This window comes from Durio zibethinus, chromosome 2 (genome assembly GCF_047325235.1).
Source record: "Durio zibethinus cultivar Kanyao isolate XHJ-2024 chromosome 2, ASM4732523v1, whole genome shotgun sequence".
Lineage (NCBI taxonomy): Eukaryota > Viridiplantae > Streptophyta > Magnoliopsida > Malvales > Malvaceae > Durio > Durio zibethinus.
Genome location: NC_143163.1, coordinates 2,063,466 through 2,192,694, shown reverse-complemented (window position 1 = coordinate 2,192,694; position 129,229 = coordinate 2,063,466). Strand labels below are relative to the sequence as shown.

At 32.4% G+C, this 129,229-nt stretch overlaps 12 protein-coding genes and 8 pseudogenes across 16 annotated transcripts; 7 read left to right on the top strand and 13 right to left on the bottom strand.

Annotated features, from left to right (window-relative positions):
• Positions 1 to 17,788: 17,788 nt before the first annotated feature.
• LOC111308211 (lysine histidine transporter-like 8) lies at positions 17,789 to 21,071 on the bottom strand. The gene is made up of 5 exons (XM_022906525.2): positions 20,452 to 21,071; positions 20,209 to 20,345; positions 19,632 to 20,059; positions 18,491 to 18,622; positions 17,789 to 18,394 (listed from the first exon to the last, which is right to left on the bottom strand). The coding sequence occupies exons 1-5, from the start codon at positions 20,838 to 20,840 to the stop codon at positions 17,906 to 17,908; spliced, it is 1,575 nt and encodes a 524-aa protein (XP_022762260.2). The 5' UTR covers positions 20,841 to 21,071; the 3' UTR covers positions 17,789 to 17,905.
• A 2,101-nt stretch (positions 21,072 to 23,172) lies between these two features.
• On the bottom strand, positions 23,173 to 24,138 carry LOC111308210 (auxin-responsive protein SAUR67 pseudogene; annotated as a pseudogene). The gene has a single exon (XR_016326818.1). The product of XR_016326818.1 is annotated as an auxin-responsive protein SAUR67 pseudogene (transcript).
• Positions 24,139 to 24,423: 285 nt separating this feature from the next.
• Positions 24,424 to 25,675, bottom strand: LOC149519871 (auxin-responsive protein SAUR67 pseudogene; annotated as a pseudogene).
• A 4,900-nt stretch (positions 25,676 to 30,575) lies between these two features.
• LOC111308002 (auxin-responsive protein SAUR68 pseudogene) lies at positions 30,576 to 31,191 on the bottom strand (annotated as a pseudogene).
• A 3,579-nt stretch (positions 31,192 to 34,770) lies between these two features.
• On the bottom strand, positions 34,771 to 35,315 carry LOC111308209 (auxin-responsive protein SAUR68 pseudogene; annotated as a pseudogene).
• A 737-nt stretch (positions 35,316 to 36,052) lies between these two features.
• Positions 36,053 to 36,676, bottom strand: LOC111308208 (auxin-responsive protein SAUR68 pseudogene; annotated as a pseudogene).
• A 407-nt stretch (positions 36,677 to 37,083) lies between these two features.
• Positions 37,084 to 44,227, top strand: EMB1030 (Alanyl-tRNA synthetase, class IIc). Its single transcript, XM_022907245.2, has 13 exons — positions 37,084 to 37,253; positions 38,064 to 38,165; positions 38,251 to 38,459; positions 38,925 to 39,103; positions 39,242 to 39,320; positions 39,561 to 39,695; positions 39,801 to 39,950; positions 40,090 to 40,200; positions 40,324 to 41,241; positions 41,431 to 41,703; positions 42,407 to 42,616; positions 43,130 to 43,287; positions 43,637 to 44,227. The coding sequence occupies exons 1-13, from the start codon at positions 37,115 to 37,117 to the stop codon at positions 43,971 to 43,973; spliced, it is 3,000 nt and encodes a 999-aa protein (XP_022762980.2). The 5' UTR covers positions 37,084 to 37,114; the 3' UTR covers positions 43,974 to 44,227.
• Positions 44,228 to 46,482: 2,255 nt separating this feature from the next.
• On the top strand, positions 46,483 to 48,322 carry LOC111308711 (expansin-like A1). Its single transcript, XM_022907244.2, has 5 exons — positions 46,483 to 46,815; positions 46,982 to 47,091; positions 47,196 to 47,374; positions 47,711 to 47,843; positions 47,950 to 48,322. Exons 1-5 carry the CDS (start codon positions 46,704 to 46,706, stop codon positions 48,193 to 48,195), a joined length of 780 nt encoding a protein of 259 aa, XP_022762979.2. The 5' UTR covers positions 46,483 to 46,703; the 3' UTR covers positions 48,196 to 48,322.
• Positions 48,323 to 48,472: 150 nt separating this feature from the next.
• LOC111308710 (uncharacterized) lies at positions 48,473 to 52,376 on the bottom strand. Its single transcript, XM_022907243.2, has 2 exons — positions 51,976 to 52,376; positions 48,473 to 50,608 (listed from the first exon to the last, which is right to left on the bottom strand). Exons 1-2 carry the CDS (start codon positions 51,986 to 51,988, stop codon positions 48,525 to 48,527), a joined length of 2,097 nt encoding a protein of 698 aa, XP_022762978.2. The 5' UTR covers positions 51,989 to 52,376; the 3' UTR covers positions 48,473 to 48,524.
• A 1,102-nt stretch (positions 52,377 to 53,478) lies between these two features.
• LOC111308001 (uncharacterized) lies at positions 53,479 to 56,284 on the bottom strand. Its single transcript, XM_022906371.2, has 2 exons — positions 56,251 to 56,284; positions 53,479 to 55,604 (listed from the first exon to the last, which is right to left on the bottom strand). The coding sequence occupies exons 1-2, from the start codon at positions 56,282 to 56,284 to the stop codon at positions 53,521 to 53,523; spliced, it is 2,118 nt and encodes a 705-aa protein (XP_022762106.2). The 3' UTR covers positions 53,479 to 53,520.
• Positions 56,285 to 59,904: 3,620 nt separating this feature from the next.
• LOC149519870 (uncharacterized) lies at positions 59,905 to 62,255 on the bottom strand (annotated as a pseudogene).
• Positions 62,256 to 68,974: 6,719 nt separating this feature from the next.
• Positions 68,975 to 70,509, top strand: LOC111308206 (cytokinin riboside 5'-monophosphate phosphoribohydrolase LOG5-like). Its single transcript, XM_022906522.1, has 7 exons — positions 68,975 to 69,199; positions 69,311 to 69,408; positions 69,527 to 69,557; positions 69,678 to 69,777; positions 69,882 to 69,952; positions 70,045 to 70,188; positions 70,387 to 70,509. Exons 1-7 carry the CDS (start codon positions 69,080 to 69,082, stop codon positions 70,507 to 70,509), a joined length of 687 nt encoding a protein of 228 aa, XP_022762257.1. The 5' UTR covers positions 68,975 to 69,079.
• Positions 70,510 to 79,756: 9,247 nt separating this feature from the next.
• On the top strand, positions 79,757 to 81,701 carry LOC111308709 (NAC domain-containing protein 6-like). Its single transcript, XM_022907242.2, has 3 exons — positions 79,757 to 80,070; positions 80,172 to 80,440; positions 81,049 to 81,701. Exons 1-3 carry the CDS (start codon positions 79,887 to 79,889, stop codon positions 81,472 to 81,474), a joined length of 879 nt encoding a protein of 292 aa, XP_022762977.2. The 5' UTR covers positions 79,757 to 79,886; the 3' UTR covers positions 81,475 to 81,701.
• A 604-nt stretch (positions 81,702 to 82,305) lies between these two features.
• HCHIB (basic chitinase) lies at positions 82,306 to 83,664 on the bottom strand. The gene is made up of 3 exons (XM_022907240.2): positions 83,212 to 83,664; positions 82,947 to 83,103; positions 82,306 to 82,848 (listed from the first exon to the last, which is right to left on the bottom strand). Exons 1-3 carry the CDS (start codon positions 83,624 to 83,626, stop codon positions 82,455 to 82,457), a joined length of 966 nt encoding a protein of 321 aa, XP_022762975.2. The 5' UTR covers positions 83,627 to 83,664; the 3' UTR covers positions 82,306 to 82,454.
• Positions 83,665 to 84,867: 1,203 nt separating this feature from the next.
• Positions 84,868 to 90,058, top strand: LOC111308706 (cyanidin 3-O-galactoside 2''-O-xylosyltransferase FGGT1-like). 3 transcript variants are annotated; one of them, XM_022907238.2, is made up of 2 exons: positions 84,868 to 87,300; positions 89,135 to 90,058. In XM_022907238.2, the coding sequence occupies exon 1, from the start codon at positions 85,111 to 85,113 to the stop codon at positions 86,479 to 86,481; it is 1,371 nt and encodes a 456-aa protein (XP_022762973.1). In that variant the 5' UTR covers positions 84,868 to 85,110; the 3' UTR covers positions 86,482 to 87,300; positions 89,135 to 90,058. The 3 variants fall into 3 exon arrangements, with proteins under 3 accessions (XP_022762973.1, XP_089601146.1, XP_089601149.1); XM_089745020.1 differs by having other exon boundaries at positions 89,131 to 90,058; XM_089745023.1 differs by having other exon boundaries at positions 84,868 to 87,305.
• On the bottom strand, positions 89,460 to 90,923 carry LOC111308707 (endochitinase 1-like). Its single transcript, XM_022907239.2, has 3 exons — positions 90,438 to 90,923; positions 90,159 to 90,318; positions 89,460 to 90,057 (listed from the first exon to the last, which is right to left on the bottom strand). The coding sequence occupies exons 1-3, from the start codon at positions 90,871 to 90,873 to the stop codon at positions 89,664 to 89,666; spliced, it is 990 nt and encodes a 329-aa protein (XP_022762974.1). The 5' UTR covers positions 90,874 to 90,923; the 3' UTR covers positions 89,460 to 89,663.
• A 2,174-nt stretch (positions 90,924 to 93,097) lies between these two features.
• LOC149519869 (auxin-responsive protein SAUR64-like) lies at positions 93,098 to 97,288 on the top strand (annotated as a pseudogene).
• Positions 97,289 to 98,504: 1,216 nt separating this feature from the next.
• LOC111308701 (endochitinase 1-like) lies at positions 98,505 to 99,897 on the bottom strand. Its single transcript, XM_022907234.2, has 3 exons — positions 99,394 to 99,897; positions 99,115 to 99,274; positions 98,505 to 99,013 (listed from the first exon to the last, which is right to left on the bottom strand). Exons 1-3 carry the CDS (start codon positions 99,848 to 99,850, stop codon positions 98,596 to 98,598), a joined length of 1,035 nt encoding a protein of 344 aa, XP_022762969.2. The 5' UTR covers positions 99,851 to 99,897; the 3' UTR covers positions 98,505 to 98,595.
• Positions 99,898 to 104,106: 4,209 nt separating this feature from the next.
• On the top strand, positions 104,107 to 111,244 carry LOC111308705 (auxin-responsive protein SAUR68 pseudogene; annotated as a pseudogene). The gene is made up of 6 exons (XR_016328492.1): positions 104,107 to 104,377; positions 105,775 to 105,914; positions 107,178 to 107,359; positions 107,456 to 107,827; positions 108,355 to 108,918; positions 110,761 to 111,244. The product of XR_016328492.1 is annotated as an auxin-responsive protein SAUR68 pseudogene (transcript).
• A 16,089-nt stretch (positions 111,245 to 127,333) lies between these two features.
• Positions 127,334 to 128,817, bottom strand: LOC111308703 (endochitinase 1-like). Its single transcript, XM_022907237.2, has 3 exons — positions 128,310 to 128,817; positions 128,031 to 128,190; positions 127,334 to 127,929 (listed from the first exon to the last, which is right to left on the bottom strand). The coding sequence occupies exons 1-3, from the start codon at positions 128,764 to 128,766 to the stop codon at positions 127,512 to 127,514; spliced, it is 1,035 nt and encodes a 344-aa protein (XP_022762972.2). The 5' UTR covers positions 128,767 to 128,817; the 3' UTR covers positions 127,334 to 127,511.
• Positions 128,818 to 129,229: the final 412 nt, after the last annotated feature.

The following is a 129,229-nucleotide window of genomic DNA, read 5'->3' as shown; positions in this document are numbered from 1 at the left end:
AAAATAAAAAAAAAATTAAGCTGGGAGTATGGGATAAATCAATGATTTTGGTAAAGCCAAGATTAAAAGCAAAGTTGGTGACCGACACGTTAATTCTTTTTCTTCCCAAAACCTCAAAAAAAAAAAAAAAACTGTAAAACATGAAGAATTTTTGACACGTTATTCAGATGGCTAATTAAAGTAGGACGAATTTGAATAGAAGTGTTAAAATACAAATCAATTTTGTCTTCCTCAATTTAATAAAGTTTTTGACTAAAGCCCGTCAAGATTGAAAAAAGAAAGGACCCTAAGAATTTTTTTTTCTCATAATTTTTCGACATTATTATTTTAGTTTTCATTAACAGATAAAATATTAATGAGATTTTAGCTTAATGATAAGAAATTTTTTTTTAATTTTTGAGATTTTAAGTTTAAGTCTATCATGTGTGATTGTCGTGTGAATTTGATTTAATTTTATGTAAAATTTATTCCATTACGTATTGATTCGTTAATTTGTTTAATTTAATTTAGTAATTTTTATATAAATGTAATATTTATTATGATTATGATTGTAATTTCCTTTTTTTTTTTTTTATAAATACTATTGTAACTTCATCAAAGAATATAAATGGGTAAAATATTTTTATAATATTGCACACAAAGATCCACACTATAATCCTATATGTATTCATCAACATTTAACTAAATCCATACATGTTAACTTTGATATCAATTTTGTACACTTGAAAAGATAGGATTGATATTACTTGGACGCAAATAAACCAAAATATCATACTCCATTAAATTTCATTTTCGATCTATATTTTTGATAAAAAAAATTGAGAAGTAGGAAGAAAGAAAACGAAGCATATAAGCTAGACTTAATTGCAGTTGACTATTGGGAGCTAAATATGACGTTCTTGAACAAAAAGAAAAATTATAAGACAAACAAGTTTCATTAACACGTTAATTAACCCAAAGAACAAGTGAAATAAAAACTTTTACTAATGAGCTGTTAAAAGAAAATCTTGAATTCAAAGTTCAATCGAAATTAAAAACCCAAAGTAAAAACTTTTGATAACGTGGTTTCTACTAATGAAAAAAGAAAGGTCGCATCTGGTTAGGTTTGAAAAGAAATGTAAGCTTCATTTGACCATTGAATTAAACAGATAAGGCATATATTAATCAATTGATTAAACAAATTGCTTAAGCAACGGGCTAGAATAAGAAAGAAGAGTATTTGAACTAATTATTTAACTAATTAGGAAAGGTACTAATTAACTTAATTAATTAGCTGTCATGTGATTAAAAAAATGATTTCGTCCTACCCATTTTTCGTTCGTCATTTCTTTATAAAGATGTTTAATATTTTTATTTTTATTTTTTGAAAAATTATTACTACTTTTTTTTTAAAAAATTTCATAATTAAATTTGAACCATCAATATATATATTTATATTATTGTTGTAACGATTTTGGAGTCATCCGACGAATTAAGAAATAAAATTGAAAAATGAAAAAAAAGAATCGCCACCAATTTTTTTTTTGTTATTTACGATTGATCACCTATTAAAACATATTTTTTTATTAAAATTTTAAAATTAATTAAAATTTATTAAAAAAATAATTTTAGAGTCTGTGAAATAGTTTAGATTCGATAATCAATTATGTATGAGGAAAAATTAGCATCCTCACAACGTCTATTTAAAATGATATTAATTAATTACATATTATCTAATAATCTTAATAAAAATATTTTTAATTTCAATGTTTAGCAAGTAATTTCCTTGACTTCTTTTATTTATTATAGTTTTAGTTTTTTCTTTTATCTTTATTCCATAGTTATTGTTCTATTGGAAAAAATAAATTAGAATCTTTTTATTGAAATAATTTTAAAAATGTTTCAGTACATTGATAATATTAAAAGAACTTTTTTTCACCTAAAGATTTTTTAAAATCTCATCTTCGAAAGCTCGAATTTATTTTTTGTAAAAACTATGTCGTGCATACAATTTAAAATATTAATATATTGATACACACAATTTATTTTCTTCTTTTAAAATTTTATTGATTTTATTGATTTTTTATTTAAATTTTTGAAGAAAATAGGGATTTTTATTATGTTGAAGATTTTTTATAAATATTTTAATACATTGGTAATATTAAAAAAAAAAATCTTCTCACTTGTGGATTTTATAAAGCATCACTACTCGAAATATTTTTAGAATCAAGTCATCGAATAAAATTTTTTTTTCTTATTTTTATCATTTTATTTTTAATAAATTAGTTAATTTTTGTTTACTACTTTATAGCAAATTTTTTTTAATGTACTGAAAACTTTAATTTTTATTGTATAAAAAATTACTTCAATACGTTGGTAGTATTTAAAAAAAATCTTCTCACATAGAGATTTCGTAGGTATCACTACTCAAAATACATTTGAATTTCATAATCGGATAAAAATTTTATTTTTTTTATATTTTTACTAATTTTTTATATTTTTTATTATTAATTTTGTTCATTCATTATTTTAAATTCCATATTTATTATTAGTAATTTGCTTATTATTATTATTATTATAATACTTATTTTTAGATATCTTAAATTATAAATTAAAATACAAAAAATAACATAAAAATAGAATAAATGGAATAAACTATAACAATTAGAAAAAAAAACTAATTTTTTTGTTGGTCAACGATGAGTCAACATTGGAGTTAACGTCGGTGGTCCAATCTTGGTATGGAGTGATTCAACAGTTTAGATGATCGATTCAGCTGGATTGGTCAACAAAGGAGAAGGTTAGGTCACGGGTCGGGTATGCGGACCCCAAGTTGGATCCGGGGTGACGTGCACTCGTTTTGCTTTTGGCAGCATTATAAAAAGGCCAATTTTTTTTACTTCATTTTCTTTTATTCCCCTTTCTTTTTACTTTCTCATTCTCAAACTTTCTCTTTTTAAACCTCAATGATTGTCGCTACTCCCAAAAGCCAGTATCATTGCACCGTACCATCCATCAATCACTGTTGACATCCATCGATCGTTGGTTGTCGAGAAAAACCAAAGTCACCAAAAATCTTCTTCCGACCCCCTAAACACTGATCTGAGCCTAGTTTTGCAAGAAATGACCTTGAATTGCGTAAATCGAGCCCTAAAGTTTTAGGCAAAATGAATTTTTTTGGTTTGATGCTGTGGTTCCCAGTTACCAAGGACTTTGATTTTTTTGTTAGTGTTTGTCTAGTTCTTTTGGAGTTTTTAGGTTTTTTTTTTTTTGAGTTTGGTAGTTTTTTTTATTAATGACTGGATTCTAGATTTTTTTTAGTTATAGGGTTCCCCTTGGATGGATCCTGTGAGTTTTTTTTTTTTTCATCCTCTATCTCTCTTGTTTTATATGGCTCTATAAATAGAGCCAAAAGAAGATTAAAATTCCATATTTTTTGAGATTTTTTTCATTGTCTAGAATTAGGTTGGTTATCAGGGTTGTTGTCCATGGTTGTTAGGGTGGCTGCTGGTATTTATCAGGGTGGCTGCCAGTAGTTGCAAATCAGAAAAGAAGAAAAAAAAAGAAAAATAAATAAATAATAATATTTAGATTAATAGATACTGGATAAAACAGGTATTTACTGCTACTTCTCTTTGTCTATTTCTGAGAATCAAGAATAAGAAAAAGATCAAAATATAACCATTTTATTCAGCTAAACACATATAAAAGATAAAACATTGAACACAAAGTTTTTCTCTTTTTTCTTTTTAAAAATTTGAAAGGTTCTTTTAAGCAGAAGCTTAATGAAAATAAATTGAACCATCGAAAAATAACTTTGAATATCACCATCGAAGGACAAATGATCTCGAATATCACCATTGAAAAGATGTGAATGACTTCAGATATCGCCATCGAAAAAAACTTGAATATCACTATCTAAAAAATGCAATTCAAGATTTAACACTCAGATATTATCACCGAGAAGATACAATTTCAATTTTAACTCTCGGATATCACCACTAAGAAGATGCAAATGACTTTTAATACTCGATATCATTATCGAGAAAATGCAAATGATTTTTAACACTCGAATATCACTACAAAAAAATATAAATGATTTTTAACACTTGAATGTCACCATCGAAGGATAAATGATTTTTATCACTCGGATATCATCACCGAGAAAATGTAAATGATTTTTAACACTTAGATATCACCACCAATAAGATGTAAATCCAGTTTTAACACTCGAACAACACCATCGAAAGGATGCAAATGACTTCGGATATTGTTACCAAATGAAACTGCAAATGATTTTTAACACTTGGATATCACCATAAAAAAAATGCAAATAATTTTTTAACACTTGGATATTACCACCGAAAAAATGGAAATAATTTTTAACATTCGGATATCATCATTGAAAAGATGTAATTCTAGCATTAACACTCGAACAGCACCATTGAGAGGATGCAAATGATTTCGAATATTACCATCGAAGGAAATTCAAATATCACCATTGAAAAAAATGCAAATATAGAGAAAGAATGCAAATTCAAATTTTAAACTCAAATATCACCATCAAGTGATTTTGAAAATATCTTAGATATCACCACTAATAAAATGAAATTCAAGCTTTAACAGTTGGATATCACTATTGAGAAAATGTAATTGCAACTTTAACACTTGGATATCACTACCAAAAAGATGCAAATGACTTTTAATACTCGATATCATTACCGAAAAAATGCAAGTGATTTTTAACACTCGAATATCACTATTGAAAAAATGTATTTCCATACTTTAATACTTAGATATCATCATTGAATACTTTGAAAATAATTTATCACAATATTTTTCCTGACTGATGTCGATTTGGCTGAGTTAACAACTTTTCTGCTAGCTAGATTGGGCTTAAAACTCTCATTTTGTGCCATCTCATTGAAATTCTTAAAAATTCTTGATCTTTTGATTATGTTTTTTTCCTTTTTTTTTTTCTTTTCTTCTTTAATGTTTCCAAAATTGGTGAACACCACTATGATGCAAATAACTTCTCTTAAAATGATGATGCAAATGAAATGCAAATGTCTTTTACAAAAATACCAATGCATACATTTTTATTAATGATTGACAAGCTAATGATGCAAATGCAAAGTCAAAATATTTAAATGCTGAAATTTTTTTTTCTTAAAAAAAACCAAGTCAAGATATGTAATTGCCCAAAAATTTTTTTTTTTAAACTTTTCACATTTTTTTTCTTTCGATCCTAAATCTTTCATCTCATTTCAATTCCAAATTCTTTCTTTGCTACTCATTTTTCATCAATTTCTGCTTTCTTTCTTCACAATTTGGATTTCTCGACTTTTCTTTTCATTTTTCATCTTCAGATCAAATATGCATATAATTAACTTGAACTTGATGAAAGGGAATTAAGAAAACAAGCCATCAAATTGTGGTAAAACTTAACTGATTAAACATATTTTTGAATTAAAAGGTGCTTCACATGGTGCCACTTATTTTCTTCAAAGTCTTTTTTTTATTCAAAATTTTATTTTCCTTCCCTAAAAACATTTTATTTTAATGACAAAATTCTCACAAAAAATTACCATAGTCAACTTTTATGAAACAATGTGACTCTTAAGTCTTTTAAAAAATTGTGATCATTATTATGTATATGTTTAAACAAAATGACAATTCCATCTTTTCAAATGGCTTGGATGGTTAATTGTTAAATTGAGATCTACATTATCAAAATGGACCTTACGACTTGATGAAAAAATTGAATTTTTATCTAGGCTTAACAACAAATTTCTTTGGAAGGTTCTTTTATGGTTAAATTAGATTTGACACCCTTTTTAGTATCACAATATGGTATTTTAATAGATGTTAAGATCAATTGTGATAAATTCAAGATAATATTAAAAAAGGGTAAGATTTTTGATGATAATCCTCGCACACATCTCAATCATTAGTTGCAATGAGTTTTCCTGTTGCAATCTCATTCTCACTCTAAATTGCCCATTTTTGGGTTTTCACCCTAGAGCTTTATTCTTTCATTTTTTTTTTATGATTTCATCTAACACTTAAGTACTATTGAAAAATAATAGATAAAAATGAAGTTGATTATAAGGATTTTACAAGGAATAAATTCTTCAGTTCAAGTATTCATGTTTGATTGAAATGGACTTTTCGAGGTATGTAACATAGGTCAGGGTTCGAGGTTCTGAAAAAATGAATAAATATGCCCAAAACATGTGTTTGAAGGTGATCAAACCAAGGATCATGTGAAGGACTTTCTTTTGGGTATTCAACCCTTTTATTTCTTAAATTATAACATCCAATCATCTCTTTTCTTCTTCCCTCTTTTTTGTCTTTTTTTTGTTGTTTTTTTTTTCTTTTTTAATATTGCTTCCACTTTTGCTTTTTCTTGCATATTTCAACATTTGCTAGAATATGTTTAAAACTTCTAAAACTCAATTTATTTGACATTTTCTCTTACAACTTAAGACATTCTTCCTTTGTTGTTGAAGCATGGTTTCATCAAATAAATCTTTCTTTATATTTTTTTTCTAATGTATAGGGTGCTCCTCAATCAAGGTTTATTTAGAAAAAATTCATCAAGCTTAAAAGGGTAGCAAATGGATAATTCTTTATTTGTGAAAGGATGAAAAAAGATGACCATTTGTCATCTCAAGTTTGGTCATTTGTGCTAAAGAGTATTCTTTGAAAAATAAAAAATTTATTCTTATCACCTTTCTTTTTTTTATCACTATTTGTTTTGTTTTGTTTGGTTTTTTTTTTTTTTGTCATTTGAATGTTTAGAATGCATGATGTAATCATCAATATTTTTTATTTTTTTTCTTGTTTTCACAACGCATATTGGAACCGATCTTTATCTTATCTTGATAAGTCAACAAAGTTCGTATGATAATAAAAATCATGTTGAATGGGTTTATTTAGGTTTCGATCGGGCACATCATCACAAAATTAGATAGTGGCATAAATTAGGTAATCTTGGGGCAATTGAAAAATGCTTTTCTGTCAATGTCCCTAGATGAAAAAAATGGTGCATTTGTGTAGTCATGGCTATCTAAATAACTTTTTGTTTGAAGCATAGCCTTGACACCTATCAAATCACTAACATTTAGATAAAAAAGCATTATATTTGTTTGATTTTCATGAAACTCAAATTTTTTTTATCATTTCAGTATTTGTTACCTTGACGAAAAGTATCACAAATTTCAAATTTGTATCCTTTAGAGTATTATTTTTTTTAAAAAAAATTAAAACAAAAAGGGAAAAAAATTCTCTCAATTAGCATTCAAATTCTAACTTTCGTACAAGTCATGAAAAAAGTGAAAAATGAACAAAAGGGTCACACTTTTTATTTTGAATTAATTCACCTCTTTGCAACTCTGAACAAAATGTCCATCATTTTCCCATAAAAGCCACAAAACCATTGTCAAATTTCTCATCTATCTATTGTATCAAAATTATTTATTAATGCTCTAACACCCTGGGTTCACTTATTTTCCAATATATCAAGATAGAGAGCTTTCAGTGACATGATGATCCTTTTTATTTTTAAATGCTATTTTTTTTAATTTTAATAAAATCTCCAACCTTGTATTTTAGTGCGAGACAATTCTCCGTTGAGTGGCTCTTATTTATATTATGATAATCATATTTTGCATTAGGATCATCTCATTTTAGGTAAGTGAGTTAAAGGAGTTCTAGACACACAAGCTCTAAAAGTTGATTTTGGATAAGTTAGGACAACAATTTTGCATAAGATATGGAAAAAAAGGTTGACATAATTCTTCTTTTTTTGTTATTTTGATGTCTCTTTTTGTTATTCTCGAAGAGATTTGATTTATTGACTGGTTAGGGTATAGGTGCAAGTGTTTGAAGGTGAAAGCTTGGTTGAACCCCTAATTGGTTTGGATAAAGATTTCGTGAGACATTATTTATGACAGGGTAGTTAGGGTGGTAAACTAGATAAGGATAATACAAGGCAAAACCATTGTCTCTCCTCATGAGTTATAGTTTGTACATCTTCTTCTTTCTTAGATGCTATATTTTTTTTGTATCTTTGTCATCGAGTTTTCTACTTTTGATCATATTTTATATGATTTCTTTAGAAATTACCATGTCCGTAAAATTATTTGTGACATTCCCAATCATCTGGTCATAATAAGGTGCTCGAAGAGTGTTAATAAACAAAATAATGATTTTTTTTTGTAAGCGGTAGTTTAACTTGGGTGGTCATATTTATCCATCTTTGAACATATTCTTTAAAGTTTTCAGTAGCTTTTTTCTCTATATTTTACAATGACAAATAATCTAGGGTCAAAGTTACCATATGCTTATATTAGGTTACAAATGCCCTAAATAATTTATTCTATGAAGTGATGTGAGTTCTGTTTAACTAAGCATATCATCTAGCAGTAGATCTTGTAAGACTATCTTAGAATACATAGATCAAGAGCTTATCATCACGAACATGGGCAGTCATTTTCTGCAATACATAGTGATATGAGACATTGGGCATTTAGTCCCATTATACTTCTCGAATGTTGAGAGCTTAAATTGGGAGAAACAATCACATTTGGTATTAAACAAAGCTCTAGTGGATCCATAGATCCATAAAAATATATTCCCTCAATAACTCAAAGCCTTTATTTTATAATATCTCTTTTTGTAGGCATTTAAATTTTTTATTATTTCAAATGAACTTTCTTTCAATTTTTCTAGCTTTTCAAGATTGTTAGAGATTTGGATTGGATCAAATTTATCTTTAGGAATAGTATATCCTTAAGACTGTCCTTGTATGGCTATTAAAGGTATTTCGAGTTGAGAATGTGCCCTAAAAAGTAAGTATTGTTATGATTGTATTTCTTGAGATAATTGGATTTGATATGAACCAAACCCAATAGGATTTGAAGAATCTTCGATTCTTTAAACATGGGCTTCTTCCATTTTTCCATTTAAATTTTTTAGCATTCCTATTATCTGGTTCATATATCCTCTCATTTCATCTTGAGCTTTATCAAATATCTCAATTCGACTATTTTGTTCTTACTCTATGGGTGTCAGATAAGTGGTAACCAGATTTATTTAAAACTTTTAAAGATCAAACCCTTACCATAAGTAAAAGTTAGGGTGATGGGTAGCTACAAATTTATGCAAACAAACAAGATTTATATGAATTAATTGATAGATGTATGCGTTAAATGCTATCAGATAAAAAGCTTTTTTTTTTTTTAAATATAAAATCATTCTGACAACAAGAATCTTCAAATAACATTCCTAAACAATCTTAAAATCTATTACCACGTCCTATATTGTAACTTCAAGATCATGGTACTGTCATTGATAGGTTTTTCAACTGATACAACTAGGTAATGAACTTTCAGCAATCTTAAGCTCCATTTCATTTTTTAAACTTAATTAGTTAGTTTTGATTAAACCATGCACTTGGTGTTTGAAAGTGAGGTAGTTTTCTATTGAATGCCCATATTCTCATAATGATAATCGTATCGAGCATCATCATTATACCATTTAGGATAAAAAAGTTTTAGTGACTCTAGAGGAAATGATGTGATCATATGATTTTTAAAGAGCTATGAAAATAGCTTACTGTAAATCATGAGGATTGGATCAATGGTGGCTTTCTCTCTTTTTTTACTTAATGATTTTTTAGGTTGAATAGTTATTTATCTTATCATTATGGTCATGAAATAAAATTAGGTGTATTTGTTAGATGGTTTATTAAGAAACTTGGCTACTGAATGAACTAATAAGCACTAAGGTTTTGGGATGCACTGCTCGTAATTGGGAAATAGTATGGGTTTAGGCTGATTTGTGAGGGTCGAATGGGAGCAAGTTTTGTTTGGGCTGCCAAAAAGGATTATTGAGGGAAAATTGGATATGGATGTAGATTTTGGTATGAACTAATTTGTGGAGTCTAAATGAAGTTAGAAGACCTTTTCTCTTTTGCCTTTTTTTTTTACTTGGTCTTTTCTTAAGCCATCAGATGTATTGGTAACACAAGTATTATGAGAAGCTTTTTGGTTTTGATCTGTATTTGCTTGATGCATAAACAAATTAGGTGTGATGAGGCTTTTTGAGAATAGGTTACTTCATGTTTTTCCACCAACTTGCTAAGTCACATTTTTGTTTCTCGTATGTCATGACCAAAATTTTCTTGGTTGAGTTCCAAGGCTTGTATTTGTGCTTCCAATTGATTCCCATGTCTTCTAAATTACTAATCTAGAAAAAGTAAAAGATTTTTATATTATACAATGACATGGTGAATGAATGAAATGCATGAAATGAATGAAAATAGATGAACAAACAAACAAACAAATAAATGCAAACCTATTGATGTTGACATGACTTATGTAAAAAGGGAGTAACAAACAAGAATAGAGTTAGCATATAATATGAATAATGAAATAGACAAAACAAGTTAGTGCATAACTTATTTAAAACAACAAGCATGTGACCTAAATTTGGGTTATTTCTACAAAAGGGAAAGATTTGGCTCTATCCTAAAGCTAGACCCCTAAAGTTCACTATATGCAAGGTTTAAGGTTTGATATAGGCTAAAAAATTATCAAATTATTCCTTACTATCATCCATACTGAACTAGTAAGGCACTTTGATCTTCACTCATAATAAGCTTTAAACGAAAAGTATTTAATTTTAATAGAAGTATTTCGTTTGCTATTGTGAAGGTTACACCTTGCGAGAGTATAAGTACTTTACTTCCTCATATAAAGGACAGAGCCTGAGTATAGAGCTCATGCATAAAGTGCAATGTATCACCATGTGAGCAAAAGTTTCTTAATTTATTGAGAATAATATATACAGATAAATAAAATGCATGTGAAATTTTTTTTTTAATTTGTTTTTGACTTTTGATTTTGGATTGGTTTTTTTGTTTTTTAGTGAAATGGAATCAAAATCTAGGAACTTAAAATTAAATACCAATTAAGACTATTTAAAGCAAAATTGAGGATAACACGTAGTTAATTTTTGCCTAACTCTTGAAAAAGATACATCTCCAGTGGAGTCACCAAACTGTCATAATAATTTTAGAGTCGCTTGATGAATTACGAAACGAAATTAAAAAATGAAAAAAAGGAAGTCACCACCAATTTTTTTTGGTTAGGTGTGATTAGCCGCCTATTAATACGTATCATTTTAATAAAATTTTAAAATTAATTAAAATTTATTAAAAAATAATTTTAAGATCTGCGAAATAGTTTAAGTTTGAGAGTCAGTTATACGTGAAAAAAGATTAGTACCCTCATAGCATTTATTTAGAATGGTACCAATTAATTACATATTATCCATTAATCTTAACCAAAATAATCTTAATTTCGGTGTTTAGAAAGTAATTTCCTTAATTTCTTTTGTTTATTGTAGTTTTGGTTTTTCCTTTTATTTTTTTTTCATATTTAAAGGAAAAAAATTAGAACCTTTTTATTGAAATAATTCTTAAAATGTTTCAATACGTTGATAACATTAAAAAAATTCTTTCTCAATTAGAGCTTTTTTAGGCATTGCTTCTCAAAAATACCTTAGAATCTCATCATCGGAGACTTAAATTTACTTTCGTAAAAACTATGTCGTGCATACAATGCAAAATTCTAATATGTTGATGCACACATTTTATTTTCTACTTTAGAAATTTTATTCATTTTTTAATTTTTATTTAAATTTTTGAAAAAAAAAAGAATTTTTATCATGTTGAAGATTTTCTATAAATATTCTAATACACTGATAATATTAAAAAAATATTTTCATTTAGGGATTTTGTAAAGCATCACTACTTGTAATATTTTTAGAATTCTATCATCAGATAAATTTTTTTTTCTTATTTTTATATTTTTATTTTTAACAAATTAGTTAAAATTTATTTACTATTTTATAGCAAAAAAAAAAAAATTTTTTTAATTGTATTGAAAACTTTTTATAAATACTCCAATATGTTAGTAATAATAAGAAAAAAGAGATTTTTATCATGTTAAAGATTTTTTTATAAATATTTCAGTACACTGATAATATTAAAAAAAATCTTTTTATTTAGAGATTTCGTAAAGCGTCACTACTTGTAATACTTTTAGAATCCTATCATCAGATAAATTTTATTTTTCCTTATTTTTATATTTTTATTTTTAACAAATTAGTTAAAATTTATTTACTACTTTATAGCAAAAAATTTTTTTTTATTGTATTGAAAACTTTTTATAAATACTCCAATATAAGAAAAAAAGGATTTTTATCATGTTAAAGATTTTTTATAAATATTTCAATACACTGATAATATTAAAAAAAATCTTTTTATTTAGGGATATCGTAAAGCATCACTACTTGTAATACTTTTAGAATTTTGTCATCAGATAAATTTTTTTTCCTTATTTTTATCTTTTTATTTTTAACAAATTAGTTAAATTTTATTTACTACTTTATAGCAAAAAAAAAAAAGGAAAAATTTTTATTGTATTGAAAACTTTCTATAAATACTCCAATATGTTAGTAATAATAAGAAAAAAGGGATTTTTATCATGTTGAAGATTTTCTATAAATATTTCAATACACTGGTAATATTAAAAAAAAATTCATTTAAAAATTTCGTAAAGCATCACTACTTGTAATATTTTTAGATTCTGTCATCAGATAATTTTTTTCCTTATTTTTATCTTTTTATTTTAACAAATTAGTTAAAATTTATTTACTACTTTATAGCAAAAAAAAAAGAAAAAATTTTATTGTATTGAAAAGTTTTTATAAAATACTCCAATATATTAATAATATTTTTAAAAAATTTTTACCTAGAGATTTTGTAGGTTTCACTACATGAAGTACCTTTGAATCTTATCATCAAATAAAAATTTCTTTTTCTTATATTTTTACTAATTTTTTTATTATTTTTATTATTAATTTTGTTCATTCATTATTTTAAAATCCATATTTATTATTAGTATTTTGCTTTTTATCATTATTATACTTATTTTTACATATCTTAAATTATAAATTAAAATATAAAAAAATTAATGTAAAAATAAAATAAATGGAATAAATAATAAAAATTAAAAAAATAAAAAATATCAAATTTCGTTGGTCAACGGTGAGTCAACGCTGGTTAATGGCAAGTCAATACTGGAGTCAACGCCAGTGATCCAATCTCGATTTGGAGTGATTCAACGGTTTAGGAAACAGGTTCAGTGGTTCAGGTGACTGGTTTAGCTAGACTAGTCAACAGGGGAGAAGGTTGGGTAGTGAGGCAGGTGAACGGACCTCGTGTCGGATTCGATCGATGCGTGAAACTTTCGGGTCCTAAATGATGTTATTTTGCTTTTTGCAGTACTATAAAAGGGCAAAAAAAATTTTAACTTCATTTTCTTTTTTTCCCTTTTCTCTTTATTTTCTCCCTCTCTCAGACTTTCTCTCTTTAAACCCTAGGCGGCTGCCACTACTCCTAGAAGTCAGCTTTGGCAGGCCAAGCTGTCCGTCGACTGTCGATTATTGAAAAAAATCAAAGTCACCAAAAATCTCTCGTCAACCCTATAAACACTGATCTGAGCTTAGTTTTGCAAGAAACGATATCGAATTACATAGATCAAACCCAAAGTTTTCGAGTAAAATGATTTTTTTTTTGTTTAGCGCTATGGTTCCTCATTGCTAGGGACTATGATTTTTTTGTTTGTATTTGTCTAGTTCTTTTGGGGTTTTTGAGGTTTTTTTTTTTTTTTAATCTGGCAATTTGTTTTTGGTTAATGGCTGGACTTTCGATTTTTTTTTTTTGTTGTTGTTGTAGGTTCTCTTTGGATGGATCCTATGAGTTTTTTTTTTTTTTGGTCCTCCCTTTCCCTTGTTTTTTTGGCTCTATAAATAAAGCCAAAAAAAGATTAAAATCTCAATTTTTTTGAGATTTTCTTTTGTTGCATAGAATTAGGCTGGCTGTCAGGGTGGCTGGTAGCATGACTATAAGCAATTGGTAGATCAAAAACAAAAGAAAAAAAAAATAATATTTAGATTAATAGGTACCGATAAAATGTCTACCTACAATTATATAAAATTGGAATCTTTTGTCGAGTCTCATGAGTGGCTAAGAATGGGGAAATCTTATATTATCTCTCGTAGCCATTCAGCTGTTATAATATGAAAATCAAATTTGGTCCCCCTTTTTTGGATTTTGTAATTTTGGTCCCCAAATTTTGTATACCGTATGTAGTTTTTTAAAATGATTTTTTTAGTCTTTACCTTTTTTTTTTGTTGGCCAAAATTTTTTTCAGAGTTGATAATTGTTTTTATTATTAATTTGTTTTCAACAATTTCGAATTACTTACGAAATAAAGTCCTTTTTTTTAATTATCCAATTTAGTTGCTCCTATTTACTAATATCAGCTAACAACCCTGTTTCTGCTTGCAAAGAGATTTCCAAGAAATTAAATATTAAAGACAACTAATTTTATCAGTAATTACATGATTTATTGATAAAATATTAAAATTTTAATTATAGTAATCAGAGTTTAATCTTTACATATTCAAATATCAAAAAAAAAAAAAAAAGAAAGATAATTAATCTTCTAACAAAAAATACACATTGAAATTCGACATCATGGTTTTCAATCTTGGAGCAGTTTAATAGTGTTAAAAGTTTATATTTAATGTATTCACAATATATATCTAGTGTTAAATCGTTGCGGCATCTAATACATCTTCTAAGAAAGAGTTCAATTAAAACTTTGAAATCATGGTACCAAGAACATTTTATAATGGAATTAGAGGAAAAATTGTAAATGTAGTGATAATTAGGATCAACATTATTGGTTATGAAATAGGTTCGCACAAAAAATGTAAAGTAGGATCAACATAATTTACCCCAAGAATTTTATAATTTAGGTTTGAAGATAGGTGTGTGAAAAGAAGTGATTCGATCCATCAATCGGGTACAATTTGGTAGAATTGCATTGTAATTGGTGCATTCTTTGTCAAAAAAACGAGTTGATGCTCCTTTGAGTTGGAACAAGCTAGTGGCCACTACCCACTATTTGAGACTTAAATTGGAGTAATTTTCCGCAAGGTTGTCTCAATTTAAATTTCTTTTCAAAGGTATATTTAAATTTTACTAAGATCTGTGATATATTTTGATTCTGAAAATGGGTAATTTCTTCTCAGTTAAGTTAATATATATGGGGTAAATTTTATGGTCATTTGTATATGTTTCATATAATATCTTATCATATCAGAATAATAATAGAATAAAGTTATGATATTTAAAAGAAAATTATTGGTTAATCCAGAAGCTTTTTCACTTCCACTAAACTTGATCTTTCATCAAAAAAGAAAAAAAAATGAGTCACACTCACATCCAATTAATGAAATTATACTAAGAAAAGGAGCACTTTTCTTTCTTGTTCCATCATAGTTGGTTAATCCAGAAGCTTTTTCATAAGTGTGAAATGAAGTAGTGGAGGAAGCAATATGATGACTAAAATGGAAGCTTTAAATCATTTTTTATTCCCCAATTTGTTTTTTTTTTAATCTCTGTAAAATAAGTTTGTTGCTTTTGCATCTACAACCCATGTGATTTGTGCTGCATACTTATTTACTAATTGATAGTTGTTGAATTTAATGCACATCCTTTCCAAGAAATTATACTTCCAAGTGTCTCACACTGATCTTTTACCGTAGCTCCACATCACTTTACAGAAAATAAGAAAGGACATCACTGATATTCCTAGGTAATAATATATTAGCCTCCTTTCGAGCCTACTATTGTTAGTAGGGTTTTGCCGTTTACTCAACAGGTGAAATTAAGGTCAAATTTCGGGTAAAAATCTTAAGTTGAATAGTAATATTTTTTTATATATAAAAAACTATTTAAAATTCAATCAATCACTTTGCATTAATTTTCATTATATTTATTTATTTATATATCATAAAGCTTACAAATTTGCTTTCCTCATTTTTCTTTGAACCATGAATTTCTTTGTTAAAAAAAAAGAGAATAAATCTCTAACACCAGTTTTCCTTGTAGAATTTGGAATGGTGTTTAATGAAAGAAGTGGACATGACCTGTGAGTAGTGTTGTACAGTTTCTTGAGTTGTAATTGTCATGGGTTTTCATGAATCATGGGATCAGACACGTATGCTTTCTGGGCTACAATTGTTGAAGAATGTTAACCACACTAAAAAAAGGGGGAGGGCTCAATGGATCTCTCTTTTGTCTCAGTGTCCTTCCAAAGTTCTTATCAATTTCCATTTTTATTTCCTTTTATTGTTTAGTGGGAAATATCTATTGTCAATAAATTCATTTCCAGTTTTGTTCAATTTCCCCCCTTCAAGCTAGACATTGACCTACAATAAATGCAAGACATATATTTACTTGTTTCTCTATCATCAACTACATTTAATTGTTGATCTCTACTCTGAAAGCAGACAAATATTTTATGAATTTATCAAAGTCATTCCCTGGTTTTAATTTCATTTCCTTTATGAAGTGACTCTTACTAATTCTCTGTTTTTGGAATTTTTTTGGCACAACAAAGGCTGTAAAGAAAATAGTTGCTAGGCTTTGCTTATAATTCAGCTCACTAGAACTTTTATTTATCAAAGGCCATAATTATAAATTACAGAATCAATTGTTAGATCCCATATTTTTCATGGATTAAGATGCTTTTTGTATATTCCTTAATTAGTTAGGCTAACTGACCTAATTTTAATTAGAGAGTTAACTAAGCCTAGCATTTGTTTACTTTCCATAAAAGGACAAATTATTACTTTGAAAATTAAAATAATGAAATAATAAAAAGTAAAAAGAAAAGGACTAGAACCTTTGTCTCGTTGTCTTGGGAATCCTAAAGGTTCTGATCACACTGTGTTCTTATTATTTAATGGTAATTAGAAACTTAACCAACCCACAACTCTCCTTTTATTGGGAAAAAAGTTTTATATTCAACACCAAATATTGTCTCAAACATAGGATTGTCAGCAACTGTTTCATTTTTGTTTACCATTATATACTCTTTTATGACCGTCCAAAGAAATTCTGAAATTAATTATTCAATTCTTCACCTAGAATTTCACATTCTTCATGCATGCGTAAGGCACCTAGATTATAAAATGTCTATCTGTTTTTTTTTCCAATTTGATCGGCTGTGTTGGCTTTGATATTTCAAGCTGTCAATTAGCATGAACTTGATGATGCCAAGTGCCAAATTTCATGCTAGCGAGTGAGACATATCAAACTCGAGCACTAAAGAAAATGAAAATGGATTGATGTGTGTTTGTTTCAGTTCCACACCATTACTTTTCAATACTAGAATTTGTTTTTTATAGCTAAGAGCATGACATTCATTGATTCTAATTCAACAACTGGCGATGACCGGCGTATATGAACACTTCTTTTGAATATTTTTCTTTGTCAATTCCAAAGGGTTGATTTTAATTGAAGCACGTATAAGACCATGAGTACCCATTTAGGACCAGGAGGGGTATAGGAAGTGTTCGGTCAAACTTGAAGCATATGGTCGTGTAAGATTGGGCTGCTCGTTAGCTCAGCCTGTTCTGCAGCAAGATTAATTGGCTAAGGCCCTACTTTGAGAAGAGAAGAAACGATTGTAGATGTGGAGATTTGATATTTAAACATATTAGATATTATTTTTTAAAAATAATTATATGAATTAATTAAATTAAATTTGAAGTTCAAACGGTCAAAACTTTTGAATATGTTTGATACTTTACGAACCAGGGAAACAGGGGTTTACCAGGAGGGCATGATATGATAAAATGAAAAAGGAAATCAAGATCTAGAGAATAAATTGATGCCAAATGCACTTCCTGGAATTTTTGTGGAAAACCAATTTCACCATTACAACAAAACGAATATATAATAGTAATCACACCTTCATACTAATTACTGAATTAATTACTGAGGATTGAAGAAGCTAAAATCAATCCCGGTATCAATAATAACATATAGTCCAGCCGCTGTCAAAACCCCACTTAGAGCCATCCCAAAGACACCTAACACCCAATTCAGCCACCATGTTGGGCTAAAAACTTTGGGTTTTTTAATCTTAAGCCACATGAAGCATGGATAAGATAAGGTGACGGGCAATGCTATCCCTCCAACTAGACCAGCCAAGCTTCCTAAGAAAGGGATTGCCACTGCCACAAAGAAGCATCCATAGCCGAACATAGACCGAAGAATAGCTCTGAACCACCATGGCAATGGCTTCTTCTTCTTCCTAACGTATAGGGATTCCATGTCGTCGAACGTTGGCATGCCATAGATTTGGAATGAGCTTAATGCGTTAATTATGACGAATAAACTTGTCAATCCTAGGATGAATTGTGGGGTGTCTTGGCCATGGAATGCGAATAAGGCTGTCAGCATGCTCCCATCTTTTGGAATCTGTCAATAGGCAAAACAATTTTTTTGTTAGTTTAATTCAGAAAGCATTTAATTTCTGTCAGAGAAATCAAATTAGAAGTGAAAAATATTTATTACCATTTGACCATAAGCCCAATAGCCTCCAATTGCAAGAGGGAACAAGCACGTTGCTACTAGTGTATATGCAACCTTGACTCCCTTCCACATAGGCAACCGCGAGGGATGCTTCTCGTCGGAGGGCATGGTTGCCTGCAACAAAACAAAATTTGCTTCAGAAATTTGGCCATTTTTAATTGTCGAGGGTCTAATAACGCAACCATCTTTTCTATCTCTTTCATAGGATTGAGACAAATCCCTTCTTGAGTGTCAAGTTTCAACATATTCATCGTATGTCAGATGTTCTACTGATCAACACTCAACATATGTATTTTCAGGTCCAGAGTCAATGGCCAACTTTTTATTTTTCTAATTTTCTGTTTAGCATTTGTCAACATTTTTTTAGCAACTGAGTATTTTATTTCCTTGGTGTAGAAATTCATGGCAATTGAAACTCTTAAGCATGCAAAGACTTGTTACATGTTGGGCTACTTTTCGGGTTAGAAGTAAAGGAAAAAAAAAGCCTAATCGGTTATGATTCAAATGGCCAGCATCTAGAAGAATTTACAACACTTTTCAAACAATTGAAAAAAGACCGAAAATCAACAGGTTTTTTTTTTCTTTGCTAGTTCAAACAATTAAAGATAGTTGCCTAATTAAGCAAAATAGCGGACTCGTCGTAATTGTACAGTAGACTTGTGAAGACAAATTATTTTTGCCCGCGAACCAAATTTAGATAAACTATTTATTCTTAAGATTCTTTGAAAAAAAAAAAAAGTCCAGTCTTAAAATCAGACATAACAATTTTAAGCATAATAGGTATTATTATATAAACAGATTTGAAATAACACAATCTTAAAATTTTAATAAAAATTATATATGAATTTAATAAAAATTAAAACATATGTTTCATGTTTAATTATGGTAAAATGATAATTTTTATGTTTTATACGTATTTGATATGAAATAGACATATATGAATATAAATATTGTTAAGAGTATTAAAATTATTGACTTTATATGAATTCTATATTAATTTTATTTGTCAAGTTAATAATTATAAATACTTAATTTAACAATGAAAGAACTTAATTCTAATTTTTGTCCAAATTTTAATTTCTAATCAAGATGAAGAAACATACATTAGCATAAGCAAAGTTACCTGAATCTCAAGTATGAGATTGTGGCCTCTGAAAGCAAAAGCAATGATCCCAAGTGCATTGAGAACATCAAAAATCCTAGTAACGTCAGTACTTCCTTTTACCGGATCGTATGATACTCCTGGCATTCTTCCTTCAACAACTGAAACAACCCAAATAAGGGTGCAGTATCCAATAGCTGTGATGGCACCAATGAGTGAGACACCGGCTATTGAGTTCAAATTAGGAAGCTGAGATAGGAGGACGGCAGCAGAAGTGAATATTAAGTACCACTCCACGGTGGTTGGTGGCTCGGCGGTGCACGTTCCACCACATACAATATCGAAGAACATCTTACAAGTTGAGCCCCCAATGATGATCAAGGCCACGCATGTTCCTCCTGATAGGTACATGATGGGGAAAAGAGCCAGCCATTTTGCTAACTTCTCACCTGAAATTCATGGATAACAATTCATATTAATTTGAATCAAAATCATTGGCTAATCAAAGGGCAGTTTGGAAGAAAACTGAGAATGTTATGGCCTTATTGATTTCAATTTCATTTAGTTTAGTAAGGGAAGTTTTATGATTGAGTTTTACCAAAAGTTACACTGCAAAGCTGCATGTATCTGCTGTAACGCATTCCAGTTTCGGAAGATTCATGGAGCTGCACGAGTAAGTATAGGGTGTAAAGCTGCCATATGAAGGCTATAGTCAAGTTTATGATTCCCCAAGTCCTGGAAAACAGCAAAAAAGGATAACCTGTTAGTTTGGCTGCTAATAAAACAAAGTCAACCTGATGCACCATGAAAGTTTAAAAGTGTCATTGATTAAATTACTTACCACCCAAGAATTGTGAAGGCAACAGGGAGCACAAGGGCTTGAATACCAATTCCTGAACAGAGAGTATGAAACGCAGCGTAATAGGCGTTTCCATTTCTCGACTCTGTGATTGGAAGCCAAGCATCATGAGGGTCAAGCCTAGTAAGCTGAAGAGCCCTTCTAATTGGACTTCCCAAAGGAGTAATAAAGCGTGGAGTTCTTATCCTTGGAGTTGAATTTTTAGGGGTTTTGTTTGCAGGTTGTATATGATCAACTGAGGAAAGAAGTGGTGATCGAGAAAGAGAGGGAGAGTGAAACTGCGAAGGAGGAGCTGATATCGGCGGTGTTGCTGCCGCAGAAGCCACTTTTGGCGTTACAGGGTTGGAGCCTATTTCATTAGCATCACCCATTTTTCTTTCCAATTAAGCTCTGTCCTTGAACTCTGTAAAATATTTTCTCTGTAGAAATTTCCCCCCCTGTTCTCCCACAACGCATGCACTTAAAATTTGCCTATATATAGACCTTGGATACAAGGCATGGATTGTGCTTTGTGGTTTGGTCTTAGATACGTAATATAAACAGACTTTAATATTTGTAACGTGAACAAGTTGATTTTAGAAAAAGGGTGCTAAAATTTCTGCTACTAGTAGTCATAAAGCCAGGTTAAAAGACTGTAGCTGGCCTGCCAGGCGGGCACACTTGTTTTTTCAACCATTGGCCTTTTGTAACTGATATTCTTTAGCACCAACGGTCAGTGAAAGTAAAGTACCAAAATATTTTTGGTCAAGCATTACATATTCATTTACCAATCACTTAGAAATTTCTCTTATCCTTTTTGACTTGGAGTTAGTTCTCAGCTAAGCATTAAAGAAAATAACTAGCATGTGCTGTTGCCTGGCCACTCTCACCAACCAAAAGCAGAATAGTAAAAGAAAATGAACATGCAAAGGTTAAGATGGAAAAGGATTGAGAAAGGAATCCGGATCTTAGATTAATTGATTCACATAATCATCTTTTAAGTATATGTTTGTAGTATGTTTGAGATTCAAATAATAATATCTGCAGTCTCCTTCTTTATCTTTCAAAAAAAATCTATTGAGAAAGACAGTGCCATAGTATTCCAGGTGTTAACTGCCTATAAACAGCAAGGATGCTCTGTAGTTACCTATGTATGACCAAAGAAATCTTCATTTCCTTTTTCACAAGGCTGCATATGATCTTGTTTTAAATATCTATAAACCTATCAGATATTTAGAGTTAATTCAATTAGCAGAGATTTTTTTATGCAAATAGGCTTCTTTAAATTAATTGCAAATGTAAAAAATTATGGTACTTGATCTTGATTTCTTGTCAATGATTTTCACAATTTCTCTAGTTGTCATTTTTGAAACAAAATACTATAATGGTACTATATTCTTTTTTTTTCTAAGAAAGCAAAATTTATATAACAGTGTCAAAATCCCCTGTTTTGTAATCCAATAAAGTGGCTATATAAGACAGATGGAAGGTATGCCAATGAAATTGCTCAATTTTCTCGTTTGATAAATTGTTAATATTGAGTTAATCATCATAAGGGTTTATGTTTTGAGTTTGCTTGTTCAAAGGTTTGTTTGTTTCGTAATCCCATGCCTCCAACCTGCATAAAATTGTATATAAGATGCAGGTAAATTGCTTGGTGTAAGCTTGCTTCAATGACCACTTTTTTTTGTGTGTTTCTTTTCTCCCTTGAAATGGAAAATGCTATTCTTTGTTGATTTTATAATACATTGTCTCGTAAAAAAAAAGACACGAGCTAGGTATGAAACATTGTCTCATAAGAAAAAAAATTATAAAGTCAACACAATTGATTTTTTTTTTATAATTAAGATTATCAAAATTAAATCTTGATTATTAAAGCTACCATTAAATCATGCGAATGAGACTATTACCAACACCATTGAATTTTTATGCATGCATGTAGAAAACAGAAAAAAAAACTTTGAATTCAAATTAGGTCTGCTGATGTAATAAGAGAACGAAAAACCTGTCTTGTTCCCACGCAACCAAACTGGACTGCTTAATTAGATTTTTGGGACATGAATAAAGTTAGATAAAACCAATAATTTTTTTTATTTATTTTGAACCCTATGCGAACAAGCTAATTTTCTTAACGTGGGTAATTGATGACGATAGATAAAATTGTTGATAAAAATGAAAAAATGGGTTTTTTTTCCTTGTAAATTTGCAAAAATGAAAAACAAAGATTGAAAATCACAGGTCAATCTCGTCCAAACAATTAAAGAAGTCAGGAAACGAAAGTAAAAGTCTTAATACTTCTAGTAGCCTATTCCTATGGTCAAAGATTTTGCTTTTAGCATGATCATGAAGTAGACAAAAGTACAATGAGTAATTATCTGTTGCTGCCGCCACAGTTTGAAACTATTATTACATATTTATACACTGTGGAGCAAGTAAAGGATATTTTTGAATGCAAGAACTGGAATCTAGATGAAATCAGGCTCTTATCCATTGGACACCCAGCTTTAAAAAATCGATTTGTTGAATCCATATTCCATGCTTCCCAAGTTGTTTTGCGTCTTGGGTTTTCTGAGAAATGGCCCAACGGAATCAAATATTATCAATTGCGCCGAGGATATAAAATTTGACAGGGAGAGGGTTTTATGTTTTGTTTTTCTTTTCCAAGTGAATAGTGTTGGTGAATTTGTTGTGAAGATACAAAGGATAATTGCCATGGCAGACAACTAAACACCAAACAGAATCCGGGAAACTCTTTCTGATATCTTAACGTACAATGGTGTTGGATGGTTTACAAAATTGAGGACAAATGTTTTTGCTTTAGAAACCCCATATGGGTAGCTGTTGGCTTGTTTCTTGCTGATAGAGATACGATGACGATGAGCAACGACCACTGGCTACAGACATAATCAATGCTTTCTCCACATCTTTACTTGCTTTCCTTTTGATTAACCCAACTACATATTCCATAAAGGCTGCATCACAGGGCAAAGTCAGGTGTCCATTGCTTGGATGTCCAAGCTCTTCTTCTGCCAATTTAAACAATTCCATGACAATTTCGTTCTTCAGAGATGCCGATGGAAGCACAAAACGCTTCTCATCAGTGCTGTAGATCACAAAGTGACCCTTCTCGACCATTGATGGTGTGCTGCAACTGTTTCTGTCATCATCCCCATTGGTTCTCGAGAATGTGATTCTTTTTCTCTTAATTGCTGCCAAATTTTGCCATTTCCTGGCCAATTTGATAAGCTTCTTAGCGCTGATCATCTTGTTGCTTTTGTTAAACAAGGGAGACTACTTTAGGGCAAGAGAAGAAGAGAATTTAAAGATCTTTGGAAACTGAAAAGCTTGTGTTGTGCTGCACTGATGGAAACTGGAATTGGATGAATATATATACACACAAACGTCCCCAAAAGCAGTCCTTTGAAAGAAGCAATTCAATGTATGGACTCCAGGGAAGCAAAACCATGTGGTTCGAAAATGTGAGGGATCACTTGGGAGGTGGCCAGTTGGCCATGTCTGGAAGGTAATGGAAGTGGTCCAATCTTTTTTTCATCTTCAAATTTATTTGGTTTTGGCAGAATTGGGCATGTGCAACACAAAGCATCCTAGTACCCACATGTCCTGGATATGTTACCTAACAAGAAAAAAATTGTGGTTCTAGTTTTGTAAACCCTGGATTGATGGGTTTTTTTTTTAATATATAAATTCTGAAACAGGATTTGCCCCCAAACTGAAACGTCTTTTATCTCCAGGCTGTTATGCTTGTAGATATCTCATATCATAATCTATTTCACATTCATCTGTCTGTTAATGCTTCCAAGAGATTGCTAACAGCAGAGGTCTTGATCGTCGTACTTTCTGTACGGTACGTCCTGCTCAATTAGTATACTATAAGTTACTCTTCCCTGTGCAAATTCAGCTGCTTTTACTAGATAAATATTAACATTGGTTAGACAAAAAAAAAAAAAAAATCTAATTGCTGACTGAGATGGTATCGTTATGCAACTGAAATCTTACCCATCTCTGATTTTCACTGCTAGTTGGACAAGTCGAGTCATAAACAAAGTGACGATTCAAAATTTATGCCTTTTAACCTTTTGTCTTCTAAGCTCATCAAAATGGGTAAGGAGTAAAAAGGAGTTTAATTATCTCCTATTGAGAAAGAAAAGATATTATGTATATGGCAGATAAATATTTGTATTCAATTCCCGTATATTAATTAGTGTGCTCTCCTTCTCTAACACTACTTATAATTCTCACTTCAAAAAAAAAAAAAAAAAAACTACTTATAATTCTATTCAGTCTTAGGAAATCCCAAATTATCTTAGTGGTTTAGTTCCAAATTAACTATCTGATCTCAGAAAGAAAAAGAATTCCAGACTATCTATCGAAAGATGACTAGATGAGGTGAGTCCAAGCCAATTTGGGAGCCGAACCACTTTGGTTTGATTTGATTTTTTCAAGGGTTTGTGTCTTGCCTGTTTGAAAACAAGACTAACCATTACATGAGGAAAAAGAAAGGGCTTACGAGGGACTCGATAGAGTTTTATTTTTTTTTATTATATGACTAAGGATTCCAGTTTTGAATCTTATAAATTGTTTTTTCTTTTGTAAAGCTGTTTACTACCAGTATTAATTGAAATGATTGATGTAATATCGTAGATAAGAAGTAATTGCCCTGTCAAGACTCACGGCAACTAAATAGTAGAAACAAAAATTCTGAAGTTTTCCAATATACTTTAATCTACAAAGGTGTGGATCAATTACACGGTGAGAAACAAAAGAAAAAAAAAATTGCTTCATAAGCTCCATATTGGTAACTGTTGACTTGTTTCTTGCTGATAAAGATATGATGATGAGCAACGACCACCGGCTACAGACAGGATCAATGCTTTCTCCACGTCTTGGTTTCCTTTTGATCAAAGCAATTACATATGCCATAAAGTTTGCATCACACGGCAAGATGAGAAGCCCACTCCCTGGTAGTCCAAACGCTTCTTCTGCCAAGTTGAATAACTCCCTGACAATTTCGTTCTTGAGATATTCCAAAGGAAGTACAGAGCGCTTCTGATCCACACTATATACAGCGAAGTGACCCTTCTCGACCACTGATGATGTGCTGCAACAGTTTGTGTCAGCATCCTCTGTGCTTCTTGGTAATGCGATTCTTTTTCTCCTAATTGCAGCCATTTCTTGCTATCTTGATAAGCTTCTTAGCGCTGATCATCTTTGTTTAGTCTAAGTTTAGTTTTAGGTGTTAGAACTCTGATTTCTGAATGCAGTTGTTGTGCTGGATATGAGGCAGTGGAAATGGAATGAATATACAATCACGAGGCCAGAGACATATCCTTTAATGAATTAGTAGAATGCAGCTATTCATGGGAACAAAGCCATGTGATGGGCAGATATGAGGTGTAATAAGCAAGGTGGGCATGTTTGCTTTTATTAGATGATTAGCTCAACAAGGTGGAGCAGAGAAGTGCATTCAGACACATCTTTATCTATCTGCCAAGTGGTTTAACAACCATATGGACCTGTATTGCAATTATATTGATTCATGATCAGTTGATCACAGATTCCAACAGACATTTAGGATCCTCTTTAGATGTGATTTATTGCTCTAAATATTAATAAGAAACCTTCTCTCAAGCCAATGGCTCTCTCAAATCCAATCAATTTCATGACCTTCCTGTTACTTACCCATGGGGACAATCTCTTCCATGTAGTTATCAATGAATATTTGAGGGATGCCAAACGATGTGACGGTAGCAGAGACAATCTCTTTCACTTCGCTATAGCACATGGAGTTTAAATGTAAAGAGGGCACGGTCCTTTTTGTTTTGCCAAGTTGTCTAGTTATCTTATATGAATAAACCTGATCCACGTGACCAAGGAGATTATTTCTGGAATATGGAATATATAGGATCACTGTAAGAGTGAAGATTTGCTGCCATTTACCTGTGATTATTACCATTTTTTTCTCTGAGGTGTAAAATAAAATTTTATCAGTCAGTCCATAACTAGCAAACAATCTAGGCTTATATAATAATTTTTAACATCCTACCTGAAATTAAAGTTCAAATTTCAACTTCTTTATTCTCCTTAGACTATTTCAAAATGTTCACAAAAAAGACTAGCTCCTATACTAAGGAGATGGTGGATATCTATTGGCCTCTGCATCTGTGTTATAGAAAAAATGTAAAGACCAACTAAGTTTTTGATCAATGATCTATAATCTTCCTATTTGCCCAATTTTTCATATCACCCCCGTGGAATTTGATGCATATTATATAGGATAGCTCTGAGTGTAGTTAACTTGAAGTCAAATGGCATTGGTCTTATTTAACTTTAATTAGAAGAAATGTATTCTTGAATTTGTTGGATGCCATGCTATACCTCATTTTGTGTAAAAGCAACAATATATTAGGAAAGATTTTTAAGCTTAACCAATATTTAATTATGTTTCCTGGTAGAATCAGTGAAAAATAGCGTACCATTACAATTTACAAAATTTGACTACAATTTGCTTTAGCAGCTACAAATCAATGATGGTTGATTTCTTGATTCTTGGTGTAGATATGAAGATGATGAGCAATGGCCACTCGCTATGGACGTGAGCAGTGCTTTCTCGATATCTTCAGTCAGGTGCCGTTTGGTCAAAGAAATTACATACTGCAAAAAGACTGCATCACAGGGCTGTACTCTCTATCTTATCAATGTATGTATGCATGTCTTTCTGGCTATTCTGTTAAAGTTTCTTGCTGCTGATTATTCTGGCTTTATTCTCTATCTCATTAACGTATGTATATATGTCTTTGCTAAAGAACCCTGAAATGGTGTTCTAATTTCTTTTGATGGATGGAAGCAATCAATTTGTTACTTCACATCTATATAGGTACATACAGGATTGAGGAACGAAAAAGTTCCTTTACTCGAAATTTTCCTAGTGTCTAGAATTTTGATGCAAAGGTATGGCTAGTAATTACTATTTTTTAGGAGTCAAGAAAATTTCATGCATTGCATTGATATAAACTAAAGAGTCACAAGAATGATCAACAGCTGACATTTTTTTGTAGGTTGGCTCCAACGTCTATAACTAACTATGATTCTTCAGATACAAAATAAGACCAATATCAGTAATATCTAAAATGGAAATTTGGAGGGTTATGCACTTTTTCATTCTCGATATGACACAGTCTGAGTTCCATTGTACATGTACAAAGATGTTTAGTATAGTTAAATATATTACTAGAAAGATTTCTTTTGGGAATAAGACAATTGACAAGACAGAGGTAGAGTGGTCCTCCAATTGTAAATTTAGACTGTCCTTGGCGAGGCCAAAAGCTTTGGTCAAAACTATGTAACTAAGTGTGCAGGACAACAACAAGATATTCTAAATTTTACTTCCAACGGCCATAATGAAAACAAGAATCCACCAACTAATTGTTAATGACAAGGTTAGGACCTTGTGCTTTTCTTGTACTTGAATTTTTAATGCAAAAATACTGTAGTTAGTTATATCAGAATAGTTTTGATTTCAACGGATACTGGAAAAGGAAGATTCACAAAGAATGAAAAAGAAAAATGGGACGAAAAACAAAAGGTATGACCAAGTGGTTATGACATTTTGCCAGATTACAATATTGATTTGAATTATGACAAAGTTTTTCTTTTTTAAACCTTAACTTCCATAGTTGTGATCAGAGTTTGTTACACTGTGTATACCATCTCTTCTAAAGGAACAAGAAGAGTAGGAAATTTTCTTTTCTTTCTTTTTTTTTGTCCTGAACTGTATCATATCACTGAAGTCCATTTGCTATGTAAAAAACAATTGTATCTGCAGCACCCTCCTACAGGCAGTATCACCATGCTGCCAAACCTATCAAGAAGAAACTACAGAGTTTAATCATGGTGCAAAATTAAAGCGATAGAAAAACATCAACCGTAAAAGGGCTTCCTTGCTCTGACATATCTTGCAAGTTGCAAATATAACTTTTTGCAAACATACTTTTTGTTGCTTCGTGATACCTGAATTTATGAGAAGTTAAAGAGGAAACTATCATATACCATATTGTAAAAATTGCTGTTGCATTTCACTATTGTTTTAAATATTTTAGAATACACCTATATTACTCTTTGGTAGTTTCAACATGATTCAACTATGATCTGTTCAGTATCCACAAACAAATGACTGTTCGCGTGTCTGTCCTTGATGGAAAGACGCGCAATGACAGTGGTGACTTGGAGAAATGGCATTAAGCAGAACTTTCTCCAAGTGTTTATCCAAGCCTTGTTGGACAATGAAGACTATGTATTCCAACAAAGCTGAATCGCGGGGCAACATTATACGAGCGTAACTTGACAGACCAAATTCCTCCTCAGACAGCTTTAACAGTTCAACAAATATGTTATTGCTGAGATACGATAAGTGCACGACATGGCGCTTCTGATCTGTGGTGTATATAACAAAAGATATAAATTTCGGAATGAACCATGAAATTACTTTGATACCATTAAAATGAAGAAAATGATGAAAACTTTATTGTAATCACTTGTGTTTTACAATGAGGCTTAAAGCTTATTTATATAGAGATAAAATATTACAAAATAAAAAATACAATAAATAGAAATAATGATTAAATCAATTTCTATAATCGGTTAAATCAATATCAAATCAATTTATAATATTACTGGAATAATATTATCAATTTAGAATATTATTAAAATATTATTAGAATATCATTGACAATTTCTATTGGAATAAATTTGCAGGGACACATTTTCTCTTGTTTGCTAGCCAACAGGCCTAAAGGGAGGGCCTTCTAAATTCTGTCTTGTAGTTTAAGGACACAGCAGGTGTTACAAGTATTAAAAGGTCATATTCGAATCTCACAACCACAAGAATAGATATAAACGAAAGATGATTCTAAACAAGGTGAGAATCTGCATTTAGTTCCAGATTTCCTTTTTTTTTGTTTTTGTTACCAGTGTTAGTTAAAACCAATTTACATTCAGCTATTCTGCTTTCTAGAAATGATCAATTTACTTGGAATGAAGTGAAGAAAACAGCTAAAGAAAACAAATTGAAGTCCTAGACAAAGTTAAGAACTTGTGCTTTTTTCTGTGGCGTGGTAATCAGTGCAAACCGTTAGCCAGATAGTTTGTCTTCCTATATGAATGCTCATAGACAAAGGTATACGAGGAACCTAGGAAATATAAAACAAGAAAGAAATTATTTGAAAATTCTCTTCCTAGTTCCTTGATTTGCTGTGTCCCCATCACTTAGTTGGGAATATTATTATATGCTAGAAATTCTGTTTCTTTAAAAAAAAAAGGCTGGTTTTCCTGCATCTCACTTGCCATAAAATATAATCACAACGAACTGCATCTGGGTTACATAGAAAACAAATTATTAATTTATATAAAAATAAAACTAAGATTATATATGGAAAATAAATATACGCCACAGCAACAGGAGGTTTGGAACTCTGCCTCCGCGCATGAAATATAATGGAACATTTCATTTATGTTGGTTATAGATCTTCTCCCACTTTACCAGACCAAACATAGCCATCATGAAATCTTGACTTATTGATGGTGCCAAATCGGTTGAATATATTTTTTGTCTAGCATCTTGGGCACCCTCTTCATATATCATAACAACCAGTCTTTGGTAGGCCATCTAGTTAGGATACAAGTTCACTGGCAGAGAGTTATTGCTGGTGCAAAATTATTAAACTGTCTCAAACTAATAGACATGGACCAAAATAGACATTCTCAGTCAAGAATTCTGCTATCTACCTCCATCTGGCTATCCAAGTGTATAACATTTATCATTAGCTGAGATAGATCACGTTAACTTATTATAGTGACTGATGATAGAAAAATATCATGTAAGGCCGCTGGAGCTCCGGATATCATTTTAGAACAAAACTTGCTATTTTCAATGCATCATAAAGCAAAAAGGAAGTTCTTCCTGACATGTTGCAAGAGCTTTATGTTTATCAAGGAGATGGGCAATAACTGATTTTTGTTCTCGATGATGTCTATTGTATTCTGCAAAGTTACTAGGATTTTTCAGTGAAACATCTTTTGTAATGCACTATGACACTTTGAATCATTTATACCTAGAGAGAGATTTTGTTTTCTCTATTATCTTTTATCATACAATAATTTTTACAAGAAGCCTATTCACTCAGAATCCACAAACAAGTGACAGTTAATCTGCATGTCCTTGACTGAAAAAAGTATCTGATGAGCTTCGATAGGTAGTAATGGAATTGAGCACTGCTCTCTCCAATTCCTTAGCTAATCCTTTTTTCATAAGGAAGAGAATATAATTCATAACAACTGAATCACATGGCAATGTTATAGGCCCATCACTTGGCGCAGTCCAAACTCCTCTTCCGACGTCTTGAAGAGTTCATGGAAAATGCTGTTGCTCAGAAACACCAAGGGAATCACAAAACGTCTCTTATCTGTTGTGTAGATAACAAAGCAGCCTTTGTCAACTGCTGGTGATTTATTAGAAATGTTTTCCAGCAGCCATCTTTGTATTAGTCCTTGCTGAAGTAATTCTTTTCCTTCCAATGGCTTCTATCTTCTGCCACTTTCTTGCCATTCTGATAAGCTTCTTTGCAGTAATCATGCTTGCTTACTTAGTGTTGTGGACGGAAATTTTAGAGCAAGAAAATGAGGTTCATTGATATGTGATTGCTAGTAATGCTGAGTGAAGGAAGTCAGTCTGCTATTTATATAGGAAGAATCAAAACTCCTTGCTATGTTGGTCTCGCTTGTGTTGTGAATTTCAATGCTGAAGCATGTAATTTCTTCTATTGGAATCTATGTTTGCAACTTTGCATGAGGTTCCTTTGATGCTGTAATTTGACAAGAGGCAAAAGTGTATCATATCTTCTAAAAATTTAACGAAATCACATGGTTTATTAAACTGTGTCATTTAGTCGATCCCAAGTCTGCGGATATAACTATGTGAACGAGAAACTTGAAGGTGACTAAATCAAGGCGTGCTAGATTTGGAACTTTAGCTAAATGACATCCTTGAAGAAATTAGGAACATTATTACTAATCGACTGTCAGAATCTATACAAGGTCATAGATCATGTGCTTTGTTGCGGTGGAATGTCCAATGTAAGGTTGTAATTAGTTAAAAGAAGATACAGAACAACAAAAGGACGTGGAACCAACAGAACTAGGAAAAAAAATGCGTTGAAATTTTCTCTTTTTCTACCTTGATTTGGTCAGTCCCTAATAGAGTTGGTTACATTGCGAATATTATGCTACTAAGCATGGTTGATAGACTGCAATACTTCATGTTAGACTTCTTTTTTTCAAATTTCTGTCTTTGGCTAGAACACTACATTTCAGTTGCTTCTTTATCGGCTAAAATAGTAAAAAAGCCCTTGACCTATTTTATTTTTTTAAAATAAACCCCTTATACTTTTATCATATCTAAATAAGTTCTTATCCTTTGATTTGAATTTAAATTAGCTTTTATTTCAAACGAAAGATTAATTTATGTTAAGGGCTTAGTTAGGTACCAGGTTAAGGGCTTATTTAGGGGCAAATTAAAAATTAAAGATTTATTTAGATACTATAAAAGTGATAAAATTCTTGGTTTTTTTTATTATTATTTTAGCCTTCTTTATGCTGTGAACGAAAGAAATACAAATGCTAGTACTATGACTAGACGTCTGGTTTAGCCCTGAATTAATTATATTGATTTCCAAAGTAAAATAAAGATAATGACTCTGCAGCAAGAAGACTTGGACATTTGGTAGTTGGAACTCTTTGTTTCCTCAAAGTTATTTTGTCCTATTTATATGGTCAAGAATCAAGATCATGTGCTTTCTTCTTGGTGGCATAATCAGTGCAAATCATTGATTAGTTAGTTAAAATCATGTCGAGCCAACAAATTTTAGAACAATTGCATCTGGGGAGTCTGATAATTAGTGATGCAGAGCTAAACTGTGAAAACTAGTGGAGATTAACCATATTTGAACTCCACTAGGTATAATTCTTTTATCTAGTTCTGTTGCCTATCCATGAATGAACATAATAACATTCATGTGAACCTTTAAATAATTGCATTCACTAATGCTGGAAATATATTATCAAGAGACATTCAGTAAAAGTTTTATACAGATTTAAGTTTACTGGATTGCTATGAAAAATCTGAGATGTTGAAAGAGCTGTAGCTTTTTTTTTTTCATCTGTATTTTTCAGCTATTAACGAGAAATTAACTCGTTTTAGATATCAAAAAGGTCTACTGCATGTCGTGATGTTACTATTCTACAATGAAAATTATTTTGGCATACGCTAGGTAGTTTTATAATCATTGCCGTTGCATTTCACTATAGTTTAAGAATTTTAGATTGGATACACATTCTATATATTGCACTATGATAGTTTCAATCATGTACATGATTCAACTATGACCTGTTCAGTATCCGCAAACAAGTGGCTGTTGGCCTGTTTGTCCTTGATGGAAAGAAGTACAGAAGGAGTAGCAACTTGAAGAAATGGAACTAAGCAGAGCTTGCTCCAAGTGTTTGTCCAAGCCTTGTTGGACAATGAAGACTATGTATCCCAACAAGGCTGAATCACAGGGCAACATTATACGATCATGACTTGATAGACCAAATTCCTCCTCAGACGGCTTTATCAGTTCAACAAATATGTTATTGCTGAGATACTATAAGGGCACGATGTGGCGCTTCTGATCTGTCGTGTATATAACAAAATGACATTTTTCATCTACCGATGATTTGTAAATGCTGCCCGCAGTTTCTTTTGCATTAGACGTCACTGGAAAAGAAAATATTTTCCTATCCATGGTAGTCATTTCTTGCCACTTCCTGGCCATTCTGTTAACTTTCTTGCTGCTGATCATTCTGGCTTTACTTGCTACCTTATCAATGTCTGTCTTCTATTTGACGATGGATTGAAGCAATCAGTTTGTTAGTTCACCTCTATATGTACATACAGGATTGAGGTATGAAAAAGTTCCTTCACTTGAAGTTTCCTACTATCGAAAATTTCGATGTAAAAGTACAGTACTAGTACTGATTACTATGTTTTAGGAGTTAACAAGAAGTGGGATCTACGTTCAATGCTACAACTAACTTTGTTTCCATATGTTGGTTAAAATCTATGTATTTACTGTTATTCTTGGACGGTCATGTGAAAAAAAAAATATGATTTCACTTCCATTACAAGTTAGAAGAGCCTCATCACAAAAACAAATGTTGCAAGAGGAATCAGGGAGGTTTAAAGCAAGAAAGAAAATCTTTGAAAACTTCTCTTCTTTGTAGCTTGATTTGTTCTGTCTCTATCACTTAGTTGGGAGTCAATACAAGGTCAAAGACTGTGCTTTGTTGCGGTGTAATATTCAATGTAAGGTTGTAATTAGTTAGATGAAGATACTAAACAACAAAGGACATGTGGGACCAACAGAACAAGAAAAAAAATGCTTTGAAAGGCTCTCTGCTTCGACCTTGTTTTGGCCAGTCCCTGTTAGAGTTGGTTACATTGCGGATACTGTTACTAAGCATGGTGTCTAGACAGCAATTCTTCATGTTGGACTTTTTTTTTCCAATTTTCCTTTTTGGCTAGTACACTTCATTTCAATTACTTTTTCTACTGCTAGCTGGTTTGGCTCTGAATTTGTTAATTTGATTTCCTTAGTAAAATTAAGATAATGATTATGAATCAAGAAGATTTGGTTGTTGGGAGTTTTTTTTTTCTTGAATAAATTTAGTGGATTCACCAAAAAAAAAAAGGTAAACAAAACTGTAAAGTTAGAACTTTTGCTCTGATATTGAAGAACAGAAGATGATTCTACTTCTGTTTTAGAGTCAGTTACGTTTTCTCCCTCTTCATGTGACTAAATCACATATTCTCCATTGATGCATTAGCTCAACTGAAGTACAGAGTCAATTAATTAGTACCCCTGTGGTGCAACGATGAACTGTCCCAGAGGCACCGAACAGGTTTCTCTTGGCATGACTTAAGCAGCAAGTATACTTTTATTGTTACCAATTTCAGTTGCGAATCCGCAAAAATTTTAATCATACAAAATGTTGAACGTTATAACTGGCATATCAGGAGACATCCATAACATTAATATATATAGATATCTGATATTTCTACAAGCTGCATTTGTCATTATTCTGTAGCACAGTTGATGAAACCGTGGAGCAAAGGAAGAGCCATCAACTTTACTTATCAAAAGTGATAATTTTACATTTCACATAAATAGTTGCTTCACAGAAACATCTTTAATAACCACTACAGTTGTGTCAAGCATTTACAGGATACTTTTTCTCCTTTTCCAAGAATCATTTACAAGATTCAAGACTACATAGGTTACTGAGAATCCACATACAAGTGACCGTTGATCTGCATGTTCTTCGTGGAAAAACGTAGTACCATATGATGAACAACGGTAGGTATTAAGGGAATTCAGCACAGCTTTCTCTAAATCCTTAGCTAAACCTCGTTGGATGAGCAAGACTATGTGATTCATGAACACTGAATCACATGGCAACAATATAGGTCCATCGCTTGACAGTCCAAACTCCTCTTCAGACATCTTCAAGAGTTCAAGGAAGATGCTGTTGCTGAGATACGTCAGGGGATTACAAATCGCCTCTTATCCATTGTGTAGGTAACAAAAAGGCCTTTATCAACCCCTGATGGTTTCTTGGTGACCATCATGTTACTGGCTCTTGATGAAGTAATTCTCTTCCTCCCAATGGCAGCATTCTTCTGCCACTTTCTTGCCATTCTGATAATCTTCTTTGTGCTAATCATGTTGCTTGCTTTAAGACTAGTAAATTTATTATTTGGAGCAAGAAGTGAGAAACGGTAATTTTGTGCTGAGATCAGTAAGCAAAAGGAGTGATATTTATAGACAAAGAGCTAAAACAACTTAATTTGTAGCTATCTTTCTGTAGTGAATGTCTAAGCAAAAGCATGAGATTACTTCCATTGGTATAGATGTTTGCATCAACATAGTTTTATATTTTGGCTGCCAAGGCAAGTACAACTAGTGCCTTGGTGGATCCCCCTTTTCTGTCATGTGGCTTAAGGGCACGGCAAATTTACAAAATGAAAAAGTAAAATATTTGAGTTCTCTAAACAATTACGATAGACTATCACAAAATTTGATGGAACCAAACCCTTAGATTTCAAGCGACATGATTACCTCTTCATGACAATAGTCGTGGTAGGCCTGCCAGGGGTTAGGTTAATGAAACGTTCTCAGTAGAAGAAAGTCCACTTAATTGCAGTTGCAGGGTTAAACGGTCAAAAGAAATGGCCATGCTTTTCAATTCCAAGGGCAAGGACTATGAACTACAACATGCAAAATATTGGACTTCCCCTGCTTTTCTATGCAAAATGAGGTTATAATTCCAAATTGAATGTTTGAAATCTGTAAAAGAAAATGAAGATTTTAGACACTGATGCTTGAATCTGTGAAGAGATATCCAGTATTACAGCAGCAAAGGGACAGGCATCAAATCATTTTTAGTCATCAAATTTGCTATTGCATTTCTTAAACAAACTATTTCACACCCTAAAGATTATGGTACACATACATCACAGTTTTCAACATTTACAACTTCTTTTTTGTTTCTTGAACATAACCATTTACAATATCGAAGACTATGATTTCCTCAGAATCCACAATCAAGCGACTGTTGGTCTGCATGTGCTTGATGCAAAGAAGTATTTGATGAGCAGCGATAGCTCGCAACAGAGTTGACTACAGCTTTCTCCAAATCCGTACCTAAACCCCTTTGCAGCAGCGAGACAATGTAATTCATGACAACTGAATCACATGGCAATGTTATCGGCCCATCACTTGGCAGTCCAAACTCCTCTTCGGACATGTTCAAGAGCTCGACAAAAATGCTGTTTCTGAGATATGCCAAGGGAACCACAAAACGCTTCTGAGCAGTTGTGTAGATAACAAAATGCCCTTTATCAACCACTGCTGCTTTTGCTTGAACGGTTTGCACCAGCCATCTTATGATCGGTCCTCTTCGATGAAGTAATTCTCTTCCTCCCAATGGCAGCCATTTTCTGCCACTTTCTAACCATCAGAATCTTTGTGCTAACCATGCTTGTTTGCTTAGTTGCTAATGGATGGAATGGAAATAGAAGAGAGAACATGTAATATTTCTTTTTGTGCTTAAGGGAAGGAATTGCTGGGGGTATTTATATAAAGAACTCCATAACTTGTAGCTCTACCTTGTGTCGTAAATCTCTGTGCCACAGCATGTGATTACTTCCATTGAAATGAAAATTGATTTTTATTTATTTTTAATTGCAAAATATATTTAAAAATATTTTAATATATTTTTTAAAACATTTCGATGAATCAGGTTGATCTTGATTTTCCTTTTCTCAAAAACACCCACGTCATGGTTACCAAATTCATAAATTAGTTATTTTTAGGCTATGAACTAAGAGGCAGCTTCTTCTTATTATTTAAACCACAAAAATATGTGGCCGTCTACAAAAGGCTTATCTACCCCTTTTTTTTTTTTTTTTTACGCGGCGATGCTTAGAGCAACGTTTTAAAACGCCCAGTGCTAAACGGAAAAACAGAGGATGTTGAGTTAACGCAAAAACAGAGCCATGGCAGCCCTGAAACTGCCTAACTCTCCACGCCTCATTCATATACGCCAACGTCTCGTCCCTTTTACTGCCTCCACCATGTTATTCCCAAAACCACCTTCCCTACCCCTTTCTAATTACAGTTTTGCTGTTTTACCTGGTAAGAAGCTCCTTTCTTTTCTTCTTGATTCTGTTTCTTTTTAGAGTTTCCAATTCTACAAACAAATTTTTTGAGAAAGTACATTGCTTTGAACTATATTTTACTTTATTAGCCATGACCCAAGTTGTTAAAATAGTTAATTCTTGCGTTCTCTCCTTTACTTCAATTTTGCAAATTACCAAGTTTAGTTTCTTTTAATGGAAATTATGAAGCTTTAAGTTGTAGTTTTACTTATTGGAAGCTAACCAATGTTAGTTGAATGGTGAAATTGCTTGCTATTTAATTCAACTTAGCTTTACGTTTTCTAGCTCATAAGGTGTTTGTTTCTGGGTCCTTGATTTCGTTTTGGAAAGGGTTTCAGTTTCAGGAGAGAGATAACTCTTTCGAACCCTCTTGTTTTCCTTCTTTGGTTGGTTTGGTCCATAAAATAGCCTTCAACTTCTGAAAATGATTGGTTCATTGGATGCATTACCGAGATTTTTCTCTTTTTTCTTTTGTACTTTTTGTATTTTGGGCTTTTTGATTGCACAAATTTTCGGTTTGAATCCTCTATATTCTGTATTATCATGTGGCTGTTGATATTGGGTCCTCATTGTCTCTTCTTCCTCATTTTTTAATCATTTTTAAAGTATTTACATAATCTTTGAGACTTTATTTGCTTGGTCTCTTGAAATCTACTTTTGCATATGTAATTTTAATCTTCCCTTGATTTTCTTTTTCCTAAGTAAGGCATTATTGATTACATGGAGATTGTGCTATGTTTTAGGGTTATGCATTAATTCCTAAATATCTTTGTTAATGTAAATGCAGCCTTTCTTTCAAGATCCTTGGCCCTTTTCTCTTCTGGCATCTTGGTGTGTAGCAATAGTTCTTTGAGAGGAGCAAGGGGAAATCAGTCAAGAAGTAAATCAGGTTGCTTTAGTTAATTATGTACTGTTATAGTCATGCTTTAGCTTTCTTTATCAGTCGATATAGTACTTATCATGTGAATTTTCAGCATCGATACAGCCTGTAACAGAGGAATTGAAGGAGGATCAGTCAAAGGATTCCCTTGTCAGTGGGGATTCTATTCGCCAGCGGTTTCTTGATTTTTATGCTTCCCGTGGTCACAAGATTCTTCCTAGTGCTTCTCTTGTGCCAGATGATCCAACAGTGCTACTGACAATTGCAGGAATGCTTCCCTTCAAGCCTATATTCCTTGGGAAGGTAATGGCTAAGACTCTTAATGAATCTAATGTGAGATTTGCTAATATTTCTAGTCAAACAGGAATAAACTTCAAAAGCATATCCATTGACTGCACTGTTACTCAAGCATTGAAAAGTATGACAATTGTCTTCACTTATTCCTGATACTTGTTAAATTACACTGCTTTTATGTAGCATTGTCAGTTATATGTATATATTGCACTATTTTGTAATATCCCAAAATTTTTTAAACAGTGCTTCAAATATTGTAAAGAGCTCGAATTTCTATGTGCAATTTATAATTATTTTTTTGTAGCTTGAAGCATAATCATTGATTGTGTTTAAAAAGGCATCATCATCAATAAATAACACCAGCTAAATGCTAAAGATGGTTGTTAAATTAATGCGTTAAAAGTAAATTGACATTATTCTTGTTTATTTTGATTATTAGTCCTTGATGTGATGAAACTAGCTCTTTATGTTTAGATTCCCAGACAAGTACCTCGTGCTACTACTGCACAAAGGTGTATACGCACAAATGATGTGGAGAATGTTGGCAGAACAGCAAGGCATCATACATTTTTTGAAATGCTAGGAAATTTCTCCTTTGGAGATTACTTTAAGAAGGAAGCAATCCGATGGTCTTGGGAGCTTTCCACCATTGAGTAAGCATGAATTTAGCATTGCTTTTGGGATGCCAATTTAAGATTGATTGATTCATTCATTATTTTTCTCAAGCATGGTGATTCCTTGTTACACATCATTTTCTTCCATGGAAAAATGAAAGTTGTTTCTGCTTACAGATTTGGGTTGCCACCTGAGAGATTATGGATAAGTGTGTATGAGGATGATGATGAAGCTTTTGAAATATGGCACAATGAGGTAATCCGGGCTTCGCTTTAGCACTTGTTAGATTTTTGGTTTCATCAATGTTCTCTTTGTAGATGTGCTCTATGTTAATAAGCTCCTTTGTTTGGTCATTGTGACTCTTACATAGTGTCTGATCTTCTAGACGCTGCATTTCTTTTGGATACATTTAGACAACAATTTTTTCATGATTGTTTTCCTTTTATCTACTTCATGGTTATTTTAAATGATTTTGACAAAACAATTTTGCATCAGGTGGGTGTTCCTGTTGAACGTATAAAAAGAATGGGTGAAGATGATAACTTTTGGATGAGTGGCGCTACTGGTCCCTGTGGCCCATGCTCAGAGATTTATTATGATTTCCATCCTGAGAGGGGACATGCAGATGTGGTACTTACTCACTTAAGACATTTTTTCATTTATTTCATAGGTTCTACATTCCAGTTCTTTTTTTTTTTTTTTTTTTTTCCGTTATCCTGGATGAGTGATATGCAGGATCTTGGGGATGATACAAGATTTATAGAGTTCTACAATCTGGTTTTCATGCAATACAATAAAAAGGATGATGGAACACTCGAGCCCTTAAAGCAAAAGAACATAGATACTGGCCTAGGCTTGGAGCGTATGGCTCGCATCCTTCAGAAGGTATTTATGATCTTTGTTTTTCATGTCAAAGTAAAACTAATATTTCACAATAGCTATACCTTATCAGCATTGTTTGCGAGGTCATATTCTTTTTGAAACATTAAAAATCATGTATTCATGTGTTGTCCATTTTTTGCAGGTTCCAAACAACTATGAGACTGACTTGATTTATCCAATCATAGAAAAGGCATCAGAACTGGCTAATATCTCGTATGCCTTGGCAGATGAGCAAACAAAATTGAAATTAAAGGTTCAGTTTTTAATTTGGATGTAACAACCTGTATTACATTTAAGATACTTGTTTTGGAAAATAATGTTTCTTAATTTGTTTAATAAATATGGCTCGCTATTTAAAGTTTTCTATTTCTTTCAGGTTGTAGGAGATCATCTGCGTGCTATAGCATATCTCATTTCCGATGGTGTTTTGCCATCAAATATTGGTAGAGGTTATGTGGTTCGACGGCTTATCAGAAGGGTCGTTCGTGCTGGCCGGTCCCTCGGTATAAAGGGGGAAGTAAGAAATAATCTTGAAGAAGCATTTTTACCAATAATTGCAGAAAAAGTAATAGAATTAAGCACCCATATTGATTCAGATGTCAAGATTAAGGCACCCCGTATTCTTGAGGAGCTGAAGAAGGAAGAGCTTCATTTTGTGCAAACTCTAGAGAGAGGAGAAACGTTACTTGAAAAGATGTTAGCAAATGCATTATCAAATGCTCAGAAAAGTGGGACTGTGCCCTGCTTATCTGGAAAAGAAGCATTTCTTCTGTACGACACTTTTGGATTTCCAGTGGATTTAACTACAGAAATTGCTGAAGAACATGGCGTTACTGTAGATATGAATGGTTTTGACTTTGAGATGGAAAACCAAAGGCGTCTATCTCGAGCTGCACATAATGTTGTTAAACTTGCTGTTGAAGATGGTGCTAATCTGACAGAAAATATAAATGAAACTGAATTTGTAGGATATGACACCCTTTCTGCTCAAGCAGTAGTGGAAAGCGTCATGGTGAATGGAAGTCCAGTGACACAGGTTTCTGAAGGAAATGATGTAGAGGTTTTGCTGAATAGAACACCATTTTATGCTGAATCAGGTGGTCAAATTGGAGATCATGGTTTTCTATATGTTACCAGAGGTGAAAACAAACAGACAGCTGTTGTGGAAATCAAGGATGTCCAAAAATCCCTAGGTGACATATTTGTTCATAAGGGAACTATCAGAGAGGGGGTTCTGGAAGTTGGCAGAGAGGTGGAAGCAGCTGTGGATGTAAAACTCAGGCAGCGGGCAAAGGTACCAGCTTAATGCTTAATTTTGTCTCTATTTTTTATGTCCAGTCAGTAAGTTAATTGACATGTTAAAACCAGAAGTTCCTTTTATTGATGCAACCCATTCAGGTGAAAAGCATATTTTGTATCCCTTGGATTTCTTCTACCTCGTTATTTAAACTATCTTAACTTTTTTGCATTTTTCTTCTTTCAGGTTCATCATACGGCCACTCATTTGTTACAAGCGGCACTTAAGAAATTAATTAGCCAGGAAATATCACAATCTGGTTCCTTAGTGGCTTTTGATCGTCTCAGGTTTGATTTCAATTATGGCTATGCCCTTACTGATAGTCAGCTTGAAGAGATTGAGCAACTGATCAATGGATGGATTGAGGCTGCAACATTTCTTGAAACAAAAGTGATGCCTCTTAAGGATGCTAAAGAAGCTGGTGCCATTGCAATGTTTGGGGAAAAATATGGCGAGCAGGTCTGTATTCATTCTTCATTATACCAATGAACTTTATGCAAGCATTTTTAGCTTATCTTTGCGTTTGGGTTATTTGTACTTTTTTGTTAAATAACCTGTGAACATACATCACATTCTGACAGTCATAACTTATTCAGTTGGACTTTTAAGTGATTCTAGCATGGCTTTTTTTTTCTTTTCCCTTAACACTTTTTCTTCAATAATCAGAACATTCTGACCCCACAAATCTGACAACCTCTATAATTGGATCATGAACACGAATTTTCCAGTGTGGGTGTCAGGTCATCATGCCTCCATGCATCCTATTTGGAACTTAGAATTGTAATCACTGATGGAAAGATCATGATTTACGATTAATTCAATGAAAACAGGCATGTGGTCTTCAATGCTCTGGCAATTTCTAGAACGTGTCATGGATCAGTTTTCTCCCAAGTAGAAGATACTGTGGAGAAAAGCATAAGAAAATTGTCTTCCCAGTTCTGTAAGCATTGGAATTGACTCTGTCAAGGAAGAATAAGCATTTAATGACAAACTAGGAAAACAAATTAAACTTTGAATCATATTCTTTTCATCCTTTGACAAGATTTCATGCCACTATATCCTAGCGATCTCTTTGGCACTATGAATGTCCCAACTGGAACTCAAATCAGGCTTTACACTTGCTAAAAGAATTAGCTCTTCCTAATTTGTTAATGCATTGCAGGTAAGAGTCGTGGAAGTTCCTGGTGTATCCATGGAACTTTGTGGTGGGACCCATGTCAGCAATACTTCTGAAATTCGTGTCTTCAAAATAATCTCTGAGCAAGGGATTGCATCAGGAGTCAGGCGTATAGAAGCTGTTGCTGGTGAAGCGTTTATCGAATATATCAATGGCAGAGAATCACAAATGAAGAATCTATGCTGCATGCTCAAGGTGAGTTCTGTTTTCCACCCTTGTTGTTATAACTTATAACTAAAACCTTTTTCCCAACTTGCTTCATTGTGAAAAATTAAAGCCCATCCAAAAAAGACTCTTCCCAATGTGATTTATATTTATCTGCAAGTACTATAACTATTTCATTCTCTCTCGCTATAAACAGGCATATTTTTCAGATGGTTCTAGCGTTCCCATTTTTAGTGAAGTCTGTCAGTATCAGAACCCCATCTAAATGCAAGGCCCCTCGCCCCACTCCCCAAAAATTCTCTTTCTTTTGGGTATGGATCGGCTATTCCTGTCTCCCCTCTTATCACATGAGCTTCATTGTATTAGAAAATGCCTGAGTCAGCCTGAACTCCAAAATGATGTTATCTTCTATTAATTTCTGCTTCTGTGATATTATGGCTTTTGCTGCAGTTAATTCTTCTGTTTTGTTTCTCTCCAGTACTTAAAACATTTTCCTTTAATCACTATCAGATATTTTAATGTTATTTAGCATCATTTTTGTAGGTGAAAGCTGAAGAAGTGGCGACCAGGGTAGAAAAACTCTTAGAGGAGTTACGAATGTCAAGAAATGAAATTGCTAATTTGCGTACAAAAGCAGCGGTATATAAAGCATTAATGATTGCAAACAAGGCATTTGAAGTAGGAACTTCACAAAAGATAAGGTAATTTGCATTCTCTTTCTTCTTTAATTTTTTTTTTCGCTAATTCAGTTTTATATATTTCCTATTTCAAGTCCAAGGAGATCGAAAGTAGAAAATGTGCAATACTGGTAATCAATGTCAGAAGAACTATTCTCTTTATTAGTTCATGATTTTTTAAAATCCTGAGAGTTACATGTCATTACTACTGGTTATGACTGTATCTGTTCTTCTGAAAATATTTCATAAGTCGTCTCAAGATTGATGATAAAAATTGATGATAAAAATATCATTTCAAAGATATCAAATAGTTTTTTCTATTCAATGGAACTCATTATGATTTTTGTTCTTGCTTTTGAACATTCCACTCCAGGGTACTAGTTGAGTCTGTGGATGATGCGGATGCTGATTCACTAAAAGCTGCCGCTGAGCATTTAATTGATACACTGCAAGATCCCGCAGCTGTAATCTTGGGCTCCTGTCCGGATGAAGGGAAGGTTAGTTTAGTTGCTGCTTTCAGTCCAGCAGTGGTTAATATGGGAATACAGGCGGGGAAGTTTATAGGGCCCATAGCTAAGCTGTGTGGTGGAGGAGGTGGTGGCAGACCAAATTTTGCTCAAGCAGGTGGGAGGATGCCTGAGAATCTGCCAAGCGCCCTTGAAAAGGCTCGGCAAGATATTGTCTCAATTCTATCTGAAAAAGCAAGATGAAACACTTAAAAACTTTTGTACCTTGTCAACGTACATTCTGAAGGCTCCAATGCTAGGATTCTGTGTGAATAAGTGCCTAGGGATAACATATATAATCCATTTTTTTCAAATATATATACAGTGAATATTGCAGGGGCCGATGAGAATGAATGCCCTTATATATGATGTGAGCAGGAAGGAAAAGTGTACAGTCATCTTACATTATTTTTAATGATGAATGTCATAATCAAAATTCTAAGTATTTCATAGAAGAATAGGGTTCCTTCAACTAAATTAAAGATAGTTTAGTTAATGCTAGGGTAAGTGATAGCTGCATTATCGTTGACATTCATAGGCAGTCACCCCCCCCCCCCCCCTTTTTTTGCGTTCTTTTCATTTTTTAGTGTCATGTTGTAAATCTGCAATTTGTTCTGGTGAACTAATATGCTCTACTTAAACAAAAATTTCAAGCGAAGTTACAAATTGAACATATATTTATATATATCAAGGCTACAATCATTTATCATATACTAGTTTTTTGACTTGTAGTTGTCGTTGCACCATCAGCAAGCATTATGTTCTGTCTGGTGGTATGTATTTTTAGTATTGAAGATGCGTTGATGATATTGGTATTGACATCTTTTGCAAATCGATTTTTTTACGTCATCACCAACGTAATGATAATAATGCAATAGCCATTCATGGTTTTCAATGATCTTGCGATCAGGCAACTATCCGATTTTGTTTGGTCAGCGATTTCCACCACATGGGACCCCAAGATGCCAGCAACCTAGCTTGATTTTCCTACAACACGGATTTTTTATTTTATTAAGCATATGTACTCATGAACTGTCTGTTGGCTGTTCTAAGACTTTTCATGTATTCTTTGTTTTTTATTTCCCTTTTTCCAGAAGTGAACTGAAAAACGCCACTATAATTAGTCAATCAATCAGATTATAATAATGGTATAAACATGGGTCAATTCAAAAAATCCCCTCTATCTAAACACTTAAAAAATACAAATTTCCCTGTAATTTAAAAGCACCCACTTATTTATTATATAATAATAATAAATTTTATTATATAATAAATTATTATTTTATTAATTTTTAGTTATTTATTAATAAAATTTTTATTTGTCATAAAAATAATTTATTAATAATTTATTAATTTTATAAATATTAAATAATTAAAATTTTTTATTTTATATAAACTCTAATTGTATATGTTTAACGATTATTTCTCTTTTAATTATAATTATATTTATATCCAAACACATATATCTATAAATGATTTTAATTTTATTATTTCAATAATTAATTTTATTTTGATCGTTTTTTCAATCTTAACATCTATCTAAATGAATTCTAAATGTTCACGTTTAGAAAAGGAATTAATGGAATTCACCCTATAAACATAGGGTGCAGATCTCATGTTCATGAGTTGAGCTTTCCCCTTTATTTCTATTTCCGTCAGAACCGTCACTTAGGCCTTCTCCCGTTGGATTGCTGAGATATTAAGCAAAAATCCAAATAGATTTTGGGAGGAACAAGAACAACTTTCGGCTATGGCACTACTGGCTATTATTGTCAGATGAATCAGTTTTGCTTGACTTTGAGCCAAAAGGTACACGAATGGAGCATCAAGTTTAAGGCAGCTGGATCCGATAGCGCTTTAAATTGATGTTGTGTGCTATGTAAGTGGTGTCCACTGTCCACTTGCGAGTCCATTGACACAAGCCATGATGCCAAAGGCATACGTACAGGCAGGCAGTGGATCCAACTCATTATTTCTAGAGTGGAGGATGAATGGTTCTTGGATTTATAGCTTTGAAAACAGGGAAGAGGAGGGTGAAAACTAAAGTGCAAAAATATTGTACTACTCCTTTTCATTTATAGCCATTGGATCTTGGGTTTTATTTGCAAGAAAAAATAAGAGAAGCTGTTGGAGGTCAAATGTTACAATAGTTTAGGACTTGTGTGATTAATTTAGTGTCAAAATGGTTGAGAAATTTAACAATGGAAAATGCAGATTGCATCAAAGGACTTGTTGAGAAATTTAACCAAAAAAAAAATTCTTCTCTTCTCTCTTTTTTTTTTTTTTTTTTTGATTCACTAATGTCAAAAGGACTCAAGGGTTGTATAATCTACCTACACAGAGTTCCCCTTTTTAATTGCCCATTTTATGCAAGTTTAAGCCACCTGTACAGAATATTAAAAAAAACCCAATGTGTGGTATTTTACAGTAATTTAATTAGTTGTTCTTAATAATTTATTAGACAAAAATGCGAAAACATGGAAATGGAAATTGACATGAAGCTTCTCCTAAAAGCGCCAAAACTTTGCACCCCAACTTTCACTTACAATGTCCATCAATTCCACTGTCAGAAAACCCAAAAAAGCTACTCCAATTTAAAACTACATTACATTAAGTCTCGATGTTCTCATTTCTTACTGGCACAGCTGTCTGGAAAGAGTCGGTGACAAAAAAAAATCCTTTTTTTTTTTGCACTTTTTGTTTTTGTCTCTCCGCGTTTGAGCAAATGCCTCTCTTTCCTTACCATGAAGTCTTCTCCAATACATAGCAACCAGTATTCAAATCCGAAGAGGTTGGTTTAAAGTATAAAAACCAATCCATGGTTTCCGGAAATGCTGACCTGTAGTCCACACTAGTTTTCCTGTGTGCCACACTATAAATAAACTCAACACTGTCTTTCTTTACTTGTCACTTGCATTTCTCAACTCAACACAAATGGCTCTCTTTGTTTGCTTGTTATTCCTTCTCGTTTCTTCCGCTACTGCTTGTGATCGCTGCCTGCACCAGTCCAAGGCTGCTTATTTCTCCAAAGCCTCTGCACTTTCATGTAATTAGCTGCCAAGTTCCATCTCATTTTTGTTTCTTAATTCAATTTTATTAATACCCAGAGCAGTTTTCTTACTTGATAAAGGAAATTGGCAAAGACCCCGATCATATTTTTGTGAGAAATTTGGTGGGTAACATTTGTTTTTTGGCTTTGAATGATATTGCAGCCGGAGCTTGTGGATATGGCTCCTTGGCATTAGGCTTAAGCGGTGGACACCTAGCAGCTGGTGTTTCTTCTCTTTACAAAGATGCAGCTGGTTGTGGTGCCTGCTTTCAGGTTTGTATAATTGTCCCACAACAATTAGTTTTGTTATTTTTGTAACATTTTTATTGTTTCTCATACTGGAAATTTGAGTTTTGATTTTCAACATATTTTGGCAGATAAGGTGCAAGAATTCAAAACTCTGCAGCAGTAAAGGGACTAGGGTGACACTAACTGATCTAAATCAAAATAATCAAACGGATTTTGTTCTTAGCAGCAGAGCTTTCGTGGCCATGGCTAACCAGGGCAAGGGCCAAGACATTTTGAAACTTGGGATTGTCGACGTGGAATACAAAAGGTTGGGCTGAATTAAATATTTACTCATATTATTATACTGCCAAATTAAATAATTGAAAAACAATGATGATGATATTTTTAAAAGTTTCCTCATCTGATGTTTTTGTTACAACCACCACACAAAAAGGTCAGGCCCTGCTTGGACCAACTTAATATGTTATGGGGCAACCGGCAGGCACATTAATGACTATAACGGTCCAATATCTTCATTATATTCCATTTTACTATGCAATTTTTTTTTCTATTTTCTTTAAATAAGTCCAAATGTTCTCTTTAAATTATATTTTGATTACTATAATAGTGATGATTTCTTATTGTTCTTGGTTATGTGAAACAGGGTACCTTGCGAATATAAAAACCAGAACTTAGCTGTTAGAGTTGAAGAATCAAGCCAGAAACCAAATTACTTGGCAATTAAATTGCTGTACCAGGGTGGTCAGACAGAAGTAGTAGCCATGGATGTAGCTCAGGTTAGTCCAACTCAAGGAGTGTTCAAACTCAGTGTAGAATAAAACTATTTGCTTTGTAATCATTACACTGATGATATTTCTATTTATTGCAAATATATGATTCCAGGTTGGCTCTTCAAACTGGAATTTCATGAGCAGGAACCATGGGGCAATATGGGACACGAGCAGAGTTCCAAATGGTGCCCTGCAATTTAGATTTGTGGTAACATCTGGGTTTGATGGCAAGTGGATTTGGGCTAAAAGTGTGCTTCCAGCTGACTGGAAAACTGGAGTTGTTTATGATTCTGGAGTTCAAATAACTGACATTGCAAAAGAAGGTTGCTCTCCTTGTGATGATGGGAATTGGAGATGACAGGATCTTAATTACCAGTTGATCTTTTGTTATTACACAAAATTTGATTTGGTTTGTTCAACATATAGTGAATTTGAATAATTTAGAAGATTAAAAAATTGAATATATAGCTTGTTTTTCTTTTTCATTGTTATTTCTCAGATTGTTATTGAAGATGTCTAACATAATTTTTTCTACTCCACCATAATAAATATTCCTTTTTTTTAACAGTTATTTAGGTTTAATCACAACCTTTTATTTTGAATTACACGCTGAAATTCGAATAAGATTGAACAAAGAAGGATATAATGGAGGTCAAATGCTCAAAATTAAAAAAAAAAAAAAGTAAATTAGAAAATATCATCAGGAGATATTTCTAGTCTGTGGACGTTGGTACTTAAACCAAGATGTGCCATAAGAAGAGAAACGTGAGTGAGCAGCTCTCCACCATGCCTCAATTGCTGCGCATGCTCTTCCCATGTGCAACGACTAGCAGCATAAATCATCATTTCCAGCCATACCTCACTGATCAATTTCCACTTCTCCCCCTCATCCCACCTATGTTCTGTTACCAAACTTTGTAATTGCTGGGCAAACTTGGCCCCTTCCAGTAGTGCCCCAATTTCAGATGATTCAGTAGGCGCAGAGGGCAAATGTATTAATGCCGCAACAAATTTCTTCACCGACACCTTCAAGTTTTTTTCCGTTTTCGTCTGAGGAGAAATCCTCTGGCTTTGAGAGTAAGTTTCTTTGTTTACCATGTCACTGAATCCATTGGGCAGCATTGCTGGACGTACCAATACCAGATACATCATGTAATCAGACAAAGACTTGCCAATCTGGAGGAATGAATCGGATGTACCTCTTCGATGCCTGTCAATATCATCGTAGTAAACAAGTGCGGTTGCAATATGCCAAACAAAGATGCGACGGGTAAAATCTGTTGATTCCATATTCCAAGACCCATTTTCAAGAGGAAGATCTTTCTCCTTGATTGCAGTATCACCTTTCTCCCCTAACAACTTGTGCAGATACTCGTGTTTAAAACCCTCCTTCTGGTACCTTAAACGCTTTTCTTTCAGTTGACAATAAATGAATTCCTTCAAGTTAGTATCTACTGGCTTCCACTCGGTATGCCCAAACTTTTGCAAAAGGTTGCCAGTGTCTATAAACTTTAAGGCTTGACTAAACCGGTTTGCCTTGAATTTGACACAATAATCTATCAGATCATGTTGTGCCATTTTTTGAATCCCCTTCCTTGACCTAATTGAACGTAACCTGTGATCAACAAGCCGATGGTACAATTTCTGCAACTTGTCTCGAGGAACTGCATACCTCAACATTGTCCACTTACACCGAAGGTGCATAAAAAATGAATAGATCTCCAGTAAAACAGCCCCTGACAGTAGCAAGTAGGTCACGGTGGTGTCAACTGTGGAATGCTTGATTTTATGAAGGAGAGCTGAGAAAGCAAATAGTACAGAAATAACAAAGAAAAAGTAGATGCTGCGAAGAATTAGGCTCGCAAGATGTTGTCCGTATTGTATGGGGTTCTTGGTGTAGAGCAAATCATAAAGGAATTCAAGTTCAATCCCCACAAAATTGAAGGCCTCATCAGCAATTGTATAATTGCTCAGATAGACCATTTTATCATGGAACTCTTGCGAAATCTGAAATGGGAGGTCTGAAAAGAGAGGTTTGAAAATATGAAATGATAAATCTGCCTCCCGAAGATATTTAACCTCCGATGGAATGCTTGGATCTCCTATAAAATCCTTCTTCTTTGAAAGATCAAAAAGGCCTGTTCGGATCATTTCTTTCAGGTTACCAATAACATTATTCTCGTTTGGATTTTTAGAAATCGGGCTTGAGTAAAAGGATTTTATGAGCTGTTTTTGGCTTGCACATCTGAGAGCCCATATCCTTTCTGCACACTTGATAACTCCAGCAATGAATAATGGAAGAGCCATAGCATTCAGTATAGTGTTTGATCGAAACCTGACGTAGATGTATATTGCCTCTGCAATTTGGATGACCATCCCAAGAAAGTGTCTCAACCATAGCTCATTGTCTTCGAAGGAGTAAGCTGTAATATTGTATGGGTTACCGAGATGCCATAGAAGAAAGGGCGTCCAGAATACAATGAGTTCATTGTTCAATTCCATGCTGCCCCTAAGAAGGGTACTCAGCACTAGGGTTGCCATCCAATCTGCTGAAAGATATATTAACCATGCACTGATTGCAAAAAATGGTACCCAACTTCCTGTGTATTCCTTTCGTTTCTTCCCGAAAAACACGAGAAGAAACTGGAGAATAAGGCTCACAATAACCATTAAACGAAGCTCCCATTCACTCCAAAAATTTTGAGCAATTTCTGATAATATCCTCTTCAAGACTGAATCCTTGATCTCAACATAGAGTAGAGAGATAGGAACTGAAAATTCCCAAAATAATAATAATAATAATTCAACTCAAAGCATTTAGGTAAAATAAAAACTTAATTAAACAGGGTCAATTCCAAAATTAAAGTTTTCAATTCAAATCTCAATCGAAATTAAAAAAATATATATATAATCATTGACAAGATATATTTCCTAATTAATTAAAGGTATAACAATAATAACTTTAAATCAAATATATCTATGCATTCTTAAAAATCAAATATAATAACTCTAAATCAAATATATCTGTGCATTCTTAAAAATCGTCTAGTAGAAACACATTATGCAAACATCTACATTATATACAAACCAAATTTAAGAAAATATATATATGTTTTGTTAACTCAAATTTTATAATAGTTTAAATATTGTTAATTATCTCCAAACTGTTGCAATTGTAAATTAGGTAATTGATAGCACTAAAAGAGACAATTCATTTAAGTTCCTTTATTTATTTTTTTTTATTAATTCTAATTGAATGTTCATATCATTATTTGAATTAATCATAGCTACAACATCTTTTGTAAAAGAAACTCATTGGATTATTTCCTTCAAAAATATATATAAAGCACCATCAAAAGTGGAAAAAGAATATTCCATGAAATGACAGATTCATCCTCCTACATTCACATCCTTATTGCTCGCCCTGAGGGAGAGCAAAGAAAATTTATAAAGGAAATAATGAATCAATGCAAAAGTGAAAATTCAACCAAAGAGAGTGAGAGAGAGAGGAAAACCAATTAGCTGATCACCTTCTCTCCACTAATTTTAGTATTGCGATGTGAAATTTACTCATATTTAATTAAAAATTAACTTTTTTATCAAAATAAAAATAAGATAAATATTATATTATGAGAATAAAAATGAAGATAAATATGATTTTAAATTTTTATTAGATATAAAAATAAGCATAGATAATATAACATCTACATTGTACTCGTATCTTAATATATCTTTATTTATATTTAGTAAATAAATTTTTTTTGTTAAATAACATAAATTATTATTTTAGATTAATTAAAATAAAATATATTTATATTTAAAAATATATATTAATATATATATTTATAAAAAACATTATATAAATATACAAGATAAAAAAAGCTAAAACTATAAATTTTGATTTTATTTTTTTTAAAACACAATGGATACAAAGATTATTCATATCTATTAAATATTTTCGAAGAAAAAAATAAAAATAGATTTGAAATATTTGTTTAACATAAATATAGAGATAAATATAATACAAAAATTCAAAAATAAAATTAGAGAATACTATATCGACTCATACTCTAACCGTTGATATCCTATTTAACTATCAATTATCAGAGAAATCAGAATGATATATAATAATACTTACTTGCAAATAGCATCACTCTTGCTTTGCAACAAAATCAACTAATATCAGGTCTAATTCGATTGGCCCCCAACTCCGAACAGTACAAGTAGACAAGCTTTCTGTGCTGAGCTTGGGAAAATTTGACTGATCAAAACATATATTTTGGAAAAGCAAGTGGAGGAAAATTTCATGGAATTGAAGTTGTAGAATGTATGAAAAACCCCTGCAAGATCAAGTAAGCCATTGCTCCATCGATGCATGTAACTATATAGGGTGGAGAACGGATTAAACGAGACATGAATACTGTAGGAAAGTTCCAGAGACAAAGAAAATAACTTCCCTTCAGGCCCTAACCGTGAGCATTTTTGTTATATATTCTTGGAGGAAGAAGAGAAAAAGATGTTTCCAATTGAATTCTTTCTGCTTTTAGAATATAGCAGTACACTCATTAGTCACTTTTGCAACAGTACTTCACTTCTTCCCATTTCATGTGGAACACGAAGTATACAGTATCATGTTTTAGGACTAGATTACCCCTTAACATTTTTGCCAAAGACAAAAGAGAATAAGGGTAAAATGCTTAAAACAATGGAAAAAGGACAAAAGGAACTTCCAATTGAGAGGGGAATCAAGCGAAGTACAAGTGAATTGGTGTTCCAAGAAGAGTAATAAGTACATAAATTATTAGTAAAGCAATGGATCATGGAACAGAACTACAGCATATATATTTTCTTAGCCAAATGGGATATATTTTCTTTTAAAATTATTTTTAATTATTATCAAATTAAATTTTGATTAAAATATATTTTAGTTCAAGTAAATGTTAAATATTTTAAAGTTATTTTTAATTTAATTATATATTGATTGAAATATTAATTTTAATTAAATTATTTATTAATTGAAACACTAAATGTTAAATATGTTAAGCTTTGTAATCATTCACTGATGTTATTTCTGTTTATTGCAAATATATGAATCCAGGTTGGCTCTTCAAACTGGAATTTCAAGAGCTGGAACCATGCGGCAATATGGGACATGAGCAGACTTCCAAATGGTGCCCTGCAATTTAGATTTGTGTTAACATCTGGGTTTGATGGCAAGTGGATTTGGGCTAAAAGTGTGCTTCCAGCTGACTGGAAAACTGGAGTTGTTTATGATTCTGGAGCTCAAATCACTGGCATTGCTAAAGAAGGTTGCTCTCCTTGTGATGATGGGAATTGGAGATGACAGGGTCTTAATTGCCAGTTGATCTTCTGTTATTACACAAAGTTTGATTTGGTTTGTTCAACATAAAGTGAATTTGAATAATTTAGAAGATTGAAAAAAATGAATATATAGTTTGTTTTTCCTTTTCATTGTTTTTTGTCAGATTTTTATTGAATATGTCTAACATAATTTTTTCTACTCTACCATAATAAAATGCTCCTTTTTTAACAGTTATTTAAGTTTAATTACAACCTTTTATTTTGAATTACATGCTGAAATTCGAATACGATTGAACAAACTTTTGAGTTCCTGCCTTGAATTACACTGATGATTTGAAAAGGAAAAAAAAAAAAAGGTAAATTAGAAAATATCATCCGCAGATTTTTCTAGTCTGTGGACTTGAGTACTTAAACCAAGATGTGCCATAAGAAGAGAAACGTGAGTGAGCAGCTCTCCACCATGCCTCAATTGCTGCGCATGCTCTTCCCATGTGCAACGACTAGCAGCATAAACCATCATTTCCATCCACACCTCACTGATCATTTTCCACTTCTCCTCATCATCCCACCTACTGTCTCTCACCAAACTCTGTAACTGCTGGGCAAACTTGGCCCCTTCCAGTAGTGCCCCAAATTCAGATGATTCATGGGAAGAATCAAAGGGAAAATATATTAGTGCCCCAACAAATTCCTTCATGGACACCTTCAAGCTTTTTGCTGTTTTTTTCTGAGGAGAAATCCTCTGGCTTTGCAAGTAAGTTTTTTTGTTTACCATCTCACTGAATCCATTAGGCAGCGTTGTTGGACGTACCAATACCAGATACATCATGTAATCAGACAAAGACTTGCCAATCTGGAGGATTGAATCGGATGCACCTCTTCGATGATTGTAAATATCATCATAGTAAACAATTGCGGTTGCAACATGCCAAACAAAGATGCGACGCGTAAAATCTGTTGATTCCATTTTCCAAGCGTCTTCAACAGGAAGACCTTTCTCTTTGATTGCATTATCACCTTTGTCTCCTAACAACTTGTGCAGATACTCATGTTTAAAATGTTCCGTGTTGTACCTTGAACGCTTTTCTTTTAGGTGACAATAAATGAATTTCTTCAAGTCAGAATCTACTGGCTTCCATTCGGTATGCCCAAACTTCTGCAAAAGGTTGCCAGTGTCAATAAGCTTTATGACTGGAGTAAACAGGTTTGCCTTGGCTTTGACACAATAATCTATCAGATCATGTTGTGCCATTTTTTGAATCCCCTTCCTTGACCTAATTGAACGTAACCTGTGATCAACAAGCCAATGGTACAATTTCTGCAACTTGTCTCGAGGAACTGCATACCTCAACATTGTCCACTTACACCGAAGGTGCATAAAAAATGAATAGATCTCCAGAAAAACAGCCCCTGACAGTAGCAAGTAGGTCACGGCGGTGTCAACTGTGGAATGCTTGATTTTATGAAGGAGAGCTGAGAAAGCAAATAGTATAGAAATAACAAAGAAAAAGTAGATGCTGCGAAGAATTAGGCTCGCAAGATGTTGTCCGTATTGTATGGGGTTCTTGGTGTAGAGCAAATCATAAAGGAATTCAAGTTCAATCCCCACAAAATTGAAGGCCTCATCAGCAGTTGTATAATTGCTCAGGTAGACCATTTCATCATGGAACTCTGGCGAAATCTGAAATGGGAGGTCTGAAAAGAGAGGTTTGAAAATATCAAATGCTGAATCTGCCTCCCGAAGAAATTTAACCTCCGCTGTAATGCTTGGATCTCCTATAAAATCCTTCTTCTTTGAATGATCAAAAAGGCCTGTTCGGATCAATTCTTTCTGGTCAACAATAGCATTGTCCTCCTTTGGATTTTTAGAAATCGAGCTTGAGTAAAAGGAATTTATGAGCTGTTTTTGGCTTGCACATCTGAGAGCCCATATCCTTTCTGCATACTTGATAACTCCAGCAATGAATAATGGAAGAGCCATAGCATTCAGTATAGTGTTTGATCGAAACCTGACGTAGATGTAGATTGCCTCTCCAATTAGGAAGACCATCCCAAGAAAGTGTCTCAACCATAGCTCATTGTCTTCGAAGGAGTAAGCTGTAATATTGTGTGGGCTGCCGAGATGCCATAGAAGAAAGGGCGTCCAGAATACGATGAGTTCATTTTTCAATTCCATGTTGCCCTTAAGAAGGGTACTCAGCACAAGGGTTGCCATCCAATCCGCTGAGAGATATATTAACCATGCACTGATTGCAATGGCTGGTACGCATCTTCCTGTGTAATTCTTTCGTTTCCCCGCGAAATACACGAGAAGAAACTGGAGAATAAGACTCACAATAACCATTAAACGAAGCTCCCATTCACTCCAAAATTTTTGAGCAATTTCTGATAATATCCTCTTCAAGAATGAATCCTTGATCTCAACACAGAGTAGAGAGATAGCAACTGAAAATTCCCAAAAAATAATAATAATAATTCAACTCAAAGAATTTAGGTAAAATAAATAAATAAGGATCAACAATAAACTCTTAATTCAATGATGTTGGAATCGGCTCTAGAATTAAAAATTTTGAGGTTGAATTTCAATCGAAATTCAAAATATCAAAAAAGGATAATCGTTGACAAGATAGCTCTCAAATCTTGACTATGCATTACCTAGTTAATTAAAAGGTACAACAATAATAATTGTAGACCAAATATATCTATGCATTCTTAAAATCGTCAAACAGAAACGACACTGCGCAAGCATTTACATTGTACACTAACTAAATTTAAGAAAACATATATATATGTTTGGTTAAGTCAAATTTTATAGTAGTATAAATATTGTTAATTATCTTCAAACTATTGCAATGTTAAATTATATAATTGATAGCAAAAACAAAAAGAGACAATTCGTTTAAGTTCCTTTATTATATTTTTTATTAATTCTAATTGAATGTTCATATCAATATTTGAATTAATATAACTCTGTTAATTAATGATAGCTACAACATCTTTTGCAAAAAAAAAAAATCATGTGATTATTTCCTTTAAATATATATATATATATATATATATAAAGCACTATCAAAAGTGGCAAAAAAAAAACCTCGATGACATGACAAAGATTCATCCTCATACATTTACATCCTTATTATTCACCCTGAGAGAGAGCAAAGAAAATTTATAAAGAAAATAATAAATCAATGCAAAAAGTGATAATTGAACCAAAAAGAGAGAGGAAAATCAATTTGCTAATCACCTTGTCTTCACTAATTTGAGTATAAAAATGTCAATCTTACTCATATTCAATGAAAATTTTAACTTTTTATCCGAATAAGATGAAGAAGGATATTACATTACAAGGATAAAAATCAGGGGTGGTAGGAGCGGACATGTTTGCAGCTTGGTGGTAGAAAAGCTGAGTGGAATATGAAAGTGTGTTTTTGTAGCTTGGTGGACCGGTTGACTACATTGCAAAATGAAGGATCTGGGAGTTGTCTGGGGCGAATATTAGGATTATGAAAATGTGCTTTTGCAATATGTGAGATTGAGGTTATACTGAGGTGGTTTGTAATGTTTGTAATGCGTGAGACTGAGGTGGCTGCACTGAGGTATTTTGGTTTTAACTAGGAGTTAGTCCGGCACTGTAATTTTAGACTTGTATCAGTAAGAGTGGTTGCATTCGTAAGTTAATTTCAATTATTAATAAATTCTGATTTAACAAAAAAGATATTATGAGGACAAAAATAAGACTAGTATAATTTTAAATTTTTATTGAATATAAAGATAAAAATGAGTAACACAGCATACATATTGTATTCGTACCCTACGTATATATTTAGTAAATAAATTTTTTATTAAATAATATAAATTATTATTTTAAATTAATTAAAATTAATATATTTTCATTTTAAAAAATATATTAATATATATTTATTAAAAAGTTACGTAGATAAGATAAAAATTAAAAAACTTTAAAGATAAAATTTTGCTTTTATTTTTTAAAAAAGTTATAGATATTGAAATTATTTATACTCATTAAATACCCATGCAAATGAAAATGAATATAAATTTAAAATATCTATTAAGTATAAATATAAAAATAGATATAATATAAAATTTCAAAAATGAAAAATGGGGAATGTTCTGCCCATCTCATAGCCGACATCCTATTTTACTATCAATTATCAAAGAAATCAGAATGATATAGTAATACTTACTTGCAAATAGCATCACTGCTGCTTTGCAAAAAAATCAACCAATATCTAGTCTAATTCGACTGGCCCCCAACTCCGAACTGTGCAAGTAGACAAGCTTTCTGTGTTGAACCTGCGAAAATTTGACCGATCAAAACATATTTTTTTAAAAAGCAACTGTTGGAAAATTTCATGGAATTGAAGTTGTGGAATGTATGGAACCCACAAGATCAAGTAAGCCATTGTTCCATTGATACATACAACCATATAGGGTGGAAAACGTGTAAAACGTGACATGAATATTGTAGGAAAGTCCTGAAGGCAAAGAAAAGAACTTACCTCCTGGCCCTAACAGTGAACATTTTTGTTATATATTCTTGGAGAAAGAAGAGAAAAAGATGTTTCAATTGAAATTCTTTTTGCTTTTAGAATATAGCATTACCCTTTTCAGTCACCTTTGTAACAAGACTTCACTTGTCTCCATTTCATGTGGAACACGAAGCATAGAGTATCATTTTTTAGGACTAGATTAGCCCTTAACATTTTTGCCAAAGACAAAAGAGATTAGGGGTGAAATGGTTAAAAAAGGAAAAAGGACAAAAGGAACTTCCAATTGAGAGGGGAATCAAGCAAAGTAGAAGGGAATTGGTGTTCCAAGAAGAGTAATAAGTACATAAATTATTAGTAAAGCAATGGATCATGGCACAAAGCTACAGCGAATTTTTTTTTTCTTAGCCTACAAAAATGGGATATATTTTCTTGTAAAATCTCCGCATTCCCAAGTTAAAAAAAAATTTTTTTTTTTGAAAGAAAACTATTGAGGATGTCATTGGCAAGAGCTTTTAGTTCGATTTTTTCCTTTCAAAAAAATAATGATACTTAACAATTGGATCCTCCATCCAGGAAAAAAGTTGGATCCCGATAGCATGAAGCCAATTTTGTAATATTGAAACAAATATAGAGTGGTAGTATAAAATCGGCTCCTGATTAGAATATTTTATATAAGTTTCTTGAAATTTTGGTAACCGAAGCAGGTTTGGTGATTAAATTTAATTCTTACTGAACTCCCAAGTTAATATTTTGTTCTTGATGCTTGCCAATTGGAAATATGCATATATATATATATATATATATATATATATATATATAGACACACACACACATTTTATTTTTGATACAACTTCGTCTCATCAACCAGCAAATGCTGAGAAACCAATCAATGAAGAAACTGCGGAAATTAAGAAACAAATAGACATGAAGAATGCTTTAAACCGCAAAGGCTAAGCATAAATCCAAACTAGAGACGGCGCAGAACAATGAGTTCCCCGCTTGCATGGAAATATATATATATATATATATATTTAGGTCATGATTGATACACAAAATTATTATAGAATATAATAAAATAATATTATGAATAGAATTAAATTAAATAATATAATCTTATCTTATATTTAATATGTGTGAGGATTAAGATAATATAATTTATTTGTTGGTCAAAATTTTTTTTACTCAAAGTTTATACAAATTAAAATATTGATATAATTTTTAAGGGTATAATTGAACATATAATTTAATTCATAAGATTAAATTGTAGGGTATAATAAAACATATAAATTTAATCTCATGGATTAAATTACATATTCAATTATACTTTTAAAAATTACATCAATAATTTAAATTGTATAAACTTTGAAAAAAGATAATTTTGACAAATAAATAAATTATCTTATACTAATTCTTGCATATATCAAATATAAAATAAGAAGATATTGTTTAATCTAATCATATTCATAATATCATCTTATCCCATCTTATTATAATCTTGTGTACCATACATAACATTACTTCCTTAAAATTTGATTAAAAATTAATACACCTATTTTCTTTTAATTTTAAAAAAATAAATATATCCTTCATTAAATATTAGTCATTTATTTATTTTTATTTTTTCATTCTTTTTTACTCAAAACTTTTTTAACTATTAAATAATAACAAGTTAATAAGTTTTAAAATTATCATTAATTATTATCAAATTAAATTTTAATTAAAATATATTTTAGTTCAAGCAAATGCTAAATATTTTAGTCTTATTTTTAATTTAATTATATATTAATTGAAACATTAAATGTTAAATATGTTAAGCTTTGTAACCATTACACAGATGTTATATCTGTCTATTGCAAGTATATATGAATCCAGGTTAGCTCTTCAAACTGGAATTTCATGAGCAGGAACCATGGGGCAATATTTCACGAGCAGAGTTCAAAATGGTGCCCTACAATTTAGAATTGCGGTAACATCTGGGTTTGATGGCAAGTGGATTTGGGCTAAAAGCGTGCTTCCAGCTGACTGGAAAACTGGAGTTGTTTATGATTCTGGACTTCAAATCACTGATATTGCAAAAGAAGGTTGCTCTCCTTGAGATGATGGGTATCGGAGATGACAGGTTCTTAATTGCCAGTTGATCTTCTGTTATTGCACAAAGTTTGATTTGTTCAACACAGGGTGAATTTGAATAATTTAGAAGACTGAAAAAATGAATATATAGTTTGTTTTTCTTTTTCATTGTTATTTCTCAGATTGTTATTGAAGATGTCTAACATAATTTTTTCTACTCCACCATAATAAATATTCCTTTTTCTAACAGTTATTTAAGTTTAATTACAACCTTGTAGTTTGAATTACATGCTGAAATTCGAATGCGTTTGAACAAACTTTTGAGTTACTGCCTTGAATTACATTGATGATTTGAAAAGGGAAGAAAAAAAAAAGACAAAGAAGTATAAAAAGGAGGTCAAATGCTCAAAATAAATAAATAAATAAAAGAGTAAATTAGAAAATATCATCATAAGGTTCTTCTAGTCTGTGGACGAGGGTACTTAAACCAAGATGTGCCATAAGAAGAGAAACGTGAGTAAGCAGCTCTCCACCATGCCTCAATTGCTGAGCATGCTCTTCCCATGTGCAACGACTAGCAGCATAAACCATCATTTCCATCCATATCTCACTGATCAATTTCCACTTCTCCTCATCATCCCACCTATGTTCTCTTACCAAACTTTGTAATTTGTTGGCAAACTTGCCCCCATCCAGTAGGGCCCCAGGTTCAGATAATTTAGGAAAGTCAGGGTTAAACTGTATTAGTGCAGCAACAAATTCTTTCTTGGACACCCTCAAGTCTTTTTTCCTCTTCGTTTGAGGAGAAATCCGCTGGCTTTGAGAGTAAGTTTCTTTGTTTACCATCTCACCGAATCCATTTGGCAGCATTTTTGGACGCACCAATACCAGATACATCATGTAATCAGACAAAGACTTGCCAATCTGGTGGATTGAACCGGATGCACCTATTCGATGCTTGTCAACATCATCGTAGCAAACAAGTGTGGTTGCAATATGCCAAACAAAGATGCGACGGATAAAATCTGTCGATTCCATTTTCCAAGACCCATCTTCAAGAGTAGGACTTTTCTCTTTGATTGCATTATCACCTTTCTCTCCTAACAACTTGCCCAGATACTCGTGATTAAAACCTTCCTTTTCGTGCCTTGAACGCTTATCATTTAGGTGACAATAAATGAATTCCTTCAAGTCAGTATCTACTGGCTTCCACTTGGTATGCAAAAACTTCTGCAAAAGGTTGCCAGTGTCAATAAGGTTTATGACTCGAGTAAACTGGCTTGCCTTGGCTTTGACACAATAATCTAGCAGATCATTTTGCGCCATTTTTTGAATCCCCGTCCTTGACTTAATTGAACGTAACCTTTGATCAACAAGCCGATGGTACAATTTCTGCAACTTGCCTCGAGGAATTGCGTACATCATCATTGTCCACTTAGACCGAAAGTGTATAAAAAATGAGAAAATATCCAGAAAAAGCCCCTGACAGTAGCAAGTAGGTCACGGCAGTGTCAACTGTGGAACGCTTGATTTTATGAAGGAGAGCTGAGAAAGCAAATAGTACAGAAATAACAGAGAAAAAGCAGATGCTGCGAAGAATTAGGCTCGCAGGATATCGTCTATGTAGTAAGGGATTCTTGGTGTAGAGCAAATCATAAAGGAATTCAAGTTCAATCCCCACAAAATTGAAGGCCTCATCACCAGTTTTAGATTTCAGGTAGACCATTTCAGCATGGAACTCTCGCGAAATCTGAAATGGAAGGTCTGAAAAGAGAGGTTTGAAAACATCAAATGATGAATCTGCCTCCCGAAGAAATTTAACCTCCGCTGTAATGCTTGGATCTTCTATAAAATACCTCTTCTTTGAAAGATCAAAAAGGCCTGTTCGGATCATTTCTTTCAGGTTATTCTCGTTTGGATTTTTAGAATTCGAGCTTGAGTAAAAGGATTTCATGAGCTGTTTTTGGCTTGCGCATCTGAGAGCCCATATCCTTTCTGCATATTTGATAACTCCAGCAATGAATAATGGGAAGGCCATAGCATTCAGTATAGTGTTTGATCGAAACCTGACGTAGATGTAGATTGCCTGTCCAATTTGGAAGACCATCCCAAGAAAGTGTCTTAACCATAGCTCATTGTCTTCGAAGGAGTAAGCTGTAATATTGTATGGGCTGCCGAGATGCCATAGAAGAATGGGCGTCCAGAAGACGATGAGATCATTTTTCAATTCCATGCTGCCACTAAGAAGGGTACTCAGCACAAGGGTTGCCATCCAATCTGCTGAGAGATATATTAACCATGCACTGATTGCAATGGCTGGTACGTATCTTCCTGTGTAATTCTTTCGTTTCCCCGCGAAATACACTAGAAGAAACTGGAGAATAAGACTCACAATAACCATTAAACGAAGCTCCCATTCACTCCAAAATTTTTTAGCAATTTCTGAGAATATCCTCTTCATGACTGAATTCTTGATCTCAACATAGATTAGAGAGATAGCAACTGAAAAATCCAAAATAATAATAATAATAATAATAATAATAGTTCAACTCAAAGAATTTAGGTAAAATAAGAAAATAAGGATCAGCAATTAACTCTTAATTCAATTGGAGTCGGTTCCAGAGTTAAAAATCTCGAGTTAAAATCTCCATTGAAATTCAAAAAAAAAAAAAAAATCAATGGCAAGTTAGATCTCAAATCTTGATTTTGCATTTCCTAATTAATTAAAAGTAATAACAATAATAATTGTAGGCCAAATATATGTATGCATTCTTAAAATCATCGACGAAAAACACACTGTCCAAGCATTTACATCGTATACAAACTAAATTTAAGAAAACATACATATGCTTGGTTAAGTCAAATTTTATAGCAGTATAAATACTGTTAATTATCTCCAAACTATTGCAATGGTAAATTATAAAATTGATAGCTCTAAAAGAAAAAGAGACAATTCGCTTAAGTTCCTTTATTATAGTTTTTATTAATTCTAATTGAATGTTCATATCAATATTTGAATTAATAACTCTGTTAATTAATGATAGGTACAACATCTTTTGTAAAAAAAAAAAAAAATCATGTGACAATTTCCTTTAAAAATAGATATAAAGCATTATCAAAAGTGGCAAAAAAATAAAAAATCATTGGACAAAGATTCATCCTCGTACATTCACATCCTTATAACTCACCCTGAGAGAGAGCAAAGAAAATTTATGAAGGAAATAATGAATCAATGCAAAAAGTGAAAATTGAACTAAAGAAAGTGAGAGAGAGGAAAATCAGTTAGCAATTAGCCTATCACTTTGTCTTCACTAATTTGAGTATAACGATATTAATTTTATTCTTATTTAATAAAAAAGTTAATTTTTTATTTGAATAACGATAGAGATAAATATTATATTATGAGAATAAAAATAAAATTGATATAATTTTAAATTTTTATTGGATATGAAAATCGAAACGGATAATATAATATCCACATTGTACTTGTACTTTAAATATATATTTAATAAATAGATTTTTTATTAAATAATATAAAATATTATTTTAGATTAATTAGAATTAATATATTTTTATTTAAAAAGATATATTAATATATATTTATTAAAAAAATTACATAAATATATAAGATAAAAATTGAAAACCTAAAAAAATTTTCCTTTTTATTTTTTTAAAAAAATTATAGATATGAGGATTACCTATATCTATAAATATCTGCATGAATAAAAATAGGAATAAATTAAAATATCTGTTGAGAATAGAAATAAATATATTATAAAAATTCAAAAATAAATATGAAAAATAATTTATCGCCTCATAAGTCATAACTTAACTGTTGACATCCTATTTGACTATTAATTATCAGAGAAATCAGAATGATATATGGTAATACGTACTTGCAAAGAGCATCACTTCTGCTTTGCAATTAAATCAACCAATATCTGGTCTAATTCGACTGGGCCCCCACTCCGAACTGTACAAGTAGACAAGCTTTTTTTGTTGAACTGGGAAAATTTTGACTGATCAAAACATATATTTTAGAAAAGCAACTGGTGGAAATTTTCAAGGAATTAAAGTTGTAGAATGTACAGAAAACCCCTACAAGATCAAGTAAAACATTGCTCCATTGATACATATAACTATATAGGGTGGAGAACATGTAAAACGTGACATGAATATTGTGGACAAGTCCTAGAGGCGAAGAAAAGAACTTCACTTCTGGCCCTAACAATGAATATTTTTGTTATATATTCATGGAGAAAGAAGAGAAAAAGATGTTTCAATTGAAATTCTTTCTAGTTTTAGAATATAGCATTACCCTCTTCAGTCACCGCAACAATACTGTGTCACGGGTCGAGACTTAAGCTTCGAACCCGCGCAACTTCGAGACTCTGGCATTCACCCTTCCGACGTCTCAGATCAGCCTTCTTATCACAGTTCGCACCTTTGTGAGGTATTATCTGCTTTGACTCCCCCTAATCTCGTGGTTTTGTCCTACAAAAAGTACCTCATAAAGAAGAGGTTATGTGAACCTTTTTATATCTCAGTGACCTTCCTATTATGTTCAATGTGAGATTCAGGACTCTTTCTTAGGTCTGTGACATTCTTCTCCACCCAACCTCGTGACGCTCTCGTCATGGAAGTTGGCCACCCTGCCTACCTCTCTCGAGATGCTTGACATGTATCGAACGGTTTAAGGTTGGCTCTGATACCAACTGTCACAGGCTCCGACCTTAGACTCAGAATCTGTGTGGTCTTAGGCTTGGAATCTCCTCCTTTATGCCTAAGTCAGCCTAAAACACAAGCGTACAGGCACTAGAACAATGGGAATGGCTGATTACGTAAGTTAAAGAGAAACAGGATAACAAGGCAGAATGCTGGAATATGCTGTGTATTCATTAAAACAGAAGTATTTGATGGTGTCTAAGTGCCTCGAGGGAGGGTGAATGCTCGGGTCCCGAAGCTGCACGGGTTCGGAGCTTAAGTCTCGATCCGTGATAAATGGTATCAGAGCTAATCCTAACCCGTTCGATCCACGCCAAGCGTCTCGAGGGAGGTAGGCAGAGTGGCCAGCTTCCGTGACGAAAGTGTCACGAGGTTGGGTGGGGGAGAATATCACGGACCTAAGGAGGAGTCCTGAATCCCACATTAAACATAATAGGAGGGTCACTGGGATATAAAAAGGTTCACACCACCTCTTCCTTGAGAGGCACTTTTTGTAGGATAAAATCGTGAGGTCAGAGGGTCAAGAGGTCAGAGTGGACAATACCTCATAAGGGTGTGAACCGTGATGATCTGACTGATTTGAGACGCCTAATGAGTGAATGTCTAAGTCTCAGAGCCGTGCGAGTTTGAAACCTAAGTCTCGACCCGTGACAACTACACTTCTCTCCATTCATGTGGAACACGAAGTCTATTGTATCATGTTTTAGGCCTAGATTACCCCTTAACATTTTTGCCCATGACAGAAGAGATTAGGAGTGAAATGGTAAAAACAGGAAAAAGGACAAAAGGAACTTCCAATTGAGAGGGGAATCAAGCAAAGTAGAAAAGAATTGGTGTTCCTAGAAGAGTAATAAGTAAATAATTATTAGTAAAGGCAATGGATAATGGCACAAAACGACAGCATCTATATTTTCTTAGCCTACATAAATGGGATATATTTTCTTTTAAACGGCATGAGCTTTTAGTTTGATTTCTTCCTTTCAAAAAAATAATGATACTAAACAATTGGATCCTCTATCCAAAAAAAAAAAAAGGTTGGATTCCAATAGTATGAAGCCAATTTTGTTCTTGATGCTTAGTGCTAAGTGGGAATATGCATATACGCATTTTTATTTTGATTAGTTCCTTAAATTTTGATTAAAAATTAATACACCTATTTTCTTTTAATTTTAAAAAATAAATATATCCTTCATTAAATATTAATCATTTGTTTCTTTATTTATTTTTATTTTTTCATTCTTTTTTATTCAAAACTTTTTAAACTATTAAATAATGAGAAGTTAAAAAGTTTTAAAATTATCTTTATTTATTATAAAATTAAATTCTAATTAAAATTTATTTTTGTTCAAGTAAATGTTAAATATTTTAAACTTAAACATTAATTTATTTCAATTTAAAAAAAAATAAATTCATTACCATTATTTACAAAATGCTTTAGTGATAAAGAAATTGATTAAAGTTTAAAAAATGGAAAAAAAAATGAGGGAAAGAAAGGAGAAAATATATATATATATATATAATTATCATCCATGGACGTTATTGAAAGTAATTTTATCTTTGTTGGTTTGAAAGACATATTTTATTTCTCTTGAAAAAGTAATTTCATTAATCAAATTAATAATTGTTCAATGTTTATTTTAAGTATTTAAAATACCATTTTTTATTTCTTTTTAATTTATTTTAATCAATTTCTTTATCATTGAATTTTTTAAATAATGGTGATTAATTTATTTTAAATAAAATAACATAATGCACTCATCGTAAAATTAATACATAATGAAACTAAATATAAGTTTAAAATATTTAAAATTAATATTTAAGATGTACTTGAATTTGATAGTAATTAAATATAATTTTAAAATTAATTCAATTCTCGTTATGTTATAATTAGAAAAAAAAAATCTTGAATAAAAGAAACAATGAAAAAAAAAGTTACATTTTTCTTTTTATTTAAAATTATCTTAATAAATAACACCTCAACGAAATATATATTTCCCCAAACCTAAAGAGGCAAGAGAATAAGCTTCTTTTACCGAAAACTGTTATTGCATTTATAGCTTTCACTATTACGTTAGTCTCTCGCGCATGGTTTTTTTTTTTTTTTTTTTTTTTAAGATGGAAGATTCAATTCCTCTCAATTAATCTTTGAATAAAAAAGAATATATATAAACTATAATAATTAATTAAGAACTGGTTGTTTAGGTGAGCAAATTATAGTAGTAGTAGCAACATGTTTAATTCTAGACTAGTACACACAATTTGAGTAGACTTAAGGCATGCAAATATGTGCATGGTTTGAGTTGTTCTTTTCACTCTGCTTCTTCTCACATGCTCTTTGGTGTCTTTTTTTTTTTTTTTCATCATTTTTCTACATTATTGAAGCTTAAGAAAGATGAAACAGAATACTTGCTTAGGTAATATACGACACTATTATGAGTACGATATCGATCAATGAATTTTTTTTGCACTGTTTCTAAGCTCATGTCAGAAAATGAAAAAAAAAATTAACATGGCTGGAAATTATATACATCAAGACCACTTATTAGAGATATTTGTTTGTTCGTTCATTCAAGAATTATTATTTGATTTGAATTTGGTTTAGTTTTTTTTGTGCCTACATCTTATTATGTTGATATCACTGCATTATATTTAAAATTACTATTAGATTTACCAATAATAAATAATAATGAAGCGATTAAAAAAATTGCTTATTCAATTCATAATGGCAAAGAGATGGGATTAGACTTTTAAGACCATTAGATTTAAGGAGGAAGTGGATGCCATGTCCCTGATAACACGTTGCTTAAAACATTCCTTAATTAATGTAGCAGAAGAAAAGTCAGAAGCATTAACTATGAACGTGCTAGACGAGAGGAGAAGAGAAGGGTCCTAATGGCCAATGGCCATAGCCTGATCTCCACCACAGACCCTGAAGAAAATGGATGACCCAAAACTCTCCCAAATTTTCCCACCCACCTCACATATCCCCAACAACAATACTAATAACTAGAATTTGATTGCAACTCTTTCTAGTTCTTTTCTACTAGAGTAACATTTCCATGTTCCCAAGCACATGCAAGTCTAGTAAGGAACCAAATTAATGGAAATTATAACATTTCAAAAGCAAGAAATTTCAATTTCTTTTTTTTTTTTTTAAGGAGCCAGGGTTTGTCTTTGTCTGGCACTGGCCACTTTAGTTCGTGGGGGCCTGGACTGGCTGGCAACCTCTCTGGGGAAGTGTAGATAAGTAACAAAACTGTAGTGGATGTTGGAGATATAGTAATAAGACTTGAAACTGGTTGAGTATTGTGTGAAAGTTGAAGCTGACAAATGTAGGAATGGGGATAAAACTGTTGATGATAATGAAATGGCAAAACTGTGTTGTGGAGTCAAATCTTTGATTTGTCATGCTCATATGGCAATTAAAACAAAAGTGAGAAGAAACTTTATTAATTAACCTGTACTGCTAAAGGGTGAATAACCAACAGATCGATGTTAAGTGAGCAAGAGCTTCCATTACAATTTCCACATGATCAATATAGTACATCATCATGATGTAATCCAATTTAATGCACTGAATGTTATTTGTGCTACTCTCTGTTCCGTTGATATAATTTTTAACTTTTTTGTTTCAGAAATGAGAAGTTAATTTTTGTGTAAGAAGAATTTGTAGATTGTAACCATTTTTTTTTTAAAATTCTGAAAGGGGTCTTTTGCATTACTTGGGTAAGGGAAGCTGCTTTTGATAATAAAGCTTCGAGGGAAATGCTTAAAGCCCTGAACTTTTTATCCTGAAAGAGCGTTTACTTGACGGAGGGAGCATTGCTTTTGCTTCAGTGTGTGGGAAAAATTAAATGATGGTAGCAGCAAAATCGGCTTTTTGGCTCTTTGGGAATGAAAAACAGCATAGCTGCAATTACATACAAACCTAGCTCTCTCTCTCTCTCTCTTTCTCTGTGTCTGCCCTCTGGTTAATGATTTATGATGAACTTATCAGAATCATCAGAAACCAATCATCAGACATGTCATAACCTCACGCGTATTCTCTTAATCTGATTCTTCCTTCTTCTCTTTCTTTCTCTCTTTTTTTTTTTTTTCTAATTAAATGAAAAATCAACTCTTTGAAATATATTAACTAGAATCATGTTCCAATATTCCACTGGACAAAGATCTTGTTACAGTATTGCACGAAATTTTCATGTTTCTAGCATCATGTTGAGACACGTGGTTTTGGTAAAGTGGATACTATAGCATGAACATCGCTTTCCATATTCTGTCCATGGCCTTTTTGCCTTTTTTGTCTTCTATATATCTGTTAATGTCCTTACTTTTTCCATTATTTTATTTTTTATAATATGGGTTTTCAATTTGTTTTATTTTATACATAACATTAAAATTTTAAAACAGTATATTTAGTTTTAAAAAATAACTCAATTTAATAAGAAGAGTCAATATTCTTTGGTGGGACTTGGGAGTCTATAAATAGGGCCCTGTTTCAATCTACTTCGTCCAAAGTGAAGCAAAGGAGAGTGCTTAACACAAACATCTATCTCTCTGAGCCCACCTTTGTATAAGATTAAGCATACAAGGGAAACTTGACAAGAATCTGTGGAAATGGATGTGGAAGGGAAAGTTGTAAAATCAAGATTCAAGAGGGTATGTGTGTTTTGTGGAAGTAGTACTGGTAAGAGGAAATGTTACAGAGATGCTGCAGTTGAATTAGCTCAAGAATTGGTAAACACGCAAACATCTCATACATAATTAACTCTCTAAAGCCTAGCTCTTTTTCAAAATTTTGGTTCTTTTTTATGTTAGTTTAAGGGGTTTTTGTGTTGTTTTTGAAAGGTGGCAAGAAGATTGGACCTTGTTTATGGAGGAGGGAGTATTGGATTGATGGGTTTGGTTTCACAAGCTGTTCACCATGCTGGAGGGAATGTTCTTGGGTACAGACATGAGTCATCATCAAAACTATTCTATTCAGTTTATTGGTTTTGGTAAATGTGTTATCATTTTTCTGGGTATTCTGTGTTCCAATTATTGACCATCAGATTTTGTAAACAGGATCATTCCTAGAACTCTGATGAGCAAAGAGGTGCAAATCAAACTCTTCTGTTTTCAAATTTTTTGGCCTTTTTCATTTCCTTTTGAGATTTAAGTCACTAGCTTTTCAATGATATTGTTTTGAGAATGTCTCTTGGATGTGGAGCAACAGATAACTGGTGAAACGGTTGGGGAAGTGAGGCCAGTAGCCGACATGCACCAAAGAAAGGCAGAAATGGCCCGCCACTCTGATTGTTTTATTGCCCTACCAGGTCCCATCTCTCTTAAATACAATATGCAATCGACTCTTTGCCCTTTCTGTTCCACAATACATATATCTATAGAGTGCTAATTTTGCTGTCCTGTTGGGTTTCAGGTGGGTATGGAACTTTGGAGGAGTTATTGGAAGTGATAACTTGGGCTCAGCTGGGTATCCATGACAAGCCTGTAAGCAATATTTGCAAAATATTTTTGTTTCAACTATCAGTATTCTGGGTCATCTCTTTTGAAACCTAACTTTTGTTTCCAAAAATGTGCAGGTGGGTTTGCTTAATGTTGATGGCTATTATAATTATCTACTGACTTTCATCGACAAAGCCGTGGATGATGGCTTTATCAAACCTTCCCAACGCCACATCATTGTCTCTGCACCAAATGCCAAAGAACTGGTCCAGAAGCTTGAGGTGGGTTATTGCCTACAACTGGGATTGGTTCATTTTTGTCATCAAACGTTTGTTTACGCACTAACAATATGAGGCCCATATATGGAATAGACAATCTGGAGGTTTAGAAAAAGAATCTTTCTCAGATGCCTACCTTGGTGTCTTAGTTTCTTGTGTCTTGTTTGCTTGTAAATGATAGCACTGTTTTGTTTTGATTAGGAGTACGTGCCTGTGCATGATGGAGTCGTGGCCAAGGCAAGTTGGGAAGTTGAGCAGCAGCAACAAGCCCCGCAACAGGTGGGGTTCAGTGCCACTTCTTTGCAGACTGAGATCGCTCTATAAAGGAGAGCGTGAAAATGGAATAAGATAGAAAAAAAAAAAAAGGGGGGGGGGGGTAGAGGTGGTTTAGGCTCTTAGCTTTTTACTCTGATTTTGGGTCAAATTCCAACCATACCACAATGATCTGGTAAGGTTTGAATGTCGAGAAGAAGAAGAGAAGACTGTGACAAAAAGTGGGTTTTTTTTGGTATTCAAAGATGGAAGCTAAGCTCATTTATTTTTGCATTTAAGCTCGCATTTTGGTATCTAGAATTATGTACAAATACTATAGAAAGAACAAGAAGCAAAATCCAAAAAAATAGCAGCTTTATTATGTATGTACCTAGAATTATCTAGAAATACTATCTACAACTTTTTCTCTTTATGTTCTGCCAGTATTTTAAGGTACTGTCATGGTGAGTGATGATTTATGCATTTGCATCCATTGATGACCTTAAAAGTTGAAATTGAGGTTGTGATCTTGAGGAACTATCCTTTGATGAAGCCCTCCAACTGGGGAATATGTGGCCTCCTTTTTGAAAATTTTTTGTTTAGTTGGGTTAGGGTACTCGCTTTGTGGCCAAGTTACTATCAGAGTACATTACTGCTAGTCTCCTCCAGCTCATTTGCTGGGACAGGTCACAGGGGTTCTGAATTGTAGCTGGACACCGAAGGCTTTTTCTTTTTTTTACTGCTGTAAAAAAACTGTGGTGAGAAAGAGAGGATGGACAATGATAGTTAGAAAAATAAAATTAAGAAATACTAATTATGATCACCTAGCAAAACAAAACCTAATTTCTTTCAGTGGAATGTCAAATTGACTTGCCTTTTGCCTAATGTTATCTACATATAATTTAAATGTGTTTGCTTTTATAATAACTTGTAAACTTTAACAAATGTTTAAGGATGAGATGAGTTTCTTAGCCTTTGGCCCGGATGAGACTTTGCTAGAACTATATGTTTTTTTTTCTTATGTGTAGTTTTGATGAAAATATTGATTTAAATCAAAAGATTTGATTTTGATATAAGATTTGTTTGAGATATTTTAAAAAATTGATTAGATATTACTCAAAAGATAAGAAGATTTAATATTTTGATATAACATTTGTTTGAAAATTTTCATAGAATTGATTAGATATTATTCAAGAGATAAGAAGATTTGAAAAGCAAGAATCTTAAGGAAAGAAGTTTTGATGGGTAAATTAGAAAGCTTATAAATAATAAAAATCTTAAGTATGGGATAAAAATATAATAAACATTATAAAATTTTATGACATATATATCTTATGAGATTAAAAGAGATTAAAAATATTTATAGATATATATATTTAAATGTTTAATGTGTAGATATTTTACGAGATTAAAAAAAAAATGAGTGTTTATAAATATGAATGAGACATCGAGCGAAAATCTTATAAAATGATCATATATTGATTTATTTTATAAGTTTGTAATTTTTTACATTTAATGGATTTTTTTATCTTATCGTTGGACGTAAGTACTGAACTATGTTGAATGATTTATTCTTCTATAATGTTTCTGATTGTTTGTACGAATGATTGATTGGTGCAAAATCATGGTTTTCTATGCATAGTTTTTACAACGAATAGTGCAACTCTAATTAAGGAAGCTAGTCCATGATAGTCGATTTCTCAAGTATATTTATTGCAATCTAATTGATGAACGGTGGGTATTTTTTCTCTTTTTCTTTTTTAATTTTTAATCTACTTTTAAATTTTCTTATCTTAATACATATTTAATTGAATAAAATATTATAATTTTAAATTTTTTTAAATTTATAATTTTTAAATATCAACTTTAACTGTATACTGATTCAAAAGATAATCAACGAATATTTTTTTTTTTCCTTTTAATGGCAAAGTCAACTCTTTTTTTTTTTTTTAATTTGAGAGAATTTAACTGCGGATGCCTTTTTTTTTTCCCTCTGATTTTACCATTTTAGTAGAACTTTTAGGTTGTAGAAATGGACTCTCAGGTTTATGGTGTTATTAATTTATTTGTTTTTATAGTAAGGTTAAAATAATAATAAAAAACTCTTAAACTTTATTATTTTATTTAGATATTTTTTTATAATTTTGTTATATTTAAATAAATTTTTAACCTTTAAATTGTATCTAAATAACTTTTAATTTATATTTAAATAAGTATTTAACATAAAAAAATCTTTCATTAGAAATAAAATTTTATTTAAATACAAATCAAAAAATAAAAACTTATTTATATTAATAAAGATATAAAAATTTATTTAAAAAATGTAATAGTTCGAGCATTTTTTTAAATATTTTAAAAACCTCAATAATTAGTTCATCAATTATTTGTTCAAGTTTATTAGTAATTATTTAATTAATCATTTTGGGCTTCCTATCTTCTTTTTTTTTTTTTTATACAAAAGAGATCAGAATTTTGAAAAAAAAAAATAGATTTTAGATAAGGATATTTGAATCTTAAATTTTTTGAACACCAATTTTTAAAATAATTATATAAATCAATTAAATTAAATTAATGCATAATCTTTTTTTCTCAATAATAATCGGATAAATTAAAAGATGCAAATTAAGCCTTTATATAAACTCATAATCTGAGCCTAACATAATCCTAACTTTGTTTTCATATTTCCCATGGCTGCCATTGTTTTTTTCTCGTCTTTACTTAATAATCATATTAATCCCTTTTTTTTCCAAAAACTTATTAAGCAGGCGCATATTAAAAGAGTTTCATACGATGGACATAGAGCTAGTAATTCATTAGACATGATATTAATAATCAGAGGAAGAGTAATGCCCTATCTGCCTGGGGCCAAGCAAGAAAATAGTACAAAACCATTGGAGCATTGGTTCACCAGAAGAAACATGTTATCATCGCGTTCAGGTTATGAGGCAACGTGACAACAATTGGGGACCGATTTTAGATTTTGCAGTTTCTGTGTGCCTTTTTTTTTTGCCTTTGTGCTGTTCTGGTCCTTTCCTTTGGCGGAAGGCGAAAGCAATGATGATACAGAAAGATTGATGGCCGCCCTTAAAAGTTTGTCTAAAAGGAAACACTGCGATACTGTGATAGCTGTTTTTCATCAACTCGAAGGCTGGAATGTGGGGACCATGATTCTCATTTCATAGAAATAGGGAAACAAACAAAGTCTCCGTATTCATTGAGTTTCCTGAGTATCAAAATTTTAAAATTATATATAAAAAAAAGAATGGTTAAACTAAAAATAAAAATTATTTTTTGCTTTTATACGCTAACGTTTAAATTAAAAGTCAAGATTAAAAAAATCAAAATGAGAAGAAAATAAAAATGAGAAAAAAAAAGATAAAATTGATAATACTTAAATAACTCTATTTATAAATAAAAAATAAAAAATTTATAAAATAGTATAATAATATAATCAAATTAATATAATATTATATATTAAATCAATTTAAATGCTAAAAATACTTTTAATTATTTGCTAAGAGTCTTCAATGAAAAAAAATCAATTTATCTTTTAAATCTAAAAATAATCCAAACCCTCTAAAAACTGAAAAATTATTTATTTCGAGGTGTTTCATATTCATTCGAAACATGAAATACAAATGATCAAATAAATTCCTCATGTGGGGAAAAATTGCATGAGAGACGGAAAATAAGGGAAATGACTGTCATTATTAGTCTGGTACAAATCATATATGAAGCAAGATCAAATTATTATTTGATCAAGGATTGAACATCCAAAAGGCCAAAGTCCCACTGAAAAAGCAATGTGGTCAAGGTGGGGTGGGGAGGGTCCGCTGCTGCCCCAAGTACTGAGTCCCTGAACACCCAAAACAGCTGATGCTCAAATAGTTTGGGAGCAAATATATATATAAATTGTCAAATTGAAACCAGAATGTAGCTGATGCTGATGTGAGCTACATAGATGGCCTATGCCTATGATTCTACTTCTTCTAATTCCCCACCATCACAACCTTACCTACACATTTCACATTTGTTTCCAGCATACACATGATCCAATCTTGTTAATAGACTATTCAATTTGGTTCAATTCGAACTCTCTACTTCTTGTTTGAATAGCAAGCAATTGTCAACAATCAAACTCACTAGCTGCCAGGTTTATGACATCTGTTCATTCTACCATTTTGGTTTTTCATTTTTTCATTTATATTTTTTACTTGGGTCTTGATTGGTGATGTTCAATATTTCAAAGCCAATATCCTTTTAGCCTGCTATATTGGGCTAAGGTGCTGCTACAGAAAACAATGCCATTTTCTTTTAAGCCAGCTTTGTTAATTGGGCTTCAAATTGGAACAGGAGCCCATTACGTAAGTAAATAAAATATTTTAGGTCCAACAACATCGGTCTTTTCCTTTTTTTTTTTTTTTTTTTTTTCTAAACTGAATTGTTCCTTTGACACCGTTTAAACTAAACATAAAGAATATTCAAGGTCTTTTCTTCTTCTATATATTTTTTTTAAATATAAAAAAAAAAACAAAAAACAACAATGGGACAGATTTAAATCTTGGTCTATGTCTCGGAGTCTCTTACCCATTTCACGGGGTAAGTGGCCACTAGTCTAAACTCAAAGGCTATAGTTTGCTTTTTATATATTAAAAAAACGATAAAAATTTTGAGTCGTTGAAAGATAACTCCTTTTTACATTGACCATTTGAAATTCGATTCAAGTCTCAAATTTTAAATGTTAAAATATTTCTTTGATGAAAAAATTTATAGTGATTCTTCTTATTTAGTACCATACTTTTGCTTTATAAAAGATATCGTGATTTAAAAATAAAAAAAAATTATCAATATTAAAATTTAAATTCAAAATTATTTGTTAATAAACTAAATTAAAATTATACTTCAAATTTATTAAGTAAAACACATTGAGTTGTATGAACATATGACTATAAGACTAATTCATATTTAAAGCTTTACAAAAAGATTGGTCTTTGTATTTCATCAATCCTTCTGGTAGGTCAATTTTCAAGGGCAATCCTCGTTCAGCAAGTCTTTATTCAAAAGTTCCCCAGAAAAAAAATTTCAAGTTCAATCACAATGGCAAGGAAGACCATTCATCCAAGTTAATTCCCATGGTCGACACTTAGCAGCATGTTCATTCTACTATATTTGATGGAGGAAAAATTATATTGTAATTCTTTACCGACATATACGATAGTATGATATATATAATAACAAGATATTGTCTTCTCTCATTTCGGTTGTATTTGCCAATGTTTTAAATGTAGCGTATTTTCATTCGCACCGAAACCTCAACGAGAAGACCAAAATGAATTTTTTTTTTTTTTTTGGTAATATTTTGGTTTCAGAGATTTTGGTTTAATGATAAAGAAGAGATTTTAAAAATTTGAGTTTATACATTTAAATTTTATTATGTATGAATTTGATTGTTTAGTTATATTATAATTTATTAATTGATTATGATATAATAATTGATTATTTAATTAATTATATAAATATATTAAAATTTTTTAAAAATTACATAGAAAATTTATTTCAAAACTTTCCAGCTCTACGACAACCGCAAAATTTGGCAAGACAATAACAATCAAGGGTTTCAAAAAGTTCTAATGCAATCACCATGCCCATGTGAAATTGGTGGAAAATTAAAATTATTGGGGAACCTAATTTTCGCCTGAATTTTAGCTTCCATTTAGCATCATCCAGAAAAGGCCATGGCCATGGCCATTGCAATTTCAGTCTCGGGGGGGCCCATGATCGTTTCCTGCCCGAAATTCTCATTGATGATGAACGTCAATGTAGTAGTCATGGGCGAAAAGAGACAGGCAAAATAAAAAAAAAAAAAAATAGAGTGAGAGACGGAATTTTACATACTTTTTTAATATATTCTCCAACTCTATTATTGAAAAAATATTTATTTTCTATTTACTTGCCTACTATCAAAACAACAATAAATTAATTTAATTTAATGTCAAATTACATTTTTATGAAAATCATTTAATACGTGATTAATAAGTTTAAAGTTACCATATATTTCATTATGATATTTTTTTAAAATAATAAATTTGTATGACAAATAAAAAATATATTATAATATTATAATATTAATTTAAATTTTAAAAATTCTTCTAATGACGTATAAAATATTAAGCTTAGGCCTTGCAACAATCAAAATATGATTTTGGAACAATCTACCAAAGTAAAAGGACGAGACAGTAGTTTAACTATTTTGAAAATATTATGTTCATTTGTAACTAATAATAAAATTTTAATAAAGTATTACTAGAATGACACGTATTATTTATAATATATTAAAGATAAAAAATAAATTTTATATTAATTATAAAATTTTACTTATAAAATTAAAATATCAAATAATTTGTTACAATAATATTAGTATATTAAACTGAATTTGGTTAGAGTAGGTCTTGAAGAAAAGTGAAACCGTGTTTTCCGTACCAATCAGTGACCCTTTCCTGGGAAAAGTATTAAAGATGAGTTTCTTCTGATCATCGCCAAAACTTTAGAAAATTCTTGGAAATTGCTGCGAAAGCTACCTTTGTTTGCTTGCAACTGCCGCTGCTCATCAATTTAAACCACCATCCATCCCCTAATTAATTTATTTATTCTAAGATCGAATAAGAACAAGGTCATTTTTTCAATAAATTATTATTCTCTTTGTAACAAATCTCAAATTTTAAGAAAAACTTTTTTATTTTAATATATATAATTAATTTTTATTTTTTATAAATTTAATGTTTTATTATTTCTAATACCAAAAAAATAATTAAAATAACTTTGAAATATAAAAAATTTAAAGTGTTTAACAAAAAAAATATAATTTTGAAATATAAAAATGAACAAAAAAATGAGAACTTGCATTAATCAAAGCAAGGCTCTTATCAATATCATTATTTGTTTAGTTAAATTTATAATAAAGTATTATATTTATATAATTAATTAAATAATCAATTATTACATCATCAAATAATTAAATTATAAATTATAATTTAATTAAATAATTAAATTCAGAGACAATAAAATTTGAATCTAAAATCTCAAGATTTTAAAATTTCTTTTTGCTAATAAACCAATGTCATATTCACAATATCATTATTTTTTATAACATAATTAAGGAAATCTCCATATTTTATTTGGATTTAATTTGTTTTAACATTCTTAAAAAATTATTTTCTTAGATTAATTTGATGAGTTAGTATTTTATTTTCAAAATATTTTGACAAAAATTCATTAGTTTTAATTGGCAATAAAAGAGAAGTATTCTCATCATCAACCGCTTTGTCTGAATCAAATCATTAATTTTAAGTACTTAGTATATTATATTAATAGACACATATCAATTATAATTTTTTATTATAATATTATAATTAATTAATCATAATTAAAAAAATTATATAAAAATTTATCATTTAAAAATATTAATAGACACATTTACGATCATCATTTGGACAAGAAAGCTAGACTTGTTGGGTTCTCGGTGAGCAAAGACTTCCAAGTCAAAGCATCCATCGAAACCACGAAACTCATTTTCACGTTTAAACCGGAAATTTAATAAATAAATTATTAAAAAAAATAAACTTCAATATAATATATCAGACAAAATATGCTCAAAACGCGTTGTTGCTTTTGAATTGACATCTTGAACCAATAAAAAAAAAATTTGAAGTCTTTGTTTTTTACCAAGTAGTGAAATTTATTTTATATATATATATAAAGTAATTGATTGACCCACCGCAAATGAACATACAAATCCTCTTTCAAGGATTTAAATTCCATTGCTCATTGGGTCGTCGTCAAGTCAACAATTTTGTAATTTTTCTTTTTTGAGGTAATTGTTCCATAATCATGCTACCACATGTTATCTCATTCATTCTTACAACATATGCCGACCCATGAAATTACGGCTAACGCGTTTTTTCATCTGGAGGTTCATATTTTACTAACTTTTTTGTTCAAAATTTTGTAGTGATTATTGGATAAATTTAAATTTTAAAATTTAATTATTTATGGGTAAGTCAATAAATTCATACATAAAATATTATTATCAAATCAATAATAGTATAATGAATAATTTTTTTTTATAAAAATTTTAAAAGTGTTATTCGTTGCTCTATTTTTGTCTCAAATATTTGTATTTGTGTAATTATTGATTTGAATGCAACATTTCATCTATGAATCAGTTGATTTATTGTAAATTGATTGACTCAACTTTAAATTTATCTAATAAATATATGTTATTTTAAGTAATATAAAAATTTGAAAAAAAATGATAAGACAAGTAGCATGTTTTTATTTACTTAACATATATAATTGAGAAAAAGATGGAAGAAATTAGATTTTGTGTACAAAATAATATGCCATGGAGAAAAGAAATTTGAATTGAAGGGTTTGCACAAACTGTTGGAAGAAAAAAAAACATATATGGAACCAAATATTTAGATATAACCGTTTAATTAAATTGTAGTCCTATCAATACTTTACAGTAATACAGTATTAATGAATGGTTGTTGTAGGATTACTAGCTCTAAATTTTTTTTGGTATAAAATATTGAATTTTGAATTTTAATAATTAAGATTCAAATTCTGAGAATCTTAAATTAAAAAATATATTCCAAAAAAAATTGGAAAAAAACCATAGGCAGCGGAAGCATGCAGAACAATTCTGTTGTATTGAAAACTTGTCAGTATTGGCTTAAGTAGGTGAAGTACTGAACAATGCATAGGTCTCCAAAACTCCAAAGCTCAAGATCCTGCATTATTTTTTACTAGAAGGAAAAAATGGAATTCTAATGTTGGATGGTAAAGAGTAGTAGCAGCATGGGAATTAGTTATTATGACCGATTCAAATAAAGCTAATTACAAGATTGAAAAGACTAAACGACCAGATGACTCTTCATTTCTCTTTGAAACTTGAATGCATACGAAAATCTCAGTTCATTTGTTCAAAGATCAAATTATGTGACAGATATTTGTTGGAAAAACCAGGCATTGCCATGGAATTTCCAAGTAAAGTCCAGAAACAAAAGAAAAAGAGGTCAAGCCAAGAACTCAGATATCAGTCCTTGTCCACCGCACACAGCCTCACAGGATTAGTCACTGGTGACTTTGTTGTGTTTAACCGTGTGGGTTCCACCATTTGTGAAAGACCTCAGCTTCCCTTTCTGCAGATATTTCAAATTTTGGTGATGACTTGGTCTTTTCCCTCCTGTTCACCACTTGTCCAAAAGATTTATAAATCAGCAACGTTTATCGACCATCCTTATAAATATCTACCCAAGACTGTGTCTTTGCATGCAACAACATTTTTTCATTTTCAGTCTTATTTCTCCTTCTATATATCTTAAACCAAAGCTGAAACCCTGAAAAATATAACTATAGCAGTATTGAGTATAGTGACTAATTCCAGTATGAGCTGCCAATCCAATATGGATGATACGACCCCAGAGATTGAACTTCCAGGCTTCAGGTTCCATCCAACCGAGGAAGAACTCCTTGATTTCTACCTCAGAAACATGATTTATGGCAAGAAGTTGCGTTATGACATAATTGGATTTCTCAACATCTATCACCATGATCCCTGGGACTTGCCTGGTACATATATATGATTTAATTTGTTTTTGTTTACCGAAATAGGCAAATATGATTGGTTATGCTTTATCAGGATCGATGTTTTTGTTTATTATGTTTTATAGGATTGTCGAAGATTGGAGAGAGGGAGTGGTACTTTTTTGTGCCTAGAGATAGGAAGCATGGCAATGGAGGGAGGCCAAACAGGACTACAGAAAATGGATTCTGGAAAGCCACGGGTTCTGACCGGAAAATTGTGAGCTTATCAGATCCAAAGCGCATAATTGGCCTGAAAAAGACTCTTGTTTTCTATAAGGGGAGAGCCCCAAGGGGAAGCAAGACTGATTGGGTCATGAACGAGTATCGTCTCCCAGATGGTTGCTCCTTGCCTAAGGTAGCTTTTTCATTTTTTAAGTTAATCTTCATTAAAAGAGAATTACTTAAAAATTTGCATTAGCAGCCTTTAATGATGGCCGGGGTTTGGCTCTCTTTCCATAACTTTTTGTCATGGAAATTGAGTTCTCCCTTCCAAGTAAATACTATCATACAAAGGATTAAAAAAAAAAAATTGAAAACTGGTCTTTTTGTTAAGCATCCTTTTGTTAATATGACATAAGGGGAACTTCAATAAAGTAGTATTTAGCTGTGTTTAGGATTGCTGCTTTCACGTTTCACCCCTAAAAGAATTTGTAGGAGAGTTTCAAACTGTTAAACCCTCAAGAAATTAAAAATTATGGGCAAAGACTCGACTTCTGACTTCAGTACTCTTTTTAATTCACAGCAAACTTTCTTAAAGGATTTTTTAATGCAAAGGATTTACACCTATTGGAATTGTTGATAGTGTGAACACTTTTGTATTATGATTTATAATGGGTCCCAACCTTTGGGAATAAGACTGAAAAATTTGTAATCATGCTAATGTCATTGTCATTTTATCTGACAATGTCTCTGAAGTGTACAGTTTCATTTTTTTTCTGATAGTTTTTGTATGATTGAATGCAGGACATAGTTTTGTGCAAGATATATAGGAAGGCAACTTCCTTGAAGGTTTTGGAGCAAAGGGCAGCACTGGAGGAGGAGTTGAAGGCAATGAACACATCACCTTCATCTCCACTATCATCCTTGGAGACCACCTCCTTCTGCAGCCCAAAAGAAGATTCGGTGCCATCACTTTCTGTGGTACCCCAAATGGTCTTCAAGAAAGAAATTGAAGAAGAAGAAGCAATGGTAGAAGAGAAAAAAGATGGAATAGCAAAGGAGAACAAAGTTTCTTCAGAATCTCTGCAATTACCATTAGGCAAGGAAAAATTGCCAGAGCTTCAACTACCCAAAATGCTCAGTGACTGGACCCAGGATCAATTTTGGGCTCAGTTAAACAGTCCTTGGTTTCAAAACCTGACACCGTATGCCAATATCTTGAATTTCTAGAGGCCTAAATCACTATGCTAAGCTTAATTTAGACTCTGATGTTGTATATAAGCTTCAATTATCTACTACTATATCTTAGTATTTTATCAAGGTGCCTCTCAGTGAAGTTTTAAGCTGACTAGCCTAAGAGGACTACCCATGTTTTTACAGCTTCAAGCTTTGGAAGCATTTGCTGGTTCTGTTAATGAAAAATTTTTGCATAAATGTTACATTCAATTTTCTTGATATAGCTTGGAGGTTTATTTTAATGGAAATTAAATGGAAATTTGATGCCAATCAAAATAAAAATAGCTAGCGGCTAACTTGCTATAACTTGGATGGATGTAGGTGGTGGATGAACCTTGAAAATTTGGGTTATGGGCCAACCTTTGGTAAGATTATTTTTGGATTCAGTACAAACAGCCCAAAGTGATTGGAGAAGGGAAGGGAAAATCAAGAATGATGGGCCCAAGAGGTTCAGTGGGAAATGACTGGTATTCGCTGCATGACGTTCGTTGACTTGGTCAATGGTCTACTCAATCAATATAAGATCATAGCAGAGACTAATTATGCTTTAGAGAAAATCAATATATATAACTTGTTGACATTTTTCGACTTGTCGGAGATTTTTCATGTCGAATGATATCAGATTAACATGGTGATTAAAAGGTCGTATACTGTTAGCCAGTATTAATGAGGGAATTTGATCAATTGCTTGCCAAAAAAGATGAAAATTTTTGTTTTGCCCATTATTACAGAGCTTTTTTGTAATAACTTTGGGTTTTAAATTTATCATATAGCATGATCCTTGGATCTAATCTAGTAGAATGTTCCCTCAGGAAAAAATAATAATGACAGTAAAGAAAACCATCCATTTTATTGTTCTTTCGCAAGCATTAAGATTACATAAACTTCAAAAACATCTCAAGACAGCAATTTCAAAGAGAGAAAGCTCAAACATCTCAATTTGTACGTTTAGCCATGTTATTAGGCACTATAGTTTACATGGAGTCCACCGAGAGTCCATTCCCAAAAGGCCTTTGGTTGTAGCAGTCAAGATTGCTACCATAGCTAACTCCAAGTATGTCACAGTACCTCTTATAGAACCCAATGCGGTCCTCTACCTTTGCATTCCAACCCTTACCACATTCAAGGCCGCCATTGATAATATTTGTGATCACACCATACCCTGGAACCCGCCCTGCTGCCCGATCGCTACCGGAGGGTGACCATGCTCCGATTATCACATTATGGCAAGAAGGCTTTGGCGATTGTGGAGTCATCCAGAACCAGAATGCTGACTTGAAGGAAATTGTAGGATCACTTGATAGAAGGTCTGGGTTGTTTAACAGGTCCACCCCTATGGCTCGTCCGCACTGACCGTAATTGTAGTTCCTGAAACATTGAAGTTAATTAATTCCAATATTGTCAACGGAACACACTTGTGCTACCATAAATATGTAAAGATGAAGGGTGAAAGGTCATGCAGTTACCAAGAAAGCTGCATTGGACCCCGGCCAAAATATTGCCGACCAGGAGCACAAGGGTAGTTTGGATCCCAAGCGCAGTAAGATGAACCGGGGTTTAATTCTCTATTGTAGCAGTATCCCCACGCATATGGACCATCGGGTGCAGCCCATCCCGCCCCACCTACAGCATCAAAAATGATAGTAACGTAATGTTTTCTGAGAATTGTTTGCAGAGTCATGTGTAAAAGATGGTAAACTTTGTGTTTAATTACTTTCAAAATAGACTAACCAGTTGTTTCGTGGGAAGTTTGGGCCAAGAAAGCAGCAATTTCCCTCTTGCGAGTGGCATCATCACCACTTGCAGCGAAGGCAGGAAAAGACTTTGCAGCAGCTATGAAAGCATCATAGGTGTAGAAGCCACGGGCAGGACAACCCCCATCGTTCCTATGCAAAAGCATCTTATCAAACCGTTCTCTTGTTATAAGCTTACCGAGTCCACCACCAGTGTCACTGCCGCTGCACTGACTTTGGCAACCATTTTCCTTTTTGCAGTAAGCATCGGTGTTGCCACACCAACCATATTGGCTACAACATAGGCCTCCTGGGCACAGAGCACCACCTGCTTGCCTTCCACACTGCTCAGCTGAGCCTAGGAGTATATAGGAGAAGAACAAAGAGAAAACTGACAAGGCCTGAAAGCTCATTTTTAAGAATATATGTGATATTTTGTCAATGTTTGAGTGAAAAGAAGAGAAGATGGATGTACATATATATAGCAGGAGTGACGGAGAAAGATCAGATTATCCTTTGGATATGCCCTTGACTTTGCAGATTTCAGGTTCTCATCTTATCTATCTAACAATGGCCCTTTATTAACAAAAAGTTGAAAAGGATTGGCATGAGGGCGGCTATTCAATCATCCTAGCTTCTTGCACATGAATTCGTTATGGGGCCACCATTAAAAATACTATCGATCCTATAGTCGCTACTTTCTGTGCGTGAGAATCCAACAATGGTTTGAACATAGATTTTGTGTTCCGCTTCATATGCTATAGAGGGAGAAACACAACTTAACCAAAGTGTAATACATTCACTTGGATTCATCGGGACATGACATGAGCTATTAAGTTACTTTAGATATGTCAAGTGAAGGATATGATCCTATATAAGATATGGAATTAGCGCACAGCTTCATGGGTTTTAGCGCGTATTTGCCACACCTACAAAAGCCGAGGGAGATTTGGCAATAAAGGCAGCACTGCACTAGAGGCGGCTTTTGGTTTTAAATATTCAATTGAAATCTAAAATTTTAGGTTTTGGTGCATTGCACTTAATTAATGTTGTCATCTTGTCTTGTATATAATTATGACTCGTTCTTTACCAAATATTTTACCAAGTAATGTCATCGTCATCTTGTCTTCCGCATCCGAAGGTTGGAAAACTTTTTTTTTTTAATTATAATAAAATATTTAATATATTATTTAAATTTTAAAATTTTTTAATATAATATTTAAATTATAATTTTATTAATTAATATATTATTTTTTAATATGTAAATTTTAAATAATTATATATGATATGATTTATAAATAAAATTTTAAATATCACATTAATTAAAAATTTATAATACATATATTATAATAAAGTTTTTAAAATTTAAATATAATTTTAAATATTTTATTATAATTCAAAAATCGTTCGTCGTATACAACAAAAACACAAATCACAATCAGGTTAGAACATGATCTTGCCGTTTGTGTCATTTGAAACACTTCTTTTCTTTTATTTTTTAATCTTATAAGTAATATTTTTGTAATATTTTAATAATATTTTAAATTAATTTTAATAATATTATTTTAGTAATATTATTCAATAATATTATCTTTTATCAATAATATTTTAGTAATATTTTAAAGGGTCGGTGCAACGACTCCAAATTTGGCATATTTTGGTTTTATTTTTTCTAAAATGGTCTTCTCACAGTAGTCACCAAACAGAATTGAGTACTGATTTTCTGTTTGGCAAGAAGCCCAAAAACAGAGAAATCAGACATATTTTAAAAAACGGAAGGCTCAATAATTTTCCAGGCATTGTATATAATCAATGCAATGATTTCATTTGAGGGGGGACCCGAGTTTGTTTTCTGATTAACTGAGCAGGTATTTGGGACCAAATTAATCACGACACCATGGCACACAAAACCTTTCACATTGCGATGTATCCATGGTTTGCCCTTGGCCATATTACTGCATTTGTTCACATTGCCAACAAACTAGCGGAGAGAGGCCATAGAATTTCCTTCTTCTTGCCAGCCAAAACACAGCGCAAGGTTGAGGCTTTTAATCTCCACCCGGATCTCATAACCTTCATTCCAATCACCGTTCCACATGTTGAAGGCCTGCCTCTCGGCGCTGAAACAACAAATGACGTTCCTTTTCCTTTGCACCCTCTCATTATGACCGCCATGGACCTCACGGAACCTGAGATTGAAGCTTCCCTCCGTGAACTCAAACCCCATTTCGTTTTCTATGATTTCACTTGCTGGTTGCCAGCCTTGACTCGCAGGCTAGGCATCAAGTCCGTGCTTTATTGTATCATTAGCTCCGTAACTGTTGGATATCTTCTGAGTCCAGAAAGAAAGACTCTTGAGAAAGGTTTGACTGGGCCTGATCTCCTGGAACCTCCAGAAGGTTTCCCTTCTTCAAGTATCAAGCTACGCGCCCATGAAGCTCGAGGATTAGCTGCGGTAACAACTATGGATTATGGAAGTGGTATTTCGTTTGTGGAGCGCCAGCTAAGGTCTTTAAGTGACTGCGATGCAATTGGTTTCAAGACATGCAGGGAGATCGAAGGACCTTATTGTGAATATATTGGAAACCAGTTCGAAAAGCCAGTGATTTTCGCAGGTCCAGTAGTGCCAGAGCCACCAAAAATAGCGTTAGAAGAACGATGGGAAAAGCTATTAATCAACTTTCAAGCTAAGACCCTGATCTTCTGTGCCTTTGGGAGTGAGTGTGTTCTCAAAAAGGATCAGTTCCAGGAATTGGTTTTAGGCCTTGAGCTTACAGGTTTACCATTCTTGGTTGCCCTGAAACCACCAATAGGAGCTGAAACAATTGAGTCAGCCTTGCCAGAAGGATTCCAAGGGAGAGTGGAAGGAAGAGGATTGGTTCATGGAGGTTGGGTGCCGCAACAACTGATCCTGATGCATCCTTCCGTGGGGTGTTTCGTGACTCACTGCGGGTCTGGCTCTTTGGCAGAGGCTATGGTGAATGATTGTCAATTGGTGCTGTTACCTAATGTTGGAGATCAAATAATTAATGCAAGATTGATGGCTGGAGACTTGAGAATTGGAGTAGAAGTTGAGAAAGGTGAAGAAGATGGGCTATTTACAAAGTATGATGTTTGCAAGGCAGTGAAGGCTGTAATGGATGATAATAGTGAGGTGGGGAAAGAGGTAAGGGCCAACCATGCTAAATGGAAGGAGTTCCTTTTAGGACCAGGGCTTGAAAACCATTACATGGATGGTTTTGTTGAGCAGCTGCATGCGCTGGTTTGAGTATTTCATCCATTTTGAGATCATGAAGTTGTATTATTTTCCTTTTACTATCAATTCTATTGCAAGGAAAATCTGTTTTGAAATTGAATTCGATGTCAAAACTCAAGATATACCTCAAATTGGGTGGAAATTTTCAAATATATATTTTTTATGTTTTTATTTGAATTCAATGTCAATATTTTTTTTCCTTAAATTATAATTTTAACCATTTCAAAAATGTATTTTTTCCGTATAAAATGATACATTTACAATTTTATTATTAAAATAAAAAATAATTTTTAAAATTTTCAACAGCACTAATCATTTTAGATTTTTCTATAATACCTTTAAATTCCAAGTATGTAACTGTTAATACTGTTCAATTAAATTCACATTACTCTTTTTCGATACTTCATATTAAATTCACTAACGAGAAGTTTATTTACGAAAAAAATTGAAAATTATTACTTTTATTTTGAAAGAGAAAGGTAGAGCCCACTACGTATGACATCCACCTGCACCGTCGGATCATTCTCTCCGATAAATTACGCATCAGATTCGCATAACCGACAATCAGAAAAAAAAAAAAAAAAAGAAGGGTTCCCATACGATCTATCGCACACTAAAATAACAGCACGGGACGACTCAAGACTAGGGTTCTTCGAATGAGCGAGGGACAAAAGGAAAGACAGAAAACCTCAAAATTATCCTAAAGGTTAGAAAAGAAACCTTTCGTGTTCGTTTGTAGATTTTGTTTGTCTCTGTTATTAACAATGGGAAGAGGAAAATTTAAGGCTAAGCCCACCGGTCAACGCCACTTCTTCACTGCCGAAGAGATGCGTAAGGTTTCTTCTTCTAAAGTTTTCAATTTTTATGTTTGTTTGGATTTATTTTACCAAGAAAATTCGAGTAAAAGTAAAAATTTCAGATCTTTTCTACTGGAAATCGTGGAAGTATATACACCGTTCATTTTGAAAAGCATTGGTTTTAGCATGTATTTTCCACACTCCAACAAAGCTGAGGGAGATTTGGCAATAAAGGGCCTATAAATATTGAATTTAAGTCTAAAATTTTAGGTTTTGGTGCATTGCACTTAATTAATATTATCATTTTGTCCTGACTCGTCCTTTACCAAGGATTTTATTCCTAACTTTTCTGGATACACCCAAAGTTTGAAAGATATACAACTACAAAAACATAAATCACAGTCGATAGCAACATGATCTTGTGTTTTGTCTCATTTGAAACACTTCTTTTCTTTTGTCTTTGACCCCAGAAATACATGTTTTTGACAGGAATACAGTTAATAAAATGGTTGCTAAGGGCATATATATTTTCTTGCAACACTATTTTATTAATAGTTCACTTTTCCCCTAAAATATGACAAATTTTAATTTCAGTACGTATTGAGATTTACTTTCGAAGAAATTGTGTCATCGTTATTTTTTTGGGGTTTTTAGATGTGTTGCTATTAGAGTTCATTGCGGATTTCTTTTATAAAAATCTTTATTTATTATGTTCTAATTAGCCTCTCCATATGAATTAAATGATTTGAAGGATCAGATACATTTCTTGACATAATTTTTGTTCAATAATCTTATAAACATATTTTTTATTTACGTAAGTATAAATACTAATATTTAATCGGAATTTAAAATTTAATTTAATTTAATTAATTTATGTTATCATTTTTAAAAAATAATATTCAATAAATTTAATTTTTAAATTTTTATATATGTAATTTTTTTATCTTATTTCCAGACTTTTTTTTAAAAGAGTTTCTATTTTTGCTTTTTATCCATCTCAATAGCAATATCCACCTTGGTTTTGGATAAGATCAATTTAATTAAAAATTGTTAAAGAAATCCAATGCAAGGGTTCATCATTGTAACTTGAAATTTTGCAAAGAACTTGAATTAAGCTTTATCCTTATCATGATTTTTATTCGTTTAGCAATACTATTTATGAAATTGACAAAGATATATACAATTTGGCATATGCTTAATCCAAAAGGATATGCCTGCTAGCTGGCTTTTTTTTTTTTTTAATTTTTGTTTGATTTATGATTAACTATAAGACAGTTGACAATAATAATAGCAGTAAAACGATCGGAGAGGGGACAATGAAAAGAACAGTATAATCAGGCTCTTCTGATTTTTAAATGGGTTTAACTGCCCAATATTTTAATAAAGTACTGGTTAGCCCTTTGTTAATACATAATGTTACATCATCAAATAAATTAATTTTAAATATATTTTAAGGATTAATAGTATTTTATTTTTTAATTTTTTAATTTTTTATGAAATATATTATATAATTTACTTACAATATATAACATTTATACATAAATAATATATAAAATATAAACGCTTTCTATGATGTTAAAAATTGTCGTAGCTTCAACTATCCTAAATGCTCAGTGATTTGAACCCTGGATCAATTTTGGACTCAGTCAATTATTCCTTTGGTTTAAAACTATATCTTGGTATTTAATTAGGGATCATCCCAGTGAAGCTTTAAACTGACTAGCCTAAAGGATGACCCAATTTTTTTACAGCTTCAAGCTTAATTTGGAAGCCTTTGCTGGTGTCCATTGAAGAATATATTTTGCATATCCAATTTGCCTTTTAAGGTTTATTTTAATGGAAATTAAATTGATGCCTTGACAAGTTAGCTCGAGGGCTCTTCGATACAGAATGGAGAAGGGAAAGGATAAGCAAGAATGATGGTCCCAACCGGTTCAGTGAGAAATGAAAGGTATCAGCTGTATGCGTAATGGTCCTTCACTTCACTTGGTCTTGGATTATCAATCAACCAATTATATTAAGAGCTCCTTGAACTAGTTGAAGATTTTTCGCATCGAATAATTAATTAGATATGGTTATGAAAAGGTAAGATAACTATTAGGCATTGGCTTGTATAATTAACGAAGGATTTTGAATAAAAAACTTCTTTTAAAGCCAAGGGCAGTGCGAATGTTAATTTTCACAGCCAGTTGATTAAGGATCAAAGCTATAGGTACCTCTACAAAGGTACCTACATTAAGCATATCCATTTTATTAATTATTCTTCCACAAAGCGTACATACATAAGCATATATAGAACAGAGTGCCACAGCAAATCCAACACGCTAGGTCGGATCAGATCACCGTTCTAGTTATAACATCATTAACGTCTACCAACGTCTTCATTTGACACTAAAGCTACATTGACCCCACCAAAAGTCCTTCATTGAAAGGCCTCTGGTTGTAGCAGTCAAGATTGTCACCATAGCTAACTCCAAGCATGTCACAATACCTCTTATAGAACCCAATGCGGTCCTCTACCGCCGCATTCGAACCCTTACCACATTCAATGCCGCCATTGATAATATTTGTGATCACACCATATCCTGGAAGCCGGCCAGCCGCCACGTTGCTAGCTGAAGGTGTCCATTCTCCGGTTATCACCTCATGGCAAGAAGGCTTTGGCGGTTGTGGACTCATCCAGAACCAGAATGCTGACTCGAAGGAAAGTGTAATATTGCTTAATAGCAGGTCTGGGTTTTGTAACAGGTTCTGCCCTACGGATGCTCCAAACGGCCCATAGTTGTAGTTCCTGAAATATCAAAGTTAATTAATTATTCCACTGTCAACAAATCAAAATTTATCTTGCCATAAATACGTTAAAGAACGAACGGTGAAAGGTCATGCAGTTACCAAGAAAGTTGTATGGGACCCCGGCCATAATATTGCTGACCAGATGCACAAGGGTATTCTAGGTTTGTCCAATCGCAGTAATCTGAAGCGGGGTTTACTTCCTTATTGTAGCAGTATCCCCACAAATATGGACCACCGGGTGCATCCCAACCTGGTCCACCTACAGCATCATCAAATTAATTGTTAAGATGATAATGTTTTTTGAGAATTGTTAGCATATTAGCCATGTTGAAAAGATGGTAAGTTATTACTATTATTAACTTTCAAAATAGGACTAACCAGTAGTTTCATGGGAAGTTTGGCCCATGAAAGCAGCAACTTCCCTCTTACGAGTGGCATCATCGCCAGTTGTAGCGAAGGCAGGAAAAGTCTTTGCAGCCGCTATGAAAGCATTATAGGTGTAGAAGCCAACGGCATGACAACGCTGATCGTTTCTATATGGAAGCATCTCTTCAAATATTTCTCTTGTTATTATATCAGCGAGTCCACCGCCGGTGTCACCGCCAGTGTCATCGTCATCATCGTCGTCTCCGTTGCACTGGCTTTGGCAACCGTTTTTGCAGTATTCATCAGTGCTGCCACACCAACCCCATTGGCTACAACATAGGCCTCCTGGGCACAGGGCACCACCAGCTTGCGATCCACACTGCTCAGCTGAACCTAGGAGTGCATAGGATAAGAACAAAGAGAAAACTGACAAGGCCCTGAAGCTCATTTCTTATGCATGCGTGTGACTTTTTTTCTTTTTTTGTAAATTGTGTGAGTGAAGGGTTAAAGGATGGACGTGCATTTATATAGTGGAGTGATGGAGAAAGATCAGATATATATATATATATATATATATATATCCTTGATTTTATTCAATTGAGCGCTGGCAGATTTCAGATTCTCATGTACTAAAGGACGCCCCTTTATTAATTAAAATTCGTGCACGTTTGAAATGCCGGGCGGTTGTTGAATTGATAATTTTAGTTTTTTGCACATTAATGCTTTTATGGAACCAATATTAAAGATATTATCATCGCTCAACAGCTCTGCACGTGAAAAACCAACAAAACCGTATGTGTAAATTTTGTTTTCTGCTTGCAAAAGAAGTGATATATATATATATATATATATATGATTATTATTTAGGCTTTTTTAGCTTGAACTTGGAAAACAGAGCAGAGGAAAAGAAAATGGGGGGAGGGACAATGTTTTGCATCTCTTCAAAGTCATTTCAAAAGCTAATCTTAAGGAATCTATTCTTATACCCTATTATAACTATAGGACAACATTTTTTGGCATGATAGGTGCATGCAGAGTGAGAATTCGAACTCCAAAACTCAATTCTGATCTCAACTCCCATGAAATAGTTACTGCTTGGAAACTTGATCAGTAAAGTTAAATGCTTGTATGAAAAGGGCGAATATGCTACAATAATTGATATGGATGATGCATTATTGAGTCATTGAGAAATGGGCCCGAGGATAGCTATCAAGTTCCTTTCAGTTCAGGTCTGTCACGAAACGGTATGTTCCTGTGTAAGATATGGAAATAGCCTCCAGGCTGCAGCCACCGACAGAGCTGAGGGAGATTTGCCAATTAATGAAAGCAGCATCCATACTCCGGCTTTTGGTTTATTCCATAGTCTAAAAACTAGGTTTCGGTGCCTTTTCCCTTAACAAAGATCATCTTTTGAACAATTAATGAACTACTTGACGAAATATTTTACTCCCAGCCTTTTTCAACACATCCCAATTTTGAAACACTTTTCTTTGTTTGAAATATGTGATGAGAAACCGACACAAAAAATAATCTAGATGCAATATGCTAACGTGAACACTAATTTATTTTTTTTTTTCCATTAAAGCAGGTTTTTGAGAGGAACACCATAAATAAAGTGGATGCTAACTAGAAGTCTATATATTTTCTTGCAAGACTGTTTTATTGGTCTGATGCATGGTAATATGACAGATTTTATAATCATGCATGGTAATATATCACAACTTGCTTGAAAGAATACTAAAAAAATATATATTTTCTGTATATAGAAAATTTTAACTTGAGCATAAGATAAAAAATTGCATTTATTGAAATTTAGTCTTCGCATAGATTGGATAAATTAATTAGCCTAAACCTCAAATTCAATTAAAAAAAAGATTTTATTGTTAGTTATGTAAAAGCAATTTACTTTTTGTTCCAAATCATTATTTCAATATGTTCTAATTAGCCTCTTTAAATAAATTAAATGATTTGAAGAGGCCTATATTTTGACATATATTTTGCCTTCTCTTCGTCTACCCAATATATGTATATACATACATATAAATGTATATTATATATATATATATATATATACATTAATCTTGTGATGGGGGAGACATGAAGAATCTCGTCCTTTCAAATTGCAGTTGAAGGTAACATGGACTTGACACCAGCTAGTAAACTCCTAGTATATCTTGATTCCTGAGATACAAGTATACTATTTAATGGGCGATGCACCAGCAGTTTTAAAATTTTTTTCCCGAGGCAATGGCTATTTTTTTTCTACCTTATTCTGTGCACTTCTTCCTGTCTGGATTAATATATTGTCGTGCGGGAGGCAAGCAAGATCTGCAGACAAGCTCTACTGCTACACATCTTATCCCACAGAATAGAAAAATGCTTGGAGTTTAATGATTGATGTTGCATGATTATTAAGTTGTCCTTCTAACACAGTCATAACATTTAAGTTTCAGGCTGTTATCCTACTTAAATTGGTGCATGCATCCATGTGAAGGACATTGAAGTTTCGCATACTGATAATTTATTATTCTGTTTAATTTTGAGATAATAGGAATCCTAACAGCTACAAACTTCAGTAATTGTTTTTTTTTTTTAGATGCCAAAGTTCATATTTAAAAAAAAAATTAGATTATAATATCTGATAAAAAAAATTAAGTTCAAACGGATTGTTAATGACAAAAAGAATAAGAAAGACTCATTTATCATTGTGGTAAGTCATGATATTTTAAGAAAGAATATCAATTGTTACAAAAGTAAAATGATTCTTCAAAAAGAGATATTTTTGAAAAATTTGTTGCCACAGTTCCCAAAATCAACATGATTGAAAATGATGAATATTGATGAGTTGATCCTGAGACAACAAAACTTGTATGCAAAGACAAAAGCATGTTCACAACATTCAAATCAAGTGAATATGACAGTGTTTTCTACATGAGAAATTCTTTTACAGCAACAATAAAAGGTAAAATGATTGTTGACCTTGAATTCACTTAAGAAAAAACTTTAACTTTGAATGTTGTTTATTATTTAATAGAAGTTAGGAAAAACTTAGTGTTTGAAAGTCTATTGAACAAGTTTGGTTTTAAACTTGTATTTAAGGTAAATAAATTTATTTTGTCTAAGAGAGAAATTTTTGTTAGGAAAGGGTATATGTATGAGAGAATATTCAAACTCAATATTATTAACAAAAATAAAAATGATGTTTCTATTTACATGGTTGAATCTTCATATTTATGGCATTATAGATTAGGTCATTTAAATTATAGAAATTACATGATATGAGTAAGTTTTTGTTAATTCCTAAATTTAGTCGAGACATTAATAAATGTAATACATGCATGTTGATTAGAATTACCAGAAATCCTTTTTTTAAGGTTAAAAAAAATACAAAATTACTTGATTTAATTCACAATATGTTTGTGATATGTATAGGACTCTTTATCATCTGAAAAGTAACATTTTATCACATTTATAGAAAATTGTATTAGATATTGTTATGTTTATCTATTATGTTTCAAAAATAAAGTACTTGATAAGTTTAAAAAATATAAATTTGAAATTGAACTTCAGTGTAAATATTTTATCAAGTGCTTGAGGTCCAATCCGAGGAGAATATTATAGTTCAAGTTACTTTCAATCCACCATAATAATCTACCAAGTTACTGCTCTTTATACACCTCAATAGAATGGTGTAGCTGAAAGAAAGAACAGGGTCTTAATAGAAATGATAAATGCAATATTATCATATCTTGGTCTTGAACAAGGATTTTAGAGTGAAACTTTATTAACAGCTTATCATATACTAATATAATTTTCAATAAAGAAATAAAAATAACCTCATATAAGCAGTGAAAGAAAAAAAAATCAAATCTTAATTATTTAAAGGTGTAAGGATGTAGAGCTGTAGTTAAAATTTCAAAACCCAAAACGAAAAAGTTAGCTGAAAAAAGGAATAGAATGCATATTTATAGAATATGCACAAAATAGTAAAGCATATAGATTTATGGTTATTGAACCAAATAATTCAATTTCAGTTAACACTGTTATTGAATCAAGAGATACAATTTTTTATGAAAATATATTTAAATCTATTTTGAGACAACTACAAGCAATTTTAACCTACAAGTGAAAAAAAATTTCAAATCCATTGGAACAAATTGAAATTAGTGACAAATCTTGTTAAAAAAAAAAAAAAGCAAAAGGGTTAGAAAGGCAAAAGATTTTGGACTAGATTTTTTTTATCTTCTTTATAGAAGGGACTGGTGAAAGCATAAATAATTAAATTCCTTATTGTTTTAATGCGGAGTTTGATTTTGTTACATAAGAAGAGGCAATGAAGTCTTAAGATTCTGCTTTTTGGAGAGAAACAATAAATGATGAAATTGACTCAATAATAGAAAATAACACTTGGATTTTGGTTGACCTTCCATCAGGTTCTAATCTAATAAGCTGTAAATGAATTTTCAAAAAGAAAATGAAGGTGGATGGAATTATAAATAAATTTAAAGCAAGGTTGGTAGCCAAAGACTATACAAAATCAAAGGATAAAATACATTGATACTTATGCTCCAATAGCTAGAATTACTACAATTAGCCTTTTAATCTCGCTTGTCTCGATTTATAATTTGATTATACATAAAATGAATGTAAAGATGGCATTTTTAAATGGTAAATTAGAAGAAAAAGTATACATGAAACAATCGAAAGTATTTATCATTCTAGGTTAAGAGCATAAGGTTTGTAAACTTGTAAAATCCTTGAACAGATTTAAGCAAGCACCAAAACAATGGCACCAAAAGTTTGATGAAATTGCTTTTACTATTGTTTTAAAATTAATAAGCCAGATAAGTGCATATATAACAAATTTGAAAATGACATAATTTGCTTATATGTGGATGATATGTTAATATTTGGCATTGTTTCAGAACAAGTTAAGGAAACAAATATATTTTTATCAAATAATTTTTCAATGAAAGATATAAGTGTAGCGGATGTTATTCTTGAAATTAGAATAACTAGGAATGATAGTGGTATAACATTGTCACAATCGCATTATTGAAAAAATACTTAAAAAGTTTAATCTTTTCGATTGTATTCCTATATCTAAACCCATAGATGCTCAACTAAAATTAGGATCTAATACTGATAGAACAATCGATCAGTTGCAATATGAAAAAGTAATTATTTGTCCGATGTATGCAATGACTTGTACAAGACCAAACATAGCATTTGCAATTGAAAAGTTGAGTGAGTATACAAATAATCTAAGTAACTTACATTGACAAGCAGTTAAAAATGTTTTTCGATATTTAAAGAAAACAATCAATTATGAATTGTGTTATAGTGGATATCCTTTAGTTATATAAGAATATTCTAATACTAGTTGGATTACTAATATGGAAGATTATACTTCTACAAGCAAGTGAATCTTTGTACTTGATGGGGGTTTCATTTTTTAAGGTTCCAAAAAACAAACATGCATAACAGATTCCATCATGGCAGCTAAGTTTATCACATTAGCTGCAACAGCTAAAGAAGCTGAATAGCTAAGATATTTATTATATGAAGTACCTTTATGGCTTAAACCAATTTTCTTAATTTTTATCTAATGTAATAATAAAGTAACTCTAGCAAGGGGATATAGCCAAGTATATAATGAAAAGTCTAGACATATTGGATTAAGACATGGCTATATTCGATAATTAATTTCAGATAAAGTTATCACTATAAATTATGAGAGGTCAAGTGAAAACTTGACGGATCCGTTAACCAAAAGTCATGTTAAATAATTGGTAAAAATGATCTCAATAAGAATGAGGGTCAAGCTTATGAAGTAAAGTCACCCATGATAAAAATTCGACTCAACACTTGGTATAACGTCAAGTCTTGAGTTCAATGAGATAAAGTACATCATCTATATGTGACTGCTAGCAGACTGACTTTTTTCCCTCAGTATTACTAGCAATCACATATCAATCAACCTCATTTTCTTGCTCTAAAATTTCCATCCACAGCACAAAGTAAGCAAGCATGATTACCACAAAGAAAGCTTATCAGAATGGCAAGAAAGTGGCAGCAGATAGAAGCCATTGGAAGGAAAAGAATTACTTCAGCAAGGAATAATAAAAAGATTGCTGCTGCAAATCATTCTAATACATCCCCAGCAGCTGACAAAGCTTCTTTGTTATCTACACAATGGATAAGAGACGTTTTGTGATTCCCATGGTGTTTCTGATCAACAGCATTTTCCATGGACTCTTCAAGATGTAGGAAGAGGAGTTTGGACTGTCAAGTGAAGGGCCTATAACGTTGCCATGTGATTCAGTTGTCATGAATTACATTCTCTCCCTTATGAAAAAAGGATTAGCTAAGGAATTGGAGAGAGCAGTGCTCAATTCCATTACTACCTACCTTTGCTCATCAGATACTTATTTCAGTCAAGGACATGCAGATCAACAGTCACTTGTTTGTGGGTTCTGAGTGAATAGGCTTTGAATCTTGAAAGAGATTTTGTTTTAAACAAAAGATAATAGAGAAAACAAAATCTCTTTCTAGGTGTAAATGATTCAAAATATCATTGTGTAATGCAAAAAGACGTTTCATTGAGAAATCCTAGTAACTTTGCAAAATGCAATAGACATCATTGAGAACAAAAATCAGTCATTGCCCGTCTCCTTGATAAACATGAAGCTCTTGCAACATGTCAGGAAGAACTTCCTTTTGCTTTATGATGCTCTGAAAATAGCAAGTTATGTTCTAAAATGATATCCGAAGCTTCAGCAGCCTTACATGATATTTTTCTAGCATCAGTAACCGTAATCTCAGCTAATGATAAATGTTATGCACTTGGATAGCCAAATGGAGGTACATAGCAGAATTCATGACTGAGAAAGTCTATTTTGGTGCATGTCTATTATTTTTTTTTTTTAAATTTTGTTTGATTAGTGATTAACTATAAGAAAGTCGAAAACAGTAATAGTAGCAATAGGATTGGAGAGGAGAGAAGGTAAAGAACAGTATTATTAGTTATTTCAAATAGAGATCAGGCCTTAGCCACAATTGGGCTTAACAGGCCCAATATTTTACTGTAAGCATTAGTTAGCCGTCTTTTACATTTAGCGTAAAGCGTGACAAGAACGCTAATTTTGAATGAAGACTGTATGTTTGGGTCCAATCATAATTCCATGACAGATTATGCGTTCTCCACGGCCTTAAAATAGTTTTATTTCTAGGAATTTTTTTTTTTATGCACGAAGAGAACCGAACATTTTAAAATTGTTTTTTTTTTTTTTAATTTGTAGTCCATGTATTATTATTATATAATATTATATACTATCAGTAAATTATAAAATGTTATATCATCAAAAAAATTAATTGTTTTTAAATTTTAAAATTAAATTTTTAATAAAATATCATTATATGATTTACTTACAATATATAACATTTCTATATAAATAATACATTAAATATAAACTGTTTCTATGATGTTAAAAATTGTCTTAGCTTCAACTATCCTAAATGCTCAGTGGTTTGAACCCTGTATCAATTTTGGACTCAGTCGAATAGTTCTTGGGTTCAAACTATATCTTAGTATTTAATTAGGGATCATCCCAACGAAACTTTTAACTGACTAGCCCAAGAGGATGACCCAATTTTTTTACAGCTTCAAGCTTAATTTGGAAGCCTTTTCTGGTGTGCATCGATGAATATATTTTGCATATCCAATTTGCATTTTAAGGATTATTTTAGTGGAAATTAAATTGATGCCTTGAAAAGTTAGTAAGAAATGACAGGTATCAACGGCATGCGTAATGGTCCTTCACTTCACTTGTTCTTGGATTATCAATCAATCAATTATATTAAGAGCTCCTTGAACACGTTGGAGATTTTTCATGTCGAATAATGAGGCATTGTGTATTAATGAAGGATTTTGAATCAAAAACTTCTTTTAAAGCCAAGGGCAGTGAGAATGCTAATTTTCATAGCCAGTTGATTAAGGATCAAAGCTATAGCTAGGTACCTCTACAAAGGTACCTACACGAAGCATATCCATTTTATTAATTATTCTTCCACGAAGCGTACATAAACTTTTAAAACATTTCTAGACTGCAATTTCACATAAGCATATATAGAACACAGTTTCATAGCAAATCCAACACACTAGGTCGGATCAGATCACCGTTTTAATTATAACATCATTAATGTTTACCAAAAGTCCTTCACTGAAAGGCCTCTGGCTGTAGCAGTCAAGATATTCACCATAGCTAACTCCAAGCATGTCACAGTACCTCTTATAGAACCCAATGCGGTCCTCTCCCGCTGCATTCCAACCCTTACCACATTCAATGCCGCCATTGATAATATTTGTGATCACACCATATCCTGGAAGCCTGCCAGCGGCCACGTCCCTAGCGGAAGGTGTCCATTCTCCGGTTATCACCTCATGGCAAGAAGGCTTTGGCGGTTGTGGAGTCATCCAGAACCAGAATGCTGACTCGTAGGAAAGTGTAATATTACTTAATAGCCGGCCTGGGTTTTGCAACAGGTCCTGCCCTACGGATGCTCCAAACGGCCCATAGTTGTAGTTCCTGAAATATCAAAGTTAATTAATTATTCCAATGTCAACAAATCAAAATTTGTCTTGCCCTAAATATGTTAAAGAACGAACGGTGAAAGGTCATGCAGTTACCAAGAAAGTTGTATGGGACCCCGGCCATAATATTGCTGACCAGATGCACAAGGGTATTCTAGGTTTGTCCAATCGCAGTAATCTGAAGGGGGGTTTACTTCCTTATTGTAGCAGTATCCCCACAAATATGGACCACCGGGTGGATCCCACCCTGGTCCACCTACAGCATCATCAAATTAATTGTTAAAATGATAATGTTTTCTGAGAATTGTTAGCATATTAGTCATGTTGAAAAGATGGTGAGTTATTACTATTATTAACTTTCAAAATGGGACTAACCAGTAGTTTCATGGGAAGTTTGGCCCAAGAAAGCAGCAACTTCCCTCTTACGAGTGGCATCATCACCAGTTGTAGCGAAGGCAGGATAAGACTTTGCAGCCGCTATGAAAGCATTATAGGTGTAGAAGCCAACGGCATGACAACGCGGATCGTTTCTATATGGAAGCATCTTTTCAAAGATTTCTCTTGTTATTATATCAGCGAGTCCACCGCCGGTGTCACCGCCAGTGTCATCGTCGTCGTCGTCTCCTCCGCCAGTATCATCTCCTTCGCACTGGCTTTGGCAACCGTTTTCCTTTTTGCAGTAGTCATCTGTGCTGCCACACCAACCCCATTGGCTACAACATAGGCCTTCTGGGCACAGGGCGCCACCAGCTTGCGATCCACACTGCTCAGCTGAGCCTAGCAGTGCATAGGATAAGAACAAAGAGAAAACTGCCAAGGCCCTAAAGCACATTTCTTATGCATGCATGTAGTTTTTTCCTTTTTTTGTAAATTGTGAGTGAAGGGTGAAATGATGGACGTGCATATAAATAGTGGAGTGATGGAGAAAGATCAGATATGTGTCCTTGATTTTATTCAATTGGGCGCTGGCAGATCTCAGATTCTCATCTACTAAAGGACGCCCCTTATTAATAAAAATTCGTACACGTTTGAAATGTGGGCTGGCTGTTGAATTGATCGTTTTAGTTTTTGCACATCAATGCTGTTATGGGGCCAAATATTAATGATAGTACCATCGCTCAACAGCTCTGCATATGAAAAACCAACAATGGTTGTATATGTAAATTTTGTTTCTGCTTTACATGCTCCCAAAAGAAGTGATCTATGATTCTATATATGGTTATTATTTAGGCTTTTTTAGCTTGAACTTGACAAACAGAGCAGAGGAAAAGAAAATTGGGGGAGGGACAATGTTTTGCATCTCTTCAAAGTCATTTCAAAAGCTATTCTTAAGGCATCTATTCTTGTACCCTATGATAACTATAGGATAACATTTTTTGGTATGAGAGGTACATGCAGAGTGAGAATTCGAACTCTGAAGTCTGAACCTCAATTCTGATCTTAACTCCGATGAAATAGTTGCTGCTTTGAAACTTGATCGGTAAAGTTAAATACCGGTATGAAATGGGAGAATATGCTTCAATAATTGATTTAGATGATGCAACATTGAGTCATTGAGAAATGGGGCCTGAGGAGAGCTATCAAGCTCCTTTCAGTTCAGGTCATCGCGGGAGGATATGGTCCTGTATAAGATATCGAGATAGCGTGCAGCCACTGACAGAGCAGAGGGCAATTTGCTAATTAATGAAGGCTGCATCCAGACTCCAGCTTTTGGTATATTTGAAAGTCTAAAAACTATGGTTTGGTCCCTTGCACTTGATTAGCATCATCTTGCAAACAATTGATGAACCCCTTGACAAAATATTTTACTCCCATCTTTTTTCAATACATCCCAAGTTTGAGTCACTTTTCCTTGTTTGAAATATGCGACGAGAAACAAACACAAACAACAACCTGGATGCATGGCGCAACATGAACACTTATTTTCTTGTTGTTCTTCTTTTTTTTTTTTGTTTTTTCCCTATTAATATATAGGTTCTTGAGAGGAATACCATAAATAAAGCTGATGATAGATAGAACTCAATATATTTTCTTGTGTTACTGTTTTATTGGTCTTATCATGCATGGTAATATGACAAATTTTATAATCAAACGCGATAAGCCGCTCCCAAACAGAACTAAAAAGACTATGTCGTTAACAAAATAATTAGGCAGAAGCAATTTATTTTTTTCCAAATTGTTACTGGGCTTGAAACTTGATCAGTCAAGTTAAACGCTGGTATGAAAAGGGAGAATATGCTACAATAATTGATTTGGATGATGCAATATTGAGTCATTGAGAAATGGGGCCCGAGGATAGCTATCAAGTTCCTTTCAGTTCAGGTCTGTCACGTAATGATATGGTCCCGTATAAGATATCGAAATAACCTGCAGGCTGCAGCTACCATCAGAGCTGAGGGAGATTTGCCAGTTATTGAAGGCAGCATCCAGAGTCCGGCTTTTGGTATATTCCAAGGTCTAAAAACTAGGTTTTGTGGCTTTGCACTTAACTAAGACCATCTTGTAAACAGTTGATGAACTCCTAGACAAAATATTTAGCTCCCATATTTCTTCAATACATCCCAGTTTTGAAACACTTTTCTTTGTTTGAAATATGCGACGAGAAACCGACACAAACAATTGTCTGGATGCAATATGGTAACATGAACACTTCTTTTTTCTTTTTGTATTTTCCCTCATTAAAGCAGCTTTTTGAGATGAACACCATAACTCAAGTCGATGCTAGCTAGAAGTCTATATATTTTCTTGCAAGACTGTTTTATTGGTCTGATGCATGGTAATATGACAGATTTTATAATCATGCATAGTAATATATCACAACTTGCTTAAAGGAATACTAAAAATATATATATATATATATATTTATTTTTGTATAAAGGAGATTTTAACTTGAGCAGTAGGATAAAAAATTTCATGTATTGAAATTTAAATTTCAAATCAATTGAATAAATCAATTAGCTTAAGCCTCAAATTTAACTAGAAAAAATACTATATTTTTAGTTATGCAGAAATAATTTACATTTTCTTCCAAATATTCATTTCATTATGTTCTAATTGACCTCTTTAAATACATTAAATGATTTGAAGAGGCAGATATTTTGACATCTAATTCTTGGTTCAATATAGTGTATAAAAGTCTTTTCCACTTATGTACATGTAGGTTATTGACTTATTGCTTTGGCTAGTGCACTAAAAATTAGTATATAGTTTATTTGCCTATATATAAAAATAATACTTAATTAGTGAGCTATAGTGCCTAACATATTGAGAGTTTTAGGTCTTGCTCACCTTGCCTTTTACCTCTCAATCACAATTTTGGACCATATATATAATAACATGAATTAAAGATTTAGTTCTATATATCTTTTATTATTATTATTATTATTATTATTATTATTATTATTATTAATTTAGAAATTGTGAATTTGACTGACATATATATAATTTTAACTATTGTTCCATGTATGGAAGGTTTCATTAATGTTTCTAAATTTAATCCTATGATTATTAAATTTTGAGAAACATTCATATAACTTACAAGTTATCACAAGACAAAAGTTTATGAAATTTAAGGTTCAAATCTTTTAAATTCTCATTCTATGTATATGAATTCATTGTTATAAAATCGTCAAAAAAAAAAAATTAGTGTCATATTAACCAAATGAATTTGTGAACTAAAATTGATTTTATTTTTATATTTTTTTATTGTAACAAAAAAGATAATAAAATAAGTGAAAAGAAACTCTTCAAAATAGAGATTGGGCCCATGTGGTGTTTTAAGGGCCCAATTTGGGTTTAAGAGGCCCAATATTTTAGTCGAAGTTTGAGTTAGGTGTTCTTTTGGCATTTAGCGTATAGCATGAAAAGGAAGCTAATAAAAGCGGTATATCTAAGTGTGATCGTAATCTAACGATCGATAATGCAGGTCTCCACTATCTTAAAATAGCGTTATTTCTAAGTAACCCTGACCCTCACGATACTATAAATAGTTTCCCAGGGCGTGATCGGTTTTAGAAATAAAATGATCAGATGGCGGGAAATAAAAAGAATTCAATGTGCATGGTAAATATTTCTTCTTTATTCTCAATTTTTAGTTTCTTGTTTGAATTTATTCAAAATTTATATGAATTCTTTGCTTATTAAACAATAGATCTTTTATCGATTTCGATTTTTTTGGATCTCAAAGTTTTTAAAAACCCTAATTTCACCCAAAAGTGATAATGCAATTCAAAAAAAAAAAAAATTGAGATTCGTAAGGCATGGTATGATTTAGGTTTCTAAAAATTCAAAAGTTGGTTTTTATTTCTTCTTTATTCTCAAATTTTTGTTTATTCTTTGAATTTGGTCGAAGTTTTTATGGATTTCTGGCTATTGTTTCAAGTTTTTTCTTTATTAAACATGTAATTTTTATAGGCTTCAGTTTTTTTTTATCTGAACTTTCTCAAAAACCCTAATTCCAGTCATTTGTTGGTGATAATGCAATTCAAAGAAAAGAATCAGGGTGTAGGTTTTTGAAAATTCAAAGGTTATTTCTTTTTTATTCTTAACTTTTTGTTTCTTCTTTAATTATTCAAAATTTTTTTTATTAAATATTTGATTATTGTTTAATTTTTTTATTAAACAACTAATTTTTTGTAGCCTTCAGTTTTTTTGAGAGATCTGAATGTTCTTAAAAACTCTAATTTCACTCGTTATCTATGACAATTATAAATGTTCTGAATGTTCTAAAAAATCTTTTAAATTTTTGTTATATGTAAATGAATTCATCGTTATAAAATCATAAAAAAAATTCGTGAAATATTAAATAGATGAATTTTTTAACTAAAATTGATTTTATTTTATATTTTGTATTGTATTTAATTTTGTAATTTATATTTTTTATTGTGAGACAAAAAAAAAGTGCAACGAAACTCCGCAAGATAGAGATTGGGCCCATATAATTTTGAAAGGGCCCATGTGGGGTTTAAAAGGCCCAATATTTTAGTTAAAGTTTGAGTTAGCCGTTTTTTTAACATCTAGCAAATAGCGTGTAAGGGACGCTAATAAAAATCGTAGATCTGAGATGGTAATCTAACAGTAGATAATGCTTCTTAAGACCAATTCAATTAAACAAAATACTAACAAATACAATAAAATCCCCAGCGGTCAAAGTAATATTAATAAGAAAACAAAAGCCCCACTCCCTCTGTCTCTGCCCACTAACCGTTACTCTACATTTCCATCCCTCTCTGTAATAAACCTTTCTCAATTTCTCTCTCTCCATGGAACGTTTTAAAAAATTTCACTCAAACGTGATATTCATTACAAAAAAAAGAGATTCGCAAGGCATGGTACGGTTTAGGCTTGTGAAAATTCAAAGGTTGGTTTATATTTCTTTTTTATTCTCAATTTTTTGTTTCTTCTTTGAATTTATTCGAAGTTTTTTTTTTATCAATTTCTGGTTATTGTTTCAAGTTATTTCTTTATTAAACATGTAATTTTTATTGTCTAAAAAATGTAATTTTTATAGGCTTCAGTATTTGAACTTTCTCAAAAACCCTAATTTCAGTAGTTTGTTCGTGACAATGCAATTCAAAGAAAAGAATTAGGGTTCAGGTATTTGAAAATTTAAAGGTTGGATTATATTTCTTCTTTATCGTCAAATTTTTGTTTATGCTTTGAATTTTTTGGAAATTTTTATTGATTTTTGGTTATTGTTTCAAGTTTTTTCTTTATTAAACATGTAATTTTATTATCTAAAAAAAAGTGTAATTTGTAGAGGCTTTGGTTTTTTTTTTTTATTTGAACTTTCTCAAAAATGCTGAATTCAATTTTTGGGAAAATTTTATCTCTTTTTGGTTATTATTTCAAGTTTTTTCTTTATTAAACATGTAATTTTTAGAGGCTTTAGTTTTTTTTATTTGAACTTTCTCAAAAACGCTAAGTTCAGTCGTTTGTTCGTGATAATGCAATTCAAAGAAAAGAATCAGGGTTTAGGTTTTTGAAAATTCAAAGGTTGATTTATATTTCTTTTTTAAATTACTCAAAGTTTTTTTTATCAAATCTTTGATTATTCTTTCAATTTCTTTTATAGCCTTCAATTTTTGAGAGATCTGAACATTCTCAAAAATCCTAATTTCACTTTTTGTGTGTGACAATGCAATGCAAAGAAAATAATTGACATTTGCAGGTCTAGTGTTTAGGTTTTTGAAACCCTTTGATACTAATATATTCTTTCTTTGTATCTGTTTCAGACATTGTGAATCATGAAGGAGCAATTTTGTGAATTAAAAAATTTATTTGAATTTATACATATTTTTATGTGCCTTTTGTCTTTCACTTGTTTATGTAATTTAAAATAAATATTGCTAAAAAGAATTTTACAGTCTGATCCTTTTCATTGTATCCTTGTAAATGTTTTTACTTTTATTTTATACAATAACCAATGAAGGAAAGCTTGAATTTGATTCTGTTTTTTATTTTGATTTTGCACTGTTTTACATACTCTGTTTTTCCTTTGGTTCAATTTTCGGGTGATATTTTGCTACATATTTCATATTGTCAAACTTTTATTCTACTTCTAATTTTGCTGGATTAATTAATTCCAAAGATAAAAGATAGCCTAGAGAGTTAAATGTACAATTCAGTCTGGCAAGTTTGCCATCTGCCGCATTAGGTTGTCTTTTAGGCAGAATATATTAGGAGGTTGGAGCTTTATGTAAAATGCTATATAATACAATTGTTATTTGGATCTAAGGAATTTCTCGTCTTTGCCAGGCACCCAACCCAGTGCAAAACTGTTTTGGGTTGTGCATCCCGGTCTGTATCTCTTAAGGATGTGCAGTTTGCAGTACACATCGTGATGTTGACAACATTTGCTTTAAAAATGAAGAAGCAAAAGCCAATTATTGGTGCTTGTGAGTGAATTGCATATTACATCTAGTAGGCTTAGATAACTTGCTGTAGGCAATTCTTTTGTTGCTTTTTCCCCTTATTTGTTAATGAATCCGAAGTTGGTTATTTCAGTTATGTAGCATTTGAAAGAGAAAGTTGAGATTAGATTTGAGTTAATGGATGCAAAATTTGTTCTAAAACGTGAACTTTTTCAGATTTTCCTTATCATAAGAATATTACATGTCTGTTTCATGAATATACAATTCAGACTTCATTATAATTGAGGCTCTATTGGTTGAGAGAGTTGAGAGTAGTGACTTTGGTTTTGATCAAACGTCTAAAGAGAGAGTCAAGACTTATACAAAATCTTGAATACATATTTCTGATTTTTGCAACTCCTTTTGTTTATTCTCAATAAGCATTTGATTCTAAGATGTTAAGCAACTAAAGAAAATCCCTTTCCTAATTTGTCACAGTGAGCGAAGATGGAAAAGCTTTCTATGTGAAAAAAATTAGGAAAGGGCAACGAAAAGAAAGTCCTAGCTCTGATACCATGTTAAGCAATTGAAGAAAATACTCCCATTCTTAATTTGTCATGTGTAGGCGAAGCTGGATGAAAGTCTTTCACATGACAAATTAAGAAAAGGGAAACGAAAAGAAAATCTTGACTCTGATATCATGTTAAGCATCCAACTTAAAATCAATTAGCAGTAAGTGGAGGGGTCCAGCCTAAAGATTTATTAGATGTGGGATAATCCACTTTAACAAGACCTTATCACGTGAAAGTGAAAATGAAAAAAGTTTTCCACGTGACAAATTAAGAAAGGACAATGGAAAGAAAGTTCTGGCTCTGATACCATGTTAAGCATCAAACTTAAAACTAATTGACAATATGTGAAGGGGCTCAACTTAAATATAAGACTATAAAATATTGAAGATTTATTAAATGTGGGATAATCTACTTTAACAAGCCCCCATCACGTGTAAGTGAAAATGAAAAAAGCTTTCCATGTGACAAATTAGGAAAGGGCAACGAAAAGAAAGTTTTGGTTCTGATACCATGTTAAGCATCAAACTTAAAACTAATTGACAGTATGTGGAGGGGCTTGACTTAAATATAAGACTATAGTATATCAAAAATTTATTAGATGTGGGATAACCCACTTTAACATAAGATTTGCTTATCTTGCTCATTTATATGTACTTCTCTTTCATTACACCTTAATCTTTTGGAATTCATTAGTTTGAAACTACTGACCAACGGCTTAACACTGTCTCTCACCCAGAGATAAAAAGCAACAAGAACTTAGGACACTGATAGTTGCCTCTTGCGCCGCTCTCAAGATGCTGAAGGTGGCTCCAGTCTCACTGCCTTTGCTAGAGAAAGAAGTATCATATTCATTTTTCACATGCTTCAAATATTCTAAAGCCTTGCTGGTTGCCCTTTTCACTCTTTCCTAGAGTTCAAGTATATTTTAGCCTCGACTGCAAGCCCTGTTTCAGCTTCTCGTCTTCTACGCAAAATTGATTGAATTTCTTGTGTGTATTCCTTTGTTTGTGATAGGGCATCCATGGAAGTGCTGCACATGCCCAAAAGCTTCAGAGATCCATCCAACAGCTCATCAACATATTTGCTTTGTTGTTCCTTGGCTAAAGCTTTGTTGATTGAGGGCTAAATGAAGCAACTTATCAATACAATCATGCAGCTTCATAAGTTGTCAACTTGCTCAAATACAATCAATATATGAAGTTAGTGGGCTTCATCTAGAGGGCAAGTTGTTAGAAGGATTTGTAGCCATTATTTCTTCAATGGAGAAAACTTAGCTGCTTTGTTCTCAATTAAATCTAGCAATTTGCCCATCCCTTCATCTACTTAATATATATTATTGGATGAGTGAGACCTGAAGAATCTCCTCCTTTCAAATGACAATTAGAGGTAACATGGACTTGATATCAATCTGAATATTATATTAGTGATGTTCATGCATTGTCTCCTTTCCACGAGCTTTACAACTCATTACATAGTTGTTTTAATCAGTCCAATCCAAATGTAACTTGGGCTAAGAAATACTTAATAATATGCAATGCATGAGTGGTTTTAATATCATTTAAGTGACAGTGACCATTTTTTCTTCTGCATTTAGTGTGTCAACTAATTTATAGTTCTGCTAATTATCGTTTTATGTTTAACCTTTTTAAACATGGGGTCTTCATCACTTGTGTGCCCCCATATATAAAATTAATATATGTCATCATGGTTGGTTGATGTTGTCAACATTTTCATTAGCATGAACATGTCTATGCAGTTAATTTGATTAAGTTTATTAGCTTTGGATAGATAATTGTGTAAGTCCCAATTTTTTTTGCTGTACAGGAGGCAGACAAGATCTGCAAGCTCATTTGTTAAATCAGCTTGATTTATTTTGACAGGTTATTCTCATTGTTACTTGTCTATCATTTCAGTTGATTGAAGCTAATTTTTTGTGCAACCATAAACCATGAGGTAAAGATGAACACTGCATTTGAAGTGCTCTTGATGGCCACATGCTTATGATTCCTGCATGCAATAACCACTGTTGTTGATGCTAATTAAAGAGTTTTGTGATTGATCAATCAAATGCAAATGGAACAGATAAGATAAGACACTGTAGTGCAAGAGCCAGGTAAGATCCATATACTTGGTTTTGCAATCTTTGCATTATATTATAAAACACCATGATGGTAACAATTGATTATGCTGGGCGTAGGATGTCATGAATATTTTGATTTCCTAGAACAAGTGAGATATGAGTTTACCATGTGCAAATCTTGATCAATATTGGAAGCATTTAATTGTTTTCCTGAGACAACTGTAATTTGACAGCTTTTTCTTTTTTTTTTTTCTAATGCAGAAGGCATATTAGACTCCTTTGCAGTTAAATCATGTTGACAATACAAATTCTGTGTTATCCTGTCATCTAATTTTATGATCTTAACTCCCTGAGTCGCAAGATTCATTCCGATGCATTTGAAATATATGGTTAATAGGTGAGATTCATTAACTGGAAAAGGAATAAGAAGAGAAGGAATATGTAAAAGAAGCAAAATTTTCTGAAGTATATTTTACTTTGACATAAGAATATTACGTTTGTGTTTGTTTAATTTACAAGATGAATTCACATGATATTTGAGGCTAGCTAATGGTTGAGTATGTTTAGAATATTGAGTCTGACTTTTATCAAGCGCCTAAACAAACCCTCAAGCTCTTCTTCAAAGTCTTGAAGGCAAGGCTCTGTTTTTTTAGTTCATTTTGAACATTCTCAATTTGCATGATGTCAGATTTGCTTGTTGCAAGGAATAGCAATGTAGCTTCAACATTTTCCATTTCATTGATCTGCTGTTCTCTTTCACTTCTTGCTCTTTTTGTGTGCAATAGCTTTGAAACTAGTGACCAATGGCTCATCTTTGATTCTTTCTAAGGTAAAAAGACAACAAGGATTCAGCACACTGAAAGTGACTACTAGCATCTCCCTTAAGAGGCTAGCCATGACTCCAATCTCACTGAAAACTGTGCTTTGTTTATTTTCCTTGTTGAGTTAAATTCCACTCCTAATGTTATTATGATTACGGTTTTAATCATATTTGTTTCAAGCCTAGTTGGAACCCTAAAAAGCTTTCGAGACAATATTGGTGAATACAGACAATTACAGTTTCTCCAATACCTGACATTCATAAAAACTGTATCCCAATTTTTAGTAATATTTTGTGAACAAGAAACTCATAGATTGGAAAAGATTAGAGAACAATTCCTTGATGAAATATTAATTTATAACTCTCATCTTTTTTCAATACATCCCAATTTTGAAACACTTCTCTTTGTTTGAAATATATGCAACGGGAAAACGGACAGGAACAACAATCTGGATGCAATATGGTAACATGAACACTTCTTTTTTCTTTTGTTTTTTTTTTTTCCCCTAAATGCATGTTTTTGAGAGCTATTTACTTTTTGTTTCAAATAATTATTTCGTTATCTTGTAATTAGCCTTTTCAAATAAATTAAATGATTTAAAAAGGCAGATATTTTGACATATAATTTTTGCTGCAATATAATATGTCTTTTCCATTTATGTATATGTAGGTGATTGACTTATTACTTTGGGTAGTATATTAAAATTTAGTATACAGTTTAATTACCTATATAAATAATACTTAATTAGTGAGCTATAGTGTCTAACATATTGAGAGTTTCAGGTTTTGCTCACTTTGCCTTTTACCTCTCAATCACAAATTTGGACCATTTATATAATAACATGAATTAAGGATTTAGTTTTATCTTTATTATTATTAATAATATTAATTTATAAACCATGAATTAAGGATTCATCTAACTAATTACAATTTTACATTGAACATTCCACCACAACAAAAGCAAATGGTCTTTGACCTTGTATAGATTCTGACAGTTGATTAGTAATAACGTTCCTAATTTCTTCAAGGATGTCATTTAGGTAAAGTTCCAAATCTAGCACGCCTTGATTTAGTCATCTCCAAGTTTCTTGTTCACATAGTTTTATCCGCAGGACTGGGATCAACTAAAAGACAGTTTAATAGACCATGTGATTTCGTTAGCTTTTTAGAAGATATGATACAATTTTGCCTCTTGTCAATTTACGGCAACAAAAGAATCTCATGAAAAGTTGCAAACATAGAGTCTAATAGAAGTAATTACATGCTTCAGCATTGAAATTCACAGCACAAGTAAGACCAACATAGCAAGGAGTTTTGGTTCTTCCTATATAAATAGCAGACCGACTTATTTCCCTCAGTATTACTAGCAATCACATATCAATCAACCTCATTTTCTTGCTCTAAAATTTCCATCCACAGCACCAAGTAAGCAATCATGATTACCACAAAGAAGCTTATCAGAATGGCGAGAAAGTGGCAGAAGATAGAAGCCATTGGAAGGAAAAAAATCACTTCAGCAAGGAATAATAAAAAGATTGCTGCTGCAAATCATTCTAATACATCACCAGCAGTTGACTAAGGCTTCTTTGTTATCTACACAATGGTAAGAGACGTTTTGTGATTCCCATGGTGATTCTGAGCAACAGCATTTTCCATGAACTCTGCAAGATGTCGGAAGAGGAGTTTGGACTGCCAAGTGATGGGCGTATAACATTGCCATGTGATTCAGTTGTCATGAATTACATTCTCTCCTTTACGAAAAAAGGATTACTAAGGAATTGAAGAGAGCAGTGCTCAATTCCATTACTATCTATCGTTGCTCAATAAAAAGAGAAAGATTTTATTCGAAATTGATCATTAATGTTACTTCAAACGCGTTTAATCATTAAACTAAAAATTTGGAGACATTTGTCATGATTTTTATTAGTTTAGCAATACTATATATGAATTTGATAAATCATATATACAATTTGGCATTTGCTTAATCCAAAGGATCGATATGTTTGCTATCTGGCTTTTTCTTTTTTAATTTTTGTTTGATTTGTGATTAACCATAAGAGAGTAAAAAATAATAATAGTCGCAATAAAGATCGGAGAAGACAGAAGGAAAAGAACAGTACTATTAGTTATGTCAAATAGAGATCAGGCCCTTGTGGTCTTCTAAAGGGCCATAATTGGGCTTAACTGGCCCAATATTTTATTAAAACTACTAGTTAGCCCTTTTTTAATGCGTAATGATACATCATCAAATAAATTAATTTTAAATATATTCTAAGGATCAAGAGTATTAATTTTTAAATTTTCAAATTTTTTTAATAAAATATTATTATATGATTTACTTACAATGTATAACATTTATACATAAAAAATGTATCAAATATAAACGCTTTCTATGTTGTTAAAAATTGTCATAGCTTCAACTATCCTAAATGCTCAGTGATTTGAACCCTGGATCAATTTGGAACTCAGTCAAATATTCCTTTGGTTTCAAACTATATCTTAGCTTTTAATTAGGGATCATCCCAGTGAAGCTTTAAACTGACTAGCCTAAGAGGATGACCCAATTTTTTTACAGCCTCAGGCTTAATTTGGAAGCCTTTTCTGGTGTCCATTGAAAAATATCTTTGGCATATCCAATTTGCGTTTTAAGGTTTATTTTAATGGAAATTAAATTGATGCCTGGAAAAGTTAGCTCATGGGCCCATCGATACAGAATGGAGAAGGGAAAGCATAAGAATGAATGTGGTCCCAAGCGGTTCAGTGAGAAATGAAAGGCGGTTCAGTGAGAAATGAAAGGTGTAAGCTGCATGCGTAATGGTCCTTCACTTCACTTGGTCTTGGATTATCAATCAATCAAATTATATTAAGAGCTCCTTGAACACGTTGGAGATTTTTCATGTCGAATAATTAGGCATTGGCTTGTATTAATGAAGGATTTTGAGTCAAAAACTTCTTTTAAAGCCAAGGGAAGTGAGAATGCTAATATTCATAGCCAGTTGACTAAGGACGAAAGGTATAGGTACATTTACAAAGGTACCTACATGAAGCATATCCATTTTATTAATTATTCTTCCACGAAGCGTCCATAAACTTTTATAACATCTCGAGGCAGTAATTTTACATAAGCATATATAGAACACAGTGTCATAGCAAATCCAACACACTGTGTCGGATCAGATCACCGTTCTAATTATAGCATCATTAATGTTTACCAAAAGTCCTTCATTGGAATGCCTCTGGTTGTAGCAGTCAAGATTGTTATTAGGTGGATAATTCAATCCGTTGTCGATAGATTTTGACTCGATTCAAATTTATAAGGTTAAATTTTTTTAAAAAAAAATTAAAATTTAAGTCGGATTGAGTTGAATAGTATTAAAAAAAGATCCGATTCAAATTTTAGATAAATTTGATCCGATTCGATATTATATAAAAATAATTTTTTAATTAATTTTTTATTTATATATATTTATATAATTATATATTTAAATATTTATATTTTAAAAAAATAATATTTTATTAATTTTGAATTGAATTGAATCATGTACAGCTTATACACTATCGGATTGGATTCGGATATGAAAAAATTAAAAAAAATTCAAGTCGAATCGAAATTAGATTTGACAGATATAAAATCAGATCGAATTTAAAGCGAGCAAAAACTTACCCAAACTCGACCTGTTATCAACCCTAATTGTCACCATAGCTAACTCCAAGCATGTCACAATGCCTCTTTTAGAACCCAATGCGGTCCTCTACCGCTGCATTCCAACCCTTACCACATTCAATGCCGCCATTGATAATATTTGTGATCACACCATATCCTGGAAGCCGGCCAGCCGCCACGTCGCTAGCGGAAGGTGTCCATTCTCCGGTTATCACCTCGTGGCAAGAAGACTTTGGCGGTTGTGGAGTCATCCAGAACCAGAATGCTGACTCGAAGGAAAGTGTAATATTACTTAATAGCAGGTCTGGGTTTTATAACAGGTTCTGCCCTACGGATGCTCCAAACGGCCCATAGTTGTAGTTCCTGAAATATCAAAGTTACTTAATTATTCGAATGTCAACAAATCAAATTTGATCTTGGCATAAATATGTTAAAGAACGAACGGTGAAACGTCATGCAGTTACCAAGAAAGTGTTACACCTCAAGCAATAATCACAATAATACAGAAGTAATAGACAACAATCAATAATAAAAAACGTAAGAAAAATAAAGCACACACTATGATTTACGTGAAAAATCCTCCAATGTAAAGGAAAAAAACCACGGACCACTAAAAAAAATTCACTATCAAATTATAGGTATAAAAAATTTTTCTCTAGCTAAAACTAGAGCTAATCAATAATTAGAGAAACAATTGAAGAAATCTTACCAAATAAGTGACTTAACAAATACACATTGGATTTGTTCCTAGAGAGCTTCAAACCCGATCTTTACCGTTCAGAATGTATAACTCTGAATCATAAACCTCTTGACAAAGTTCCAACTCAATCGGATCATAAATTGACTTCCGTTCAACCAACTCTCCCTTCTCCATTTTCTCTTTACTTTTTTTGGTTTTTCTTCTTTCTCTTCTTGGTTTTTGACACACCCTCAAAACAACCCCACCTCTTTTTTATTAAATAGCTAGAGCTCTGTGTAAAATGAAAAATCAAGGCCTATGACCTTTACTTGGTTCAAAACCACTTACATGGGGCTGGACCCCATTTTTCTAACAATCTCGCTTTCCAGCCCCATTAGGAGGAGATTCATCACTATAACAGTTTCATTTGAAACTTACCTTGGCCAGGGAACTCATTTCGATCAAGTTACTGTAAAGCTCAAGCTTTTTCTTGGAAAGTATCTTAGTTAACATATCTACTACATTCTTATTAGTATAGACTTTCTTCAATAGTATCTGATGTTCTTCAATCACTGAACGTAACAAATGATATCTAACATCAATGTGCTTTGTTCTAGCATGGTACATGGTATTTTTACTTAAATCTAAAGTACTCTGGCTATCACAAAATACCACATACTCTTTTTAATTCAACCACAATTCAAGAAGAAAACATTTCATCCAAAGCATTTATTTACATGCTTCGGTTGTTGCAATATACTCAGCCTCTGTAGTTGACAAAGTAACACACTTTTGTAATTTAGATTGCCAAGATACAGCTTCTCCTATAAAAGTGAACAGATACCCTGAAGTAAATTTTCTACCATTAAGATCATCTACCATGTCAGCATCTGTAAACCCTTAGCATCCGTAAACCCTTCTAGAACTGGTTATGAAACTCCATAAGTTAAACACATTTTTGAGGTACCCCTTAAATATCTAAAAATTCATTTCACTGCTTCGCAGTGAACCTTTCCTAGATTAAAAAGAAATCTGTTCACTACACCAACTGCATGAGCAATGCCAGGCCTTGTACAAACCATAAGATATATTAAAGAATCGACTCCAGAAGAATAAAGAATACTAGACATAGCTAGTTGCTCTTCCTTAGACACTGGACAAGATTTCTTACTTAGATGAAAATGGTTAGCAAGTGGACTGCTAACTGATTTAGCATGTTACATGTTGAATATACCAAGCATTCATTCAACATACTTTCCTTGTGACAACCACAACTTTCTAGCTCTCCTATTAACAACCACCACACATTTATTTGTTCCACCAGATTACATTTTATCCTGGCCCATTAACAACCACCATACATGAAGCCTTTCTTTTTGGCCAACACAAAACACGATTCACTGATTTGCACACTCTCGTGATCTTCTAACCACAAGAACTCATGGTCCACCGACCATTACAACTCATGGCTTTAATCTTTAGCCAACTCAAACTCCTTTGTGGAATGGCTCCATGATAGGACCCGAATACTCCGGTTTGCACCCCCGCAGGGGCACTTGCACCATATAACAAGTGCACACATTAGTAATTAATCTTGATATGCATGCCTCGTGTCCTTCAGGATAAAACTCACTCGACCCCACATGGCCTTACTCAACACCATTTCATAGTGTTTGCCCTTTTTGCATTTTGATCCCATCATGGTTTTCTCCACTGTAAAGGCATCACATGCCCCAAAACATGCCAAAACTTTTTTCTAGGTGAGGCTAGACTTCTATGCCCTTTTGCTTGGCATCAAGAGCCTACTTGAAAGCCTTTTACGTAGGCTAAATTTTCCCACAGCACGCATTGTTGGCTTCTTTTCGAGCCCTTATAGCCACAGAAATGCATTCTCATCTTGATAGCTCTTTTGACCTTAGTAGCACATCAATTTCACGTCATTAGGCCCACACATAGGGTCATGTTAATCTCGCTACTGAGCCAAACCTAGGCTCTGATACCGTAATGTCACGGTCTGCACGTTTTTCATTCTGAAACCACATGTTTATGTAGCACCAAGACTACTCGTAGTCGAGGTCAACCTTCCCTCGAGTCTAATTTTCCTTGGACAACTTAATTTTGATCTTTCAAGCCGTTTACTTAGGAGTCTTTTCTGGCTTTGACCCCATAAGGTTGCTCATTCTAAACTCTATAAGAAGGAACTCAACTCTCATCACTCCTTAGCCCATGATTCTCCAAGTGGCTCCAAGCACCCATCTCTGCCCGCAGGCTTAAGGTCTTGAGCATCGATCTTTGAATACTAGTAAGGGCACGTATCCCCGGTTCTCATGATATTATTACTTTTTGTCATCATGAGAACCCAACACCATGCCCACTTGTATCGTACGCAAGCTCTCATATCAAGTTTACTCAAGCGCCACACTTAAGTTGGTCAGCAGCCAGCTCGGAACCTCTAGGCTCATCTCATCCCATAGGACTCAGTTCTTAGGGCTTAGGCCCTTCGCTTCAGTGTCGGTTATCCGCACGCATGATTAACACCCAACATCATGCTAGTCTCGTAAAGGAGACTTGGGTGGGTTGCCCCAGCTGCAACACACCTCTACCGATTGGTCATAAGGGCCTAACAGCATGCCTGCCTGTTAGCCCGCACATCCCTCAGGCTCGATGGTGTCCCTTTTACGTAAACACTACCTCATAATCCTTCTAGCTCAAGAAGGGAAAATCGAGGGGCAGAGCGAACTCTACAGTGTAACCCCATGGCTCAACGCGAAGGTGCGATACGAAGCTCGTCGGCCCCAACCGTCCCCGGGTTTACCATGACCCGAGAAAACATCGTACCACGCTCATGACCCTACGATGTCCGTCCACCTAGACACTATTAGTGCCTAGGAGTAGCTCATTTTAGACTAACCAGGCCCTTGCCTGCCTGCTAGCCAAGGGGGTGGTGGAGAGCTAACACCAGACATCCCCTTATAAAGAGCGTAAGAGATTTTTTTAGTCTCCTACCAGTAACCGTAAGATTGTGTAAAATGGGGATACTTTTCTCCATAGCCATCTCAGGACCTTTCTTCGACTAACTCAGGGCTCCATAACCTTCCACTTGATCACTATTATTCACTGATTCTACTCGTTGCTCTATCAACCTACTCGAAGGTGCTCGCACATGACTTCAATTGACTGCACCTGACTGGCTAGCTGGCTCAGGGCACCAGCGCACTGTCTTACACTTACTTGCATATCTTAGGGTTTAGGGCTCAGACTATTCACACACAATATCTTCAACTGTTCTCATGTTCAGAATATCCACACATCGCTTCTACTGATGATACCCGCCAAACTATTTGACTCGAGAGTGCTTGATCATTATCTTGAATTTACTCCCATATCTTATGATTATGGACTCTCATTGCCCGCATAATATCTTAATAACATATTTCTGTATCTACAATACTCACATATATATACTTCAAGACCATCATTCCATCAACTCGACTTCGATCGTCGCTCTAACTCAGGGTCCAGTCAAGGTAGGATCGAGGCACCCCAAGGACCTTGACACTCAGCTTGCGATCCACACTGCTCAGCTGAGCCTAGGAGTGCATAGGATAAGAACAAAGAGAAAACTGACCAGGCCGTAAAGCTCATTTGTTATGCATGCATGTGACTTTTGTCCTTTATTGTAAATTGTGTGAGGGAAGGGTGAAAGGATGGACGTGCATATCTATAGTGGAGTGATGGAGAAAAATCAGATATTTATGTCCTTGATTTGATTCAATTGGGCGCTGGCAGATTTCAGATTCTCATGTACTAAAAGACACCCCTTTATTAATAAAAATTCGTGCACGTTTGAAATGTGGGGCGGTTGTCGAATTGATTATTTTAGCTTTATGCACATTAATGCTTTTATGGGACCAATATTAAAGATATTACCATCGCTTAATAGCTCTGCATGTGAAAACCCAACAAGAACCGTATATGTAAATTTTGTTTTCTGCTATACATGCTCGCAAAAGAAGTGATCTATATATGATTATTATTTAGGCTATTTTCGCTTGAACTTGAAAAACAGAGCAGAGGAAAAGAAATTGGGGGGGGAGGGACAATGTTTTGCATCTCTTCAAAGTCATTTCAAAAGCTATTCTTAAGGAATCTGTTCTTGTACCCTATTATAACTATAGGACAACATTTTTTAGTATGACAGGTACATGCAGAGTGAGAATTCGAACTCTAAACCTCAATTCTGATCTGAACTCCCGTGAAATAGTTACTGCTTTGACACTTGATCAGTAAAGTTAAATGCTTGGATGAAAAGGGACAATATGCTACAATAATTGATTTGGATGATGCAATATTGAGTCCTTTAGAAATGGGCCTGAGGATAGCTATCAAGTTCCTTTCAGTTCAGGTCTGCCACGTAATGGTATGGTCTTGTATAAGATATCGAAATAGCCTGCAGGCTGCAGCCACCAACAGAGCTGAGGGAGATTTGCCGATTAATGAAGGCAGCATCCAGAATCCGGCTTTTGGTTTATTCCAAAGTCTAAAAACTAGGTTTTGGTCCCTTTCCCTTAACTAAGATCATCTTGTGAACAATTAATGAACTACTTAGACGAAATATTTTACTCCCAGCTTTTTTCAATACATCCCAATTTTGAAACACTTTTCTTTGTTTGAAAAATGCGACCAGAAACCGACACCAAAAATAATCTGGATGCAATATGCTAACATGAACACTTCCTTTTCCTCTCTTTTTTTTTTTTCCCAACAAAGCAGGTTTTTGATAGGAAAACCATAAATAAAGTGGATGCTAGCTAGAAGTTTATATATTTTCTCGCAAGACTGTTTTTTTGGTCTGATGCATGGTAATATGACAGATTTTATAATCATGCATAGTAATATATGACAACTTGCTTAAAGGAATACTAAAAAATTATATATATTTTCTGCATATAGGAAATTTTAACTTGAGCATAAGATAAAAAATTACATTTATTAAAATTTAATCTTCACATAGATTGGATAAATTAATTAGTCTAAACCTCAAATTCAACTAAAAAAAAGATTTTATTGTTAGTTATGTAAAAGCAATTTACTTTTTGTTCCAAATCATTATTTCATTATGTTCTAATTAGCCTCTTTAAATAAATTAGATGATTTGAAGAAGCCTATATTTTGACATATATTTTACCTTCTCTTCATCTACCCAATATATGTAGATACATACATATAAATGTATATTATATATATATATTTATCTTGTGATGGGGGAGACATGAAGAATCTCGTCCTTTCAAATTGCAGTTGAAGGTAACATGGACTTGACACCAGCTAGTAAACTCCTAGTATATCTTGATTCCTGAGATACGAGTATACTATTTAATGGGCGATGCACCAGCAGTTTTAATTTTTTTTTTCCCGAGGCAATGGCTATTTTTTTCTACCTTATTCTGTGCACTTCTGCCTGTCTGGATTAATATATTGTCGTGCGGGAGGCAAGCAAGATCTGCAGACAAGCTCTACTGCTACACATCTTATCCCACAGAATAGAAAAATGCTTGAAGTTTAATGATTGATGTTGCATAATTATTAAGTTGTCCTCCTAACACAGTCATAACATTTAAGTTTCAGGCTGTTATCCTACTTAAATTGGTGCATGCATCCATGTGAAGGACATTGAAGTTTCGCATACTGATAATTTATTATTCTGTTTAATTTTGAGATAATAGGAATCCTAACAGCTACAAACTTCAGTAATTGTTTTTTTTTTTTAGATGCCAAAGTTCATATTTTGAAAAAAAAAAAAATTATAATATCTGATAAAAAAAATTAAGTTCAAACAAATTGTTAATGACAAAAAGAATAAGAAAGACTCATTTATCATTGTGGTAAGTCATTATATTTTAAGAAAGAATATCAATTGTTACAAAAGTAAAATGATTCCTCAAAAAGAGATATTTTTGAAAAATTTGTTGCCACAGTTTCCAAAATCAACATGATTGAAAATGATGAATATTGATGAGTTGATCATGAGGCAACAAAACTTGTATGCAAAGACAAAAGCATGTTCACAACATTCAAATCAAGTGAATATGTCAGTGTTTTCTACATGAGAAATTCTTTTACAGCAACAATAAAAGGTAAAGGGATTGTTGACCTTGAATTCACTTAAGAAAAAACTTTAACTTTGAATGTTGTTTATTATTTAACAGAAGTTAGGAAAAACTTAGTGTTTGAAAGTCTATTGAACAAGTTTGGTTTTAAACTTGTATTTAAGGTAAATAAATTTATTTTGTCTAAGAGTAAAATTTTTGTTAGGAAAGGGTATATGTATGAGAGAATATTCAAACTCAATATTATTAACAAAAATAAGAATGATGTTTCTATTTATATGGTTGAATCTTCATATTTATGGCATTATAGATTAGGTCATTTAAATTATAGAAATTACATGATATGAGTAAGTTTTTGTTAATTCTTGAATTTAGTCGAGACATTAATAAATGTAATACATGCATGTTGATTAGAATTACCAGAAATCCTTTTTCTAAGGTTAAAAAAAATACAAAATTACTTGATTTAATTCACAATATGTTTGTGATATGTATAGGACTCTTTATCATCTGGAAAGTAACATTTTATCACATTTATAGAAAATTGTATTAGATATTGTTATGTTTATCTATTATGTTTCAAAAATAAAGTACTTGATAAGTTTAAAAAATATAAATTTGAAGTTGAACTTCAGTGTAAATATTTTATCAAGTGCTTGAGGTCCAATCCGAGGAGAATATTATAGTTCAAGTTACTTTCAATCCACCATAATAATCTACTAAGTTACTGCTCTTTATACACCTCAATAGAATGGTGTAGCTGAAAGAAAGAACATGGTCTTAATAGAAATGATAAATGCAATATTATCATATCCTGGTCTTGAACAAGGATTTTAGAGTGAAACTTTATTAACAGCTTATCATATACTAATATAATTTCCAATAAAAAAATAAAAATAACCCCATATAAGCAGTGAAAGAAAAGAAAATCAAATCTTAATTATTTAAAGGTGTAAGGATGTAGAGCTGTAGTTAAAATTTCAAAACCCAAAACGAAAAAGTTAGCTGAAAAAGGAATAGAATGCATATTTATAGAATATACACAAAATAGTAAAGCATATAGATTCATGGTTATTGAACCAAATAATTCAATTTCAGTTAACACTGTTATTGAATCAAGAGATACAATTTTTTATGAAAATATATTTAAATATATTTTGAGACAACTACAAGCAATTTTATCCTACAAGTGAAAAAAAATTTCAAATCCATTGGAACAAATTGAAATTAGTGACAAATCTTGTTAAAAAAAAACAAGCAAAAGGGTTAGAAAGGCAAAAGATTTTGGACCAAATTTTTTTATCTTCTTTATAGAAGGGACTGATGAAAGCATAAATAATTAAATTCCTTATTGTTTTAATGCGGAGTTTGATTTTGTTACATAAGAAGAGGCAATGAAGTCTTAAGATTCTGCTTTTTGGAGAGAAACAATAAATGATGAAATTGACTCAATAATAGAAAATAACACTTGAATTTTGGTTGACCTTCCATCAGGTTCTAATCTAATAAGCTGTAAATGAATTTTCAAAAAGAAAATGAAGGTGGTTGGAATTATAGATAAATTTAAAGCATGGTTGGTAGCCAAAGACTTTATACAAAATCAAGGGATAAAATACATTGATACTTATGCTCCAATAGCTAGAATTACTACAATTAGGCTTTTAATCTCGCTTGTCTCGATTTATAATTTGATTATACATAAAATGAATGTAAAGATGGCATTTTTAAATGGTAAATTAGAAGAAAAAGTATACATGAAACAATCGAAAGTATTTATCATTCTAGGTTAAGAGCATAAGGTTTGTAAACTTGTAAAATCCTTGAACAGATTTAAGCAAGCACCAAAACAATGGCACCAAAAGTTTGATGAAATTGCTTTTACTATTGTTTTAAAATTAATAAGCCAGATAAATGCATATATAACAAATTTGAAAATGACAAAAGAGTCATAATTTGCTTATACGTGGATGATATGTTAATATTTGGCAATGTTTCAGAACAAGTTAAGGAAACAAATATATTTTTATCAAATAATTTTTCAATGAAAGATATGAGTGTAGCGGATGTTATTCTTGAAATTAGAATAACTAGGAATGATAGTGGTATAACATTGTCACAATCGCATTATATTGAAAAAATACTTAAAAAGTTTAATCTTTTCGATTGTATTCCTATATCTAAACCCATAGATTCTCAACTAAAATTAGTATCTAATACTGATAGAACAATCGATCAATTGCAATATGTAAAAGTAATTATTTGTCTGATGTATGCAATGACTTATACAAGACCAAACGTAGCATTTGCAGTTGAAAAGTTGAGTAAGTACACAAATAATCTAAGTAACTTACATTGACAAGCAGTTAAAAATGTTTTTCGATATTTAAAGAAAAAAATCAATTATGAATTGTGTTATAGTGGATATCGTTTAGTTATATAAGAATATTCTAATACTAGTTGGATTACTAATATGGAAGATTATACTTCTACAAGCAAGTGAATTTTTGTACTTGATGGGGGTTTCATTTTTTAAGGTTCCAAGAAACAAATATGCATAACAGATTCCATCATGGCAGCTGAGTTTATCACATTAGCTGCAACAGCTAAAGAAGCTGAATAGCTAAAGAAGCTGAATAGCTAAGATATTTATTATATGAAGTACCTTTATGGCTTAAACCAATTTTCTTAATTTTTATCTAATGCAATAATAAAGTAACTCTAGCAAGGGGATATAGCCAAGTATATAATGAAAAGTCCAGACATATTGGATTAAGACATGGCTATATTCGATAATTAATTTCAGATGAAGTGATCACTATAAATTATGTGAGGTCAAGTGAAAACTTGACGGATCCGTTAACCAAAAGTCATGTTAAAGAATTGGTAAAAATGATCTCAATAAGGATGAGGGTCAAGCTTATGAAGTAAAGTCACCCATGATAGAAATTCGACTCAACACTTGGTATAACGTCAAGTCTTGAGTTCAATGAGATAAAGTACATCATCTATATGTGACTGCTAGCACTATAGTAATGTTTAATGTCATTCTAGGTAAAGTGTTGGATACTCATAATGGTAAACGAAAGATGAGTAATATATTTTTAATAGACTCATAACATAAATATGTTGAGGTTATAGTTAGAGGAATACTTTTGATGAAAGCTACCTATGTAAGTGTGAAATGTGGCTACTTTTAGGAGCTGAAGAGCTTGGTTCTAACAACACTCATAAAAAAGGATGCAGACACATGGTCATAAATGTGTCATTGGATACCAAGCATTCATTGAGTGTTGAAATCGTTGTGTGAGACAAGTTTGGTTAACCAAATAAAATAGCTAGTTTAAAACATAGTTTACCATGGATTTCAATTAACTTAAACTTGTTTTCACTAAATGAATGTTCAAATCAGAAGATACTTTCATTTATGCAATTGATTTTCAAGGTCATCATAAATCTCAATTATTTTGAAAATGGTGAGGGATTGTTAGAGATTTTCAAAATAAAATATAAGAAATAATCCCACATTGGAAAAAAAAAGACAAATAGTTAAATCTATTCAAAACATAGAGATAAATTTATTCAAATAAACATTTCAACTGTTAAAAAATGGACAATTTTTTTCTATTCAAAATAGACATCATGTCTATAGAAAAGATACTTATTTGTTTATAAAAGCCTCATCTAGTGTTTTGAAAACACACAAAAATAATTCTTGGAACTCTCCTTTTTTTTTAAAAAAATTCTAAATTTCTTTTATAAAAGTTTTGTTGCAAAAAACTTTTATAAAAGTTCAATGATCTTGTGATATGTTGGTGAATGCTCGGTAAATTGATTTTGTCAATTTAAAACGTAATCAGTCACTAAATTTTATTATATCCTTAAGATTTATTGTTTGCAGCCCATTCATACACTTACTAAGTAAATAATATGATGGGGGCAAATAAAACTTTAAAAAAAGTGGCACCATTATAAGCCTTGTAATGTTTCCTCAAAATTCCAAATTTACCCAAAATACTAATTCCAATTTTTTGCTCTAACAGTATCCCCACTCATATGGACTGCCGGGTGGATCTCACCCCGGTCCACCTACAGCATGATCAAATTAATTGTTAAAATGATAATGTTTTATGAGAATTGTTAGCAAATTAGTCATGTTGAAAAGATGAAGTTATTGCTACTATTAACTTTCAAATGGGACTAACCAGTAGTTTCGTGGAAAGTTTGGCCCATGAAAGCAGCAATTTCCCTCTTGCCAGTGGCCTCATCGCCAGTTGTAGCGAAGGCAGGAAAAGACCTTGCGGCCGCTATGAAAGCATCATATTCGTGTAGAAGCCAACGGCATGACAACGCTGACCGTTTCTATATGGAAGGCTATTCTAATGTCTAAAAATTAGGTTTTGTTGCTTGGCAGTTAACTATGATCATCTTGTGAGCAACTGATGAACTCCTCGACGAAATATTAATTTATAACTCCCATCTTTTTTCAATTCATCTCAATTTTGAAACACTTCTCCTTGTTTGAAATATATGAGACGAGAAAACACACACAAACAACAATCTGGATGCAATATGGTAACATGAACACTTCTTTTTTCTTTTTTTTTTTCCCCTTAATGCATGTTTTTGAGAGCTATTTTCTTTTTGTTTCAAATCATTATTTTGTTACGTTGTAATTAGCCTCTTTAAATAAATTAAACGATTTGAAGAGGCAGATATTTTGACATATAATTTTTGCTGCAATATAATATGTCTTTTCCATTTATGTACGTGTAGGTGATTAACTTATTACTTTGGGTAGTATATTAAATTTTAGTGTATAGTTTAATTACCTATATAAATAATACTTAATTAGTGAGCTATAGTGTCTAACATATTGAGAGTTTCAGATTTTGCTCACTTTGCCTTTTACCTCTCAATCACAAATTTGGACCATATATATAATAACATGAATTAAAGATTTAGTTCTATCTTTATTATTATTATTAATATTAATTTATAAACTATGAATTAAGGATTCATCTAACTAATTACAATTTTACATTGAACATTCCACCACAACAAAAGCAAATGGTCTTTGACCTTGTATAGATTCTGACAGTTGATTAGTAATAACGTTCCTAATTTCTTCAAGGATGTCATTTAGGTAAAGTTCCAAATCTAGCACGCCTTGATTTAGTCATCTCCAAGTTTCTTGTTCACATAGTTTTATCCGCAGGCTTGGGATCAACTAAAAGACACAGTTTAATAAACCATGTGATTTCGTCAACTTTTTAGAAGATATGATCCAATTTTGCCTCTTGTCAATTTACAGCAACAAAAGAATCTCATGTACAGTTGTAAACATAGAGTCTAATAGAAGTAATTACATGCTTCAGCATTGAAATTCACAACCCAAGTAAGCCCAACATAGCAAGGAGTTTTGGTTCTTCCTATATAAATAGCAGACTGACTTTTTTCCCTCAGTATTACTAGCAATCACATATCAATCAACCTCATTTTCTTGCTCTAAAATTTCCATCCACAGCACAAAGTAAGCAAGCATGATTACCACAAAGAAAGCTTATCAGAATGGCAAGAAAGTGGCAGCAGATAGAAGCCATTGGAAGGAAAAGAATTACTTCAGCAAGGAATAATAAAAAGATTGCTGCTGCAAATCATTCTAATACATCCCCAGCAGTTGACAAAGCTTCTTTGTTATCTACACAATGGATAAGAGACGTTTTGTGATTCCCATGGTGTTTCTGATCAACAGCATTTTCCATGGACTCTTCAAGATGTAGGAAGAGGAGTTTGGACTGTCAAGTGAAGGGCCTATAACGTTGCCATGTGATTCAGTTGTCATGAATTACATTCTCTCCCTTATGAAAAAAGGATTTGCTAAGGAATTGGAGAGAGCAGTGCTCAATTCCATTACTACCTACCTTTGCTCATCAGATACTTATTTCAGTCAAGGACATGCAGATCAACAGTCACTTGTTTGTGGGTTCTGAGTGAATAGGCTTTGAATCTTGAAAGAGATTTTGTTTTAAACAAAAGATAATAGAGAAAACAAAATCTCTTTCTAGGTGTAAATGATTCAAAATATCATTGTGTAATGCAAAAAGACGTTTCATTGAGAAATCCTAGTAACTTTGCAAAATGCAATAGACATCATTGAGAACAAAAATCAGTCATTGCCCGTCTCCTTGATAAACATGAAGCTCTTGCAACATGTCAGGAAGAACTTCCTTTTGCTTTATGATGCTCTGAAAATAGCAAGTTATGTTCTAAAATGATATCCGAAGCTTCAGCAGCCTTACATGATATTTTTCTAGCATCAGTAACCGTAATCTCAGCTAATGATAAATGTTATGCACTTGGATAGCCAAATGGAGGTACATAGCAGAATTCATGACTGAGAAAGTCTATTTTGGTGCATGTCTATTATTTTTTTTTTAAATTTTGTTTGATTAGTGATTAACTATAAGAAAGTCGAAAACAGTAATAGTAGCAATAGGATTGGAGAGGAGAGAAGGTAAAGAACAGTATTATTAGTTGTTTCAAATAGAGATCAGGCCTTTCCGACTTCTAAAGAGCCACAATTGGGCTTAACAGGCCCAATATTTTACTGTAGGCATTAGTCACCCGTCTTTTACATTTAGCGTAAAGCGTGACAAGAACGCTAATTTTGAATGAAGACTGTATGTTTGGGTCCGATCATAATTCAATGACAGATTATGCGTTCTCCACGGCCTTAAAATAGTTTTATTTCTAGGATTTTTTTTTTTATGCACGAAGAGAACCGAACATTTTAAAATTGTTTTTTTTTTTTTTTGAATTTGTAGTTCATGTATTATTATTATATAATATTATATACTATCAGTAAATTATAAAATGTTATATCATCAAAAAAATTAATTTTAAATATATTTTAAAGATTAATTGTTTTTAAATTTTAAAATTAAATTTTTAATAAAATATCATTATATGATTTACTTACAATATATAACATTTATATATAAATAATACATTAAATATAAACTGTTTCTATGATGTTAAAAATTGTCTTAGCTTCAACTATCCTAAATGCTCAGTGGTTTGAACCCTGGATCAATTTTGGACTCAGTCGAATAGTTCTTCGGTTCAAACTATATCTTAGTATTTAATTAGGGATCATCCCAACGAAACTTTTAACTGACTAGCCCAAGAGGACGACCCAGTTTTTTTACAGCTTCAAGCTTAATTTGGAAGCCTTTTCTGGTGTGCATCGATGAATATAATTTGCATATCCAATTTGCATTTTAAGGATTATTTTAGTGGAAATTAAATTGATGCCTTGAAAAGTTATTAAGAAATGACAGGTATCAACGGCATGCGTAATGGTCCTTCACTTCAGTTGTTCTTAGATTATCAATCAATCAATTATATTGAGAGCTCCTTGAACACGTTGGAGATTTTTCATGTCGAATAATGAGGCATTGTGTATTAATGAAGGATTTTGAATCAAAAACTTCTTTTAAAGCCAAGGCAGTAAGAATGCTAATTTTCATAGCCAGTTGATTAAGGATCAAAGCTATAGCTAGGTACCTCTACAAAGGTACCTACACGAAGCATATCCATTTTATTAATTATTCTTCCACGAAGCGTACATAGACTTTTATAACATTTCTAGACAGCAAATTTCACATAAGCATATATAGAACACGGTTTCATAGCAATTCCAACACACTAGGTCGGATCAGATCACCGTTTTAATTATAACATCATTAATGTTTACCAAAAGTCCTTCACTGAAAGGCCTCTGGTTGTAGCAGTCAAGATATTCACCATAGCTAACTCCAAGCATGTCACAGTACCTCTTATAGAACCCAATGCGGTCCTCTCCCGCTGCATTCCAACCCTTACCACATTCAATGCCGCCATTGATAATATTTGTGATCACACCATATCCTGGAAGCCTGCCAGCCGCCACGTCCCTAGCGGAAGGTGTCCATTCTCCGGTTATCACCTCATGGCAAGAAGGCTTTGGCAGTTGTGGAGTCATCCAGAACCAGAATGCTGACTCGTAGGAAAGTGTAATATTAATTAATAGCAGGTCTGGTTTTTGCAACAGGTCCTGCCCTACGGATGCTCCAAACTGCCCATAGTTGTAGTTCCTGAAATATTAAAGTTAATTAATTATTCCAATGTCAACAAATCAAATTTTGTCTTGCCCTAAATATGTTAAAGAACGAACGGTGAAAGGTCATGCAGTTACCAAGAAAGTTGTATGGGACCCCGGCCATAATATTTCTGATCAGATGCACAAGGGTATTCTCGGTTTGTCCAATCGCAGTAATCTGAAGGGGGGTTTACTTCCCTATTGTAGCAGTATCCCCACAAATATGGACCACCGGGTGGATTCCACCCTGGTCCACCTACAGCATCATCAAATTAATTGTTAAAATGATAATGTTTTCTGAGAATTGTTAGCATATTAGTCATGTTGAAAAGATGGTGAGTTATTACTATTATTAACTTTCAAAATGGGACTAACCAGTAGTTTCATGGGAAGTTTGGCCCATGAAAGCAGCAACTTCCCTCTTACGAGTGGCATCATCACCAGTTGTAGCGAAGGCAGGATAAGACTTTGCAGCCGCTATGAAAGCATTATAGGTGTAGAAGCCAACGGCATGACAACGCGGATCGTTTCTATATGGAAGCATCTTTTCAAAGATTTCTCTTGTTATTATATCAGCGAGTCCACCGCCGGTGTCACCGCCAGTGTCATCGTCGTCGTCTCCTCCTCCGCCAGTATCATCTCCTTCGCACTGGCTTTGGCAACCGTTTTCCTTTTTGCAGTAGACATCTGTGCTGCCACACCAACCCCATTGGCTACAACATAGGCCTCCTGGGCACAGGGCACCATCAGCTTGCGATCCACACTGCTCAGCTGAGCCTAGCAGTGCATAGGATAAGAACAAAGAGAAAACTGCCAAGGCCCTAAAGCACATTTCTTATGCATGCATGTGGTTTTTTCCTTTTTTTTTGTAAATTGTGTGAGTGAAGGGTGAAATGATGGACGTGCATATAAATAGTGGAGTGATGGAGAAAGATCAGATATATGCGTCCTTGATTTTATTCAATTGGGCGCTGGCAGATCTCAGATTCTCATCTACTAAAGGACGCCCCTTATTAATAAAAATTCGTACATGTTTGAAATGTGGGCTGGCTGTTGAATTGATCATTTTAGTTTTTGCACATTAATGCTGTTATCGGGCCAAATATTAATGATAGTACCGACTATAGGGTTGCGGACATCAAATTTGTCCAGAAAAAAAAAATATATATAAAATATCAAAAAAATTAAAATATCAAATATCAAAAAATACAAAATATAAAAAAAAAATAAAAAAAATGAAGATGATAATGGTACCTTCTTCGACACTATTATCACCATACCTTATCACACATCTT

Excerpts from the sequence above, each read along its gene's own strand:
- LOC111308709 (XM_022907242.2), top strand. The coding sequence starts at position 79,887 with ATGAGCTGCCAATCCAATATGGATGATACGACCCCAGAGATTGAACTT. Across the intron at positions 80,071-80,171 it reads TGATCCCTGGGACTTGCCTG|GATTGTCGAAGATTGGAGAG; the intron begins GTACATATATAT and ends TATGTTTTATAG. Across the intron at positions 80,441-81,048 it reads ATGGTTGCTCCTTGCCTAAG|GACATAGTTTTGTGCAAGAT; the intron begins GTAGCTTTTTCA and ends GATTGAATGCAG.
- LOC111308206 (XM_022906522.1), top strand. The coding sequence starts at position 69,080 with ATGGATGTGGAAGGGAAAGTTGTAAAATCAAGATTCAAGAGGGTATGT. Across the intron at positions 69,200-69,310 it reads TTGAATTAGCTCAAGAATTG|GTGGCAAGAAGATTGGACCT; the intron begins GTAAACACGCAA and ends TGTTTTTGAAAG. Across the intron at positions 69,953-70,044 it reads TGGGTATCCATGACAAGCCT|GTGGGTTTGCTTAATGTTGA; the intron begins GTAAGCAATATT and ends AAAAATGTGCAG.
- EMB1030 (XM_022907245.2), top strand. The coding sequence starts at position 37,115 with ATGGCAGCCCTGAAACTGCCTAACTCTCCACGCCTCATTCATATACGC. Across the intron at positions 37,254-38,063 it reads CAGTTTTGCTGTTTTACCTG|CCTTTCTTTCAAGATCCTTG; the intron begins GTAAGAAGCTCC and ends ATGTAAATGCAG. Across the intron at positions 40,201-40,323 it reads AAACAAAATTGAAATTAAAG|GTTGTAGGAGATCATCTGCG; the intron begins GTTCAGTTTTTA and ends TATTTCTTTCAG.
- LOC111308707 (XM_022907239.2), bottom strand. The coding sequence starts at position 90,873 with ATGAGCTTCAGGGCCTTGTCAGTTTTCTCTTTGTTCTTATCCTATGCA. Across the intron at positions 90,319-90,437 it reads AACTTCCCATGAAACTACTG|GTGGACCAGGTTGGGATGCA; the intron begins GTTAGTCCTATT and ends ATGATGCTGTAG. Across the intron at positions 90,058-90,158 it reads GGTCCCATACAACTTTCTTG|GAACTACAACTATGGGCCGT; the intron begins GTAACTGCATGA and ends TTGATATTTCAG.
- LOC111308711 (XM_022907244.2), top strand. The coding sequence starts at position 46,704 with ATGGCTCTCTTTGTTTGCTTGTTATTCCTTCTCGTTTCTTCCGCTACT. Across the intron at positions 46,816-46,981 it reads CAAAGCCTCTGCACTTTCAT|CCGGAGCTTGTGGATATGGC; the intron begins GTAATTAGCTGC and ends ATGATATTGCAG. Across the intron at positions 47,844-47,949 it reads TAGCCATGGATGTAGCTCAG|GTTGGCTCTTCAAACTGGAA; the intron begins GTTAGTCCAACT and ends ATATGATTCCAG.
- LOC111308701 (XM_022907234.2), bottom strand. The coding sequence starts at position 99,850 with ATGTGCTTTAGGGCCTTGGCAGTTTTCTCTTTGTTCTTATCCTATGCA. Across the intron at positions 99,275-99,393 it reads AACTTCCCATGAAACTACTG|GTGGACCAGGGTGGGATCCA; the intron begins GTTAGTCCCATT and ends ATGATGCTGTAG. Across the intron at positions 99,014-99,114 it reads GGTCCCATACAACTTTCTTG|GAACTACAACTATGGGCCGT; the intron begins GTAACTGCATGA and ends TTGATATTTCAG.
- LOC111308001 (XM_022906371.2), bottom strand. The coding sequence starts at position 56,284 with ATGTATGAGGATGAATCTTTGTCATGTCATCGAG. Across the intron at positions 55,605-56,250 it reads ATCTTTGTCATGTCATCGAG|TTGCTATCTCTCTACTCTGT; the intron begins GTTTTTTTTTTG and ends GGGAATTTTCAG.
- LOC111308706 (XM_022907238.2), top strand. The coding sequence starts at position 85,111 with ATGGCACACAAAACCTTTCACATTGCGATGTATCCATGGTTTGCCCTT.
- LOC111308703 (XM_022907237.2), bottom strand. The coding sequence starts at position 128,766 with ATGTGCTTTAGGGCCTTGGCAGTTTTCTCTTTGTTCTTATCCTATGCA. Across the intron at positions 128,191-128,309 it reads AACTTCCCATGAAACTACTG|GTGGACCAGGGTGGAATCCA; the intron begins GTTAGTCCCATT and ends ATGATGCTGTAG. Across the intron at positions 127,930-128,030 it reads GGTCCCATACAACTTTCTTG|GAACTACAACTATGGGCAGT; the intron begins GTAACTGCATGA and ends TTAATATTTCAG.
- HCHIB (XM_022907240.2), bottom strand. The coding sequence starts at position 83,626 with ATGAGCTTTCAGGCCTTGTCAGTTTTCTCTTTGTTCTTCTCCTATATA. Across the intron at positions 83,104-83,211 it reads AACTTCCCACGAAACAACTG|GTGGGGCGGGATGGGCTGCA; the intron begins GTTAGTCTATTT and ends TTGATGCTGTAG. Across the intron at positions 82,849-82,946 it reads GGTCCAATGCAGCTTTCTTG|GAACTACAATTACGGTCAGT; the intron begins GTAACTGCATGA and ends TCAATGTTTCAG.
- LOC111308211 (XM_022906525.2), bottom strand. The coding sequence starts at position 20,840 with ATGGGTGATGCTAATGAAATAGGCTCCAACCCTGTAACGCCAAAAGTG. Across the intron at positions 20,346-20,451 it reads GCCTTCACAATTCTTGGGTG|GACTTGGGGAATCATAAACT; the intron begins GTAAGTAATTTA and ends GCTGTTTTCCAG. Across the intron at positions 18,623-19,631 it reads ATCTCATACTTGAGATTCAG|GCAACCATGCCCTCCGACGA; the intron begins GTAACTTTGCTT and ends GTTTTGTTGCAG.